Source organism: Perissodus microlepis, chromosome 5 (genome assembly GCF_051167445.1).
Source record: "Perissodus microlepis isolate ML-2025 ecotype Zambia chromosome 5, ASM5116744v1, whole genome shotgun sequence".
NCBI classification, from domain to species: Eukaryota; Metazoa; Chordata; class Actinopteri; order Cichliformes; family Cichlidae; genus Perissodus; species Perissodus microlepis.
The window spans coordinates 32,989,520-33,133,582 of NC_140465.1; the positions used below are offsets into that span (position 1 = coordinate 32,989,520).

The 144,063-nt window shown below is 40.3% G+C and overlaps 2 protein-coding genes across 4 annotated transcripts; both read left to right on the forward strand.

The window, feature by feature from the left end:
- Positions 1-8,877: 8,877 nt before the first annotated feature.
- Positions 8,878-103,906, forward strand: ppp1r16b (protein phosphatase 1, regulatory subunit 16B). 2 transcript variants are annotated; one of them, XM_084929469.1, is made up of 11 exons: positions 8,878-9,024; positions 41,830-42,244; positions 69,019-69,089; positions 82,056-82,201; positions 84,281-84,384; positions 91,217-91,341; positions 98,737-98,862; positions 98,969-99,044; positions 99,201-99,330; positions 99,627-99,774; positions 100,370-103,906. In XM_084929469.1, exons 2-11 carry the CDS (start codon positions 41,977-41,979, stop codon positions 100,841-100,843), a joined length of 1,668 nt encoding a protein of 555 aa, XP_084785595.1. In that variant the 5' UTR covers positions 8,878-9,024; positions 41,830-41,976; the 3' UTR covers positions 100,844-103,906. The 2 variants fall into 2 exon arrangements, with proteins under 2 accessions (XP_084785595.1, XP_084785596.1); XM_084929470.1 differs by lacking the exon at positions 8,878-9,024 and adding an exon at positions 38,422-40,707.
- A 7,093-nt stretch (positions 103,907-110,999) lies between these two features.
- Positions 111,000-122,640, forward strand: mims2 (mitochondrial inner membrane scaffold 2). Of its 2 annotated transcripts, none has more exons than XM_084929471.1 (3): positions 111,000-111,763; positions 119,038-119,231; positions 121,805-122,640. In XM_084929471.1, exons 1-3 carry the CDS (start codon positions 111,215-111,217, stop codon positions 122,019-122,021), a joined length of 960 nt encoding a protein of 319 aa, XP_084785597.1. In that variant the 5' UTR covers positions 111,000-111,214; the 3' UTR covers positions 122,022-122,640. The 2 variants fall into 2 exon arrangements, with proteins under 2 accessions (XP_084785597.1, XP_084785599.1); XM_084929473.1 differs by having other exon boundaries at positions 111,001-111,715.
- Positions 122,641-144,063: the final 21,423 nt, after the last annotated feature.

Sequence of the window (144,063 nt, forward strand, 5' to 3'; positions counted from 1 at the left end):
TGAGGAGTTTGCCCCCTCACATATACTAATGTGCCACAAACAGGACTTTAATATCACCAACCATTCCCATGTTATTACGGTATATCCATATAAATGGCCCACCCTGTAGAACAAAATGTGTGTGGTGAAATGTCTGTCCAAAAAGTAAAAGTCTGGATAAAGTGGTCATTTGTTTTCACACAGAGGTAATTTTTATATTTTTTTAAGTCATTCTAACCAGATGAGTCTGTTCTTGAGAGGTAATAAAAAGGTTGTGAAAGTAACCATAAATATAAGGTCAATTGTGTGCAGTCATTTCTCTGTTCATTAATCTCCACCCATAGCTTAATTTGGTGCATTCACAGTTCATTTCACCTTTAAAAGTCTCTGCCTGCAGGAGATGTTCCCCTCCTTTGGCGCTAAGGGACAACATGTGTCATTTGCAGCTGTCACTCACACGCTCTTGCTTTTGCTTTGAGACTCTATGCAGGCTGTAGAAGTCCCCTCTTAGATTTTTTTAAGTGCTTTGCACACTGTTACTTCATCTCGATGTTTTAGCTTCAATGTGCAGAATGATGCATGTGCAGAATTTGACACCAGACGCTGAATCTGAATTTCAAAATTTGTATATGAGCATAATTTTGTGTATAATGACTAGTTTGGAAATCTAACTTGTCAGTGAAGAAGAAGATGTCTTGCATAAAGTATTATTGCATATTTAAACTGTAAAAAACTATAGTATGATTTTAAAGCCTGTGACTAATAGCGTTAACAAAACACTTTGTATGCTGAAGTTATTGATCTGGTAGCAGACAGAGATTAGATGACATTCTTCAGCACACTTATCATGACAGAGATGAGGGGTGGTTTGGGGTGATTCAATCATACTCACACAGCTCAGACACACACTACATTAAAGCTGGCAGCACTCAGACACCGATTCTGGATTTGTAATTTTACTCAAGACAATACAGAAAGAAGAGAACGACAACAAGTACTTTTTGCACGCCACCTCTGCAGTCATGCTTAATGATGGTATATTTAAACCTCAGCATGGGATAATTTTTACTGTCTGAAATGTTGTTTAAAAATTGTTTTAAAAACCACCTTGGCTTTACATGTCTTTCTTAATGTGTTTCCCCTCATTATTTATCAGTTTAAGATCACAAAATAAGCAAGAATCGAATGTTGATAAAAACTCTCTTTCAGCTACAAATATATTTACAAAGAGATTACATTAGTTTAAGTTGCAAAAATAATTAGCATGGTTGATACTTGGATATGGATCAAGCAATGTAGCTGGGTCAAAAAAAGAAGTCTTTATTGACCTTGCTAGGTTATGTTCTTCCAAAGGTTCTTTCAAAAGTTATCTTATTTTATAAAGGATAACCAGGTCAGTTATGACAATTATAGCCAAAATTTACCTTCTTCCAAAGATGCAAGAAGCATAGAGATGTTCATGCCATGATATGTGCAATCAAAATCTTACTTAAACAGAAGAACACGAGCATAGGGTACCAGGGTGGGGCAGTGGTGCACACTGTTACCTCACAACAAGAAGGTCCTGGGTTCAAATCCAAACTGAGGCTTTTCTGTGTGGAGTCAGTGTGCGTTCTCTCTGAGTACTTCAGCTTCCTCTCGCAGACCAAGAGACGTACATTGGGGTAGGTTAATTGGAGATTCTGAGTTGGCTGTAGGAGTAAATGTGAGCTTGAAAGGTTGCCTGTCTTTGTGTGTTCTCCCAGAGACAGACTGACAACCTGTCCAGGGTGTAGCCTGCCTCTCACCAGCTGTGACAGCTGTGATAGGTTCCAGCACACTCTCCAACTCTGAATTGGACAAGTGGAAGAAAATGGATGGATGTACATACAAATACAAAGTAAGAATTTGATATGTTGTGCCACTATGTGTAATAATATTTTGGGTGGCACAGTGGTTAGCACCTTCGCCAGACAGCAGAAAGGTCCTGGGTTCCTGGTCTAAGAACTTGTATGTTCTCTCCACTACTCCAGCTGCCTCCCACAGTCCAGACACATGCATGTCGTTAGGTTTAGTCATTCTAAATTGGCTGTAGGTGTGAGTGTAAATGGTTGGCCATCAGCCTGTCCATGGTTTGCCCTGCCTCTCAGCCTATGATAGCTGGGACAGGCTCCGGTGGAGAAAAGCAGTACCTTGAGAACACTTTCAGAAATATTACATTCACTTCAATACTTAGTGTAAAGCCCATTATGACACTGACAGTCCTGTTTGTTCACTCTGTTGTAAACCGCACGAAGCAGCTCGATAATATATGCTGCAGCGCTCCGCAAGAAAGTATGTGACTGTATACATTACATTATGATTAATAACAGTCTGATTCATATACAATTGATTGAAAAAAATTAAGTGGTTGATAATAAGAGCACACTCCATCCTCACTGATGTATTAATATCTTAATGGGGGAGTTAACAACATGGACTCATTGCTCGTGGCAACTTCTTGGCGCCAATCCAGTCTTCACAACAGAGCGAGAAGACAAAGATATGGAGATGCATAAAAGAGAGGGTGGATCACTGCGGGGCAGAAAGACGTGCTGTGTGCTGATTTATAATACATTTTTAATAGCATCACACAAAGAAAAATGATCTTCCCTGAGTTGCTCTTCCAAGAAGAGTTCAGCCATAGCATTGGGTATTATCTGTCTGTCTTCTGGTTTCATCAGTCAAGCAGTTTGTCTTTTTTGTCCTCTGCCTGCTTTTTTAAACTATGAAACCAATGATGATGGAGAGCTTCTGAGTGCAAACTTACTTTCAGTTCCATTGCTTAATGATCAGATTAATCATTTTTAAACACGTCACCATAAGCAGCTCCATGCTCTCCTCAACAAGGTTAAAGAAATCAGCTCCACATGACTTTCATGTCTGTCCACTGAACTTAAAGCTGGAGCCAGAAGATGGTGAGCCTAGCTTAGCATGGACGCTTAAAACAGGGGGGAACAAAACCTCTTTCTCTGCTGATACTTGTGGGCTTTGTTTTTTGAGTTATCAACAAAACAAGTACCCCTTTCTGTTCCTTGGGAGAAGTGGGCCAAGTGCAAATCCATTAAATATGTAGAGTAAAGTCTTAAGCTTGCACACCATTTACAGCCACCATGGGACCTGGAAGATTGGGGTTAAGAGGCAAAAGGGGGGCACATAGGTATGAGCAAATACTTAACTCCATCAGCCGTTGCTGACCCAGATTCTCAGCTAGGGTGTGTGGTGTTAACACTTTTACAGTTTACATCTTTAGGCATTATATATGTAACTGCTTGTTAGCTGTTCTTACCGTAATACTGAGATCATTTCATTTTTCATCAGGTGAAACATCTCGCTGAAATAATACAACCTGTTTGACAGTACTGTCCATAGAAGCCAGTTGGGTAGCAATAGTAAAAGAATAGTAAAATTATCACCATTTTTTGAATTTTCCCTTTCAGGTTGCACAGAGATGCATGGGTGAAGAATGGCTTCACATATTTGTGGAAGGCCTCATTTTGTGCAATGACACTCATAAAAAAATAAACCATTTAGACTTTGCCTGGAAAAGAGTGATCGCTGCAGTTGCCCCCCTGCCACTGAGAATGAAAAAGGAGCCTCAGCGAAGCACAGGCCACGTTTCTCAGTAAATTTTAAGTACAGCTTATCCTAGCGATGCAGTTCGATGAAGCTGCAATCAATTTAATGTGGCTGCATAATGATAAAAAAATGGTTTGCCATGAATTTAGTGATGGATGCTGAGCATTTCAAATGTGACATTTAAGTGTTTTCTAATTACAAGTGTGCTGGTAAGTAAATCATACAGTGTAGCGTCCTGTTTGGTTATATTGTTGCTTTTATATACACATATTTCCATGAAAGACGTTAAAAGTTTGAAAACACACTTCAGTCTGCGAGAGATTGTTTGAGGTGTACAACCAGAGATAGATATGAGACAGAGGAGAGAGAAAAGATATGTGCAAGAATCGAAGATACAGAAATAAAAAGAGTGATACAGGAATCACAGTGGCTCGTTTCCTTTTTCATATGCATCACATCTGATCCAAGGTCGACTTTTTGAGTAGAGAAACGAGGTGGCGAAGACAAAGTCAATTTCCTATTCAGCTTCCGACTGTTACTGACAACTCCTGAGCCTTAAGATGAGTAAGAATACTGGCAATTAATAAATGTAATGTAAAGCTTACAATAAATATTCTCTCATTGGGATAAAAGGTTTAAATTTAAATTAAACATAGCTGGAAAACAAACATTAGTGTTATTAGAGCAACAAGGCTGATGTGTAGGGGGGAAAAAAGCTAGAATTAGAAACAGCTTTATTGGTCAAATTTCTGGACTGCAATAAAGATAAAGACCAGTAGTGGTTTACACATTCACCTAATAAATGAAACATCCTCAGTTTAATCCCAGGAAGAAATACAAATCTCTCTGGGGTTACATGAGGAAGGGTAGGAAGGGTAATGCAGCGCTGAAAAGGCTTACCTCTCTGCTGCGTTACCCCTACACTCTTATTGGATAAAGCTGCTTCAGGCGACTGTTGTTGTGATTCGGTTTTATATAAATAGAATTGCATTCAACTGAATTGAACTGTCTGAGCTCTCAGGACGTCTGACCAGTTGCTCCTACATATACAAAAACCACAGAAAATTCTCCATGGTTGTCCCTAAGTTGTGGATTAATTTCGTTTAAATGTTAGACATCGGTCTACAATGTCCATTTTTAAAACTCATCTTAAAATGCATTTATACTCTTAGGCTTTTGATCCAGAATCAGGCACTGATCTTACTTGTTATTTTTATATTGTAGTTCTTTCTATCAGTGTTGTTTTTATTAATTTTTGTCATTTTTTAATGTATTTATTCCCTTTCTTTGTACAGAAAAAAAGGGTATTCCTGTGGCTGTTTTAAAGTGCTTTATAATTAAAGTTGTATGGTATGATACTCGCTGTGGTGACTCCTGTGAATAAGGGAGCAAAGCCACCAAAAGTAGCTTTCATGTAGTTATTTCAGGTTTACAGGCTGCAAAAGTAGTGCAAATGAGTGAACCCAAGAATATAGATAACATAATTTTATGCGTACTTCTAAATGTAGTGATTTAATGTCATGGAAAAGTAAATAGCCTATAACATAATCTGCACCCAAGACCATTCTGAAATCTTTGAGGTTTTCCTCTAATCATATCTGAAAAAGCAGATGTGCAGACACACAGAGAAGAAATTGCAGCCATAGTGCTAAAAGATGGTGCACAGTTCTTAATGTGGGAAAGCTCAGGCTGAAATCGGGGACACTCATTAGAAGCCTTTTCTAAAGGCCTAAATCAACGCATGAAATCGTGTGGTAAAAAACGTCTCTGGTCTCATTAAAAAAATTAAAACAAAAAACAAAAACCTGTTAGGCATATGTGTGAGATGTTTGAATCAACAGGCAACCAGAGGGCTGTGTCAGACTGCAGAGTGTTACATTGTTTTACGTCACATCGAATCATGAGATAATTTAAGCTACTAGCACTTTAAATGTGTCCAATTTTGAGCTCTGCGGGGACCATCGTGCCACCTGCTATTGTGAACAGGAAGCAATATAGTTCAATTCAGTTCAGTTGGTCTGTCTGTCTGTCAGCCACCCACCAAATAAATATTCAGTTTATGAAGATGAATACTACTGATTATCTGTATGTAGATATATGTTTTGTGTCCATTTATGTGATTAAACACATCTCCAATCTAAGAATGGCCCTTAAAGAAAGAAGTAAAAAAAATAAATAAAAGCATATTTTACATGAATTATCACAGCAGCTTGGCTTGTGAAAGGTTTAGTTGCTCGGAATCCACCTTTGAACACACTTGTGTTGTGATTAAATTGTTGCCTGTCAGCATTTACATAAACGGAACTCACAACAGTCTACAGTTTCCAGCTGTTACTAACACATCCATGACGTCACGCTTGCAACTTCCTGTATGAAGACTGTCCCATTTTTATAGAACCACATGTGTAAAGTCAAATAGTTTCATGACTAATCTTGACACCCAACAACACAGACTGTTAAAAGACTCTAATTCAGTGATCTCACTTGAAAACTGTAGTCAACTGTCTTAGTGTGCAGTGGGTTTATTGAGTATAATAATAATAATAATAATAATAATAATAATAATGATGATGTTTCACAGGACAAGATCAGAAACAAACAATAAATGAAACATTTAAGAGATCAAAGTGAAACAATAAATAAGGTATAGAAATTCTGGCGTAACAAAAAGACAAAAAGGAGAAATGAAGATAATTAAAAATGAAAAACAGGTAATTAAAGAAAATATAAATCATCACTAGGAGAGGGCGATCAAACAAATCTAAAACATGACATAATTCAACATGGTGTCAGGACCTGGGCTACCCAGTGGATTCTCTGATTCTGTGTGTGTGTGTGTGTGTGTGTCTCTCTCTCTCTCTCTGTGCTTTGTGTTCAAGATCGTCCATAGGCAGGGCTCCTCTTGAGTCTCCACCCAACTCACCTGTGGCTGGTTCCCCACATGTGGAAGATGAGCAATTAGGGGCTCCTACTTAAGGCGTGGGTAGACGGCCAGTCATCACTGGAACATTGATCTGGATTGTGTGGAATGGCTGCTGGCTTGGTTTGCAAGTTGGACTCCCTCCTGTGTGAACACCCCTGAGTCCCCTTGGAGCCTTCCCCTTCCTGGATGTCCCCCACGCCACTCTGTGTATTTTCACTATACTGATCTACCTGTAAATAAAAACGTCAGTCTGCCTTTGTGAGCTCTGCCTTTGAGTCCATTCACCTAGTGCCTGACATGACACGTGGAGCTTTTTCAGTCGAGGCTGAAAAAGGCTGTCCATAAAACACATTTCTTTAAGAAATCCCAGTAGATGAGCAGTTTCTGAAATACTAACCTATTTGCCATCAATAATCATGCCAAGCTCAAAGTCATTTAAATCACCTTCCCCATTCTGATGCTAAGTTTGAATTTCAGCAGGTCAACTTGACCATGTCTACATGCCTAGATGCACTGGGTTCCTGAAATTTGATTGGCTGGTTAGATATTTGCATTAACGTGCTATACACGTACTGTGCACTCTACAGTTGCCTGGAAAAGAGTGATATATCTATATATATCTATATCTATCTATCTATCTATCTATCTATCTATCTATCTATCTATCTATCTATCTATCTATCTATATATATCTATATCTATCTATCTATCTATCTATCTATCTATCTATCTATATATATATATATATATATATATATATATATATATATAGTCTCTTTTTTGATTAATATAGTTTAACAATGATCATTCTGCTTTTCTCACTTTCAGCAGTTTTAAAAAAAAAAATCCTTCACATTTCATTTTTGCATCTGAACAGTTTTAATTCCACATTAGTCCCACATTTTTTGCAGTACTCTTTCCAAAGCCAGTAATGTTTTTCATAAAACTATAAAACCATTTGGTGTCTTGAAATAATGGTCTTAGTTTTTATTTACTGATCACAGATTTGGATTGATTAACTGCAGGGGTGTGTCTAGGAAGGGACAAGGGGTGGTATCACTTCCCCTTAGAAATATGATTGGTCCCCTCCTCGTGCCTCCCCACCAAAACCGTTGCACTAGAGTACCGTTAATCTTACAATGCCCAACACCATTGGATGAAAGCACTGATTGGATGAGTAGGAATGTAGCTGAGTACATTCAATCAAGTACTTGAAGTAGTACTACACTGCTATCTGATTTTTCTCCACTGTATTCTGAATACAATTACTTCACTTTGTACTCTATACTATTTATTTTAAAGCTTTAGTTACTTATTATTTCTGGATTGCATTATTATGGATCAAGTTACTTAGAAACTTGATCCAAATATTTAAGGTCTACAAATACCGCAAATATTTAAGGTCATGAACATTACAAACATATATATATTACAGCAATTCAATAATTATAACTTACTAATATCGTGTATGGCAGCGGTCCCCAACCCCCGAGTCGTTTGGTACCGGGCTGTGAGAGTTGAGGCTTGGGTGTGAAATTTGTGGTTTTCAGGGTTTTTATCTGTTTTTAGCGTTATTTTTTTAAATCGTTTTTATCGTTAACTCGGTTTCCCTGGGTCTTTTCCCGTGTCTTATGAATAAATCTTCTTTTTTTGGTACGGGTACTGGTCTTATTTTGTTATATTTATCTGCGACACCTTAAAGGCCAGTCCGTGAAAATATTGTCAGACCGACAAAGGTGCAAAAAAGGTTGGTGACTGCTGATGTATAGGATCCTAAAGTTGACTTTCACATGTATACATTTACTTTATGTACTTTAAATATATTTGAATATACAATCTGTGAACTATTAAGCTATTTAAATAGGATTATAACCTTTAAAGAAGTAAACAATCCTATTATTTATAAAACTGTTCATCACAAGGTTATGTTTAAATTCTTTTACAGCTCCACTTTTCACATAATAAATCTGCTATAGGATGCTGGGCTGTGGAATATCTTGAGAATTTGTGGTTTTAACAGCAGTTATCTACACTTATCAAATTTTGGTTTCATGCGCCCTTCCCCCCCTTTCCGCTGTCTTCATGGTCCCCTCCTGTGCCACCCCATTTAGAAAATCCTGAAAACGCCCCTGATTGACTGCCCTTGCATAGTTGCACACATGTGAAAAACCCTTTAACTGTTCCTGCATTGACATTTGCACCAAAGCGATGGAGAAAACCCTTAATGTATGTGAAAGGGTGCCTCCGCGGGCCACCACTCCGTGCACCACTGCCATCCACCGTGGCTCCATCCGTGCTTCAGTCTCCGCCTCCTTCTTAGCGCCGCCCTCAAGGAGTGACTTGGTGTTGAAGCACAGAGAGAGAGCGAGAGAGAGAGGGACTCTGCAGACTCACACACACACAAACAGAGACACACACACTCTGAGCTCCTCACACCAGCTGCTGTGTCTTTACTAACGGGACAACTTTAAACCTCCTGGATACCACAGTGGACCCTCTGCTCAGTGTGAACACCCCGGACTGAGGTGAGTGCAAACATCCACACATGTTGCCAGCTCTCTTTCTAATTTCGGGTGTGTTTGCCGTGGACCGCTTGAAACTAAACCAGAAGATGGAAGAAGGGAATTTTTTTCCCCCGTGGAGGAAAAGGGGGCAGTAGACAGGCAGGAGGAGAGGCATGTCCGGCTACTGTTGGAGCACTCCGAGCTAGCGCACTTTACCGCCTTTAGCGGGTCACCGGACGCTTTACTGAGCTGTAATTAAACCGGTGAAAAGCGTCGTTTCCGCTGCTGGCGCCAGTAAACACAACAACACGGGTTGAGCGGCTTTAACATCTCCTCATGGATGTTGGTATAACAGCGCTGCGGTGACACACATGGGTCTTCCCCCTCCTTTAGTCCGGGAGTGCTGGCTGGCTGCTGCTGGGACACCGGGACTGTTTGCAGCGGGCGAAGCTGCAGATGTTTATTTTGCATTCACTTTGTGAGTTTGAGACTCCAATCCAGGCTGAACGGACTGATGTTCAGGCTTTACGTGCCGACGAGCAGAGTCTTCGTCTTAACTTTTATATAGGACATTTTCGTGTGTGCACTCATACAGTTTCCGCTTTATTGTGACTGTAGCATGCTCACTTATTCCTCCCCTTTATGTGATTTGAAATGATTAGTCTTAAATGTAACCCATATATGTATGAGTATAATAAAGATGTACTTAAAAAATGACCCTAAATGTTATATTAAATGTGCAAACTGCCCCTTTTTGTCCATCAGCAGTGCAAAATCCTGCAGAATAACCAGCAAATGCCAAAATCAGCCAACATTCCTGGCTCAAAGTCTCAAAATATGGTGACTTAAAATCACTAACAGTTCTTTTCATTGCTGATTTGTTTGATAATCACTTTATCCATTAAAGGATTTGGTCAAATATATTCAACCAGGGTATGAACATTAGCTTATACTCCCCTAAATACTGCCTTTATCATGTCATAATACACCCGCCCACACCCCCAAATCCCTAAATTCATCCAACAGTCTAAAGAGATTCACTTCACAATGACCTCAAACAGAAAAGAGCTTGAAATTCTCATGTAAGCAGCTTTAACTGGCAAATATGTTGGCTTTTTTTTTCTAACATAAGTGACTAAAACGTTTCAAAATGGCTGCTATTTTTATTTCATGACTACAACCCGTTCTGTGCTGGCTACAATGCACATCAGGCCACATTAAACATCTGTTTGACCCTCCCAGTGCTGTGATGACATCAGTAGTGTCCTAATGTCCTAATGTGCTGCTTCCAGAGATGTGCACCAAACATCATCAGCAGCGTTCATCTCGTTTTGTGCCAGGTGTACCCGTTGCTAAGACAGGTGGGCTTCTTGCCTGGCTGTGTTACCTTTAAATCTTTGATGTGTGGAGACATCCTGAATGCTTTCCGCCTGCTGTTCCTCTCAGCATCTGCACTGGCTGTTGGCTCATGTTGGGGAGTGACGGTTCACTCTGCTGTACTGCGTGCATGTCTGCTGTACATGCATACGACAACACAAGAGTGACGAAGCGTGTCTGTACACGCGAAACATCAACACCCAAATCTTGGACTCCTGCAGGTGTTCATCACAAACAGGAGTCCGGATTGTGCTGCTGCTAAATATACTGTGCAAGTTGGTGCTTAACTAGATAACCACCGACTACCAGAGGTCAACTGTACCAGCTGAGCTCACTCTGCGATGCAGATAGAAATATAATAAACTTGAGGGTGCAACCCTTGTGTGACAGGTAGCAGGGAGGCCCCAGGAGGGATCAGAAATAAAGAGCAGTTAGACGGCATTCCTCTGCAAAGTTTTGTTGCTGGATTCGAAAGGATATCTGGATCCAGATTAGTTTGCAATATTTTCATGAAGAAAAAAGTTTGTATTTGTGAATATATGAGGCGACTCCAAAAGTTTATCACTTCTAAATTGGGGGCAAGCTGTGCCTTTAATGCAAATTTGGCCATACTGTTTTGAGTAATAATGACGATAATCAATCGAACAGATAAACTCAACCCCCAGCTGTTGTTATTTCAGGTAACAGCGACTGTCATCCCATCAGCTGCTGATTAATAGGTCACACATTAACAAGGTCAAAGGTTAAACTGGTTGAACTTTAAGCGAAGCGCTAAGATGTAAAGTCTATATCTTTGAAACATGTAAGATGTGGCTGTGAACTGATTTAGTGTAAAAGTTAAACTTTAGCTGTGAAAAACAAGCAACTGACAACTATTAGGGATACAATAAACTGAAAAATACAGTGAAATCCCCAGAAAATGTTGAAGCCTTGTAAATGTACTGTAACTGCAAAGTGCCTTTATGTTTGATTAGATCGAAATTGAAACTGTGCTGATAATGAATTTCTCTCTCTGAAGTTATGCGCGGTAACTGATGCCACATTCAAGCGTAATATTGCGACGTCTGCCTGCCGTTATTGTTTAGCTCACACACAAACCCACACAGGCACATTAACATGGCACTCGTCCACATTACCAACAGCCGTAATACAGAGTAATGGCAAAATTATATTCCTGTGAGTGTCTGAGTGAGTCGTCTCTGATCTCTAAGGAGCCCCATTGCTATGCTTCACTACTCCCTCCTCACTGAAGAGCTGCCTCCATATATTCTCTGCAGCTTTGTGCCCTAACTGATGTTTAATTATTCCAACACGGTGATTTGACTGTTGCTCATAAAATATTGAAACAGAATCAGCCCTGGAGGGACGCTGAAACACTGGCCTCGCTTGATACTTAAATAGGGCCTGCAGTGAAACGGGGCATCAAAGCGGGTCAGCAGAAGCGTGAAATAAAACTTGTTTCTTTGTATAAATTGGAAATCTGTTTCTCAGCCGCTCGCTGCTAAACAGGTCTTATCTGAGCTGCACCCCAAACCAGTGTGCTTTCTTACTATGGATAAGTGATTATAGTAGATCAGCGCTCTGATTACAGCTAGGAGCAGGCACTGACTGCTAATCTGTGGTCTTAATACTAAGACAGGCAAATCGCAGGGCAGCTATCAAGCCTGCTTAGAGGCCCTCAAAGTCCACAGCCGTCTCCTAAGGTGTAGATTTGTTGATTTTTGTTGCTGTCTTCAGGTTGACTTGAAAGTGGGCTTGAGTGTGAATGCTTTTATTTTGCGGTTGGGTATAAATCACCAGGGAAGGAATGCTGGTCAGGTAAATTTGCTTTAAGTGCACTTTCAGACCTCTAATTTGTTTGCTCTGCTCTAAATCTGTAGGTGATTTTGTAAACTTGGAACTTTTCACTTTGCTATGGTTTCTTGTAAGGCAGGGAAAATCCAACAAGCCAAAATATACCAATGCAAACACTATGCTCACTGGTCAGAAGAGCAGAGTAAGATGTGAAGCAGAAGGTCCTGCGTTCATAGTGAGACCTTGGTTTATTATCTGCTTTGAGCTTACACATGACCTATTTTGATTGATCATGCAAGAATAAAAAATGCCCGTCACAATTTTCCAAATTCTGACATAATGTAGTAAAATGTTTGGTTTCGTCCAACCAACAGGCCAGAATTCAGATTCTTATTTTCCAATCTAAGAAAACAGGCAATCATTCAAACAGGTTGGCTTTAAAAAAAACTGCATGATTGCTAATTGGGTTCAGTATCATTTAATAATCCTTCATCTGTCTTTCATCATCGCACATTTTCACTTGTGTGGCGTTTCTGCATGCATTCATCTAATTTATACTCTCCTCTGGACCGTCTGTGAAGTGGCGGGCTTCAGCTGAGTAAATACTTAAGTGATCAGTGGGAGTAATGGCGGATCCCCTGCTGACTGATGCTAGGATATCTTAACCCCCCCCAGCCCCCCATGCGACCGCTCACTGAGAGGATAAAACCACAAACATCAGTGCTTTGCAGAGATGCGCGTTAGCTTCTTTAGCACCACGCAGCCCTAATCAGTCTGCTCGGTGGGTGGAGGTTTAGCTGCAGAGCATTTAATCTGCAAATGGTCACTGTCCACTTAAAAACCAGCAACTCCAATGTGATTGTTTTTTTTTTTAAGATGCCACCTGAATTGAACCTGCTTTTTCATTCCATTTTGGAAACGGTAAAGTCGACAGTTCAGGTGCAGAGAGCTGCGATGTGCCTCTAAGCTGCTGATCAATAAGACAGTTGCACACCGCTTAATGTCCCAGCATGGGGACAGCGGTGTAAATGGATCACTTTTCCATCCTTACTGAGAACTCAAATGGCAGTTGTACCGCCACCTTCTCGCTGCATTTAGCAACTGTTTTTTCTTCTTCTCTCGCTCTCTCTCTCAGAAAAAGCTTCAGAGAAACATGTACTCCTTTGTACTGACATTACCTTTTTCATTTCTCAACGAGGTCTTGCTCTCCCGGCGCAGGTACAGCTCTCCCTCTGACTCTGCTCTTTCCAGCAAGTGAGCGAACAGCGAGCTTTTACCTCTGACAGAGTGCACAACTGAATGGAAGAGAAAGTATGACACATTCTTTGGTGTCTAAGTTTCTCTCTCAGTTAACATTGTACGTCTGCAGCCACGGTCGTTAACGTGTTTTGTTGTGTAAGGTGATTTTGAGTCCCCGGCACTCGCACAAAGCTTCAAATATCCACTACTGAAAGTCCAAAGGCCGGCAAAATGGCTTTCGGGACAGTGCTGCTCCTGCATAGTGAGCTTTTGAAAGGGCCATAATTGTGTTTCTAGTCACTGTCAAAGCTCAACCAGAGTCCCCTCACAGCGAGTCTGACAGCTTCTCATGACTGGTTAGCTCTGACTAGCAGCTCTACATCTCTGCCCAGGCTACATTGTATCCCCTGACCCCCCCTCTGTCACACACTCACCACAGGGCCTCATCTCCTACACTTGTTGGTCTCGCTCCTCTGCTGTATTTTCTGAATATCATGGAGGGGGACCTGCATGACTTTGAAGAGGTAGATGCCCTTAACACTCGTCATTGATGTTCTTATAGCAGAGCTAAAGGTTCTATTTTGACTTTTCTCATGTTGCCGTTAAAGCAAAAACAACACATCTTTATAGGTTTTTTATGCTTATAGAGTGTCTGTAAGGATTTAGGGTTTTGGCTTTTTTTTTTATAACCCCCTGCTATGAATATACATCTTTCAGCCTATTTCTCTATGCACTTTTTTTCTGCAGAGACAGACCCGCCAGAGTAGTCAGTCAAGCAAGCTAGTGAACAGGAAGTGAGCTCATAGAGTTTGAGGCTTGCACTGTGCTCAGGAAGGCATTTGACTGAGGGGGGATTGCAAAGGTTTTTTCCTCACATTGTTGTGTGAAGCACACTGAGCCTCTCTGGTTTTCTTTGAGTTCAACATATGCCTCTTTGTATACACATGAAATTCTTGGATTGTTTTGTACTCTATTGACGGTATTGTATCTATAACCTACAGATACCAGGCAGTAGTAAAAAGACTCTCAGGTGAAGGCTGTAAGATAGTCGCTGTTCACAGAGTGTCGTGCTTTTATTCTCCTGATGAGCAAAATGGCTCTTAGATTAGACGACCACAGCTGTTGCACTTCAAAGGGAAAATTCAGCCAACATTGAAAGTGTTGTTGAAACCATCCTTGGGTCTGTCTGTGTGTGTGTGTGTGTGTGTGTGCATCCCTGCTTTTTGATGGCTTGTTTTTATGAATTCTCCCTGCACTGTTGGAGATGGCCCCTTTAATGTCTGCTTTGCTCTGTCTTGCTTCTCTGTCTGTGCCCTGCACCCATTGGTCTAAAATTGACCGCATGCTCTGGTGCTTGGTCGTGCCTGGTCGTGCCAAGGCTGCAGTTGCACAGTAATTGTGTGTGTGTGTTGTGGTTTGAACTCTTGCGTGGTTTCTTCTGCATTGAGCTTGCATGACTGTAGATGCATCTCCAAGTTTGTCCCCTTTTTCTTTTTCCTTTATTTTTATGAGCAACTGTGCTCAAATCACACATATATATATTTTGCCTGTTGGTGTTCTGTGAGCTTAAAAATAGTGCTAACTGATTCTCTGTAGCTTTGATTCCTTAACTGTAGGATCTCTTCAAAATGTTTGCATCTGTATCTCTTTAAAAATTGATGAGTGAGCACAAGTTTATCTGAAAGCTTCCTTTTAGTAAACCTCACAAGAGACCAAATGTTTTAAAAGTGCATCAGTGTCTAGACATGATGATGATCTACATGTCCTTGCTGATACACAACACTTGCAGCATTAATCTACAGAAAGGAGTAAAGCGGTACCACAGTTACAGGGATGTGGTCATTTCTCTTCTGCTGTGGTTCAGTCGCTGCAGGGCTGTAGTCCTCCAGCTATCTAATTACCTCTTCTAAGGATGTTTTTATGTTTTCCTGCCTTATCTCGAAGTTGTCTCAAAGTGTCTTTGATTTGTGTTTCTTTTAAAATGATTTTTTTGATGTTGCAAGCGTTGATTTTATTACCATTCTTCGTTCATTCTCATCTACTTTAATGTAAAGAGTGGCATGCTTATTCCATAATTATGTGGGGCAAGTTTCATTGAGATTAAAACAAATACAACACAAGTAAAAAACAATTGCAATAATTCCATACAGACAAGTGAGCGTGATTAAGAAAACACAACATTTTCTAACATTAACGTGACAAATTTAGACTGCTAGTGTTATAATTGTTTTTTCTAAAAAAAACCCCCAAAAACTCAGGGTCTGGTTGTTCAGCTGAATTGCTTCTGATGATCTGCCTTCCTACTTATTTGCTTTTGTTCCAGTCTGTGGTATCATTTACTCTTTCATAAAGGTTTTTACCTTTCTTATTTATCATAATGTAATAACAATTTCTATCTTTCCTTTTGTCTTGTGCTATGAATATAAGCAACTGAAGTATATACCAACCCTCAGTATTGGTTGGTTGGTTGGTATTTGGGGCAGTGATCTAAGCAGAGATGCCCAGGCCTTCCTCTCCTCCAGCCACATCCTCTGGGTCTTTTGGGAAATACCAAGGTGTTTCCAAGCCAGCCGACAGAGAGATTTAATCTCTCTAGCGTGTCCTGGCTCTACCTTGGGGTCTCCTCTTGGTAGTAATTGTGGGAAACACTTCACCTAGGAGGCATCCAGGGGACATGTTCTTGAAATGCCTGAACCCACTCAGTGGCTCCTTTCAGCATTTAGGACTAGCTCTGCTCTCCTGAATGACCAAACTCCTCATCCTGTCTCTAAGGGTGAGCCCAGACACCGGTCGAGGGAAGCGTACTTCTTCCGCTTGTATTTGCGTATTCATCTGGCCATGATTAACAGCTCATCGAGATGATCACTGTGGGAGTGAACTGCCCAGTACATTAGAAGCCTCCCTTGTGTGCTCAAGTTTCTCTTTACCACGATTACTACAGAGCAGACAATGCAGAGGTTCTGCTTCTGAAATATTCCTTATATAAGAGTCTTTTTTACTTTAAGGACCATTTTCATTTGTTCCTGTGAGATATTTTCTGTTTTTGACTCAGCTGCTGTGATTTCCTGTTGCTGCTCTAGCAACTAAATTTAATTTTACTTTACTTGACTTTAACTTCACTTTATAGTCTTTTTCCATTATTATTTTTCTTTTTTTAAAGTAATCAAAGTATCAGAGTGTACCTGTAACACAAAGAGTGGCCATAACAGGTCAGAAGCAAGAACCCCTTCCACTATATCTCTATTCTCTCACCAAATCCAACCTTAGCCCCTATCTCTAAGAAACACATTTAATATTCATATGTTGGTATTTTTCTATTTATCAAAAGCCATATTGTTATTGCCATAAAGAATAATATTGTTATCAATGTTACATTTTGTTGGTCAGATGTGCTATTTGCCTTCACATTTCTGCAAATCTCCAGAGTAGGGGGGCAAAGTTGGCGTGAACCATTAGGCTGAAACATCCACATGAACAGGAAGTACACCGGGTGGAAATAAAGTGGAATTATCCTTTAAGAAACCCCCAAATGACGCATATGCTCATTCACCTTTCACTCACGGAGGAGCATCAAATTGCCCAGCAGGAAGAACAGATTGTGGTGCTCTTCTCTTTTTCTGCTTTTCTGAATCTAACAAATACAGACGAATATTTGCTTTGTAGAAAAGTAAAATGAGAAATCAGCATGTAATCTCTGACTCTCGCTCTGCCCGCGGTTACTGGGACGGTGCAGGCTCACTGCGTACCCATCTTGGTTTAGTAGTGGATTAGACGTGACACTTACTGCAGGCTGGCTGACTCTAACCCTTGTTTACTCTGGCTGGGTTTTAGCCGGGGACTCAAACCGTTATAAAGCAGTGAAATGACTCGAATGTAAGGCAGAGAGGAAAGAAAGAATAGGAGGGAAAATCTAGCAGGGACAAAAACCTAAAGAGCAGAAGATATTTCCTGAATCTGCCTGGAGATAGAGCACACTGACTGCAGCAGGGTGGGTTATAGACCCTCGAGGCCAGGGCGTGTCGTGGTCAAACCCTTATATAAATAAACAAAAAGATGCTTCTAAAATAAACACAAATTGCTCGTGTTAGTGTGCAGCGGATTGACGAGTAACTCCACCCAGGATCCGGAGCGGACAGCGGGCGCTAAACATGAGCTGCTGTCGTGTGGAGACGCTGCAGGTCAAGCTTTCCTTTGCTTTGGCGTGAGGCCTTTTGTGAGACGCCCCCACACTAGAAAAATGTGGTCCTACAGAACGCACCCGTTTCAGATACACGCCCAACTCAGAACTTGAGGGAAAGAGGAGCAGTGTGATGTTTTCTAAAGGAAAGTTAAAAACCCCAGGTGTATGCTGTGGGTCTCTCTCTCTCTTTTTTTAAAGCTCTAAACCTGCATGCTTTTATACTGATGTAACAGAAAGCAATGGGCTCGTGTGGGCAGGTGAAATAAAAGCTGTACATTTGTACTAAAGGAGCGTCTCAAAGAATGAAAAGGGCCGTCATGCATTAACGAAGATGACAAGCAAATGCAGCCTACAGATGCACATAACAACAAAGCAGAGTAAGGAGAATAATTAAAGTGTTTTTTTGGACGTGGCAGGGACATGAATCTTTACTGCGAAGTGCCCGCTGGTGAGAGGAGGTGAATTATACTCCTTCAAAGTTTGCTTAATGGACTATAAGACAGGAATACAGATGACTCACACTAGATCAGAGGACTTAAGCCTCTTATACGCAGGGAACTTGCAAAAAATCTGTTAAATTACCTGCGAAAACCAGTAGTTCACACCTGCTGTAGGTCCCCCAGTGTATATAGAAATGACAGCTGTGTTAAATATATTAAGATATTTTTGTAGGACATGCCATATGTCTCGTCTGACAATAATGACAAAGTGAAATCGCATCTTGTGAAGTTTTTGACCACTCGTAGCCCTCCTGACATTTACGTTCACTGTTTGTCTCTTGTGAATGAGGCAATGGAAATTCATGCTATTACGCTAATTGACTGCTGATGCAAATGGTCCTTCAATGGCCGACCCAGTAAAAGACCCCAAGCTTGTGCACTTTGGATGTAATGAGTACAGGACAATTTTCAAAACTGGCTTTACAAATATTTTATTAGGAAGGAAATGCATTTAGACATGAAAGGCTCGCTCCATTTATTGATTAGTGCCTTCAATTTGTGTTGATTAGCAGAAGACTCAGGATGATTTTTGATAATTGATTAATGGTATTTTTCAAGCCAAAAATATATCAAACTGTCTTTGTATGCAGCCTCTTGAATGTGGAGTTTTTTCCCCCTGTGTTTTAAATAGTTCTGTGCTTTATGGTAAGTCAAACAAATTAGCTTTTTTTAGTACTAATTTCATAGACCAAAGGCTTCAAAATGATATCAGTCCAAGGTGAACAGACGTTTGTGTCTGTGTACATAAAATCTGCCCTTCTCTATCCTATGACTGGAACCGTCACTGCTTTTGTCCTCATTAAAGCCATGGAGGAAGATTGCTGCTAATCTTAATACACCCCCAACCTTCAACCTTGTGTTCTAACGAACCCCTGCCTCTAAGTAAAGCAGATAACAAACCAAAGCACATACTACCAGATTAAAGTGGGCCAAGATGGCTTCTGGAAATGAGGGATTTCTCCTGCATGGAGGAATTTTGTGGCGTCCCTCCTTCAAAAAGTTTTAAAAATGGTCTTCTTGCTAAATATGTGCTATGCTGACACACTGGACACCTAGAATAGTCAGATCCACTTTAGTCAGATTGTATATGTTTCCCAGTGAAGTGATCAGAAGTCAGGAAGACGGACAGATCCTGGAAGCATGTCTCTGAGTGGCAGTCCAACCTCAAATGTAAACCAGTATAGCTGCTGTGCACGGCAGAAGATTGTGCATAAACTAAACTCATTTTTTTTGTATGTATAACTACTTGAAATGAACAAAAGGTTTGACTCCATCTTTCCCCAACATGTATCAAGCTTGCTTTATATTGTGAAGTAAACAAGAAGGGCTGGATTCATGACTAAAAAACAAACAAACAACACATCGCACATTGTGCAATTTGGCTCATTGGTTAAACACGTCAGCATTTTTGCACAACTCTTATACTTCAACATAACTTTGCGTTGGTTATTCTTTCCATGTGTTCGTAGTACACCTGCTTTTAGTTTACCTGTTTATTTACATCATTGCCCATCTTCTATTTTGGGTAAATACACAATTTAGAGAGGAAGACAAATGAGTTAGAAGTGAGAAAACTCATTCTCGATACCAACCACAAGAAACCCGTGAAGAGCAAACAAAGTGTTTTTCTAGCTCTTCTTTCCTTCCACTTTTTATTCACATCACAAAAAGGAAAGAAAATGAATGGTACAACTCAGCCTGGCTGAAGTTTTGAGAGACTTCATGCCCATGCAGATTTTGTTGTACATTTAAGTTGTTGCTTTTTGAAGTTTAGGTGCACTATTTGGATGCCTGTCTGAAAAATGACTGGTGACATCTGCGTGCTTCCTTAGAGAAGGCTGTCAAACCTTCACAGGCAGTATGGAGTGTAACATGTCTTGTCCTTTTTAAACTTCTTTAAATGTTGGGATGAAGTAAAGAGCGTCTTCTCCCTTCACTCAAACCAAGAAAAAAACAGGAAGAAAAAAACCCATTAGACTACAAAGACTTGTGGAAGCAACCAATGTAAAAGAAGTTTAAGGAAACAATTATTTAGTTTTTAAATATGTATAATGTTCTAAAAATATATAAAATCTACATGCTACAAGGGGTTGGAACTCCTTTTTCCTTCAGAACTGTTGCACTGAGACTGTACACTGTCCGTGCATTACATTTTAAAATGCAAAAGCAAAATTATTTATTGTTCTCCTTGAAAATGATGCGAAGTGATGTGAGGCACGTCCCAGCTGCCGAAATGCAGAATTGAAGATGCTATAACCATTTTCAGGCAGGACCATGAATTAAATTAACAGGACTTATACCCTGCACGACTGTAGGGCCAGCAGTGTTTTGATGCAGCCATAAATATGTTGGTCAGTAGGTCCCTGCAGGATCAGCTCTGCCAGAGAAACACAGATTTACTGCAAGATTGCTGGCTCGGTACTTACAAACATAAAGTAAACAGCTTATGTTGACGTAAGCTAATGTAACTGGTGTGCTTATGAGTTGACTTGAGCTTATTGCGTCACATTTTTTTTTTTTGAAGTGGGAAATCGAATTGCTTTTGAGTATTAAAACCACAGGCACTAGAGAGGTTTTAATCTACTTCTGGGTGCAGACGGTCAGTTGAGGCATCCTGTGGCACATCAACTCCTTGCTTTTGTCGATATGCAGTGGGCTTTCTACCTCTGCCCTGGTTCATTACGGCAAGGGAGACAACGACCCAGAATCAAGTTGACCTGAGTGCTTTAAATCAAGGCTTCACCAGAGGAAATAAATTCTCTCCCCAGCAGCACGCCCAGTGCCAACTAGGACAAGTAATCCAGACAGAATAAAATCGTCCTTTTAGAGGGCGCTGAGGGAGAGAGGGATGAAGGAAGACACAATTGGCAAGAAAGGAAGAGAAAAAGAAAAAGGATGGAGAGGTATCACATGGGAAACCAGTCAGAGCAGTCCCACAGCAACTAAAATAAATAAAACAACCATTTGAGCTTTGTCTTCTTCACCTCTCTACAATTTGTTTTCCATATTTAGATTTTGTATTGAATGTTAGTTTTTAAGCTGGTCACGGCAGATGGCCGTCTCTCCCAGAGCCTGGTTTTGTCAGATGTTTCTTCCTGTTAAAAGGGAGTTTTTTCTTCCCACTCTCGTCAAATGCTTGCTCATAGGGGTTCGTCTGATTGTAATATTACTGTAGGGTTGAAGCGATGGCTGTTGTGATTTGTCACTACATGAATATTGATTTTAGTTAAATTATCTAAAAGACCGACCATTAGAATGTTTGCAAGCATGTCTGATGGGATTAGCAGACTTGTTTGCTTACTTTGATAGTTCGTAGTTTACATCACCAGTTTTAGATGATATGTAAATAAAGAAATGTTCTTGTAGCCAAGCATGGCGTGTGAATTAATGGGCTTTAGAGGTGCTTGTAAGAGCGATGGAGTGAAAAATACCCTCAAAATTCTATGATGGGATATTTCAAGGAAATTTACTGTAATGATTTTTAGGATGAATTGTGTGATGAATGTGAAGGGCGTTTTCTATCTGTCTTTCCCAATGAGCTACTGTCACTGATGACAGAATGCTTAATTCAAGGTGTTAATCTATTGCCACGAGGCGCCACCAGCAGCAGCATTAAAGTGCAATAGTAGTTACACAGTATAGGTCATATGTAAGCGCAAAAATAGCCTTGGAAGTTTTAAGTAAAAGTATAATAGAACTGCTTAACATTTCAGTTTAATAGTCACTAAAATAACTTGTAACTTGTCAGGAGGATGCACAATATTGTCACATAAATGAAAATATATCTGGCAGGTCTCTAAAGTCGGCACTAGGATCCAGTCACCTAGTGGTGCGGATCTGAAACTACACAGGCATTTAGGTGGTAAGGCATGTGGTTGATTTGCTGTCTATTGCTTTTGATGTCAAATCCTCTCCAGCCTTAGGTTTTTTTTTTTTGTTTTTTTTTTAAAAAAAGCTAAAAAATAGTATTATTCGCTACTTCTTTTGACACAATCAGGTAGTCGTACCATTTAACCACATCGGCACCGTTTGCTCTTTCTATCATATGGAGTGCAGGACGTGAGAGCTCCAGCGATGCTCCGTTGACTCATTTGTTTACTGTTGGGCCCCTCATCACCGGCTGCTGGTTATCTCCTCCTCGCGTGCCATCATATCCTGGTTGTTGATTGTGTGTTTGTGCCACATCCATTGAAACAAGTTTCTACTTTCCACCTTCAACAGGAATGTTTTTTCTTGAATATTTTGAAGAGTACTCTGTTGAAGTTGTTCCCTTTTTTGTTACCAAATTGTCATTGCTGTTTTGTTGTTGTTGTTGTGTGTGCTAGGAAAGATATGGCACATTCTAGCTTGTGGGCAGATTTTGTTCCTTTTAGACCAGGGGTGGGGAACTCCAGGCCTCGATGGCCGGTGTCCTGCAGGTTTTAGATCTCACCCTGTGTCAACACACCTGAATCAAAAGATGAATTCATTATCAGGCCTCTGGAGAACTTTGAGACATGTTGAGGATGTAATTTAGCCTTATAAATCAGCTGTGTTGGATCAAGGACACATCTAAAACCTGCAGGACGCTGGCCCTTGAGGTCTGGAGTTCCCCCACCCCTGTTTTAGACAAACCTAGATTACCTGTTTTGGAGTCTGTGATAGGCTAAGCAACCAGCTGCTAGTTTAATGTAATATAAATGGCATCTCATCAAACTGCTGACGGCAGTTTTTAAAAAAGTAAACAGCACTATTAAAATTAAGGGTTTTTGATGTTTTGTACTGAAAGACTTTAATATTCATCCAATTAGGGCATCAAACAAGAGACATTTTAGTAAATTATTCACATTTATGTTGAAAAAATATGAAATTACCCAGGTCTACTTATACAAAATGTCTTTTTTGTGTGTTTTTGTATTCATGCATTTCTCAGATAAAACTTCATCAAAGCTGTCTCAGCTTTTAGTTGTCTCTTTGTGGTGTTTCAGCTCACCACTATAACCGAGAGAGACTACCTGTTTTCAGTATTTGACTCCAAACATCCATTAACATCAGCGTCTTCAACCACACGTGTGCGTGCGTGTGTTTGAGCGCGTGTGTGCATCTCACCAGTGCCTGTTCGGTTTTCTGTTTATCTGTTTACGCACAGCAGCAGCTGCTACTCCTCTGCTCTCTCCTCTGCTGCTGAGTAACAAGGTTTCCTCTTTACTCTGTTTTCAGCGAAAAAAGGAAACTGCTGCTGTTGCTACTGAGCGAGTGAAGACTGGCGCCCAGAACAGAACACAACATAAAACACAGACATCGGTTCGTTGCATCAGAGCCCATAAAAACAAAATTTCCAAAAAGCCTTGGTCTTTAGGCTGTGTTTATTTCGTTATTTCTGGAACGACAGCACGTTATAGACATATCATATTCGTACTTGCACGGTTAATTGAAAACTGCAGTACGATACAGTGCCTGCCACTGCACTGAAGGTGTGATTGTGTGCGTGTGTTCCTGGCTCTGTTGAAAAGCAGACCTGCCTTTTGTCAGTTTGACCACATAGACTTTAGTTTGACACATCCAGGGGTCGTGTTTCGGTTAATGAATGTGTTTTGTCAGAAAGGTCAGGTGTCGAATCTTGGTGTTACAGTCAAAACTAACGGCTTCCTGTTTTAATTGCCGTGTGCTGTGTCATTAGACGTTTGCGCCGTGTTTCTTCAACACTAGGTAAGGGCTCAGAATAATTGGTAGTGTGTGATAATGAGGCCTCTGGGGTAAAGCTCAAGTCTCTTTAAAATGCTGTCAGATGAGTTAAAAAGCTGGTGTCACTGTCTTATAATTATCAGATGATGCCACCTTTTTCATTTAATAGTTTTTGGCTATCCCTTTCCATCATTAATGATAACACTGCAGTATTTAACTTGCAGAGAACAATCAAAGAAACAACACTGCTGAAGAGGTCGGAAACACGAGGTATCGTGCACCTCTATAAACCTCCCTGGCTGCACGCAGGTGTCTCAGCTGCACAGCGCTAACAAACCAGCGCTGTCCAAATCAGCAATTAATGGCTGCAAGACATCACAGCTCGACTTTCTCCAGACTTTATCAGACATGGAAGGACCCAGTCAGCTATGAATTACTTATTGAAGTATTGCTGTTCAGGGCTCGCAAAATTTCAAAATCCCTGGTAGCCCTTCGGGCAGGGACTCTTCAGTTTTTGGTAGCCCAAAATAAATTTAAGTAGCCCGAATAAAAAAGAGAGCAATTTTTTGATTGATGTTTTGTTTCCGTTACAATATTATACATTAAAGTATAATATTGTAATGGAAACAAAACATTAATCAAAAAATTGTTTAAACACAAATTACAACATTGTATAAAAATTACAATCATCAACTCAAATACTTGGTTCTAATTGAACAGAAATTTCTATGAACTTGTAAGAACTGTGTAGGACATGAATCAGTCTGTGTCAGATCCTGAATTTGAAATTTCCACTGAAGTCACGGGAAAGAGGCAAGTGGAACCAAGATCGAGGCCATTTGCTTTTTGAAGTTTGCAAAGACTGCTAAATTGTGCCAGTGGTAGTTCACTCTTTGCGACATAGTACGCTGTTCTAAACTGATTTTCAGGTTTATTTTTAGTATGTTATTTGCAATTGGTGTTTGTTCTGGGAAAGATATTGCAGACTGAGCAATAATGCATTTCTTGCATTTCTCATGGGTTCTAATGGGGGCCTTTCTTAAAATGACTGGTCCCAGTAACAAAGGCGCTTGTCGACTCAGAAATCGAGGGAAAAGCAACAACACACCCGGCAGAACATTATGTTATTTACACGGGTGCACATAAGTGGTCCGCATGTGCGCATTCGCTGTCAAAATAAAAGACGCGCACCAGATAAGAAGTTGCAACGCGCGTTTGCGTCCATATAAAAGGCACTGTTTTTGTCCGCTAGAGTGGGATTTTCACGGCACATTCTGCACCACATCTCTGTGCGTTCATCATTTGTTTGAAGCCAGCTCACCTCCTGCAAACACTTTTCCGAGAATACGTGCTTCTTTTGTGGTTCGGACTCCTTCTGACATTTCTTTGGAGGTGGAGGAAAACCAAAGTAATTGCTTAAAGGAGCTTCTTCGACATCTTTAAGAGTTCTAAACAAATGTCTGTCCTCCTCCAGAAAATCTTATGTACGCAAACACGCGGTGCAACTTCTTGTCTTGTGCGCGTTTTTTATTTTGACAGCGAATGCGCACCTGCGGACCACTTATGTGCACCCCTGGTTATATAGCTCATCATATCGCAGCCACAGAAATTCTTTTGTCCCTGAAACAATAAAGCTGCACTTTCTTTTTGCCTTATAGTCTGATTTGTCATAACTTTTCCGTTTTGTGGTAAGCTTTTCTTTGGCTGTCACTTCTTCACGCTGACCTGTCTTATTTGGCTCAGCAGAACTAAAATATATATCCTGCTGCTTTTACACACGCACTCACATAACGCTCAGTGATTCTCTGATCAACCTCTCACATGTTTAAGCTGCGGGAGATTTCACTTGTCATGTTTGCATAGTAAGCTAACGATTGATAAGACGATGTCAGAGGAATTGGTGCGCAAATTATCATCACTCACCAATCAGTGCTGTCGCTCTCTATAAAACAGTTCGCGCGATTGCAAAGTGAAAGCAAAAAACAAGCGCAAATTCAAACACGATTTCAATATGTCACATATTGACAGTGGCTCACCGATGCCAATGACATAATTACCCAGCTACATTTCCGAAAGAATGCAAAAGCATTGAAATATATTTTCCTATGATAGCCCGACGGGCAGGGCAGAGACAGATTTTGGTAGCCCGACTGGAAAAATCGCTAGCCCCGGGACGTCGGGCTAGCGATTTTGCGAGCCCTGCTGTTACAGGCTAGCAGTTTTACCTGCTTAGGAAAAAGTGACAGTTTCTGTTAGAAATAGAAAGTAATTATATTAAAAAGAGACTGTACAGTCCAGGGACTGCTCTGTGACAGGCTTATGGAATTTTCTAGCCTCCCAGCCTTTCAAACACAACATAATGATGGAGAGCAAAGTCTGCAGGACCAACTTCCTGATTTAAGTTTAACTGAGTGTACTTGCTGTAATTGTGTGGCCTCACAATTTAAATAAAAGATGTTAGTTGTGTTTATTTTTGGATTTATCTAAAACTGATGATGTACCAGCCAGTATAATCTTCTGTTTTCTGCCTATATACACTAAGCTCCCAGTCTCAGAAATTACTTTGTATGATTTTTAAAATATGGTTCTTCAGACCAAGAAGTTAATAGGCCAGCAGTTTGAAATTCATCACACAACAAGTCAGCTAATGCAGTTTTAGAGTGGGCCTGCACTTCTGTTGGGATCTAGGTCTGTTTATACCGCCTTTCTGTCATTTCCCCATACCGTAGATACCTCTGACATGACCTCATAGTGTCACAAATTTCCCTCTCCATGATAGGGCTGACATGCTTCATCTTGTCATGGAGAGCAGATTGATAGCCCTTGTTCTGCTGTGTACCCTTAGTAGACTCCATGTTGTTTTCTTTATAACTTTATCAGCCTCTCACATCACTGTGGAGGAATTTTGCCCTAGTTTTTGTTAGCGTTGCTTCAGTTCATCGAGATCTGGGGGCATTTGTTTGTGCACAGCTTTCTCAAGGTCCCGCCACAGCATTACAGTCAGATTGAGGTGTGTTGTTGTTTTTTTTTTTTGTTTGTTTTTTTTTTTTACTGGGCCATTGCAAAGCTTTGATTCTTTTTCTTGTTGTTACAGATTTGCTGCTGTGTGTTGGATCATTGTCTTGTTGCATGACATAATTTGGGGGCAAGTTTTAGCTGTCGGAGACGCAGCGGCACATTTGAGTCTAGAATACTTTGGTATACAGAGGCTTACATGGTCAGCTCAATTTCTGCAGAGTTCCCAGGTCCAAATCATCACTGTGATTGACGGTTGGTACAAGGGCTGCACAGTAAATCGACTTTTAATCTCAATAACAAAAATGAGTGAGCGAACATTCCAAAACCAAAAGCCAATCAAGTGCTGTCTAAATCATTCAGCTTTTTTTTTTTTTGTATTATTATTATTACAGCTTTTTAAAAAAAAAAAAAAAAAAAAAAAATCTCATAGGTTTTAGTTTATGCGAGGCACGTTCTGGTTTTGTACAGGTGACCACATGCCTGCATAGGCCAATCCCTGCTGTTCCTGCAGTGTGCAGCTTGAAGTGTCCTAGACTAGTGTGGATGAGTAACACTAGGCTGAAACACAGAACAACAAAATTCAAATGTCGGGCACATCTGAGGGTGAAGAGCATGGCCTTCGAAGTTGATCATCCATCCACTTTTTGGTAATATTTCCCCTGGCAATCATTCCCAACAGGCCAAATTTGTTCAGTCTTTTTCTAATTGTACTCTTATGAATTTTAATATCTAATGTGCTAACTGAGTAGTGTAGAGTTTTTTTGAGCAGTGCGTGGTCTGACCTTGGGAGGAATTTGCTGGGATTTCCACTCCTGGGAAAATTAGCGACTGCTTTTGAATGTTTTCCATTTGTGAATAATCGGCCTCACTGAAGAATGCCGGATTTCTAATTGTTATAAGCCTTACCGGACTGATGGACAGTAACAATAAGATCATTGCTCAACACTTGTTCATGATCAGGAAATCAAATGCATGTGATTAGCAGCACTCTGCTTTAACTTACCCTCTAAGCAGTAATGGTGTTTTTGGTTTTTCACTCGCTGATTCTAAATTTTGGGTTAATGATTGTTAAATAAATAAATAGTTGGTGTATGTCATGTTTGTGCGTAACTGATTTTAAGGCCCACTAGGGACCAGGCTACTTTCATTCTGATATGTAAAGCCTTATAACTGAAGGAGAGCTTTCTCCTTACCAGGACTATATATATCCTTATCAGTCCTCATTAGCACTTCTTTCCAGATTAATCCATTAATATATACCGCATACTTAATACCAAGTGTTCTGTTATGCAAAATGTCCGCTTTGCTCTCCTTGAGTGCAATATGTTATTTGAGGCCGTCACCTTCAGCAGTGCCAGTGAAAGGCACAGTATGCTGACAATTACTGTACAGTCCTAATGGTATGGATTTATTTTTTCTCTCTATGATGCCATCAACACTTTTGTAGGGCTCAGTAATGAACCCAGAGCTGGCATTCGTCTTTGTAAAAGTCTTTGCCGTTCAGCTAAACTATGAAATAAGCAGGGAGTCATTTCATTTCTTTTCTTTTTTTTTTTTTTAACCAAGAAGCTATATTTCTCATTGTGGACATGAAATTGGATTGAGCTCTTACTGCACAAAATAATCCCATTGTACTTTTCCAGAAGTGGCATAAAAAGTTGACATAGACTGAAAGAGGCGCTGTGCAGTGCTCAATCCTCCATTTCACACCAGAACCTCCGAGAAATACTGTAATAAATTTCCCATTTTTACTGTAATTAATAGTGAAATTGTCTCCTCTGCCTCTCAGTCCTGACAGGCTTTCTGCGGGGAGTTAAATCTTCGTATCTCTGCAGTGAATGATGGTGTGTGTCACTTGTGCGACAGCTGTAACTCCCTCTGCCGTCTTGCTGAACGGTTTCGGTGGTCTTTTTAATCTGCTTGGCCTGTCGATGGCATTAGCAGGTGATTAAATGAATTAGCCTGACCCGGAGACATTAGCACTGGGCTGGAACTCGGGGTGTGAGAGATTGAGGGAGCTGTGGTGGTGCTCGGGGAGGGCGCAGGCTCTTTCTGCACACACAGTTTATCATGACATAGAGGGGTTTGTACAACTTGCATGAATGCGTGCACACGTATAGAAAACGCAGACACGCGCTCTGTCAAACACAATGGGGTATTGTATGTGTGACACTACCACTACTGTGTCTCCGCGCAGTATGTCCCGACACAGCACACGCCCCCTCGCTGCTAAATGTCATGTGAAGTTACTGACATGATTAGTGTATCAAAGTGTGCCAAGTGTGTATTCTCACGGTGACAGTTACGTGTTGTGAATGCTCCAGGGTTGGACAAATAAACAAGATAACGTGTTTGATAATCATTTGAGTCACTTTTTGATAACCCAAGTTACAAAGTTATCTTTTATCTTCGGCCTGCCCTCATTTTGAATCATTGCAAACGGAGCACCTTTGCGGTTCGTTGTGCTTTATTTTTGGAAACAGTCCAAAATTCTGATGGAAACTGCTGTGCGTTAATGTTCCCGTCCTTTGATGAAAGGCTTTGTTGTTGATGTTTTGCCGTCTGGTTGCACGATTTGTGTCTTTTGACCTTTCTGGCTTTACTTCTGCTCGTGACAGACAGACAGATCACAGCATTGCAGCACATCATGTACAGAAGCATCCACATTGAGAGAAAGCGGACACATGCATCGAGTAAGTTGCTGATTGACAGGGTCACGGCCGTTGTGGGCGGAGCCTTCTTATTTTGGCAACGGTGCTTTCAGGCTGAGAGGGCAGCTGTGAAACTTTATACCGTTTAATTGCCATCTGTTGAAGTAAGTGCTTGTTAAGGTGATCTATTCACTACTTGAAGAAAACTCATTGGAGTTACAAGAAGTGTATTTGTAATGCATTATGAGGGCATTTTATGATGATATTAGGCATTTACGATGGAATAAGTGACTGAATGTGAAGTCATTAAAAAGATAGTGGCTTCATTTGAGATATTATTAAAGTCTTTTATAAGCTGTTAAATAGAGAGGTGTGCATACTTGGCATATTAAAAAAACTTGTGTTTTCAGTGGGAAAAAAATGACCTCTATGCTGTTTTTAGTCAGCACTGATTCTACTCGAATACTGACACTGCTTTTGTAGTCAGCCAGCATCCATTTAAGCTGAACACTTATCTCTATTCATTGTGTTAAAAACGTTCTTCGTCAAAAACATTTTAATGAGCTGCTGAGTGTGACAAAAGGGTGATATGAGGGGGAAACGGCCTTTAGGTGTGGGCCAACTGGGCTTCGTTTTCAACTTCAGACCTGTTAATTTATTCTATTTTTTTTTTTTTTTTTTTTTTGTGAGCAAATGTGCATAAGGACACTGACGATGGTGCTCAGAGAAATTCTAATAGATGAAATGCCATTTTGAAGCAATGAATAGAAAATCGTGCCTACCTTGCATTGCCTCAGTGCATGGGGGATTAACTTTGTGTTCATTTGTGCTGCTCCTCATAAACCCTTTCTTACAGACTACACTGGGTGTATCTACGTGGGTGGAAGAGAAGGTCTTGCATTTTCTTACAATTAGAGGAAATCTTCTAATTACTGATAAAATGCTCAGTCGGTTCCAGCTGGGCTCTGTGTTCAGTGCAAGTTTGTATTATCGTAAAAATGTCTGTCCTGGTCGATCATGGTGTCCAGTGAAAACAGCGAGTAGAGTTCAAGTCTACAGTAACTGATTCCTGCGCAGATACCTCAGCAGCTGATGCATCAGTTCACAGCAGCCCAACAAAGCTGCCAGTTTGTTTTATTATAAACATCTAAAAGCAGGGGTGGGTTACTTTGTGGAGAAAGTAGAGGCGTGTGCAGCATAAAAAGTCTTTAATCTTTCATAAAAGGTGTTTAACCCGTCGAACACTTTTTAATACGAAGCATTTAGCGTGCATTAGCAGTAGCATAATCCAGGCTGTGTTGCAGACAAATGCTAGTCATTAGTAGGGATGGGTATCGTTTAGGTTTTATCCGATACCAGTACCAAACCGGTACTTTTGAAACGGTGCCGGTGCTTAAACGGTGCTCGAACCGGTGCTTAAAGAATAAAGAACACAAAATTGGTCCAAAAACCTCTCACGTTTAGCTGTTTTTTTGTAAAAAGATAACAATGTTAGCCTTTTCTGCAGCTATAGAGGATTTATGGTATCACTCTTGGCTGGAAGCAGTGCTTAAACAATGGAAAAAACACAAACTTTGTCCAAAAATCTCTCATGTTTAACTGTTTTCCACTTTTTCTTTGGGCATTTTAGCCTTTTTGGCCAGGGTGAAGTTAGTATCTGCCATGAAACAAGAAGACAGCCGCATGTAACTACGACGGTGTTTGCTAGTTCACCTTACATGCATTAATGTAATAACGTGGTTAGCCTACTCAACGTAAATTACACACGAACAACATTAAGCTACTCGCCCAGAGAAGAACGGCTGCTGCTGCCATCATCATCCGTCATCATTTCTGCTACACTGGCAGGGCTAGGGGCCAGGACTCTCCTCTTCGGGTTCTTGGGGGATGTTGCTAACTCCGGGTCTGATAACAGGCACCACACCCGCAGTAGATGTGCCCGGTGTGAGGTCTTGCAGCAAGCTATCAAATACGGCGCATTCCTCGGCTTTTAACAAAATGCTATACGTCGCCAGGTGTTTCATCAGATTCGAGGTGTTACCTCCTTTGCACAGTATCACCTTAAAGCACTTGTTGCAGGCTGCTGAGTTGCATCTTTTGCTGTGAAGTACAGCCAGACTTTTGACCACTTCGCCTTGGGCATTTTTAATCTGTAGCTCTGCTCTAAAAGAACGTACGTACCCGGGCCCGCCTACTACACTTGCAAAGGTAAAATGATTGGCTAGAATTCAAAGTGTATGACATCTCAGGAAATAAAGCACCGGAATGTGCGCTGCTTTTCGGTCTGGTTACTACCGTTTATGTCAGAACCGGTGCCATAATGACACCGGATACCGGTACCCATCCCTAGTCATTAGCTGTATCAAACTGACACGATTGATTTAAAGAGCCTTTCTATCATTACCACCGAGGAAGTTCTGTGAGTCTGTCTGTCTCTTGGGATGCCTGAAAGAGATGCACACAGATATTCATCAGAGTTATATCAAAGACTTTGGAGTAGATGATAAGGATCTAGTTTTGGGAATTTTTTTGAATTGAATTGTTTTTTTATCTTTGCACTGACATTTCATGCCATGTCTTCTCAAAAACAGCTTGATGTTCTCAAGGAAAAACAACACATCACAAACCAATCTGGATATGTTGGATATAAGAGGTTTTTGCACAGTGTGGGCTTAGCAGAGTTATGCACTCATACTCGCCTCTTGTTATAAAATGAGAAATACACTGCATGTATTTGAACTACATCTTACTACCCCCCACGGTGCCCTGTCCTTTTCTTTTGTTGGTTGAACTCACAGTTGTCAAACTTTAGATTTTACTTCTGTGTTTTTTCCATATTCCTGCTTCCATAGAAGCTGGGTTTGAACTAACCCAGCAGCACCTGCCGGTGTAGCAAACGTGAAGACAGACATGGATAAATGCACACAACTACTTTCCATCGCTGCCTCAGTGACCTGCACCCACAGATGGTGGCTGAATGTGTTTCCACCACATTGACAGTTTGGGTTTATGGCATACTTTCCTTTCCAGACCAGTTAAATGGTAATCTTAATTTCACAGATTTGATCTCAACGCACACAAATTCTCATTCTTGTGTGACAAAAGTATAATTTTGTTAGTTTAAGATTTAAATAACTTTCAGTCTCGATCTTGGATTGAATCATTTTTAGTCTATTTTGTTGCAGTCTTTATCACCAGATGGAAGAGTGTGAAGTGTGAGTTTGCTGTCGACCTTGAAATCAGTCGACCTTAAGTAGGATTCTCTTGCGAAATAAAGTATATTCCTCTCTGCTGCTGACGAACACGATTCAAACATTATCCGGCATTATTATCTGGCATTATATGGAGACAAAAATCCTGCCAGGCATTTAAGAGGTTTAGATGAAATCCTGCCAATGGAGTATTATGTCCTGTACTGTGGTGTGACACACTCACGCTGCCATTATCTATATGTCTATAACCCTTAGTGCCCATTCACCTTCATAATGATGATGGAAAGTCCTAAATGACCTCAGTTCAGCTGGTTTCTGGAGATGCTGGTGGCTTAAAGCTGATGTCAGTCCTGCTGCATACACACACACACCAATGGATGAGGCCTTCGTTGGAAGCATTTATTCCTCGCTTAAGCATTTTAACAGAATCCCAATAAATGAGCAAACTTACGAACACCCACTTTACCTGACCTGGATCATAGAGATGCGAGTGATCAGTGAAAGAAAGTACGTCTCCGTTTCTTTTTGAAGCTCGTCCTGCGCGAGCAGTAGTAAACAGCTTAAAGCTAGAAAAAAACCCAAACTTCATTTGTTAGGACATATTGCTTTTTGAGGCCCTGCCTTTGCTTTTCATATTATACCTTTTCTTCTTAGACTTGAAACAGGAAAGTCAATTATGGGTTGAGACTAAAAGGTTAAATGGAAAGTCTACTTCAGAAGGATTTTCTGTCTATTACTTTATGAGGAAATAGTGTGTTCCTAAAATCCAGGCTGCTTATGTTTTTTAGTGGCCTCGCCTGCAGTTGTGTGACATTGCAATCACAGCAAAACAGGGCTTTTGTTGTAGCAGCTGCCAATTTATGAAGACAACAACCTAGCCTGAATAAATTCAGACTGTTTATTGCAAAACTGTTTGAAAAACTGTGTATAATTGCTCTGTTTTGGGAATTTGAAAAAGCAGGTCAGACACCGAACGTGAAGCAGCTGCTGCTGCTAGTAAAGTGTTTGTGCTTCACGTTCAGTGTCTGTCCTGCTTTTTGCCTTAATTGTTATCAAATGTATGCTGTGTCTTTTTCACAGAATGCGTGAGCGTAGTGTAATGTTCGTATCTGCAGCCAGGGAGCCGATTGAGGTCAATCTGTGATTTGCAGCCTTGCCCCGGGCGCCAGCTGTGATATCACCAGAGGCTTTGCAGTCACCAGAACACCCTGTGTTTTACATATCTTCACATGGTTTGTCTTTGCCTCCTGTGAGGCCATCGTATCAGGTACAACTGTTTGCCTTGTCTGATATTTAGGTCCTGATGAAGCACCTTGTGGGCCAGACGGTCTCCCCTTGAGGCTGCGAATGATTTATTCTCTGCTATCAGAAACTGTTTAATAAACACCAATGACTGTGCTGATGTCAATTTTACTCTTCAGCTGGTTTCATCTTACAAAAACAAGTCGGCGTATCAGCGTGTGGGCATCTTTAAGTTTTAGAGACTGAGTGAAATCATCCAGAGGAAATGCCTTTATATGATCTGTGTCACTGCTCTCAGAATATAGCATGATAAACAGCATGCTGTCAGCAGTTTTTCAGAAGCTGTCGACTTCAGAGATAAACTTTGCTTTTTATGGATTTTGATGTGCAAATTTCAAATGTAAAACAAGCTGAATGGCTACCATTTTTATTTCATGTCTTTTTACATGTTACACCATTTTCATCTGGTTATGGCCACTTTATATAATAATATTTCACCTTTATTCATTATGGAACAATTTAAAAATCAGAAAAAGGTCTAGAGAAGACTTTATTTGAAAGATTATATTAGAATACACGCCGGGGTTTTTCCACAGTTCACAGAAAAACTTAATAGTGTTAGCATGCTAGGATGTTGTGACACGGAGGAACGTTGGGTTCGTCAGTTACCCAGAATATTATGACATCCACAAATGTTCATTTCACCACTTGCATATCAGCCTTTGTATGTTTCCTAACCAAACTAATTTAGTTATTTAATAATGTATGGTGCCAATAGAGGAAATGCAAAGGTTATAGATGTGTCACTGGTGCAACTTTGATGAGTCGCAGTACTATCAAACGCATATTGTGAAAGAAAAGTAAAAAGTTGAAGTGATTTACTACTACAAGGAATTACAGAGCAGAAATCAAAAGTTTAAATCTGACAATTAGGATTTACACGTCATATAGAGCCCGATCTGAAAATTACCACCCACTTATACTACTGCCATTCGTTTTTTCAAGGGTCAAAATGTATTTTAGTCATTTCTGGTTCCTGCCAAGAACTTTTTTAATTTACTAACATATCATGAAAACCAGAGCCAAATGACAGTTTTAAGCATCATTTTCATTTTCAGGGACCCAAAATGAGCAAAATCCAATGACATTTATTTTGGCCGTAGACCAGTGCAACACCTTCATGAACAATGAGAGTGCTGCATGGTTTAAGCACTGACTTTTACCATCTAACGAGGGAAAAATTCACTCCTTCACTCCTCACATCTCCTGCTCGTGCATGTTATTAAATAGCATAGTGTGTGTTTTGTGCTGTATCCCTATATTCACCTTCTTTTTCCTCTTACCTCCAAACTGGTTGCAGTAGACGGCTATCCCTCTCAGTCATCCTCTTAGGGAGTTCTTCAATCCCTCTGTTGTCAAGTGCTGCTCATTGGTTCTTTACATTATAGTATAAAGTGTCTCGCATTGACTTTATACTGTACATGACAGCAGGGTCACAAACACAAACAAGCGAAGCTTCTGTTGCAAGTTGTTCCACTTTGACATCAAAATAGCAGCAAGTCTGTACATTCTGTAGCCCAGAAACCAGTGCACAACCAGCACACTGCCATACTGGAGCCATAACTTGAGAAACATACAGAGGAGCTGGCAGACATTTTTCCCCCAAAAGCTGCACCATATGGCTGCCTGAGAGGCAAATGAAAAAGTTCACATTTTGCTGCTTGTAAAGTTAATCACTGCTGATGCACAGTAACGTAAAAGGACAGCCTGGTTAAGATTGTGAACATTTTGATCAACTCAAAACTTCTGTCAGGGATTTTCCCTGGGATTGTGACAGCTGCACAGTTGGATTTTAGTCAGAAACTTTGATTGTGAGCCATATACGTGTTTATTCTGTGGCACAATCTGGACAACTGATTTAATTCAAATCGGTTCTGTTAAACAAGAGGAAGAACTAAAACTTTACAACAGATATATATACATATGTGTTAAACTACATGTGAAGTAACACAAAGTTTAACATATCTCTCATCAACAGTTGGGTAGGTTTCTATCTTCCTGTCTTTTCTGTCACTTGGTGTGTGTGTCTGTGTGTGCGTGTGTGTGTGTGCGTGTGTGTGTGTGTGTGTGTGTGTAACATCATTACCTCTGCTCTGATTCCTCTAACTTGATCAACAGTAGCTCCTGGGTTTCATATTTCCTGCACTAATGCCATTGAGCATCAAAGACAGCTAAGGAAAACAGTGGACGCTCTGTGTTTGTCACACATCCCTTCTGAAGTTAATTCACTTTGCCTGCTGCCCTGACAAATCGCAGCGAAAGAGGGAGAGAGCATGGGGTCAGTTGGACCTGAGACTAAATATCCACTCCCACAGAAACACTGCTGTCTGAACACCAATCAAAGAAAGTCAATTATTAGACACTGGAAACCTGTTTGGAACTGTTGAAAGAAGAAATTAAAAGTTAAAGTAGATTAGATTTTTGCCCCCACGTCCTAAAAAGAAAATAAATTGTCTACTGTAGAACATAAAAAGCAGAGACAGCTCTTAGCCAAGGACTTGCTCAGTGACCACAAACTGAAAAAGGAAGACTGTTGCCAAAAGTTGTGGAGAAGACAGACTATATGGCCAGTGATGAGGATGAGACACAGAATCACTTGCCCTCATTGATGACCTTCTTCCGCCTGTCGTGGGCTACGTGTTGAACTAGGCCTTAGTCATGTCTCTCAGCCTTGCCATTGGTGTTCGCTGCCATGTTGTTTTGGGGTGGTTTTGTTAGCATTTTTCCAGGTGGTGTCCATCTTAGAGCAGTTTACCTTTTACTGGGTGTCGGTATTCTGAGCCATAAAGGATAACCGGTTTGACAAAGCTGTTATAAAGTCTGACCTGTGTTCAGCAGCTGTGTGGGCTGGAGTGTTGCAAATGCTCTGCATGCCTTGCCAGGGCTTGCACTGCTGTCATTTTGTGCTGAATTGTTCTCGCTGACAAGGCTGTGAAGGTAAGCAGGGCCTTGACATAGCACAGAGGACCACTTTTAACTGATGGGTGCACAACATCTTGGTTTTGGAGGTGTTGATGTTTAGAGCTGTTTGCCTGTTTCCTGGAAAAGGTTTCATTTTCCTCCTGCAGACTGCAGACAAACTGTTCTCTTTAACAGAAAAGTGTATTTCAAATTCATATTTCAAATTTAATGAATTCTTAAAGTTAAATTTACGCCTTTGAGAAGCTGACAAGATGATGCTGCTTAGCATGCACAAATATGCATTAACCTGAGTGACACATGCATTTATCTACGCTAACAGATCCTGTTCCGATCCGATACAGATACCTTAGCTCTAAATATTTGCAGATACGGAGCACTGATCCATTACCAGTTTTAAACAAGCAGTACTCTGAGAGCACAAGTCTCCATCAAAAGAAATATATACTTATTCAGGAACACTGAACATGTATTCAAATTGCTGAATGAAATGCAAACAGGCAAATGCTACCAAAAACCCAACTTCGGTGGTGGAGGTGTGTAAGATGCTGTATTCCTCACTCTGAAGACAGGGTTGAGCTGTTCCTTCGTGTATAAGGAACTCAGGCTCGATTTAAATATTATTTACTTTCTAGATACAAAATGCGATATAGCAAATAAATGCATCCAGGTAGTGCTGGGCGATATGACGATATATATCGTGTGGACGATAAAAAAGTGTCTATCGTGCCATTTGTCTTCTATCGTTTCTATTGTTTCTAACCCAAATTTTATAAATTATTACATAAAATATATAATTAACCCTTTACAACCGGTCAGAGCAGGCACACTCCGTTTTACCTAACTATTTTTAAATCCTTGTAGAACTGGAACCACGTAAGGTAGCGCAACCATTTTTTTTTTGCATGTGAAACCGGAGGAGTTGTACTTACATGTAATGCCATTAGCCCTGAATGCCCTAGGTCACGGTTTCCTTCCACATATAGCTTTGCAAAAATTGCTTAAGAAGCACTTGCAGCAACAAAAAGATAATATTCCAGAAACACGCTTTGCCTATGTTCAATAACACTTCCTACGTTGGCATATACATCAGCGCAAACTATCGCATGTCCGCCGTTACCCGCCCAAAACCGGAAGTGACATCATTTTCGCGAAAGGACCTTATAAGCCTATGTTGGTGTTTTTAAAAGTCATGTTTGACTTTATGCTTTTCTGTATCGTTTCTGGGATGCTTAGAACTCAAATTACACTGTTGGAAATAGTTTATTTTGATGCATTATAATATTTATTTTCATTTTTCTTTTATTATATAAAAATTAGTGTATCTCAAAAATAAAACTATGAAGACACTCAAAATAAATTTCTCGTGGTTGGAAATTATTTTGTGCAACCTTTTTGTATTTATAGTTTTGAGGGATACACCTCTTAAATTTTTCTAACTAGAAATATATATGTTAAAAAAAAAAAAAAAAAACGATTTTCAATTTTTTTTGTAGTTTATTGCACTACAATTTTTTGCAATTTATGTAGTTACCATGGACTTAATGCATACATATTATTAAAATTTGGGCTATAACGGTTGTATTGATATATGGAAACTTGAAATGCTCCCACAAATGGCACTACAGCATGTAAAAGCATAAAGATAAGCTCTGGCGGACTCGGTTCTATGGTAGGTCTTAAAGGGTTAAATAGCCTGTGGCAAATATATTAGTGTTGTCTTCAAACTATACATGCTGTTAACTTTATGCAAGAGAAAATAAAGTAAAACAAAATGATATTTTTCACAAAGAAACTCCGTCTCGTGGTTTGCGAGCTGGTGCTGCTGTACGTGCACCCGGATTTGCGACATACTTTACGGTAACTCAAAACAAAGACTGCACCCTCGGCACTTGCTGTTTACAGACTGCATACTTTCTAGATGACCACAGGTCAGGTGGTATATCGTGATATCATTATCATGATATAAAATAATTCTTATCGTGATAAATTTTTTTTCCATATCGCCCAGCACTACATCCAGGAATATGTATGATACTGCAATACTGTACTCTCAGACTAATAAAGCCCATTTTGATCTGGACGGGCTCATTCACAGTACCTCAGAGGAAACTTTAACATTGTAAAATCCAATATGCTGTAAAATAAAACGGCTTCATACATTTTTTTTAAAGAGGTTTTAGACCCAGTTTATTAATCGACATTTCCCTCATCTGCTTCATTTGAAAACTCGTGATGTTAGAGTTAAATCCCGATCTCACACTCATTTCCCATGATTTGTGCATTAACTGGCCACTTTATTAGGTACATCTGTTCAAGTGCTTTCTAATGCAGATATCGAATCACGGTCCAGCACAGGCCAACAGCTCAGTACGTTTAGAAACAGTAGAGACGAGCTGTTGAAGTTCAAGCCGAGCATCGGAACGGGGAAGAGAGGCGATTTAAGTGACTTTGGACGTGGCACGATTGCAGGTGCGATATCCACTTTCGCGGATGATCAGAAATCTTTTTTCCCCCTTTTGTAACCGAGCAGCAGTGTTGCGAGGGCGTGTGCATGTGTGAGTTTATTATCTCATCAGTTCGTTCGCTAAAATCAGCCCCTATAAACCAGAAACGGGCGGCTGTCTCTCTGGCTGCAGTTCAGCTGTGCAAACTTTCATTTCGCCGATAAAATAGGACAGTAAAAACTTTAATGCTCTTTGCTAAATATATAAAGTATAATATGAGCAAAACAGTCAAGTCTGCAGGTCGTTTACACTTTCTACATATAAAAATAAAACTCATCGCAGATGAAGTTGTGCAGGCGCGCTGCTGTGTGTGACATTGTTTATAACCCTTGTCTGTAACCTTCCACATCATCCAAGCGGTGTCCTTATTACCCAGCATGGTGCATTTCCTGTGTTAGCAGTGATAGGCCTCGGGATGAGCTTCACGGTGTGTTTCATGTCCTTACTTGAATGCATGGGCCTCCTTGAGGAGGAGCAGGAACAGATGCTTCTGACAGAACAAACAATATCACACAGTATTTATGCACCGAGTTGATACTATCACAGTACGGTGGGAGTAAGTAGTAGTCTGTCAGAGTATGCTCACAGGCAAAACATTAATAATTCTTCTAATGAAGTGTGTAGTTTTTTCATGTATTTGTGCATTGCATATCTGTGTAGCACTAATATATACTTAACAGTATACAGACCATCTTAAAAACCAACAAGTGAAACTGAGACAGGAATTCTGCGTTCACTGTCAGTTTCCTAAACGACCTCCGGTGCAAGAACTGCCGACAGCTTCGATTTTAAATTCCTGCAGAATAATCTGAGACCCTGCAGCTAATCCTCCTGCATCGACCTTTGAGTGACGACACATTCTTTACTAAGTATTTACTATCACGGCCCGTTGTCTCCATCTCGTCGGTTTTGAGAGAGAAGCTGTGAGAACCCGCTCACATGTTTGTGCTGGAAACTCTTATGCATCTAAGAGTCAACGGTGTGTCAAGGTTTAGTTTCATTTGTGTGCTGTGATGACATTTTTGCACCGCTCACTTGGCTGCCACTTGAGAATGTTAACGGAAAACTTCTGTTGAGCCAAGCGGAGACAGACGCGCTGTGCTGGTAAGCTGGCGACTGAAAGTGATGCTGTAGGAAGTGATTGTGCTCCTTGCTTCCTGTCCGTGTTTTTAGCACTTTGGTGCTGCAGAGGAAATGTAGAACGAGGTTGGTGGAGGCTGAATACATAAAGCAGCGATTTGCATTGTGGAGCCTTTCATCAGGGGATGCAGCCAGACTGCACAGGTTTCACTGGTGAACAGCTGCGGGCACAGGGAAATGCTTATCAGTGGTTACGTGATGGTAAGTAACAGAAAAGAAGCCAGCATGTGTCATGCATGCAGCATGCAGATGTTGACGTTTCAAGCTATTTACTTAGTGTTGTTTGTTTTTGGTGTACGTGTGTTTGTGTGATAAATGATCAACGATCGCGTGATAATCCTGCCGGACTTGATGAGAAGTTTTTCTGGCCGTGGCGTTAAAACGTCCGTACATTGTTGTGAGTGCTGTTCAAAGGAAGTAGCCTGACAAAACTCAATCACTGCACTTTCCACTTACTGTTCCTGCATGTTTATTCTTTATTTACTCAGCTTAACATTTTGCAGCTGCTGATCTTTATACAATGACAAAAGTAAATTGTCTCCTTTTTAGCTTTCACCACACAGTTAGCTGTTTTTTTTCTGCATGTCCACAAAAATTACGAGAAACTGTAAAATGGGCTTTTGCTGGTTCACTCACGGTGCTGCTGTCAATTGTCAGAGAGAAAAGGAGAGATGCATTTTATTCATGTTTACATGAATGCAGCGCTGACATGAAAAGTCCCCGCGTCAACTCGCTGCTCCGGTGCTTTTTTTTCTCTCTCATTGTGCTGGCGCTTGCTTGTAGTGTTCAGGAAGCGGTTTGCCTTGATGGAGGATGGTAGAAAAACCCGTTAACAGCTCACAAAGCAAGTGGATCACCAAGACTATGACCCATGCAGTTCAGTTAAACATTGAAACCGTGACCTCTCATTCTTGCTCTTGATTCTCTCTTAAGCGAAAATATGCAAGTTGGTGAAAGAAGTGAAGCGGTCATGAAAAAAATATTGATTTCATATTTGTTCATTTGTTCACAACAGACAAAAGAAAGTAGACTCAAACGGTGGTTCGGTGCCTTGTTAACTGGGGTCTGTTTAACTAGGACACCAGAATGCAGCTCTGTGCACTTTGCTGTGGTGTGTCAGACCAGCACTTCTTTTAAATGTCAGTGTGTCCCAATAGACTTTGCAATGTAGAGATTTTACAACTTTAAAGTCCAGAGTCGGCTTGAATAACAAGCATCAAACAACTTTCACGTTTTATTTACTGGTGTATTAAAGTTCCAGATGATAAAAAGTTTATAGCTGGCATTTTGTGGCTCAGCTTTTCCCTCCGTCTCTTCTTCCAGGTTGTTCACTGCCGCTGAAAGGATGATAATGATCGTGGGAGGAGGCCACGGCCGGAGGTGCAGCCCTCGCTAGAATCCTACTTCTCTTCCCGTTCACCCCTTTACCATCGCCCAGTGTTGCTGTCCACCCCACCCCAACCCGGCACCATGGCCAACCACCTGGAGCTGATCCAAGAGCTGCAGCAGCTGGACAAGGTGCCCAGTCTGGAGAGACTGCGGACGGCCCAGAAGCGGCGCACCCAGCAGCTGAAGAGATGGGCTGTGTATGAGAAGGAGATGCAAAACAAGAAGCGAAAGGCCGACAAGAAGGGACGCATTGCCAACAGCCTCCAGCAATCAGAGCCCAAGAAACATGTGTCGTTTGCCGCCAGCGTGGCGCTCCTGGAGGCTTCGGCCAGGAATGATCCAGATGAAGGTAAGACCAGTACAGAATATTAATGATACGTGCAGATCAGAAAATAAAAGGGTGGCTTATTTATTTCTGCTTGCCTAATTACAACTAGTTTGGATTCATTACATCAAGTATACTAAATATTTTGATTTAGCGATGAAATAAAGGTATTATTTATGGATGTGGGGCAGGGTGAGTAGAGCTGGGGCTAATTCTTTGTTGCTTGTGAGACGACAGGAGGATGAACAGGCTGCACCGAGGCCGGTGTTGCCCTTTTAATTTAATTGTTGAACTTTATTTTTGAAACAAGGAATACTAAATAGTTTAAAGTTTTGCTCAACTGAGCTCAGACTTACCCTCGACACCACGTTTGAATAATGACACTAATTTCGGCCTCACCACACTACTTCCCCTGGATATCAAAATGCCAAGGTCAGGAAAACGATTAGCTTGGCCTGCCCACTTAAACCGCCAGTGGAAGTCACTCCATTCCAATTGAATTTGTTCTGCTAGGAGACTGTTTTATCATTGAGAAATAATGGAGTTGTCACACTGAGATGAAACTCTGCCAGTCTTTTAATTAAAATTTCTACGGATGGGGCCCCCCTATTTGGAGATAATAATTGTTTTCCTCCAGTACCGGCAGCCCCGTGTTGCTGTGGCTGTGCTAACAGTGTGTCGGCGATGCGGGGATGATAACAGGCTGCTATCGCTTAGATTTTGCGTCTAATTTAACGTCACTGTAACTTGAAATTGGATTGAAGTCTGTTTTATTTATTTATTCTTTTAATCGTCACAAATGCAGCCCACAGCAGTGCTACTGTATATTCTTTGCTCATGCAAGCTGTCTTCACAGATAGGACATCCCTCTCAAGGCTGATGTATTTTCACAATAATTTTTACAAGGCTGAAGCTACTCTGCTGTGCCTGTACACACACATGGACTGTTCACTGGCACGTATAAGCTCCAGCTGGAGTGTGAGACACTAGAAGTCTTGTGATGTCTACAGGGGTCTGCTGGATTTTATCACGGCGTGTAGCCGAAATTAAGCTTTGGTGTAAGCAAAAGGAAGTTACTTAATTGGGTAAAACTGAAAAAGAAAATCTTTGATGGTGTTGTTGCTGGTTTCATTGTTGTGTGTGATGTGAGAAATGGTTTGAGCGTCACTTCGGGGCTTTTATTGCAAACTGCTGCGCTGTGTGTATTTCCCAGAAGGTCTGCTGAGGCACTTAGGCTGCACCAGGATGTTGGGGCTGATCGTGTGAGTCTTTAGATTGGTTTTGAGAAACCACACGAGGAAGCAAGGAACACACAATGTCTACTCATCAATATTGAAGGTTCCCTTTCAGGGATGGTTTAACAGCAACAAACATTTGTCTGCTGTCACACACTTACTCGTGTCAGATCGAATGAGTATTTATACACCACTGATAGATTTCTTTGTTTTGAACTCTTCAGCTGTGTCCTCCATGTTAAGGATGCACACATACAAAATCCTTTATGATTGATTCCTGATCAATTTGTAGAAAAAGGAGGTTTTTAATTTCAATACAGCTAGACGGGGGATACATTATTGCTTTGACTGTACACTGTGTCCCTTCTCCTTCTGATGCAGTTATCGATAAACTGGCTAATTAATTGAGCGTTAATGCTTTGACTTGCCGGAGCTGCTATAATGTGACTCCTTGTGGTTGCAAATGGATTAGGATGAAGTTAGCAAAAGTGAAAAGACTTCATGTTCTTCTGTGACACAGTTGTGTCGTGACAGTGCTATACAACGAGCTACGATTACCACCTCTAAGCACAAATTTATTATCTGAGTCTGAAGACTGTTTAGAAATAATAAAAGAGGGCTTGCATGTGGTTCAGGTGTACAAAAGCTCCACCATCATGACTATCAGAAGAACATGCCAGCAGAGAGAAAAGGAATTTTCCAAATTTAGTGTGCTTAATTTTTGATGGTTCTCTGCTTTTGATTCCCTTTCCTTCTCCTTATGTCCTGCAGTACTTCCGTATAGAGATGTCTGCTATCACTACTGTCTAATGAGAGTGACCATGAAAGAGGCAGGGAGGGAAAAAAAAAAAGGGAGACAGGATGTAGTGTTGCCCACACAGCTCCAGTGGCAGCTGGCTAGGTTAGGAGCTTGATAATCTCCTCTCTCATTCCCTCTGGTCCCCAAATCCTCGATCAGGCGTCATGAGTCCACACACTGTGCTGCTCCAGCACACAGCACCCTTTTTAAAGAAATGTTACATGACAGTGTCATTTCAAAAAGGCTTATTTATATATATATATATATATATATATATATATATATATATATATATAAAAAGGAAATCGAAAGTAGATGAAATGATGGGAAAAGGTTGAGGCATTTTTAGAAATCAGGACTGTTTATTGGACAGAAGTTAAACCCCTGGTCGGCCTAAACAATGACTACAAAGGCGGCGCTAGCAGCAGCGAGTTGACGATCAGGCTGGGAACAAAAGTAGCCATCATCACCTCTTTTTCATGAAGAGGACGGAAGGGAGAGAAGTAAATACAGAGGGACTAACTTTGACCCAGGAGTCGCTCTAACAGCCTCAAGGCCACAATAAGATGAGAGGCTGGGCTGACTCATGTTTAATCCCTGATTGGTTGGAGTAGGCGAGCTGCTTCCTGTGATTCTTTGCCTGCTCTTTTTTCTCTCTCTGTGGTTTGGGTCAGAGCTTCAGAGCGCGTTGGCTGGAGGCGGCCTGTGATTGTGTGAGGACATGATAACCAATATTATGTGTGATAACTCGTATGCATGCTTTATAAATGATGTTTTTTGTGTATTTTCAAGCTTTATTATATTGACTGTTATTAAAATCTATGTAGGTGCAGGTGTGCAGGTGTTATGCTTGCATTTAAGTGTGTGTGTGTGTGTTTGTGTGTGCATCCGTGCGTATTCTTGTCATTATAACTTCCTGTCTGCTGAGAGAGGAAGCAGACTCACCAGACTGTGAGAGACACGGGACGGGTATGGTGAAACTGCAGAGGGTATATTGTACATTTATGTTTAAGAATGTTTGTGTGTGTGTGCGCGTGTGTGTATGCAAAAAGTTTTTGTGTGGTTGTGACAGAGAGAGAAGGGAGAATATTTGAGCTTACGTGAATGCAAATTTTGAGTGTCTGTCTCAAGATGTGTGAAAGCAGCAGTGAGTAGGAAAGTGCTGGATCCCGAGTGTGAGTCCATTTCTTCGCCCCGTGGTTCGCACCATCCTGAACCCACTGCCCTCTCATAGTGATGAAGGCTGATGGCTGTGAAATTACTGTGAAGCACTTTGGTGTCTTTTATGCGCGCCTCTTCGGCAATTGAGATGGATGGGATTTCTCTTCTCCAGAGAACTGCCGTCCTGCAGAGGAGCAGCCAGTGGGGTCAGAAGGAACTGTCAACCAAACTCAAAGACAGTCAGCGTGGTCTGACCTGACGTTTACAGTCGTTCCCAGAAGCAACAGCTGAAGGCGGGTTGAAAAGCAGCCTGTCAAACACAGGGACAGAATTGTTGCCACCGATAGTTGTAAATCAAATTCGACAAAGAAAGCTTAGAGCTTCAAATCCCTCCTTATCTTTTATCTGTGCTGCTGCTCAATTGCAGTACAAACTTTTAGATATTTTGGTGCAACATCTCCCTCACCAAGCTATCATACATGCCAAGAAGGAAGCTGTAAAACGGATCTAAAAAGGGGAGGAAAGTCTTGTGAATGTGTAAAATGCACAAAGATGTGTGGGGAGAAATAATCAACTTGTTCTACTTCTAAATTTGTGCCTCTTCTTCGCTCTATGAGAGGGCTTCGGCTTTTCTGATCATGTGAACGGCAGCAGTGACAGAAGCAGTGGTGTTCTCTTGAACCCAGGTTGTGTTTTGCAGCTTCTTTGCCTTTCCCACCCCTGAGCTCTATTTATTTATACACCCACTCACGTGGCAACACCCAGCACGCTAATTACCACTTATTCCCTACTGAAAATCATAACTTGTAACTCAGCGTTTGAAAAGCCACACTTAAAATCCACATTCCATTTTTAGCGATGCGGCTTTTGCTCTTGGTTCACAACCTTTTTTTCTTCTTCTGCCATATCACCATAAAAACAAAGAGGAGGAATAAATGTGGATTTTGGGATAGAAAAATACTCCTGCAGCGAGTAAGCTGCAGTGAAGGAGAAGTCACATGTGGCTTTTCCCTCGTCTCTTTTCTCTTCGTATTTATTTGTTTGCAAATTAGGTCTCAGAGGAGCTTTTGTCTTCTTCTGCTGTCTTATTAGACTCACAAGGCCTTCCCCTCAGAGGCCTCGGCCAGGCTTAGCTGCTCCCAGGCATATGGCAGCAATAGAGTGCCATTAAAAAAAAGAAGGCAGCACACACATAAATACTTCACATCAGATGTCACTGCTTGTCAAGAGAAGAGTGACCTTTAACAGTAATATCTGTTCAGTCTCTTTCGTTCACACTCCTCAGTTCACTGTTTCCAGCTTTCTCTCATTCTTTATTTTTTATCTATAGGAGGAACAAACTACATACTGGTTCATCTCTACATCTGGTTTCACACACCAACCAACTCTTTCTATTGAAGCACATAAGAAATTGAAGAGCCCAGATGGTTAAAAGAAGCCTTGTGTTGGATTTTCACATCCAGTGACCTTCTGCTTTTAGAAAATAAATCTGTTCTAAATGATTTAAGGTGGTTGAATGACTTTTGGCAGCACAGTGCTTGGATTCAAAATATTAGATGAACACATCGCAATGTAAAGGCATTTCAGACAGGAGCAAATGGCCAGCATGGCTCTTTAGTTTTTATTATAGGCTTTGATTTTATTTGCATTTTTCCTCTTCTAATCACTGCATTGTCTTGGAGTGAACCGTGGCTAAACAGATTTTATGTAGTGGGATTTACCGCTGCAGAAGCCTCGAGTGTTTCTGCACAACTTATATGATACAGTTTGGGTTTTTGTAAACTCTTTTGCCATGAAAATGATTGAAAACCATAATTAGTCACATTTAATTAAGAATATCTGCCATATGACTCAGTGACACTAGAGTAGAAATAGATCTAAAAATATCTAATGTTAATAGGAAAAATGGCTTGGTGCCTAGTGATTGCTTAGAGGTTAAGAGTGTAAGATCCTCAACCACTGGTTGACCACTTTAGCAACCTGTCTCCAAACAGTTGCAGTCCAACTTCAACCGAATGCGGTCAGACAGCTGGACGAAGGTTCGTAAATGATTGTCATATATTTTTATAAACACACACAGATTCCTAAGACGGACTAATACAGATTTATTGCAATATGCTGTGAAATTATTCAATAGACTTGACTGGTTGCCAGTCAATACTGGTTGTATTCTGGTTATATTCCTATATAATCACACACAGGTTACCAAGCAGCTAGACTGGACCACACATAGAAGACTGATAACAGACTGACTCGTCTTATTGCATTTCTTTCACCATCTTGATGCGACAAAGTTGCTTGAAGATGGTAATGGACTGCAAATGGTCACAAACCTGGTCCCTGTCTATGACGCAACTGTTTTAAAGAAAACCTGATTGCACGTGGTCGCATTAATTTCAGTCTCCTGCCACTATTTACCATAAATAACTCTACTCTTGAAAGCAGCTCGGTGTCTTGTGGGTTAAATGGACTGACTGTTTTGTTTTTTGTTGTCTCACTGCATGGATGCTCATGATCACACACAGTGGATGAATCTACTTCGTGTGACTTTCTTTAGAAAGGAAAAAAAAAAAAAACAATAAAAAAAGTTATTATAGTGCGAGGGAAGAAAAATAACCTCCAAACTAGCCAGACTAACTCTGATCTCACTCTGTTCATCAGATGGTGTCATTAACGTGTATTTTCGTCAAGATGAAAGAGTAATGAGCTGAGCAGATGAAGGGGAAACTGCTCACAGGTCGTGCCATGAAAAAATAAATGTGCAGTGATGATGTAGGTCACTCTGTGAGATTAATGTCACTGTTCTGTGTTAGATTGCCGTGATAATGTCGGGCCAAGACGAAAGAGAATTGGTAAACGTCTGATGATTTGCTCTCACAGACATAAAAGGATGAACTTTTTTACCAGCCACTAAAAGCTGCCCGAGGCTTATTACCTATCCCTCCTTTCAAATGCTTTAAAAAACCACTAGGTGTGATATAAGACCAGTGATATGACAAGCGATTTAGCCGTCCATTAGAGCAGCGGTCCCCAACCTTTTTTGCGCCACGGACCGGTTTATGCCCGACAATATTTTCACGGACCGGCCTTTAAGGTGTCGCGGATAAATACAACAAAATAAAACTAGTACCGGTACCGAAAAAAAGAAAACCAAGTAAACGATAAAAACGATAACAAAATAACGCTGAAAACTGATAAAAACCCTGAAAACTATACATTTCACACCTGAGCCTCAACTCTCGCGGCCCGGTACCAAACGACTCACGGACCGGTACCGGTCCGAGGCCCGGGGGTTGGGGACCGCTGCATTAGAGGCATGTAGACTTTAATGTGTCCTGGATTTGCCTGTTCTTTTTTCCCCCTGGATTTCTTTTTATTTAATAGTAAGGCTCTGTGATATTTGATGTTAAACACAAACTCTACTTAAAAAAGAAAAAGAAAAATTTTGGCTCTTTTGTTTTTCTACTCAGGACTAACTACTAACCCAGAACATGAGGTTGTTTACTCACATGTTCAGTTAAGCCGGGGATGACCTGTGACATCTGTGGAGTAAGCCGGTCAGCCGGTGTCGTGCATCATGTGCTGAAACACAGGTCACTAAAAGGGTGAGCGGTCTGTTAGGACATGAGCGTTGCATGTATCCCTCAACAGTTGCTGCTCTGTCCTGACGTCTGTTTGATATGCTTGAGTTGCTTCATTGTAACCAATAATTTGAAAATCTGTGAATAAGTGTCTCTGTTGTGCAATATTTGTGTCTAATATTTGCTTATTTAGTGGACAGAAAAATAATTACTGCTAACTTCTTCTGTTTATTTCCTGTTTTATGATATATTGGGTGGACTCTTTGATCAATTTGGTAGATTGGAAGCCTTATTATGAAACAGTCACTTTGTGTTTGCTTTAAAGTTACAGTCCTAAAGGATAATAATTCATCTTGATGCAATAGAACGGTGTTTGCTGCACTGTGAGACTTTTAATTAGTCATCACACGGTTAAATCTGTCAAGCAAAACTTCTGCATTCACTTCATCTAATCTGCATCATAAAGGTCCATATGGCACTTTTATGCTTTGTTCATTTATTCATTGACTGAGACGAGTTTTTTTTTTTTGTTTTTTTTTTTTTAAACTATCCCTGCATCTTTGAAAATATGCTACTTTACTCGAGGCTAAATCAAGGCTCTTTCACCATTGGCTCTTTGCACCCCCCCCCTTCCTTTTTGCCTCTTCATCCTCATAATCGTTGATTTTATGTGACATTGGAGTGGTTGATTACTCAAGTGGGATCTGGCATTTCATTGCTACGAGCAGAGCTGCGACAATGAGGCGTAGCCTTGCGAGGGTGGCATCTATCAAATGCTCCTGTGATTAGGAGGACTAGTTTCATTTGCCTGACTTCAGTGGATTCTAAAAAGCTGAATTTATTTTTTCTTTTTTTAACATCTGAACTGCAGGACTGTTGAAATTTTGGATGTATTTTCCTCCTCCTTTTCTTTCCTGGTTGGCCTTTTGTGGTTAGGGTGGTTTCTCAGGCTACCTGCAGGTTAACAAAACTCTGATCTTTCTCTTATCGTTGTCATTATCTTTTGCTGCCCTTGTCTTTCTCTTTCCCTTGGATTTGTCTTCTTCGACTCGTCAGACAGAGCTCCTCGGGCATTGTGTGCCAGAGAGAGCAGCAACAGTGGCACTGCTGTCTCCTCTCTGTTCATGTGCCTCAGCCTGGCCGAAGCTTTCGGGCAGGGGGGGCTGAATCATCTTGGTCATGTGACATAATTTGGAATTCACAATGCTTGATGCAAAAGTAGGAGCAACATTATGGTGCTGGACACATCAATGAGGCTGTGCTGAGGATGTGGTGTCAGGAATTGGTCCAGTCAGAAGGGAAGGATGCACTGGAGCGAGGAATTATCTGAATTTTGGCTTGTTTGGTCTCGTGTTCGGACACTGTGTAACTGCTGCACAACAACAAAGGGTTATTGATGGGAACTGACCACTGAGTACCTCTGCTACATTGTGCCTGTTACTTTCACTACAGCACGCTTCTCTTCTGTTCACTTGGATTTCTTTCTCATGTGTGCACCTTTTTGCAAACTTGCATGCAAAATTAAATTATTATACGTGGTATTACATATTACATCATTGTTCTTTCCTATTTTAGGCACATCTTAACTGAACCGTGGTTATTAAGCGGTAGGCTGCCAGTGGGCTCGCTAAGATCTCCCTCCTCTTCCCTCTTTCACATCAGTCAATTCTCTCGGGAGATCCCCAACTCTCAAGTTAACTCTTATTTCCATGGTAACTGAGGCAGGCAGAGAGGGCCACGCAGCCTTGGCCCCAAGCTACTCAGCTGCAAAGGCACAAATTTTGCATCATCACTGCTGCAGCTCCGTGGCATAGCATGCAAGAGGCCGTCGGATGTGGTTGTGGCAACTAGGTTAACTTGACCTCAAGTACATCTGGCGTGGGTGGACTAAACCGTAGACAACACACGTTTGAGATTTATTGAAAGGAAAAGCTCACAGGCCACTTTTTTAGGTACACCTTGCTAATAACTAGTTTTGGCTTCAGAACTGCTGTAATTCTTTGCGGCATAGATCCATCAATGTGCTGGAAAACATTCCTCAGAGATTTTGGTTCACATTGACATGATGGCATCACACAGTTGCTGTAGATTTGTCAGCTGTACATCAATCTCCTGTGCCACTTTGGCCATTTGAGTGTAGTACTTGTCATGTTCAAGAAATTACTTTGATGTGATGAGAGGTTTTTTGACATAGTATGTTATGCTGCCGGATGCAGCCATCAAAAGATGTGCACACTGTGTTCATAGAGCGATGGACATGGTCAGCAACAATACTCAGCTCGGCTGTGGCATTTAAACGATGCTAAGGGGCACAATGTGTGCCAAGAAAATATCCCCCACCCCATCACACCACCAGCACCAGGCTGAATTGCTGATAGAAGACGGGCTGGATGGTTTCATGTTGTTTACACAAAATTCTGACGGTACCATCTGAATGTCGCAGCAGAAATTGAGACTCATCACACCAGGAGATGTTTTCTATTCTTCTGTTGTCCAATTGTTGTGAGCCTGTGCAAATTGTGCCCCCAGTTTCCTGTTGTTATGCTGGTGTGGTCTTTTGCTGCTGTCGCCCACCTGCTTCAAGTTTTTGCTCTTCTGCCTTGGTTGTAACAACCGGTGATTAGAACTACTGTTGCTTTCCTCTTAGCTCAAAGCGCTCTCCTCTGAACAATTCTCCTCTCATCTGACATCAACAAAGCATTTCCACGACTGCCACTCACTGGATATTTTCTTTTTTTCAGACCTTTTCTCTGTAAACACACAGATGGGTGTGTGCAAAATCCCAGTAGATCAGCAGTTTTGGAAATTCTCAGACCAGCCTGTTTGGCATCAGCAATCACGCCACGTTCATAGTCACTTAAATTACCTTTGTTTTACATTCGGATGCTCCGTTTGGTCTTCAGCAGGTCGTCTTGACCACGTCTGCAAGCCTGCAGGCATTGACTTGGCTGATTAGATATTTGTGTTAATGATCAGATGAACTGCTGTTTCATCATAGCCACGGTGTTACAGGTTTGGAAAGTGCACATGTGCTGTTGAGTGATAGTGTTATCAGATCAGAATATGTAGTCTGATATTAAAGAGTTGGAATAGCACTGCTGGTATTGTAATTGCTGAAGCCATCTTAATGGAAATATACCAGGAGATAACAGGAAGCACAGCTGGAAGAAAAATAGGGAAAATAAACATTTTAGGATCCTAAATGGTGAAATTGGAACCGAGCTCCAAATAAATCCAGCAGCAGGATTGTATCTTATCAGTGGCTGTGATTGAAGCCCACCTGCCTGCACGGTGGCTCGCTGAAGGCGTTTAAGCATCAATGTGGATCGAGGTTGATCCACCGTTACCAATCCCCCGAGTGCTTGTTCAGCATCCCGCTGCTCCCTCGCTTCTTCTGAGCCACCTCGTAATATCTTAGGTTGTCTCTCCACATGCCCACCTTCACAGTGAGTGAACAGCCCCCCACCATAAATCCTTCAATAGGATTCTGGATTATCCAACAAGGATTAGACCGCAACAAACCAAAAAGGGGGCAGCCACATTAACAGCACTTAGACCGATAATGTTAAATCCCAGAAACATTTTGAATAGCTTCTTAATTGCACGTGCTGAAAGTGGGAGGATGTTATCCATGCAGAAGGTAAAGCCTGATGTGTTTTTGAATCTAGACAGTATTTCATGTTTTTAAAAATTAAGCTAAATACATTTTGAAAGGTTTCAAGGAACACAGCCCACCGTCATGCCGTCTATATGAGGTATTACCGAAGCCATAAATCCAAACAGGAGAAATGGAGCGGAGCTGCGATGAGTAAATGGCAACCGCTGCAGCTGTTTACAGCCTGAGGATGTGCCAATCAATACAGAGAAGAAGCCTCAGATATCCTCAGTGGAACAATAATCGTCAAGTGCCAAGTGTAACATTGGAAGTAAAATCAACTCTTGAGAATTGACTAATTCTTTTCTTGTAGTAAAAAGTTGGCATTTGAACCACTCAGTTAATTTCCAGGCTAGTTAGATGTTTGTGGGCGCCACCCTTATGAAAAGAGGTGGAGGAATGAGAAATTAAAAGGCTGATGATGCAAACCGATAATTAAGTCTCATCATCCATAAGGCTGGGAAGCCGTTAAGTTATTGATAAATCATCTGCATGACTGAAGTCTGTGTTAAAATGAAACCAGTAATGAGACGTATCTCATTTTGGACCAGGGGTGGGCAATCTCAGTCCACGAGGGCCGGTGTCCCTGCAGGTTTTAGATGTGTCCTCGAACCAACACAGCTGATTTAAATGGCTAAATTAGCTCCTCAACATGTCCTGAAGTTCTCCAGAGGCCTGGTAACAAACTAATCATGTGATTCAGGTGTGTTGACCCAAGGTGAGATCTAAAACCTGCAGGGACACCGGCCCTCGTGGACTGAGATTGCCCACCCCTGTTTTGGACAATCTTGTGTAGGCTAAGAAAATGTTTAGACGAGTGCACGAGGGAGTGAACGTCTTTGTAGGTCATCCATCCTCTCCTGCTCGAGAGAAAGTGGAGCTGGTAAGTGTCAGTTTAAGCAATGGTACATGTGAAGTGTTATGAATAAACTTTAAACAATGTCTAGGTAAAGCACAGCAGCTATGGATAAAAAACAGAGCGCGTGACAATTACAATTAGTGTGTGTAGATTTTTTTTTTTCTTGTGTGTGTCATAAAGTCATCAGACCGTGGCATGTTTATCATATGAATTTGTGACCTCCACGTGTAGAATTTTTCTCAATTATGTCAGTGTGTTTGCAGGAATGGTTGAGTAGAACTGAGTAGCAGTTGCTACTAATGTGGTGGTTTAGGGCAGCTTGGCTTGAGGTTGGGGATCTATCTGGAGAGGGGAAGAGGATCAGTTGAAATGTTTTGGAAGCTTTTTAAATGATTGTGCCTCTCTCCCACCTGTCTCTGCACTGGGTGTGATGTGACTCACGATGAAGCCTCGTTTGGTTGGTTTTCTCGGTACATCATATGAGCTCTCACGGAGAAAGCGATTATTATGATTATCGTAGTTTAATCCGTTCTACCTCTACTTTGGCCCACATACCTGTAGATCTGTTATAGAATAACACAGCTTCCCCTCCTCCAGCTTTTTAAAAAAATTTTAAGGACTTTATTTCTGACAAGGATGGTGGAGAAAAAGACAGGAAGTGTGTGATAGAGAGCAGCAATACTTGACGTATACATTGACGTATACCACTGGTTTTGGCGAAACCATTAACTTGTCATTTAGTGCTTTCATTTCCAAAATGTAACTTAAAGAGCATGCTAATTCTTCAAAATAAGAAGGTGAAGATTGCAACTGTTTAAACATCAGTGCTGTGATTGTCTGCTAATGTTAGCAGTTTGCTAAAGTACAGCGTTAAAGGGCAACAGTGATGCCTGTAAACCTTCATTTATGTGGACAAACACACGAATGGGGCAAAAGCTTATTGGGTTGTGTGTAATAAAAGCATCTCTTTCCCTTTTATCTTTGACTGTCTTCAGACTTAAAAGGCAGCCAGACTCTTGGCATTATCATATTAAAATGAGCTGAAAAGCCTCAGCTATTTGAAACAGTGCTTATGGACTTGGAGTTAATCTGATCACCTGTTTGCCTAGATGTGGACTTGATTTCATTATGTTTTTAGATATTTTTATAGCTCCAGCTAACATTTGCTAACCACAGGATGGGAGTGGGATTAAATTCTGGGTTCATCATGTTAGTGGACCACCTGAAGGATTTGTCTGTTAATCACATTATCGCATGCCTGTATTTGTTCAGCTTTTGAGTGCATTCAGTGCAGTGTTTCCAAAACCAAAACTTTGAGGTCAGTGGAGAATGATCTGTTTATTCTGCTCCAGCTTTAGTTTGCTCACCGAGACCCTGCGAGCACCTTCTGCATCCCAATCCACAGTTTGTTTGGTCTTTCTGTTGCTTTCCCCGCGGTGCTATCTAACTACATCTGTTAAGGCAGCGTAACATACAATTAAAGTCGCTTTATAGCTCATCATGTGGAGGATAATTATAACACACAGCGGAATGCTAATTATATTAATGATCTTCTTTCCTAACGTCCTAGTAAAACCAATGTCATTTAGCTGCTACTTATGGACGTGCAGAGTGGCCTACTTTTCTGCACAGCTGACAGGAAGACAGAAACGGCTACCTGGCTGCCTGAATGCCTGTGTTTGGAAAGTAACTGTTCATTTGCTGCACTGACATCGTTTGGGGCTATTTGGTTGCATTAAGATAAAAATATCTAATTTGTAAGAAATGATTCACTCTGGTGAGCATGTGCAATGCATCAGCCCCTTTTTCCATTCTCATTTTTAATGCAGCAAAGAAATGATTGAAATGGGGTGGTTGCAAAAGCCTAACATAGCTTATCAGCCGATCTCTATAATGCTCCAAAAGACACCGCGTAATTGCAGCTTTTTAGCAGTTAGCTAATGTTTATCATGACTTGAAATGTTTTCATGTTTTCTGTTAATTCAACTGAAAATGTATCATCAAGATGCACGTTAGCTGAGAAGCCGTCGTCACATTAGCTGATGAATGCTCCACTACGTTCATCTGATATGTCCTGACTTTTTGTATCCATAATTTGCAGCTCGGCTTATAAATGGGTTCTTTGAGCCTTTTTCACTGAAATGCAGCAGCGCAGCTGAGGTGAGGGAATCAAAACAGTAAACTGAAGATCTGAAAGAAACTACACAACTTACTAAGTAAAGCCCCTTTCAGGCGTGATGCATGATACATACTATAACTAACTTTATTGATCTTTTTAAATAACGCCATTCAGACCCGGGCCACAGTGACATGCACAGCCATGATATTGGTGTTTGTCTCATAATGTACTATTCAATCTCAGTTGTCTTAAAACATAGTGAAACGTTTTCCAATGTTTTAAAATAATCACTTAATGTTGTCAGATGAATGGAATGTAAAGCACGCCTGAATGTTTATTTATATTTCACCTTTTACATTTAAGTTAAAACACATTTGCAAACGAGCAAAGGGCCGAAATGCAAAAGTATAGAAAACATTGTATCAAACAAAATCCAGTGTAATCATGCGGCTGCTTTTTAAGGCGCCCACATATCTTAGTCCAAGGAGAGAAAGTTCCAAAGTTTAGAAGCTACATCCTTCAAAAGATAATCTCCTTTTGACTTGAGCCTGGAGTGAAGAACAAAAAAACAGACCCGACATCAGATTTTGGCCCGTGATGAAGGGCTGCAGTATTTTTTTTCTTCTTCTGATTCTTTTTTTTGTCATGGCTGCTGCCTAAAAAATGAAAAGCTCTCAATGTGATGATGAATTTTGAACTGCATCCTGAAACTGGCGGCAGGGCCACGTAAAGAAATGTACGTTTGTGTTACATATGAAAGTTTGGTGATTTCAACAACGACGGGATGAAATAAACCGCTGAGATGAAAACTTAAAGCCTAGCTTGAAGATGTTTACAGAGAGTAGAGTGAAACTCAAGGCAGCTGTGACATTTCACAATTCTCTGGGTTCATCACTAGAAGCGATGTTTCACATACAAGTAGTGAAATCATAAATTGTTTATAGTGAGTGTATCGATTCTAAGTTGTTTGTATACATATGTTAAGATAACTGAAGATGGTTGTTTTGGTGGTTGGTTATTCAGATGGATGGTTGTAATTTATTTATTTCATTTGATTTATTTTATTTTTTTTATTTAAAAGAAAATCAAGCTGGGCATAAGTGCTTACATATTTGGTTTGGCTATGTGTTTGATTAGGATTACTCGTCTAAATCAGTGCAGGAAGAGGCAAAAAAAGTTAAGCTCTTTTGGGAGGGGGCAGGGGACATGCTTATTTTGCACGGGAAATGTGAAGTGGAAATGGGGAAGTGGCTCACATTACTGGATGCTATTTCCTTAAAAAAATCTGAGAAGTTTCCCATCCATTATTTTAAGTTTTAGCAAAAAAACTTAAATACATTTTGTTCATTTTAAATTTTATTGGAAAAATGTCCTTTTTTGTTAATGGAGCCTCAAGAACCCCCCTCATGGTATTTAATCTGAATCTTTTTATAATGTTTTAAAGAAATACCAGCCTAGCATTTTTTTATTTATATATATATATATATATATATATATATATATATATATATATATATATATATATATATATATATATATATATAAAAATAAAAATAAAAGAAAGAAAGAACTGGCTTCCCCTCATATCACAGTTTTAGAGGGTGTATAAAGGGCTGTGAGATGGTGGGTATATTGGATAAAGCACTCTAATAGGTATCAGTGTGGTTTAAGAGATACTGTGGCAGCTATTATTGCAGCACAACAAATATTTGTCTCTTTAATATAAAAAGGGACACACTGGAAAGAAAATCAATTGTCCATGAGGAATAATCTCAGACCTGAACCTCAAGCAAGCTCTCTCATACCACAGTCTTTACTCGATCCTCACTTTACTGGTGATTCCCTCTTATCAGTGATCAATGGGTGTGAGATATGACCAGATTGACTGGATTGGTGGCAGTCAGGATCATCAGATAAACCCTTAAAGTAAGAATATCTATTCTAATAACTGTTCTTCTTTGGTTCTTTGAAAGACATTAAAATAAAAGATAAGAGCATCTGTGCATCCGTTAACTTAGCAGTGATCTACAGAGTTTTGTGAACTGAAACAAGTAGGGTCTTAAAATGAACCCAGAATGATCTACATCTGTATAGCTGCATAAAGGGAAGGCTGTTCAGTAGATTCAGCATGCAATGAAATGATCAATGAGAACTCTGTATATTCAGATGAAAGTGCACAAACCTGGTGTGTAGAGACATGTATTTAAAATTGAATCTCAAAACTCCACACAGTGTTTAGAAATGACTGCTTGTTTTTGCATGAATGTTTAAAGGTAGCCATTTATTGCTTTAACAAACACAAAAAATTTCAATACAGCTGCAAATGTAAAACTGAAATATGCTGCTGTATTGGAAAACTGTATAGTTGGTGCTGTAAACTGTGCAGTTTTAAATAGGTCTGTGTTGAAAAAGAGGTTTTCTACAGAATAATTGACGAAGAAGAAGAATGAACTGGACATTTTTTCCAAGTATTTTATGAATTACTGGTCTATCGGTTGTGAAACACGACTTAAAAGTGTCAAACAAAGTTTCAGAGCTCAAGTTGTCATCGAAAATCTCTTCTTTTATCTGATCAACTGTTCAAAATGTTTCAGTTTTCAAATTATATATGACTAAGGGAAACCCGAGCACCAGTTTTTTTCTGATATTTGTTAAATGTTAACAGTTGTTTTTCTGTCAGTCGACTTTCTGCATTACTTTGACTATTATTCAAACAGCACCAACTGTCCGCTGTGTTGGCAGCTCTGTGAAAGCACCCCGTGGTAGACCTGTTGCTAAATGCTTTTATCACCTTAGTGAAATGTTCACAATAACAGTGCAAACACATTTTAGCACGTTGATTCGCTAACCAGCCATAAATAAAAATTGCACACTCAGTAGTTTTGCTTTATTTGTTCATAACGTCTTGCACCAAATTTACCATACAGTCCATCCTGTGGCACACCTGCCAGGTCTGAACGTCATGGAAATCCACCTAAGACTTCTTAAGAAAACCACAAATGTGGATCTTATGATGATGTTAAAGTGAAAGGTCCTTGAGACGTATTCTTTAGTGATAACCCCAATTTCACAGATATCTGCCCAAGACTCTGATCTGTGAAATATGTTCTTTGTTTGAAAAGAATAATTGAAGAAACGCCTCAAAAAGTAAATGGTAAATGGCCTGCATTTGTATAGCGCTTTTCTAGTCCATAGGACCCCAAAGCGCTTTACACTACATTCAGTCATTCACCCATTCACACACACATTCACACACTGGCAATAGCAAGCTACATTGTAGCCACAGCCACCCTGGGGCGCACTGACAGAGGCGAGGCTGCCGGACACAGGCGCCACCGGGCCCTCTGACCACCACCAGTAGGCAAACATGGGGTTAGTATCTTGCCCAAGGATATTTGGCATGCAGCCAGGAGGCAGCCTGGGATCGAACCACCGACCTTCTGATTAGTGGCTGACCTGCTCTGCCACCTGAGCTACAGCCACCCCAAGTAACTGTTTATTGATAATAACTTTGATTTTAAACAATTAAATATCAGTATCATGTAATGTCACATACAGTATAACGTATTGCACACTATACTCTACACCTACAGGAACTGCTCAGACATTGAAACCCATGCTACAAAGCTCCTGGTGCACAGATTTTGTGCTGATGTTAATTCCAGATGAGGTTTTGGAGTGCTGCTGTCATTGAGTCCAGCAGAGTGTTGCCACTTATATGCACTGTGCACCCACTCTGTGAGACCCCTCTCTGTTGCCATGGTTCTTAATTGTTTCCACATGTACAGCTTATCCAAGCTGACTTGTTGCAATGGTGACGTCCTTTTACAGTATCACACTTGAAGTCAGTGAGCTCAGTGAAAAACAAGCTTTAGCTTTCACAAATGTTTGTAAAGCCAAAGTGCATAGCCAGGTGCTTGGCTTTATACACCTGTGACGATGGGAATGAAAAAAACACTTGAAGAGGTGTGGCCCAATAGTTTTGTCTATAAAGTTGATTTTTAACTATAAACTAAGGGTGACTACCATTTATTTATAATAACTATGATACATAAAAAATAAATATAAAGATGTTATGTTGTTAATTCACATATCATTGCAGATAGTAGCAGTGGTAAGTGAACTGGTTACTTATCACTCCAGTGCTACACTACTGGAGCACTTTATACTGTAGTAATAGTTTGGTAATAGTTTAGTACAACAGTTTGTTTACACCACTGTGCTATTTTCATATCATGAAAGCCCTGCTCTAAAGGAAGGAGTCTGGTTTTATGTGTGTGGCCACATTACACTTAGTGGGTGTATTGCTGTGGAAGGAATTCGAGCATTGAGTGAGAATTTGTTTGCATGAGCAGTCCTCATATGATGGTTTGCGCTCACCCTGGTGTGCTCTTAATGTTGAAGTCCTGCGTGAGCCTTTATCTTCAGAAGGTGTTGGCCGGCGTTTTTGAACAGGCACGGCAGTAATATGTGTATTATGCACAGTGGAGTACTTAGGGCTTTAGTTCAGGCGTAGCCGGCTCATTTATTCCATCTCCTGTAGACCAGCGAGCCTTGTGATCTTTGCTGACTTGCTGTGTATTATTATCAGTGCATTATTATCATCTCGAAATCACCTACTGGAACTACTCCTTCAAAATGTTATTTTGCTAGCTTTAGGCAGTAAAGAGGAGTTATAGCTCTAATAAGAGAAGACTTGGAAAACTATAGAGTCCTTTTGGTCCTGTAGATATCTCATAGTTTACTTCAGAGCACACGTCTTTGTGTGGAAATATCTTCTTATCAATAATCTGTGTACAGGAAAGTTAGGACCCAAATAACTGGTGTAGGATTTTCTTCCATCTCCACACACACACACACACACACACACACACACACACACACACACACACACACACACACACACTGTACTTGATGATAACAGGAAGGAAGGGTGGGTTTCTGTTCCTGCACCGTTATTTGTTGATGTATCTTTTATCTTTGGGGAAGCATCTCGTCCAACTCCGTCTACTCCCTCAGTGGGAATTTATGGGACCCACCCAGGAAGACGTGCATGGGATTTGTGTTAGTGGATTGTGCGGTATGCAGATAATTGCCATGGTGATTCCTGCATGTAATGGATTGCTTTTTAAAGATTTTTCTGTTTGTGTGTTTGCTCCGTCCCACAGGGTACTGGTACAGACTGATAGGAATCACATTCATGGGTTGTCGCCAACTCAATTTTACTTTCTGCGATTTTCTTTCCCTCCTGTGAATCTTTTGGTACTCCAGAATCTGTCTGTATAACTTATGACTGCATTTTACTCCTTATGCCCTCACTCTACGGTTTATATGTCATATATCCTCTGAAATTCCCCTTTCCCTTTGTCATAAAACGGCTGTGCCATCAGTGAGATAAGTCCATGTGCTGCTGATCAAAAGTAGAGCAGCCTTCTCAGTGTTCCAGTGTGATAATATGGTATATTCTTACATTTTTATCACTCGTGCTCTTGTATGTTCAACATTTTAAGGCCAGCTGATTGGTATATGGATATGATGATGTGGTTCTTTCTAGAAATAAGAGAAAGATCTGCCTGTATAGTTAGATTATTGCAACTTCTTTCAGACAGAAAACGTCGATCCGAGTGTGAGATTTTTGAATAAAAGCCAGCTTTCCTTCATTTATCCAGGTAAAAGTCTTATTGTGATTGAGATCTTTTTTTCAGGAGAGATGTGAACAAACTGCTGAACTTTCTTTTTTCAAGCACAGTCGACTCACGTGTTTGAGTATTTGCACGAGGGTTAATCTGTCTCTGAGTTAAACCTGTGATCGACTGGTGATTTGTTCAGGGGTCACGACACTGGCTGGATAAGTGGTTAAGAAAATAGATACATTCAGTAACATTCAGGTCCTTTAAACTGCTACAATGTTTTCTGACAATTAGACACAGGAGACACAAGTTAACTAAAAAGTGAACTTGGAAAGTAAGTCAAGCAGTTCAGTTAAAAATAGATCAGTTGGTTATTGCCTGTTGGTTTTTGTTTTTGTTTTGTTTTTTGTTGAAGCTTACTAAAGCTGCTAATTGACTTTTTAACAGAGCTTATAATTTTAATTATAGAGATAAAGTTATGAGGTTTTGGTGTTATTCGCTTTTAGTCCCCTGTGAAAGCTAAAATGCTCACAAAGTTATCTGTTAATTACAGTATGGTAATTAGTTTATGCTCCTAAAAGGGTGTTATTTGTTGTGGGTTTTTTGATGATAATGTTTGCTTTCTGTGGTTTTTTTATTTTAAAAGTGTTTCAGCAATCGATCTTTCAGCGGCGAGGGGGTTTATTTTGAACTCTCTCGTTATTGCAAATCACGTCACGGAGATTTGACCTCAGTGGAATTTTATTTGAAATGAGACGAGTCAGTCACCACAGCATCTAAGTCATGTACTAAGTCACATATACACAAAACAATATTGATGCAAATAAAATGTAGAAAATTTGATTCATTTCTTTTAAACAACAGCTGCATGTCTGTGCTACCTAAAGTGTGGAGACGCTTAACGAGAAAATAAAATATGCTCCTGTTTGTTGAGACATTTCTGTTTGTTGTTGTGTCTGTCTCTGATTTTTAGAAGGTCTATGGTCCTATACTTTATACACTCTCTGCCCTTTATATGCTTTATTGAAACTACAGTTTGCATAAATTGTAAAGAATCTGAATTTCATGAGCAATTTAATGAATTCTACCACAAATCGAGTCAGACAGGCCAGACACAACAACATAAAATACACATTAAATGATAGCTGAAATAAAATACCAATAGCATGGTTCATAAATATTAAGTGACAACACTCCTCTAGTGGATTACATCCATTGTTGTCTGACGTTTTATTTTTCACACCTCTCTTATCGTCGCACATCATAACTCCAAAGCATATTCACCCCGTTACAGACAGAGCAATTTTGCATCGATGCAGTTCAGCCTAAAAACCAATGGCACATTACGCTGTCTGATGTGTCTGAGTGTGTCTGCGCTGTCTGCATGCGCATTTGTGCATTTTCACGTATTTATAAAATGTATAATTTCCACAGCTATCAGACTTCTGCTGCAGACAAACACTATTAGAAAACTGGCACCTTCTGATTGCTTTTCCAGACTTAGACAATGAGAAAGACAATGTGTGTGTCGACAGTATGTTAATGCAGAGGATAACCTGCAAATAAAAAAGTGAAGGAGAAATTACATGCTCACAATCATTTCTCATAGGCATCGGTAAGGTGTAATTGTTTTTACACACCTATAGATGCAGGTATAGGTGGACAAATGTTTAATTAACTTATTAAAGAAATTAAAGATTAAAAAGATGTGGGGCTGCCAGGACAACTTCAGCACGCCACGGCATGAATTCAACAAGTATCTGGTGAAGTAGCAGAATGAGATCAAGGGAGATTAATAGCGGGGTCGGTGAAGAGTGATAGTTATTCTACCGATATGTTGAGCAACAACATATTTGAGACTTGCCTGAGGAGGTAAATGTATTCTGGTTTCCATTAATAGGAAATGAACGGCCAGTTAATATCGTTTGTAAAGACGGGGCTGATTTATTGGCTTACACACATGCCATTAATGTGTGTGCAAACAGTGGTACCGTGGGACCTTAAGCCTGTGATCTGGTTTGTGTGTTCGTCTGTGATGCAAAGCTGCATGAGAGGCACGTGGCTCAAACAAATATTCTGTGGAATGAAACCTTTTTACCTTATGAATATGAAATGTACTATATGAACAAAAGTACTGGGGCACACCTCTTGCCTAATCATGTAATGGCCATATTCAACCAGAAGGCTGGTTATACCAAATCTGTGAGTATTTCCTTGTAGAAAATGCTGAGCACCTCCCAGCTGTAGTTTGGGACTAGATTGCAGCTGAACTCTAGCATCCCTGCATGTAAGAGAAGGGGAATAGCTACTTTGAAGAAAAAAAAAATTAATATTCTTTCATGACCTCCTGAAGTCCTCTCATTACAGCTTTGCACTCATCACACTCAGTCGGTAACTCGTGGGTGTAGTGAAAAAGGGAAATGGACTTGTATTGTGCCTTTTTTCCCCTTTTAGTCGTTCACAAAGTGCTTTACACATTTTGCCTCACACATACTCTCACACAGCACTGGCAACTGAGCTTTCATGCAAGGTACTCGTCTACCATCCCGAACAACTTTGGGTTCACTTTCTTGCTCAAGGGCACTTTGGCATGCAGACAGGAGGAGGTGGGTGTTGTGTAGGCAGCCCTCTCTTCCCCATACAGACAATTTAATTTGTAAAATAAGAATCAGGAAAGTGTAAATAAAGTGGATGAGGGTTCTATCCTGAATGCGTTTATATCTTCATCTGTCTTTATATTTTGCTTTCTTTCAGACGTCCTATGACCAAAATAGAGATATTAAAGTGAGTTTGCCGTAAGATTCTCAAATAATCGAATTATTTTAATAGATCGTTTTTGTCTTTGATTGCCTTAGTGGCAATTTAAACTCAGTCTGAAAATGAGAAGAGACAGTGGCATGTGTCGGCATTCAGTCGGTGCTTGATTTGTTACTTAGCAGAAATATTTAGCTATGAGGCTGCTGTTATTCTGTGCTGTGGTCAATCACACTGAATCCTCAGGGACTCTAATATGACTAGACACATATTGAGGTACTCCATTTGACATCAGACATTTCATCTCCTTAATATAAAGAAATTGCCTGGAACGGGGCCACTTTTTAACTTTGTGTGCTTGATGGATGCAATTTATATTCAGCTATAGTCTGCACACCTAGCCAAATGAAGGACCTTTATATTTTGAAATCCAGGAAAACAAAATCCCTCTCTCATTATAAGAAGATAACAGAGGATGCAGCTGCAAAGTGATGTTAGTCCCATAGTTCCTCTGAGGCTTCGTGTTTACAATCCGGTTGTACACTGTAACAACACAGGGCTGCAAATTACAGAGCCCCCATGGCAACATAGGTGGGAAAAGATCAATAACTCACGGCCACAAGCTGGTAAGGTGTGGGCACATGATAACTCAGTTGTGGCTACATGACACTGAATCTGTTGTTTACTGCACACTGGACGAGCTCCATGCATGAAGCATAGATACATTTGATTTGGATTTATCTTATTTTTGGGACGCATCATAATATCCCGCAATGTTTGTCATGCTTGTTGCCAGACGATTGCACCATTCACCTTATCGCTAATGTGCTAATCTCCATAAAGCTTTAGTCTGACATATACATTAGCCTTCAGTCCCTAGGCACAGACTTTCAGAGTAAACAAAACTGTATTTATGAACAAAGCTGTCGATTCCACCTCACAACATTTTTCAAATTTATTGCTGCCCGATGTGTAAAAAAATAGGCTTGAAATGTTTAGCGCAGTCAGTAAATAACATTCTACATCTTGTGGTCACCATTTACTTTTGAGTTTCCTGAGCCTTATTAAAAGGCAATAAGCAGGTTTTTGCTTTAACTCATTGTGAAGTAAATGTTATGCGTATATAATAACACATGTTGTTAGACTATATAGAACCTCCTAAAAAGCCTGGATTGGAGAACCAAAACGGGGAAACTAGATGATGATTTCATTTCCCTGTGAGCTGTTGTTAGCATGGATTCGTAGATCTGCCAAGTTTTTCTAAGCACTCATGGTCACCCCCAGAAATTTCCGATATATGCAAATTATTATTGTTATTTAGTTATTTAAGTGCTAAATTAAGGACGTGGAGATAAAAGCAGAAGTACTTCACTCAGCATCAACCACACAGTCTTAGCTGTATTATATTTGATAGTCATACATGTGCATCTCTTTGTCAGTTGCTACTGTAATGTCTAGTCACAACTAGGGCTGCCACGATTGGTCGACTAGTCACGATAGTCGACGACTAATTTAATAGTCGACGCGTCGTTTGAAGCTTTGTAAGATCCCAAAAGACGCAGGGATACGTAGTAGGATTTAAGAGTGTAATAACGGACTGAAACAGAAGATGGCAGCACTGCATGTACAAGGATGCCAGCTGCCGTTAAACCCCGAAGAAGAAGAAACTGTGTCCCAGAATTCATAGCGCAGCCCTGCTCAGTTTCCAACAATGACGGCAGCTAGTTAGTTTTAATGTTACTCTTATTATTCTTTCTGGGTCACAAAATAAACGTTTAACATATTTTCAGGCGAGAATGTAGCTGTGTAAACTTCAAACATCTGCTCAGTTTATCAAGACACCACATATTTTCAAAAGCGCTCCGACGTTTTCGGAGACGTCTGTTACCCACTAGCTCGTTAGCTAGCCGGGGTTACAGGCTCACTAGAGCCGGTGAGAACACCAGACTCCCAGCAAATCGTTTTCAAACCCACCGCCATCTTTCACTAACTCAGGTTAAATATATATAAGTCACTTAGAGAACTTAAAAATGTTATTGTTTGGCTTTTTTCAGTATTTTATTTGTTCCTGAGTAATTCGGTTTGGCTGAGATTAAAGTTATAGTTTTTACACAGCTGAATAAATGTCAAGCAGACAACTAATTATCAGAAGTGTGAGATGCTCGAGAATATACTGCGGTGTCCTGTTATATTTTAGATAGCAAGGAGCAGACGTCCCAGTTTACTAAACTCCACCGAAACAATCTGCAAACTTCATTAAAATTTAATAAACTATCATCTTGTCTTTATTTTTAGTTAGCGCATACCTTAAACACTTAAAGCTGTAAGCTAATGATAGTTATATAAGAGCAGATGCATGCTGGTGCAATAAGCTGTACGTTTTACGTTCAATGGATGCACGATCCGATTAGTCGACTAATCGCAAAAATAATCGGTGACTAGTCGACTATCAAAATAATCGTTTGTGGCAGCCCTAGTCACAACTCACTTATCTTCTCCTAATGGATTGCTAACTTGTGGCCACCCAATAAAATATTAATGCAGAGCAATTATATTTTCCCACCCATGTCACTGGGGAGGAAAATGGAAGGAAACAAGGAAAGTGTTTATGACGTTTATGGGATGCAGTCAGACTGAGCTTGCACTGTATAACCTTGGTTCAGTTCTCTGAGCACTCATCATTATTTCCTCGTGCGTGATGCTGCAGCAGCTCATTTTCTCTGGTTTGGTTCAGTGTCTTTGGGTTTTAAGAGCAACTCAAGTTGTAGACGTACTGTGACGATGCCAAAAGTGTTCAAAGTAACATGTAACAGTTATACTGCTGTGGTGTGGGTGAATATCAAAAGCTTAATTGAGGTCTAATCAATGCAGGTTTTAGGAAGCTGTATGATAGAAATAGGTTGATAATGGCTGCACTTTAATCATTCTATTTTATTATGGAAAAAGGACTCCCTGAGCCACATTGTACTCAGAGCACAGTGTTCTTCCATTATGACAATCTGCCATTATTTTTAAGCAGTGCTTCAATTAAACCCCCACATAGAGGAAACAACTCAGCCAGTGTGCTTAAATACTAAACCTTCCACTTCCATTTGTATTCAGCTTCTTATCGTGACCTCCCTCTGTAGCGCACTCTGCCTCCCTGCTCTTTATTAGCTGTCACAAAAAAATGCAGGTCATATCATGGGCGTTCGCCTGGGAGCTCGAGCTGTTCTTAACTTTCAGAAGATTTCTGCCAAAAGATGCCAGGCGCAGCTCCTCCCGAAGACCCTGCTTTTCATCTGCTGCTCGTTTTTCTCATGTAAAAGGTTCTTGAAAGGAGCTGAAATATACTCGTGCTCAAAATAAAGAAAAGATGGCGCAATCTAAACTGTATATTGATGTTATAATGAGCAGAGAAGTGAAAGATTGACAAAATGTCGATACATTCATCTAGGCAGATTTCAATTAGTACTCTGTACCCCCAACAGTACACTTTACAGTTTGAGATGACGAGTTTATTGATTGGTTGGTTGGTTGATTAAGTTTTTTCTTCTCCTCTCACAGAACACACAGACTGTTCTTTACTAATTACTTTACTAGAGTTGAACCTAAATCAGAGGTTATATAGTAAAGGACAATGGACCTGCTCAGTATTGATTGACATTTTCTGTGGTAAGATACTGGGTATCTCTCCCCATTAGATGACCAGACGTGGAGCAAACAATGTTACAGTTGTCAGCATGGCAGATAAATGTTACCGTGTGAGACGGATAATTCTGCCAATCGGTGTAATTACTTTAATGTTTAAAATGATAATTGCATTCCTGAATATGAGTGATTGGCATCTTGTTGTGTAAAGTGCTTGAATTCATGACACATTATTTAACACTGTTGTTTAAGAGACCAGTGTTTTCCCTTTTTCATATATATATATATATATATATATATATATATATATATACACATTTTTTTTTTTTTTTTTTTTTAAAAACATCTGTGGAAATTGTTGTTACATTTTTAGTGGCCAAGATCAGTTGTTACAGAACAAAAATGCACATCTGAGCATTCACATCAAAATTTGTCAAATGAGAAAAAGGAAAATGTTATTTTAAAATAGTCTTTATAGAGAAAGTGAAGCCTGATTTAGGTAGACAGCTGTACAAAGATTATTATGAAACGTGCACATGCTGTGTGATGTCAGTGTGTACAGAGCCATGATGTGATAATTACCATCTCATGTCTCTCATTTCTCTCTCTCAGCGTTCAGCATCATAATCTGATTCAACCACTCACGAGGTGTCTTTTGTCTGGGAAGATGGCAGCCATAAACTCCCCCTCAAAAAAAAAAAAAAAAAACAGGAGTAATTATGACACTCAGAGGAGCCCTACGTACCACTTCCTGTTCAGGCCGGCAGGTTTAGCAATCAGACAGCTGGCACTTGATATGTTGTGAATTGTGGCAGTTTTATCTGTCTGGGAAGACTAACTGTGTAATCCCAGGCATTGTTACATCGTCATCATCTTCCGTCACAGCAATCCCCACCTCACCCTTCGCCCATTCCTCTGTATTTCCAAGGTCAGTTGAGTAACATCCTGGCTGGGCTGATAATTTGAGAGATTGTCCCTGCAGAGATGATCACGATTATACTGCAGGATTAATGGATTGTAGATTGATTGGTGATGTCCCCTTAACTAAAAGGTTAAGTTGAAGTGCACCTGCAGCCTCTTCAGCAATTAAGAGGAATTAAGGTATATGGGGTGTTGTCGTGCTTTTAACCTGGATCTGTTAATTTGTTTATTCTCCGAACAGCTGAATAACCACGCAACACACGTGCCTCACAAGCGGCGAAAGAAACGAAAAGATCTTTCAATTCTCAGCCACAAAATGGATTTTAATTATGCGAAAGCAAGGGGATAAATTTATAAAAGGAAGTGCAGTTTTTCAAAGCACTCGAAGACATCCTGGAAGTGTATGTGCAACGTTCAGCTTTATTGATATTCCTTTTCTTCACTTTGCCAACAGTTCGTTACCTGCTGAGGAACAATGTGAGTCCAGACCTCTGCAATGAAGACGGCCTTACAGCTCTGCATCAGGTAAGATTATCTGTCTCCACCTGTCCTTCTTTATGTCCATCTTTGACTTTTCTGATGTGTTTTAACTCTGCCTGTTTTTTTTTTTAAAGAAGATTAAGAACTTGATGTATAATTTGAGTCTCATTTTTTTTGATCCAGTTTTTTATAGTGATTGTTGAATTTCCTGATTAAGACATGCAGAATATGTCAGTATTTTATGAGCATTATTTAGTCATATACACCCCCAGCTCTAAAAAAGTTGGGATGCTGTGAAAAATAAAGCTATATTTTATTCACGATTGAACATAATAAAATATATCAAACATTTAACCTGAGAAAATTGTCCATTTTAAGACAAATATTACCTCATATTGAATTTGATGGTGGCAATAAATAAATAAAAAAAAGCTGTAAGGGTGCAACAAAAGGCTGGAAAAGTTAAAAGAAACAGCTGGACAAACATTTTTCAACTGATAAGGTTATTTGGTAACAGATCCAACAGATTCTATTGTGAATACAATATGGATTTATGAGATTTGCAAGTCATTAAAGTCTGGTTATATTTATATTTTATGTGAAATCCAAACATGTTTGGAATTCGGTTTATATGCAGCACTTTTAAAATATGCACCTCAGTAGAGTATTCCTGTATTTTGTGACAGTCTCTTACCTCTACCACTGAGCTTCAAGAAGCAAAAAAAGGCACCAACTGGGGAGGTGAAAATAATAATTAGGTAGAGGAAATGTTCAGAAAAATGCACCGTTAATCATTTTAATTGGGGCAGCGCTGACATTTACTATTGTTAGACACATAATATGTGTAAAACGTTTTTTAATTTCTTTGTTTTGATCATGTGTTTTTCATTGAACGCTGTAACATCAAGGCTTTTTCTACCTCCACCATCACCATCTCTTTGTTGAAATGTAATGAAATAATTTCCAGAGAAGTTTGCCTGGGTGGGAATTAATGTTTGAGGTTTTCTGACATTGAAAAAATGATTTTTAATAGTCCGGAAATGAGTTCAGTTTTGGGGAAATGAATAATTTTTTGCCGTCGGATATTCATAGAGGATGTGAGGCCTGTTTTCACTTGCTAATGAAAGCTATTACTGACATGATAATCAAAGCTTCCTCCTCAACCAAATCAATGCTGCGTGTCACTTTTCATTTTAAACTTCTCAGTAAACAAAGGATCCATGTCTCATTCGATCACAAGTCAGCCTTTGAATTTAAAAAATAAACTTTTTTTGTACCCCAGTTGTAGGTTTTCTGACATTGCCATTATTCAGTCCCAGTGTCCATCACTGAGCTGAAAGATTCCTGGAAACATGGGAGCAGCAGAGAACATTTTATTTTGCAGAAAGCTGGATTATTGAAGGAGCAGGATGGCCATAAACTTGCTGGTATAGCTCACTGCATCAGTTTGTTTGTCCCTCCTGAGCTGAAATGTCAATTGCTGGAGCAGCTCGTAGAGTAAACTCTAGATTTTATTTAGGTCTGGATGGCAACTTTATGGGTGAAAAAGCAGTTGTTTACAATGTGGAAGTCATCAAACTTTCTCAACCTTCTCCAAGTGGGGTCACATTTTAATGTAAAATAAAAACAAATCTGACTTCCTGAGTGATGACATTTAAACATTTCAGAAGGCCCGATGCTTATTTATGACTTTGGCTTCCCCTCTGCTCTTTAGCTCCTCGTCCCCCGCTCTTCTCGTTTGTCTCCTTGTGCAATTTCAGTGTACCCCTGACAGTTTATGTCCTCTCTCCTTCTTTAGCTTCTCAGTCTGCTTCAGCTCGAACAGCCGTCCTTTTCTCTCTCTCCTGGTTGTTCACAGCCTAATATCCAGGCTCCTGCTGAGAGGCGGTGAAATGAACAGGGGAAGAGAAAATTGAAGTCCATCAGTCACCAACAGTGTGACTGCTGTTTTTAAAAGTGGTGGGCTGCCAAGAGATCAGATTGACCTTTCAGCGTTGAATGTGTGTGTACCTGGTAATCTGCTATTTGGATGGGTCAGCCAGTGTCTTCAAGATGAGACCTTTTCGTGACTATGAATAGCAACACACATACAGACACACACACGCACACGCATGCGCTCACACTGTAAAAAATTACAGTCACACAAAGGAAATTCACACAAATGCTCTTTTGTGTTCATTTTGTCATCTTGTTTTTCAGAAGCTAGATTAAGCAGAGACAGAAAACTAGATACTGAAATGGATGTTGGGGAAAGAAATGAGTGTGAGAACACACACATACACACACATACAGACACACACGGACACCCGACAGAAGGTGAGATAAATGAAGGAAGGTAGCAGTGATGTTTCTCTAAATGAAGTGTCATACCTGTCCTGGACTGATCTCGCTTCACTGACTCGAGACATTAATCAGGAGGCGTCATGCAGGGGGTCACTGTATGTACAATAACACAACTACACACACTGCAGTATCTACTACAGTTTTTTTGATGAATGCATCCAGATTCCTTTAGCTGGGATGTCTAAAATCAGCGTATATGCATTTGTCTGCTTGCATAAATGTGAGTGGAGCGTGGACACGAAACACAGCCTCAGTCCTTCATTTTAAGGAAAACTGCTGTATTGGAAGTAGTCGGCTGCCAGTTCAGAGGGCTCACCCTGAAAATATCTGAGGGGGAAAAACTTGCTTTCACTGTTTCTGTCTGTGCCAAAATAATCATGTAGTAAAACACAGCGGTGAGAGCCTCTAATGTGTTCTGGTGTCATTTTCAAGCACCCTGCTATAGGGGGTCAAGTGTGACAAGTTTGATGAGGAAACTTGTCGAGTACAATAGTAAAGCATACACTGGGGGAAAATCATTATTTGATCCCCTGCTGAATTTGTATGTTTGCTCACTTACAAAGAAATGAAAGGTCTCTGTTTTATGGTGGTTTCATTTTAAGGGACAGAGATAGAATATCAACCAAAACTCCAGAGAAAACACAATTTCAGGGTTTTTTTGTCTTTTTAAAGTTAAAATTTAATCCCAACCAAAACATGGCCTAGTAGTTGGAGAAAGCCTTGTTGGCAAGTGGTAAGACATTTCTTGTCTCATCTCTTCTCTAAATTCTCTAAATCTTTTAGGACAGCAGTCCCCGACCCCCGGGCCACGAGTCGTTTGGTACCGGGCCGCGAGAGTTGAGGCTCTGGTTAAAATCTATGGCTTTCAGGGTTTTAATCAGTTTTTAGCGTTATTGTTTTTTTAATGGTTTTTATTATTAACCCTGTTTCCCTGGGTCTTTTCCTGTGTGTTATGAATAAATCTTCCTTTTTTTGGTACCGCTACTGGTTTTATTTTGTTGTATTTATCTGCGACATCTTAAAGGCCTATAATTCAGTTCAATTTAGCTGCCTCTAAAGGAAAATATTGTCAGACATAAACCGGTCTGTGGTGCAAAAAAGGTTGGGGACTGCTGTTTTAGGAAGCTTCAGGTCTGAAGACTGGCTAAGCCACTGCTTCAGCCACTCCTTTGTTGCCTCTGTGATATGTTTTAGGTCATTGTCATGCTGGAAGACCTTGTCCCATTCACACTGGTCCCTCCATGTGGAAAAGTTGCCCTGTACCCCTAGCAGAAAAATAGTCCAAAGCATAATGTTTCCGCCTCCATGCTCGACTGTGGGGATGATGTTCTTTGGGTCATACTCAGAGTTTCTCTTTCTCCAAACACATTCGAGTTTGATTGATTGATTGTATCTGTGGGCCACAAAAGCATAGAGCTCGTCTGTGGGAGCCAGAATTCTTGCTGAGTTGTTTGGGATCAAAAAGTCATTTCACTCAATGTTTTTTTTTTTTCTATTTTAGATAGTTTTGAGTATATTTTGTGTTGTGTGTTTGTAGTAAAGTATCACCTACTTATCGATATGGTATTGAGCTTCATTCCTGTTTGCGATGACCACTTGCTTGGTTTCTAAAGTTTAACACTCACTAAGCAACCTGACATTCAGGGTTTTAAACATTTCCATGGTGACGTTGAAATTCACTAATCAAAGACATCACTGTTTCAATTTAGGATTGTGGCTTTATTTCTTTTCGTGAATAAAACACGTTTATGTTGAAACGAGGGGAAGCTCATGCCATTGTTTCACAGAGCTGTAGCTCATAGTAAGTCTGCGTTTAATGGTTACGTAATCGCTCATAGTTATTGGGAATTTTGCATCAAAATCTCCCTGCTGAGCTCCGTACTCTATGTAAAGGGTTAGAGTGAGTCAAAACATTAATATCAGACACCTAGCACACTGTTGTAGGCCCTTGTTAGCTTCAAGCATAAATCCTTAGTTATTTACCGTTTCACATTTTGTTTTCTTGCTGAGAGTTAGATAAAAGATAAAACTTTCATGCCTCTGTGGTAAATATGAGCAGCGGTTTAGTTTAGCATAAAGACTGAAATCGGGGGAAACCACATTCATGGCTCTGTGTAAAATGAACACTTTGTTTTTCTGTATGATGCAACAAATGAATCACCTCATCCAACCCTTCTGAATTTGTCTTAGCTTTTTTCAGAAACAGACACTGTTTGAGTGAACGCTGCTGCCCTATAGGAATATTATCTACATATATGTGTTATGTACCATAAATCGTATCTGTTTCTTTTGTTAAGGTGATGTTAGAACCTTTGGAGTGCTTTACAGTATCTGAAATCTGCAGTTAATGGAGGTAAACGAGGATATTTTTGATTTGAAGCTATTCTGAGGTAGAGGAAGGCAGCGTTTTTTCTATTTTTCTTTTTTTTCCTAAACACACCTGCCTTGTGTTGTCCCATATTTGGGCGAGCCACAGCTGTTTTCTGGCTCTGAGTGTTTTGCTCGGTGGGAGCCTCCATGTTGTCGAGTGGGCACGATGACCCCGAACAGCAACAGACTGCTGGAGTTGCATTAAAAAAACATTAGCTGTGTTCAGGCAGATATTTATGCAGGGAGACAGATTGGTAGCGAGATGACTGATGCTCGTGCCGTATAATCATTTGCAGGGTTTGATCAGGCTGAGCTGTAAAATTGTGAGTCGGCATTCCTGTGTGGTTTCACACTTTTCATTAGTCATTCAGCTCTTCATTACTTCAGCCTGGAGGACTCAGACATGCCAGCCATTCGACATCATCTTCTTATACTCTGCTTCCAAAATTCAGTAATAACCTGCTTTCTTTCTTATTAATATACTTTATTTGATATACTATACTTTTATATGCATTTTTTTCTTTGGAGATGCAGTATGATGCCTGTGAGATGGAGGCGGGGGGAAAAAACCCAGAGGAAATGAGACACGGGAGGGGTTTAAATTGTGTTGCACTCCTGAAATCTGCTTTTCAGGCTGTATATGGTGATCCATTGATGCCCCACTTCTTAATCCATTTCATTTAATTCTCTGCAGTTCATCAACAAGGCATCTCTATTTTTTATTCATTCATATTAATGTACTCTTTATTATTTGGATTAGTTCCTCTAGCTATAGTAAAATTTAAACCCCCTTCAGCCTCTAGTTTCCTGCTATATCAGCTGTAGTCTCAGCGGGCTGGCCCTGCTCTTGCTCACTTAACCCCTCAGTATTTTGATTTAAGTACGAGGCCCGTCACCGCCCGCCCTCTCTGCCCCTATTCAAATTCTTGGTCTTATTTCCTCATCGTTTCGCTCCTCGACCTGAGCTGTGGTCCTCTCAGCCCACGGTAAGAGTGTTGCTGTTGTTTTCCAGGCACACAGAAATAATCTGGGCCTTTGAGCCATGCTCCCATTCTCAATGATTTGCATGAATGGCACATTATTTTCCTGTTTGCTTCATTGTCTTTAGTTTAGTACTTTCCTAGCTCGTGGGTGAAAGTGTGTGTGTTTTTTGTTTGTCACAGGAAATGAGATTAGCCAAGCAGTTAGCTAGCAGGTGGGCTTAAGCATGTGGGTGTATTCAGAAGGCTGGAGAGATTAGCCTAGATGTTAGCTGCTGTGTGTAGGTTGCAGCCTGTTCTTCTGATTCTGATGACATCTGTCAGGACGTTGCCGCCGGCTGGAATAAGCCAACACATCAGTGTACTGAATGTCTTTGACAAGCTTGTGTTCACTTTTTTTGAATTATCTCTTGCAGCTTGCCAATTACCAGACTCGGATGGAAAATGAAACCCATAAGTTGTTCATTGAATTACCAGTTTATCAATTTATCACCCTCATATATGCTCACACATGCATCAACCAATACACGCACGTTTAAAAAAAGGAGATGTGTGACTCATGCACTTCATCTTTTCCTTTGAATTTGGTTTCTTTTCTAACATTAACACTGGAAGTCATTGACATACATAGAGCAGCCTTCACAGAATACCACTTCTGCTTTTGGCAGCATCAGAAGGAGGTCATAAAGATACTTTGTTCCTTCCTGCTAATTTTGTCTGACGCCTCGCTATTTGCATCATCGATAGTAAAGGAAAAATTGCATCATGAGAAAAAGAGAAACGTCTGAGCGCACCTCCTCCGGCGCTCTGTGAGTGGGTCCTGGATCTCCAGGCTATAGCCATTTTTTTTATTTATATATATATATATATATATTAGTCCAAGGCCAATAATAAGTTTGGATTGTTTCACTTCATATTTAGTCCAACATTGACTTACCAGACTTGTTGTTTCACTTCCTGGTTAAAACCACTGATATTTTTATTTTGGAGTAGCAGCACAAGAATCATACATTTACTAAGTTTGCTAACTTTACCATCAGAAGAAACCCTGTTGCTTTAAACTTGTATTTGGTTCTTTCAAACCATATCTCTGTCTTAATTGTTGATTATGTTTTTATGTTGATGATGATCAATCCATCCAAAATGATCATTAACTAAACAGACAGCCTGTAAGGTTTTCTGCAGATCAGGTGCAAAACTCCATTTCGTAACTTCTCATCGAATAATCTTCAGAATGAAAATCTTTCCCTGCACTAAAACGTTTCTGAAAGGATGTGTTTGTCAGTTCGACATGTTTCCAGTCAGCATTCTTTTTTTTCTTCTTTGCATCCATTTTACCTCTTATCTGTCTTCCTGCTGTCTGTCCTCGGCATCTGTGCTGTAATTTCATTTCCTCTCTTGTGCTGTATATTAATTTACGTACTCCCCCACCATCACACGCTCGTGTCAGATGTGCCTTATCTGAGCAGCCTTGTAAGTCAACACTACAAAACTCCAAAGAATGTACACGAATCAGTTTCTCTTACGTCAGTGTGGTTTAAGAGTCTTTTTTTTTTATTGTTGTTCAAGCATTAAGATTAAAGTTTTATCAGAGAGCTGGAGGGCAGCGTCAGAGAAGGAGTGCAAGTAATGGAAAGAATGGAGATTGAGGGTTTGTTTTAGAGCCAGAGGGGATGTACTGTATGGGGTACAGAAGGTAACAGTCTGAGCTGTCACATCATCTCACAGACACAGCTGAGCTGTAGTTGGTTTCATGACATAGATAAATGATCCTAAAGGGATTTTCTTTATCGTCAAATGTAACACAAGTTTCTGGTCTCTGAGTTTGAGTAGAGTAGGCTGCTAATTCTTCTAAAATTACTTGAAAGCAGGGACTCCTTGTAAATGATGCTGAAGAATGGAGTCTGCAGTTGTTGTTTACATATCCCAAAGTGACTTTCTTCTGTCTTCTAATCTGCCCCGCCTGCTTCTTCTTCTTGGCATTTCTATCCAGTTGGCTTATAGTTATGTTTTTGCCTCGCTCTGTATTATTGCCTTCCCTTCTTTCACTCCTACTCTGAGATACTAGAAATCTCTAGAGATTGAACTTTAGCTCATCTTTTATGCAAATCCACAAAGAGAAAAAATCTCTCTGCACCTCGACCTCCCAACGTTTATATGATGATTATGTATAGTGTGGTGGAAATTCAAAGACGAGGGGGAAATTTGAGAAGTCCTGACGTTCATTCAAACCGCTGCTAAAAGACGATGCAGAGTGTAAAAAGGGAGCCACTGGCATTACTGGGTATAGTTATTAAGTGGAAAAAGTGAAAACTGATTCGCGGGTGTAACAGAGACATTAGAGAGAGATGGTTAACGGTTGTCAATAGGAGAAAAACATTTTACTAACTACTTTACACCACTGACATTAAAACTTTTTTATACTTAATTTGACATTTTAGCTTAATTACTTAAGACCTTAGAAAGGATCTCTGTCACCACTGTTGCACGGGTGCTTTTAGCTGCTTTCAGCTGCTCCCTTATTTCCCAAGGGACCACCACAGCTGGGTTTAGGTCTCCTCCTGGCCTCCAGCTGGGGATCTTTCATGCATTAAAACAACTGTGTTAACCACTACACCACAGAGCCACTGTCAACTAGGGGGCCAAGTCCTGTTGATTCTCTCTCGCTCCTTTTATAACTGACATTATTTACTTTTCCCAAATCTTGTCCTTTCCCCCCCTACCTCTTAAAACAGCTTTGATAAGTTCAACTCTTAAGAAGACCCTTTCAACCAAAATAATTACCATACATTACTCTTCTTTCAAAAACAAACAAACAAAAAAGAATGTTGCTTTGCAGAGTTATTCATACCCTACTAACAATCATCTCAACAATTTCAGTCTGGTTTTCGGCCAGTTCACAGTACAGAGGCACCCCTGGTCAAGATCACAAATGATCTTCTGATGGCAGCCGACTCTGGGTTGCTTCTTGATCTGAGTTCTGCCTTTTGATACAATCTCTCATGATATTCTTTTAAAGAGATTAAAGTCTGGTCAAGTCTGTAAGTCTGTAAAGCATGTACAGTGAAAACATTTCAATTCACAACCTTGCCCAGTTGTTAGTGGTCTTCCCCAGGGTTCTGCCTCAGGCATCTTTCTATTTATTATTTATCTTTTACTTTTAGTTACATTATTAGGAAATCTGGTATTCATTTTCATTCTTATGCTGATGACACCCACCTCTACCTGTCCACGCAGCCTAGTTCCACTCTTCCACCTGATTGTGATTGTCTGCTAATTTTCTTAAGTTAAAGAGTGACAAACTGAGGTCCTTCTGGTAGAACTAAAACTTTTTTGAACAAATGTGCTAAGCTCGCTCTGTGCGTTGACACTTCTCAAATTGTTCCTCCTTCCCAGATCAAGAGCTTAGCTGCTGTTTTCCATAATGCCTTAAATTTTGAAACGCACATCAATAATATCACTCAGCCTGCATATTTCTACCAATGTGATATTGGTCGGCTTCATACATCCTGTACATCAGTACTGGTTTTCTTGGACGTGCTCTGGTTATATATCATATTTATTAAAGTAATGCCTTCAAAAATCTTAAACTTCTCTATAGGGTTCAGCTGGTCATAGCCAGAACTCCTTCCATAGAACGTATTACTCATTTCCTTCAGCAGCTGCATTAATTTTAAGATTTTGCTTCTTACTTTCAACTCTCTCCACAATCTCGCACCTCCATTTTTCTCTCACCTTCTGCACATCACCATTCCTTCCTGTACTCTCCTCTGTTACTCTTATTATACCAGCTGCATGGCTGTCCACCTTGGGCTTTTGAGCTTTCTACCAAAAAGCTTTCCGCCTTCTTTGAAGCTCTCTCCTGCACCACATTTGCAACATTGATCCTGTCCCTGTCTTTAAAGCCAGCCTGAAAACATCTCTGAAAACATGTCTATGCTGTTTGATTTTGGTATGTAGTGAATTTTAATTCTATGCTGTCTTGCAGCTGTTATTTTATCCATACTGTGGTTTTGTTAATTGCTCGTAAGTTGTCCTTGACCATTGTGAAAGGTACCAAATGTAATATTAGAGGTGAAAATTTAACAGAATATTTCAATAAAATTTGCAATATTTCTGACAGTTCAGGAAAAAAAAAATACTGAACATCAGTGACTGCAGCTTGCAGACAGCAGCATTTATTAGTGCAAACAAAATGAACGCATTTTCCATCCTTCTGTTCTCCAGTGAGCTCATGGATCATAGACGCCCTGATTCAAAATTGGAATCTGTTGCCACAAGGTGCCAGCAGCAGTAATATAGTGCAATATTAGAGATACAGGTATACATACAAAGCATAAGCACAAAAGTATCCCAGGTAGTCTTTTCCACTGAAATGCTCAACATTTCAACAGTAACAATAACTCAAGTAATTTAACCTTGTAACTCTTCAGGACCCTGCACTATGCTTGCACATAATAAAATTGAAATGGAAAATCCCTAACCTTTAACCTCTAACCCTAACCCATCAAACATTTGCTCTTTTGTTGGAGCTTGTTAAAGTTCACTATTTACTAAATCATCATTGGAGGCTGACACGCTGCTCTCGTTGTTGGGCATGCCTGGGCTTTAAACACTGTTCTGCACTGTGCCATTGATATTATGATATGACAATTGTATGTCACAGAAAAATTTACTCTGGTATTATTCCTACCATCACTGTTGTTATACTACGCCATTATGCTTGTGATTAAACCATAAACGGCAGATTTAAGTTGTTAGTTAATGAGTGAGTGGTTTCATAGTGACATTTGACCCTCGTAGTCACATCTAGTTCTTTAAAACCAAGATGGCGAAAGTGTAATTGCTTCAAAACGAGCCTCCAGAAACCCATGGATGATGTTACAGTACAGGGTGGGCTATTTATATGGATACACCGTAATAACATGGGAATGGTTGGTGATATTAAAGTCCTGTTTAAACATTGTGAGTTGTAAACCCATCTTGAGGAGTTTGTCCCCTCACATATACTAATGTGCCACAAACAGGACTTTAATATCACCAACCATTCCCATGTTATTACGGTATATCCATATAAATGGCCCACCCTGTACTTAGCTTCTATATTGTCTGCGGATTAAACACCAAATCCACCTTAAATGCCATATTAAGCAGGTAATGACAACAGCCCATTCTCTTATTCCAGATTGAATAATTACCTGTACAGACAGATGCCAGAAACTATAATTTCTTATTAAGAATCAGAAATTATGTTGTCTTTTTTTTTGTTTTCGTTTTTTTGTTTGTTTCAGAACCTTCACAGTGGCATGTGGAGTGGATGGTGTTCAAAAGTCATGGGTTCTGTTTAGAAGCCAGGGGACTGGAAGCCAATATGAAGAAAAATGGCTTAAAGGGATGTTGGCCTTTAAGGAAAGGGAGCTTTATATAAGAGAGTGAAGCTGACGGGCTGTACTAAGGAAAAGTAATATGGAGCACAGCAGGTTCACTCTAATTAAACTGCTTATATACAAGTGAAACGACCTATAGCCGCTTAAAAACAAGCATACGGTTGGTTTAACAGAAAATGTCTATTTTTTTCTGCTCAGAAGTGATTAGCATCGTATAACTTGCGCATAGGTTTAACCTGTGCATGCAACAAAATGTTTCCTTGTAGATTATATTCTCAAGTAAACAATTCGCAATCAGATGAAATAAAGAAGAGCCGAAAACCCTCACATTTGAGAAGACGGTGCAAAAAAATGTCACTTTAGAAAGTGTTAAACTGCAGAAAAGTAGAGTCTATCAATAATCTGAAGACATGGGATGGTGAGCTAACAGAAAATTGTAGTTCACAAACTTTGACTAATTTTTACCCAAATTGCAGAATTGAAGTCAGAATTTAATCACATAGGAGTTGAACAGAGGAGCTTGTGATCTGATGGATTGCAATCAGGGATTTAGAAAGTGGAAACAATTTGAGACTTGTGTGTTAACATCGTGGTTTCCAATACATGCTGAGATGGCTGCTGCTCGCCAAAGCCTCACAGTATAAGCGGATTACTGAGTGGATGTATTTTTTTTCTTTTGTTGCTTGTTATCTTTATTTTTTTCTGTTTGCTGCCAGTCCTCTTTCTTTTATTTTCTTTCCCCCCCTTTTTTTCTTCATTGAAGCACTTTTGGCTTTTTTAGCAGGATTGTCAGCAATCAATTTGCCAAAGGTGATTTTGCATTTGTTTGTTTTTTTGTGTGACGGATGTCTCATTTCCTTTGATATAAAGGTGTCCAAGGGTTCTTTGGTATAAAATGAACAAACAAAACAAAGCAGAAAAATAAAAATTGGTTTGGAAGGTTTGATTAAAAATGTCATGGACCAGATTCACCAGCGCAAACAATAACAGAGGCATTAGCTGACGTGCCCTTTTCAGACTTTAGAAACAAACTGTTCGCCCTGAACGTCTTGATTTTCTGATAATATCTGACCCTCCCACTGTGACAAAGTAATTCCATCCTTCTCTTCAGCACTTTCCTGCCTCTTTCTCTCTTGTTTTTTGTTATCTGTGGCAGTAACTTGTTGTTACTGCCACACTCACTAATTAGCTCTGATGGAGCAAACTGCAGCTGCTGACAGCCGTCTGATTGGAGAATGGTTTTCATGGAAATTCTCCTTCCTCTCCACCCTGTAATCAAACCCAGTTTTACAAGCAAAATACTCTGTGACCCTCTGCCTTTGTCCAGGAAACAAACCCACACAATGGCTGAGAAGTCAGGATGAATGTGTATAAAGTTGCTTAGATCTGTACTCTAGGATAGCTTAACAAAAATACTATATAGATTTCACAAATGAGTACTTACTTATTTATGGTTTTGTTGTCATTCTTGAATGATTAAGATGCTGAAATGTACACTGCACCACAGCTTTTTTCCTCCACTTTTGTATTTTACAAACCATCATGTTTTTTTGTATTTTCCTTACTACTTTTTTCCCCAAGGTTTTAGATCAGGCCTTTAAAGTCATATTTCAAAATTGGGGGTTAACTGTTTTCCACAAGGGTGACCACTTGTTTGGGTAAGGAGGGGATAGTGGTGAGCTGCACATATTTTATTGTTCTGTTGTTGTGTCTTCCATCAGTCCATCCATTCATTCTCTTCCTCTATGTGCAGTACCCACAATCCCACACTGAAATTCAAATCCTGAAAATACTGGGCTATTAAATATTTCGTATAAAACCTGAACCAAATCTAATCTTGTCCTCCTCCTGCTTTCCTTCCCTCCCTTTTCCTCTCTCTCTCTCTCTCTCTCTCTCTCTCTCTCTCTCTCTCTCTCTCTCCCTCCATACAGTGTTGCATAGACAACTATGAGGAGATGGTGAAGCTCTTGTTGGACCGAGGAGCCAGTGTTAACGCTCAGGACAACGAACTGTGGACACCGCTGCATGCTGCCGCTACCTGTGGCCACGCAGGACTTGTTAAGATACTCATCGCACAGTAAGTCATAAAGATATGATACATCATGATTTCCTGCAGCACAGCCCTTATCTTGTCTGAGATAAAGACCAGCACCACGAAAGTCTAAATATGTTCTTATGAAATCTAATATTTAACTCATTATGCTTCAGGAAAATTGAGTAATGGCACTGCCTTCGGCTGTAAAAGGTCATGTATGCAGTGAGGAATAGTAGCTCTGTAACAATATGACACCAGATTTTTGCTGGATTCAGCTCAACATGTCAGTTCTGGGTAAATATTGAGATCAGCACGTCACAGCATTAAAACAACAAAAATAAACAAACCGAACAGTTGCAGTTCGAGACTGAATGCACCAAAATGTAGTTAATTTGTTAACTATTAGTCATAAAGTTTAAAAGACGTGCTTCATTTCTACTAAACTTCACTTGCATTATTGCAGTTCGTGAGAAGAAGCTTACAGTTATGATATAGTGACAAGATATAAAGATTTCTGTCAACATCAGATGTATGAATAGCTCTACAGGCCACAGAATAAACAATACAATTTGATTTTGGGGTGGGTCTGTTATGGTTTCCCATATTATTGTTCATTTTGTTGTGATAGTGGGGACAGATTTTCCCGAGGAGGCTTGAAACGCTGTTTCTAACTTTTTTTTGGTGCTCCTGGATCTGTATGATGTTATAAAGAGAGGATTTTAATATGAAAGCCCCTCCCACCTGCTTTTCAGCTCTTCTGTTTGTAAAGGACAGCCAATCAGAAGACCTGGCTTAAAGACACAGGAGCTAAAAGGTTTTCTAAGGGGCCAGTATAAGATAAATCATGGTTATTTTAAACCGTGAGAATAATGAATCCACTTTAGGTTGAAAGTTTAAATTGACCAGCAGTATAATGAATGGCTGTGATGGTTTTCCAGGCAAAAACATGTGCTTACACGATAGTCTAAACTTAATAGCATGGCATATTGTTGCCATGCTGTCAAATATATAGTTATAGCTGCAGTTACTGTCCCCAATGAGCCACAGAGGCAGTTTGGAGGAACCTGAATTTTCTTGTCCAGACAGATTAGGTTTTTCTGTTCCAAAATCAACAGAAGCAACAATTAATGCTAATGCACCTAACAGCTGTGACAAATTATACAAAAAAAGAGTGAAAAACATCGTGGAAATGACACTATCCTCTACTAAAAATCAGTGTTATGATATTTGAAGATAAACCAAACCCACTGAAGGTCAGTAAAGGATAATACTGAATTATTTCCAGCCGCAGGATGTGTAGTGGTTTAATAATGACAGAGATTGAATTATTATCCAACTTTGATATGCAGATGTTGTTAATAATTCAGTGACACTGACCCAAATTCCCATAGGCAAAAATGTCCTTGTTACTGTCTTTGACTGGATGCAAATACGTGTAAGAAGTATAGATGACTCATGAGTTCGCACATTGTGGACATGTTTAATTAGGATTTAATTAGACTGAGTTTATTAGGCTTTAATTGCATCCTAATGAAGCAATAACAGCGAAACACGTGTACACACAAAGAGACAAAACAGGCAAATTAACATACTGCACGTGTACACATTGGTATTGTTTCTTCTTGTTAATATGACGGGTTGAACTGCAGCCTGTATGCAGAGACTTAAACACACACACAAACACACTGCTGCCATCTGTTGACGTGCAGGACTCGTCAAAGCGACCGTGCTGTGACATGGATGAAGTTAAAAACTGCTGAATGAGGCAGTGTCATTTGTTCTGGGCTGAAAGACGTTAATTAGCTTCTTCAGTTAGTGCTGTGTAATGCACATTTGTTTTGTCATCCCCGTCCAAGACTTTGAGTTATAGATTGTTAGTTTTCAGCATCTTTGTGTGTTACAGTAGGTCGGGACAAACAGGGCGGTGTTACCCTGATGACTAAAGTTGTTTTGGTTATTTTTAAACTTTTGAGGACTTTTGAGGATCACAGATGGCGCCATGAAATGTAATATATTGAACACTTTTTCTCATTGAGTCGTTAGCCCTGCATATTGTACATTCAGAGCATTTATTAACTCTGATTGGATTTGTTGAAATATTCATCCACTCATTTCCCACAGTGGCGCAGATCTGCTGGCAGTCAACTCCGATGGGAACATGCCCTACGACCTGTGTGAAGATGATCCCACGCTGGACATCATTGAGACGGCCATGGCCAACAGAGGTAGAGAATAAATGCTTAAAGGGGAAGTTACTGACAGGAAGGTTTGACAGATGATAAAATCTTTTAGTAAGTTTGGAATCAGATTCAGTCTGTCTGCAGACTGTCAGACTGATAATTGACAGAAGATTACATAATTTTGTGCAGGAGTAATGATGTTACACAAAGTACGTTTATGTTGGGATTATTCCAATTAAATGTAACTTTAACTTTACCAGCACAGGTGAGCTTTTTTAACCATCATTGTTTTTGTAAAACATTTCCTTTTTCTTTTTAGGAAAAAGGAAATATTCACATTGCATAATGTGAATATAAACAATAGCTTTTTTTTTTTTTTTTACAGTAATTACATAAACAACATTCACTTAGTTCAACCCGTTCATTTCCTTCCCTGATTACATCTGTTCATTCCTAGTCGACAACTGTGTATTTTGCCAAAACACCAGGAGACTTACCAGAAGAGGCTAGCTGGCTAACTCAGCCTCAGCTTCTTAGACTTATTGAAAACACAGCCTACCGCTACCTTACTTTAAAGCTTATGTTAGAAAAGTTAAAGTTAAAAGTTGTATCCAGTCTAAAAGTCATTGTCTGGACAGCAAAGTTCATGTATTGCTGTATAGATCTGCTGTTTTAGTCTGAATAAAACTGTGATAGGTGATGTGTGGACTTTAAAGCAGGCAGACACAGTTTAATCAGCTTCCTTGTACTTTAACACTTGGACTGTGTTGTTACTTTTTGTTACTTTTTTAAGTGTGACTGCTATAAAAAGCAGTCGTTTAAGAGCCCAGGTCTAGCAAAAATTAGAGATGAGAAGGAAGGAAGATGCAAATCTTATTTTAACCTTTGCGGCTTGCAGCTTTTGGCAGTCTTAACGCTCTACTTGTCATAAGAACAGATTGCTGAAGAAGATGGCATCGGAGTTGTGACCTGATATCACACGTAGTGTCAGGCACAGTTTTATGATTGACACTGTGAGGAGCTGAAAGTATTCACAGTTCTCTCTCTCTGTGCCAGCGGGGTGCAGATTAGGATACTGTATATTCATGCTGTGTCACTGTAAACAGCTGCAGACGCCACAGTTTGTCTCTGCGACATGAGTGAAAGAGAGTTCAAGGAGATCAGCGCTGACATAACTGCACATCAGTGATGAAGGAGGGGGAAACTTGTGCTGTTTGCATTTTTGGCTGTTTGTGCGGTGTGAAGAAAAACGCGTACAAAAGCTGTCGAAGCAACAGACAAATTTATTTACACCGGAGTAAAATCAAGCCTCTTAACAGTGTTTTGTTGTTGTTTTCTGGTAAATGGTTACATCCTCAAGCTGGCATGTGTTCTCACGGCTGGGAACAAAACAACAAAAACGAGCAGCAGGGGGTTTTCACTGTACTATTGTAGAACTGGCTGCTAAACTGTGGCTCATTTCAAATATCATTTTGCAAAATGCAATTAAAAAGATTGCAAAAAAAAAAATTAATTGCTTTCTGATTACAACATAGTTTAATGGTGTTGCCTTTGGGCCATAGACTAAAACAAAGACGTCACACAGACCTCCAGTTGTATTAGTAGTTATTAACCAGGAAACGGGGTACAGTTGGGTTTTTGGCTAACCCTTGTTATGGCTTTCTAGCTTGGTTAGTGTTACTAAGTCCTAACCACTTATGTCTGGTTAGCAAAGCTGGTATGCCAGTATTATACACTTTCAAGGCCAGTCAGCATCCCCTGGCCAACGCCTGGTTTCCTGGGAAAAATGTGGCAAGTGGTTGTGGCAGGTTGGTGGATACATGTTGTCATACCAAAAAGCTCCTGTTGCTTATTACAAGGTTTGCATAGAAGAGTTTCACTTATCTGCAAACGCAAAAGTGTGATGCAAACCAAAACAGAGACTTTTTGCCTTCAAAGTAAAACTGGTGCTTTACCTTTGCATCCAAAACATATTTCAAAAAGTCCTACTTTTACTTTGAAGGTGAACAGTCCCCAGTTAGATTGCGTTGCGCTTTTCACAGTTTCACTGTCACTTGTCTTCCATGCAAACTACAGGCCACCATGGCAATATCTTAGTGACCAGAGCAATTAGTGCAGCCTGCCTATTTGCAAGCAATTTCACGTAGCAACTGCTTGTCATGGGCAGTCACTGACTTAGTCAGACCCTAGGTATGTGTGGCTAGTCCTAACTAACTATGGTTAGTAAAAAATGTGTTAAAACCAAACTCAGCCAATGAAAAGACTGAACTGTGATTTTTGGGGCCAGCATGACACGACTGTTGACTGAACTGCAGTTTTTTTTTTCTGCATTGATTTTGTTTTTATGGAAGATGCTGTTTGCTTTGGACAGAACAAGCTTTCTGTTTTTCCTGTACAGAAGCAGTCTAACAGGCTGTAGCTTCATACTTACTGTATTAAAATGAGTGAGTGTGCAGCACAGTTTCCTTCTAAGTTTTAAAGTGTATTCTTTGCCTCCCGGATCGTACACACATATTAATCTTTCTAACATCTTGTTAACACTGTTAACTTCACCTCCACTTTAGAGATTCAACAAACATCTTTAAAAAAGACAAAAAACTCAGTAGTACATGAATCATATCTAATCCTTCTCTTCGAGTCTCATACAGAATAACATAGAAATTATTTCCACATTCGACGTGTTTCAGGACGGCGGAGGCGGGGGCTCTCAGAGGGAAAACAGACACTTTAAAATGAGGTTCTCAGCTTACAATAGGATCTCTCAAGCTGCAGAAAGCAGATAGCGGTACAGTAGGTGAGAAGAATGATTATTAAGCTGATTAAAAGGAGCGTGGTGCTGCTAATTGCTCCCGTAATGTTCTCAGCACTGTACTGCTGGATAAGACTTCTCTCCCCTGAGACACTGCAGGGATGGGCACACACAGTCAGCCTCTCTCCACACACACACACACACACACGCACAGCACTTGATATGCAGCATCGATGGATTCAGTGCTTCCTTGATCCTTCCCCGGAGAGCCCAGTTCATCTGTGATGAGCTGCAGAGATAAGGAGGGGATCTGTGTATCTGGGTAAAATAGAGTGGGGCATGACACCTTTAATGCATTTTTTTAATGCCCAGTCAAATCCACACATGCAATAACGAAGGGAAGATGGTAACACTTTGTGCATATTTTGAATATCGTTGGCCTGTTCTGCATCGCTATTTGAAAGGAAAAAGTCTCACGATTCCAGTGCAGCAGCAGTCATAGTTCCTCAGGTTGTACTGTGTAGACTGCAAAATTATAGCTTCTTACCTTTTCTCTCTTCTACGGTGGCACATGATGAAATCACTCTGCTGCATAGTAGTTTCACTCTAAGAGCCAAAAATGAACATGCTTCCAGTAAAACAATACAATAAATCTTAATGGCTTAAGGTTGTGGAATATTGATGAACATGGATGTTGTGTTTTGATGCTGAAATCAGTTCACTTCCCCTGTAACAAACACAAAAATACCACATAATAGTAGAGCTAAACTATCGTTGGACAAGCCCCTGCTCTCTGTTTCTTCTGTTCAGGTGTTAAATTCAAATGATCCGGAAAAGTGTTCCAACACCTTCAGTTATTGAGTAATGAAATCTGATTGGCAGGTTAATGCATACTACTATTCAATGTGCTGAAGCCTGGCACTGCTTCCGGTGAGGGCCTGGAGGTACCTGCTCAGTAATAAGAAAATAATGACATCCCATAGCCTGCTTACACCTTCCAGACATCCCTTTTCCCTTGTCATCCCTGTGATGCGTTCATGGTGCATACGTAAAGGTGCAGTCGCATTACTTAAGAGAGAAAAGTTCCAGACCACTTCAAATACAACTTTTCAAACCGCTCAAAACGTAACACCAAACATACAGACTGTTCACAAAATATATCTGAGCTAAATGTAAAGTTGCTCCTTCCCAAGGAGAGAAAAAAAAACACTTTAATTGCAGCACTAAAAGAGAGAAAGGAGAGGAAGACGGTTATGTTTAAAAGAAGCATTGCTGAATAAGTGAATACATCCTCATTCTTTTTAGTTTTTAAATCAGATATAGTCTAAGTATACTTAGACTATATCTGATTATACCTAGTATACTAATTATACTAAGTATTAGTGTAATACTGTAAATATACTAATTTTGTGATATTAAAAGGTGTGTGGAAATACCAAGCAGTTAGTGCAGGTCAGCTGGTTAGTTTGCATGTCTTTTATCCCATCTTCCTTCTCTCACCCCAACCAGTCACAGCAGATGGCCCCGCCCCTCCCTGAGCCTGGTTTTGCCGGAGGTTTCTTCCTGTTAAAAGGGAGTTTTTCCTTCCCACTGTCGCCAAAGTGCTTGCTCATAGGGGGTCATATGATTGTTGGGTTTTTCTCTGTATGTATTATTGTAGGGTCTATTGAGGCGACTGATGTTGTGATTTGGCACTGTATAAATAAAACTGAATTGAATTGAATTATGCATTATTGGGATAAAAATTTATAGTGATGGACTATGTTGGAGTGGGTACTAGGGTACTGTTACTGGGTGACGTCAAACCTAGCAGGAATTTATATTTATGATAATGATGCTGATTAGACTTACTCACTGAATTTTACATTTTATACTAGTTTTATAGTTTCTAGGGGTTGGAAATCAGCCATGTAGCATGCATAACATCTGCTTATATCATGTGGAATTCATTTGGCCAAATCCACAAAGAGCAGTGAATAAGGAAAAAGACTGGAGCTCAAAAAATTCGTTATTATGTGACTTATTTGTAAAACCTATTTCCAAGTAATTAATTCTTCACAAGATTAAGAATAAGTACATTTTAATAATGTAAGTAAAAACAGATACAAGTGGCCTTAAGTGCAGTGTAGACAGCCTTAGCCAGCTGTGCAGCCATCACAGCTGTCACTGTCTTTATTACTGTACTATTGCAGGAAACTGCTATAGGATTGCCATACCAGATATCTGTCATGGTAGCATGGTTACCCTTTACTAGGAATTGCAGACATTTCAGTTTAAGAAAGGCTCCTTTCTGCTTAACACTGCAGTTAGGAGCTGTTTAAACAAGTAGCCCCTAAGACAGAAAGGACACTCTGTTGCCTTATGTGCAAAAATATAACTGCTTGTGTATACTTGAATGACATCATGTCCTCATGTACTGCATGTTTATACAAGCCTGCTGCATCCACACACACGCACAAACATTGAACAACTGGTCAATGGTTCTGGGTGAATATTTGACCAGATCTTTTGTCCAACCTCTATGAACTGTTTGGTTAGGTTTTTCACTGCGCCCGATGTTCTTGTCTGTTCTCATTTATATTGTTTACTTAGTTAAATACAACTTTATAACTCAACAGGGTATTTGAAGCACCTGAAACTAATGTAGTCACATTTACTGCCAGTTATGTACGTTTCCTGAAAAGGCTAAAAACAGGGGGAACTATCCTTTGTTTGATGATGAGGAATATTTTTCTAGATTTGACATCCTCTAATCCTTCTGGGAGTTTTTTTCAGGCTGTGGCGCATCACTGCAGCAAAATCAAAATATGAAAGAGGTAGAATTTGTGACACGAGTATCTGAGAGACTGTTTTCTGACAGAAACAACAGAAACCACAGAAGAAAACATTTGCTGGAGGCATGGATTAAATCGACTAAAGGGGCTGTCATTTCCTTGATCCGCGAGCCTTTAAAACCCCTCCAGGTGACTCTGATTGCAAATTCAATTCACCCTTTTAACTCCCTTCATCACGACTGTTAACCTTCACATGCGTGGACACCTGCTAAAACAAAAGAGCGACATTGCAGTAGGAGTTGTGGATGACTGACTGCCATTGCCTTCAGCTTTATGTGACAAATTTATTACTGAGAAAGGTCACAGGGCTGAAATCCTAACAAAGGAAAATGCACAGTCAAATGTGACCTGACTGCTTCTACAATTTATTTCAAGTTAGAAGGATCAGATCCAGGGGAGTGTCCTCCGTAAACAGCATTTTAAGGATGAATGAGAATTCAATTACCCATTTTTTATTTATTTTTTGTTAAATTAGGGCAGGGTGTTTACTTTGGTTGTGTAGATATTTTGACCCTGTGCTCCAGATCTCTTCTGAGGTTAATTCACATATTTTGATAGTTACACTGCAAGAATACAAGAGACAGTCTTGACTGACACCTCTTTCAATTAACGCTGAATGTTACTGAGCCGAAGGAGGATAACTTCTTTGCTGAAGTGTGGCAGTCTCAGTATTTAGCCCTGCCTGGCAGCAGGAAGATGGATTAAACGAGGAATTTAGAGGGGAAGTGACATCCAGAAACACCTGGGCCAAACGGTCTTTGCAAACAAACCTCTTTGCCAGGACATGGAAGGACAGCCAGCATGAGAATAAACTACTCTGCTACCTGCAGAAAATGGTCACTTTATACTTTCAGATGCTCAAGTCCAAATGTTTGCAGCTCTGCACTGATTTTCAGTAAATAAATGCATTTTAAAAACTTTTATGTGAAGATTAAATTCACCTTCAACACTAGCATTATTTTTTTTTATTACAAATACCATTTATTTAAAATATTATCAAACTAAGATAACAAAAAGCAGTTATTTCTGCTTTGCTTCCAACCTACTGTGGAAACTGTTGCTGGCAGAAAACATCCTCCTCAGATAAAAAGAAGACGTTACAGTTGCAGTTTAAAGAAGGCTTTACTAACTTTTTACATTTATTTTTAGGTACGTATCATACCCAAGTGGGTTTCGCCTCACATCAAAAACTGTCCGTTTCAGCAGCCCAGGCTGCAGTTATATATTAAAAGTGTCAGGACCAAACTCCCCTGCGATTAACTCTGGCTGCTCTGCCTGCATGTTTGACTGACAGGCATCACCCAGGAGATGATCAACGAGACGCGAGCGTCGACGGAGAGGAAGATGATAGGAGACATTCAGGAACTGCTGAGTCAAGGAGAAAAGGTCAACCAGCAGGACTCTCAGGGAGCTACTCTGGTAAGTTTATCTGCTTTGATTTTCTTCTAAAAATCTCAACTAAACTCAGTTTAAAACGGCATCACTGAAGTTCTTGCTGCTTTAATATTGTAAACATTTAATTCTGTTTCTGTGGAACAGAATGCGCTCGCTTAAAATGATAAAATTGGATGCATATACTGCATAAATACACTTAGATTAATGTAAAATGTGACGTAAAGTGGCAGATTTATGTGCTCAGGTTACTCCGTGATGGTGCACTAATTTGGCAAAGCTAAGCTCTGTGTGTGGTGTTAATAGGCAGCTAATGCAGCTGCCTTTCTGTAGCTGCTCCACAATACATTGTCTGAGATATAATTGACTGTGGCTTTAAATTAGCTACAAGTGTTTTGTTTGAGTAGTCTGCCACAGATGAGGGTAGAAATTGTCTTGAGAGGTTAAAATCTTCACTGCGATATCATCTGGACCACAGCTGCTGCATTTGCTCTTCAGACATAATGTTTTTGTATTATTAAAAAAGGGAAAGCAGATATTAAGATTGCTATATTCAAAGATTAGGAAAGATTAGCAGGGTGGACACATGCATGCATTGCAGCCATGCAGTTAGTTTGTTGCCATATCACTGCTTTAATTGTCTGTACGCTCTGGAGGCTTCTTCCATTGGTGAATCACCCGGAGGTTTCTAATATTGGGGCATTAGCCTTTTCTTGCTATTTTTGTTGGGTTATCTAAGCAAACAAATCTTGGTGCAATACAGAGGAAATGATTTTAATATTATTTTCTGGGCTGAAGCCATTTTTTTCATGTAAGCTTGTTAAAGTGGTCCTATGGTGCTCATTTCTGGCTCCATATTTCTACCCTTGGATTCTGCAAGAGTAGTTTTGGATGATACACATTTATAAAATTCATCTGATTCATCTTACACTGGGACTTGGTGCAGCGCCTCAGTTTATCCACTGTCTGAGGAAAGAAAAACGATGTTGTAGCACACTTTAAAGCAACTTTCTTCTGTTCAGATGTTTGCTTCCCTCTCATCTTCCCCTCCTTTCTTCTGTTTCTCATATAAACAGAAGATCTGCATAGCAGATGAATAGACTGCAAAGCAAGTTCAACATGCCAAGCTGGCTTGACAAAACCCAAACCCTCAGTCGGGATCAACTTTCTCTGTTAACCCAAGCTGCCTCCTCCTTCAGAATCAGTGCAGGCTCACGGAAAAGTTGGTGTTTACACATCATTTCACTCTTCAGAGCTAAATGGCTCAAGTGAGCATCATCTACTCTAATCAGAAATATTATCAGATGAACAGAAGATGGAGAGCTATAAAGATCATAAAAAATATATCAGTAAAATGCAACCGTGTTGCTGCAAAGAAGACGAGAGAAAATTATATACATAATGTATTTTAATGCTCGGCCCGGTGTTGATACTGCTGTTTGTTTCTAAAATGAACTGTACATTAGAGCTGGGAAACCTTTTACACGTTTAAATACTGAAAATTATTCATTGTGTTCAGGTCTGAGATTCTCCCTTAGCATAATAAAGGAGACATGGAAATCATTTTAGTTTAGTCATCAATGAAATTATTTTTATTGACTGAATGAGTATTCAGTATGTAATTAATGGATTTTTTTTTTTTTTTTCATTTTTCTTGTAGCTGTAATTCCAGCAGCTATAAAAGAGGCTCAGCAGCAGATTAGCACCAAGAACATAAACACATTTTCTGCATCACAAACTGAAAGTAGCCAAATTTCAGCAGTGCTTCTTTCATGCTTTAGTAAGTGTGGCTCAACAGTTTGTATGTATAAAATATTAGCAGAGACAGAGAGAGCAGAGCCACCATCATGACACTGGAAAACTCTTGACTTTAAGCTCAACACAGCTTGCTGTCCCCCCATAGTACACCCCTTAGGGCTTCTTGGCTCACACATAGACCTGTGTGGCGGAGATGACCATGTTGGGGATATGCGTTTTTATTAACATCACAGCCAGTAGAAAAAAGCTGTCTGAATTGGCTCATTTAAAGCAGTCTGCCTGAAGCCTGAGCTGCTGGCTCATAGGGATTATTTGGATATATACTGACCTCATTACTGGAAACTTTGATCTTCTTTAATATTAAGTATGATAGGAAATGAAGAAAAAGCATTTGAAAAGGAAGCAGTTAGAAATAAAATACGATAGAGAGCTAAACATGAAATGAACCCTCCTACCCACCGGGTTCCAGATGTGCTGCAGAGATTCAAACCTCTCGCGTTAATATCAGGCGTCACAGGTCTGAACAAAGAGGGGAAAAAAGCAAATGGTGTGTAAATATTCAGTGGACCGTCTTTATTACAGATTCACCTTTTAAAGATCATGTGCTCTGCAACACTGTCTCGCGAGGCCGTAAAACCTCCAAAGCTAATCAGGCATTTAGAGCCTCATTATAATTTTTTAAAGGCAAATCAGCTGTATGATTTTAAATGGTCTGAGTGCTCCAGTTATGAATGCTCAGGATACCTGCAGTCATTATTTAAACAAATGTTAGATTACAGTAAACCTGTAGTGATGATAAAATTGCATTTAAGAGGAGCGGGAATAGATGACAAGAAACATAAAGCAGCATTTCATCAAAGAAAACATGGTCAGATTGGATATTTGGTTTTCAGTAGCATGTGTGCTCCTGTTGGCCTTTTGTGTGCGTTTTATGCCAACCCCTAAAGTTTATAAGTTTGATGCATAAGTGTGATTAGAGCGATTAAGTAGACAAGAGAATGAAAACTAATAAAGGCCCTCATGTCTTTATGCTTTGCTGCATAGTGCAAAGGTACGCGAGGATTGCGTGTACCTAATAAGTCCCTAAATTTGTTTTGTTTAGCACTTTAGTACAGTGATGCAATAAAAGTCAAGCAAGGTACAAAAAAAAAATCATTAGCACATAATTTACTGAGTAGAGCATATAATGTTAGATGCCTTAATGAAGTCTTTATTATGTATTAGGGATTTAGCTACACAGGGGAAACACAGTGACGGATCACTGGATGGAAGTAGCTAGGGGATAGTAGTATCCCAAAATAACCCCGTTAAGCTTTAAAGTCTTACTACAGATTGTGTGATTGAGCTGCTTGTCCCTTTGCTTTCTACATCCTGTTAATCTTCATTCGAGCACGATGAAGCAAACTAGAGCATGGCTTATTAAAATCCCTGGCACAGATGAGAGGAAGAGACCCTGAACTGACAGGAAGTTATGTAAGGTTAATCTTTTGTTTTCCAGTGAAATGCATTTTTATGATCCTGTTTTGATGTGCAGGCACAATGATTTGTATGCTTTGTGACTTCAGACAGATTGAGAAGAGAAATATTTTTCATTTTTGTTGGAAGTTTATGCAAAAAAAAGTGTAAACAAAGTAAGGAAAAGTAACAAGTGTCACATGTTGTTCTCTGTGCCATAAACCTGACGAAGGACACATAAACACAAAGTTTATATATAAAAATACACTCACTGGACACACCTCCTTATATCTTTAGAAGTGCCTTAATTCTTCCTTGTGTAGATTTAGTTGGAAATGTTTCTCTGTGGTTTGGTTGTGGATGGATTGATGTCTGGTGACTTTGCAGGCCTTTTGAAGACAGTGAGCTCATTGTTATGCTTAAGAAACCAGTTTGAGATGGTTTGAGCTTTGTATCCTGCTGGAGGAAGCCATCAGAAGATGGGTATGCTGTGGTCATAAAGAGATGGATATGGTCAGCAGCAATACTTGGGCAGGCTGCTGCATATAAATGATGCTTAATTGGTAGTAATGGGTGGCCTAGAGTGTTCCAAAAAACATATCCCCCATATCATTACATCACCACCACCAGCCTGAACTGTATACTATAATACTGTACTACTGTATAATAGAAGCCAGGATGGATCCGAGCTTTCATGTTGCTTAAATTCTGGCCCTAACATCGCAATGTTGCAGCAGAAATCGAGACTCATCAGACCAGTGGATGTTTTTCCCAATTTGCTTTTGTCCAGTTTTGGTGTGCAAACTGGACCAGAGTGTTCAGAGGTGATCTTCTGCATACCTTGGTTGTAATGAGGGCTTAATTGAGTTATTCTGGCCTTCATCACCTCGAAGGAGTCTAGCCATTCTCCTCTGACCTCTCACATCGATGAGTCCTTTTCACTCAGAGAACTCACTTTTCACTTTTACAGATCATTCTCTGTAAACCCCAGTGACAGTTGTGAGGGAAAATCCCAGTAGATGAGCAGTTTCTTAAGTAAGTGCACCACGTTGGCGCCTGCTTCCTAACTTATGGGTCTATTATTGCAGTCCTCTCTTTTCAATTACTGTCATCTCAGGTTTTGTTTATTTTTAAGAAAACTATAGTTTTAGCCTTGTGAAGGAGAATGAGTGAGGCGAGTGAAGTTTCATATGTACACAAAGCATTTCAGACTGGAAATAACAAGTGAAACGCATTGTTAAGTTAAGATACAGCGATGGAGGTTATTTCAGTCCTTTAATCGCACATTTAGCTGCATGTCGTTAGATTGTGGGTGAAAACGGAAGACAAGAGAGTACTTGTCCCGGCATGCGTTTGACCAGTGGAAGGGTAAATCAGGACATGTTGCTGGTGGCACTGTGGGAGGAACTGGAGTGCTCACGGTATGCTGACATTATGAAACTTTTGGCACGGTGACACAGGCAGTGTTGCCCAGTGTCGGTCCACCAAATCTCAGCAAAGACTCTGATGGTCCCCCGGCTTAACCTGTACTGTCAGCATGAGGTTGACATTTCTGGTTTTGAGTGAAGCGTCTCAGTAAGCGGGACAGACTGTTATTAGATCGGGTTTAGACGTTTTCAGCGGCTTTTTGTCCAGTCCCACCAAAAGGTCAGATTTGTCATGTGGCTAATGCTAATGATCTTTTCATTTGCCTCAGGTTTGTCCTATTATTACTTGTCGTCCTCAGCCTCATCTGACACTGACTTAAATGAGGAAGTTTGTCCTTAATGAGGAGGCTGTCTTTTAGTTTTGATCAATGTAACCACTCTTTGATGGGATGCACCGGTACATTGGTTTACAATTACAGTGATGTTTTCTGTTAAACTCATGTGTTCCTTAGTTGTATTTTTATGGCATGTTAGACAACTTTAGCTTGTTTCCTTTAGCTAATTCTGTGTGTCTCACAGCCTTTAGATGCCTATAAAGGAACGCTGGGATATTCGGTCTTCTGGAATGCTGATGGCATTTTCCAAAAGATAGACTGGTGAATAGATGGTGCTTTTTTAAAAGCTTTGTTCTGTTATCCCAAACATAACCTACTTCTGCGGTCTCCCCAAAAGAGGCAAACAACATTAAGTACAGTTCCTGTAAGTGACACGTGAAGCTGCGAACCAAACTTTCATGAATGTCACACCACTTGCCAACTTCCCTGTTGCAATAAACATATTTTATACCAGTTAGTTATTGTTCAACCTCACAGCCACAGTTTGTGTGGGGCCTTAGAAATTGGCGGAATGAAAGGGCAAGTGCTGCCATCATATTATATTTTTGTTTTTCAGGCATTCAGTAATTTGAAGGCCAGGAAAGGAAACTATTCAAAGGAGGTTCCAATAAAAACTGAAAATAACAATTTTCAGTTTGGTGATTTAAAAAAGCAAAATGAAAAAATGAAAAAAGATTTTTGCTTTTGTTTCCTCCTAAAACACATTTTGAGGTTGTTGAAAGCATATTCTACTCTGAGACACTTTGAGACACTCAAATATTCTGCTGCTTCTCTTTTAAATGTATAAAGTGGAGCTGAATTAGGTCATTAGTTAGTTGCTATTTCTTATAAGCAAAATGCTGAAAAAGACTTGGTGTAAAAACTTGATGATTCTGTCAGAATAATTATACTTTGCATTTTTTCATTATTTCTCTTTTCTCATCTGATCTCTGGCTCTTTGTTAGATTGGTTTTCTTCCTATGTATCTAATAGGACCGTCTCTGTTAGGACGAACAATTTCTACTCTAACATCGCTTCCTTAACCTGTGGAGTTCCACAAGGTTCAGTTCTGGGTCCCTTATTATTTTTCTATCTATGTTGTTTCTTCATCTGCCATCATTCATCCTTTTCTGACATTTCTATGCCATTGACATTAAGCTGCATATGTATTTTAAGCCTCACCAGCTGAATAGGCTGTCAACCCTGGACCACTGTTTAACCCAGATTAATGGCCGTCTAGCCATTACCTTCTTCTAAACGTCAACTGAGAACACAATTATAGCTCCTCCTGAACCTTTTGCTTCTTTAGGTTCAGAGTTCGGGGTGTCTGATTATAGTCTGGGCTTTGATTCACCTGTAAAATGTATTTCTTGTTCCTGTTACCTTTTATTTAAAGAAGATTTCTAAATTACGATATATGGTCTCCTTTGCTGAACTGGAGAAAATTGTTGATGCTTGTGTGTTATCGTGCTTAGGTTGCTGTAAAGCCCTTTTATAGATAGATCATCTGTTTTATGCCTCTAAGCAATAAAAAAGTTATTTTTAACAAAATGTTGCTATTAAAATATTCTAGTTAGCGAGCTCACATTAATTTTTACACGGGTCCCAGTAAATAGCCAGGCTTCAAATTATTTATCCCAGCTTCACACTAATCACACTGAGGCTCACAATCTTCGATGACAGGCTCTGAATTTGTTAGTTGTTCCTCGTAAGATGAAAAGACTTCTGGGACAGAGCCCTTCAGTCTGTTGAGACTTTTATTGATTAGAACTTTTGAAACTACCTGTTTACTTTATTATTAAACATTGTTTTTATTATTGGGGAGCACGGTGGTGCAGTGGTTAGCACTGTTGGCTCAGTGGAGTTTGACTCCACCAACTGGTTAGAGCCTTTCTGTGTGGCGTTTGCATGTTGTTCCCATGTTTGCGTGGGTTACTTTAATCATGTTTGTTTTCAGTTTAGTTTCAGGTTTAGGTTTCGTTGTCTGAAAATGGTAAATTAGTTTCAGTTCGTTTTTTTTTCTTTACAGTATGTTGGATAGGTCTCTCGGGCAAGATTACAAATTTCCTCTGAATAATGACATGTTCCAGGCTAGTTTTATGAGGCTAGGACAAGAATTAATATCTTAACATTAACAGATTAGGTTGTTTCATGAAGGCAGGCTCAGCCTAATTTGATCAGGACCTTGAGTTGACCACAATAATCTACATCTAATTTAACATAATATTAGAAGATGCACGGTAATAAACTGACATCTTTAAACTTAGAAGCAAAAAATACTTTATATTTGTAGATTTTTGCAGGTGTAATGTCTCACATAGTAAGCAATTGTAAGTTACCACTATATAACGTTCTTTGGCATGTTCATTGCCACTTTAGTATGAATTTCACATTATTTTTTTGCATGCAAACAGTAAATCCTGAGCACTGGGGGAAAACAATCTCTATTCCCTTCTCTGTTGTTGCAGCTACACATCGCAGCAGCAAATGGCTACGCGCAGGCTGCAGAGCTGCTGCTGGAGGGGGGGGCTCGTGTGGACCTCAGAGATTCAGATGGATGGCAGCCTCTTCATGCTGCAGCGTGCTGGGGTCAGGTAAGGAAAACACAACAGGAAAGAGATAAGAGCCTCAGGCGCACACAAAGGTTTCTGGAACCATTAATACAAATTGCTTCCACTGTTGTTGTTGTTGCTGCTTTAGATGCATGTGGCAGAGCTGCTGGTGTCTCACGGAGCCAGTCTCAATGCCAAGACCTTCCTGGAGGAGACTCCAATTGGTATGTTTACAGTATACTGTAGCACTCGCTTGTCCGGTGCACCTGGTAATGAGTTCAGGGGAAAAAAAGTATCTCCTCAGCAGGGTCTCATTTCCAAGTGTTCACTTTTATGTTAAGCATTACTAACAGTGTCCCTTTTACCCATGTTGCTTTAAGATCTGTGTGAGGACGAGGAGTTCAGAGCCATCCTGCTGGACCTGAAACACAAACACGACATTATCATGAAGTCACAGCTCAAGCACAAGACCTCGCTGTGCAGGCGAACGTCCAGTGCAGGCAGTCGTGGGTATGTGCTGACATCTGTTGGTGGTAGCATGGCTACTACAGGCTTTGTTATTTGGAGAAATTAGAAAACAGACAAAACATCTGTTCTGTATACTTACAGCTGTATTTACATTTAATAGGAGAATGGTTGATAGAAGTCTCCGCTGATATAATGACATAATGTCTGACATAATGAAGCTGTCAGTTTAGCGTGTGTATAAGTTCTTCTGCAACTTTCATGTGTAAAAGTACCATATATGGTAAGCTGTTATTTTTCTAGCTGCTTTTTCTTACTGGGAATTCCACTTGTGTTCACAGAAAAGTGGTGCGGCGAGCCAGTTTGTCGGACAGACACAATCTGTGTCGTAAAGAGTACGAGACCGAGGCCATCGTGTGGAGGAAAGAAAAGGAAGACGAGGACGAGAAAGAAAAGGAGTCTGATCAGGAGAATAGCCAAGTAGTTAATGTGAGACTATTTTTAAGGATTACATAAATAGCTCTATACAGTTCTAACTTTGGTTTTTTGGGTGGGTGGGAGGTGGCTTGGTGGAATTTACCACCCCCTCACACACACGCTGTCAGATGATAATGTGTGTGTGAGATATTTTAAGCACAGGTAGAAAGATGATTCTTCCCACTCAGAAGCCCAAATGTCACATTTGGATGAATCAGACAGAGGACTTCCTCCAGCACCCAGGAGCAATCACACAAAAGGAAACCCACAACAGAAAAAAACTGAAATACTGTCTTCCATTATCAGTAGACTCTGTTGCCGGTGCTGCTTATTGTAACCTCAACTTTTTACACACATTATCTGCAGATTATCAGATGACATTCAGAGAAATGTTGCTCTGGCACAAAATAACTCTGAACAGTTGGGAGATTTTATCTATAATGAAGCAAATAAATTGGCTTTACATCTTATTTCATTTGAACTTGGTAAGCCTCGGCAGCAGATCAAAGTTTGCTGATCTGCCCTGCACAGTCAGGCCTTTGTGTATTTAATGAGCTAAAAGAAAGTCTTACAGAGGATTAAAGTAATCCTTATTGATGTCTTGCAGGTCAAGCCTGTTGTCGCTGTGGAGCTGCCCGACAAGTCCAACCTACCCACCATCCTCAAAGAAGGCAACAGCAAGCAGAACGGCCTAATCTCCACGACAGCATCCATGCCACCTCAGCCTCCCTCCAATGGCAGCACACCGACGTCCAGTAAGGGTGGGGTTGTCACCACCCAGCCGTCCCAGGAGGAAGCCTGGCCAAAAGAGCGCCCTCAGACTCTGTCAGAGCTGAAAAAGCAGCGAGCTGCTGCCAAGCTCTTGAACCACCCCTTGTTCAACGGTCACCTTGGTAACGGCTCCACAGACTCCTTCACTGATGCCAAAACCTCCTCTGAGGATCCTCGCATGCCGCTGGTCTCCTCCAATGGCAACGCCGTATATTATACCCCAGCCAGCGGCGACCCACCCCTGCTCAAATTCAAGCAGCCTATGGAGGAGGAGCAGCCGAAGGTGCGGACCTGCTGCTGCGTGTCATAGTTGGTGCGCGGTCATGTGACTGTTACCAGAACAGGAAGTGTTTGCACTGAGAGGAGGGAAGCAAGGAAGGCTCTGTAGAAGGGAGGAGAAGAAAGAAGGAAAGTCTTTGAACATCCTTCACCACTCCCGGTTCAAAAATGTCTTCAAGACAGGCGGCCCGATTAAAGTATGAAAACATTTCCTTTCACCTCCCAGTCTCGTAACTCCTTTAAAGTGCAGCTGAGAAGTGGAGAAAATTCCTTTCATACATGGAGTGTCTACACAACAAATGTAAAGACACAAGAAGTGGTCCCGCTCTCCCTGTTAAAAATCAAAGGATGGGGAGTGTTTTTTGACAGAAATGTAGAATTAGGAGAGAAGATTGCAAGGTACTGAATCCTCTACTTTCACACATGGAAGAAACTTTGTCTGTTACCCCACAAACAGATTGGTATCATTTCATTAGAACAGCATTTCTTCCAGGATAAACTAATCTTGTTATCAAACCACATGTGGCGCATTCTTGTCATGTTCAAACAAGCAGGACAGTCATCTTGGAAGGGTGCTGATATATTGTAATACACCGTGTTGTTCTAGTACAACACATGAGAAAATGCAAAACATGGCAAAAGGAGATCTGTGACATCTCTTTCCGTGTTGACATGCTGCCTGAAAAAGTAAGGGAAAGGAATGCCATAAAACAGTGTTAAAATACTCATGAAGTGTACTTCTACAGTGAGAGATAACTGGAAGGAGTAAAAGTACTGCACTAGTGTTTGAAACGGTCACTATATTCCGTCAACTATGCGTCACCTCACCGTCCTCTCACGTGGAACCTAAACTGACAGGTCGTGCTTTGTTTTATGCATTATTCACTTTGTGCTCACTCGTATAGATAATTTAAGCAAACATGGTTGAAAATTACTGTACATGTTTTATTTATGAAATGTAAATTGTAAAAAAACAAAAAAACAAAGAAAAAACATGGTTTCTAAAGTCGAGTGTATTTATTATTTGGATGGCGTGTGGAGAGTGTGTGTGAGTTGGTGGGGGGGAGGCGAATCTCCCCAGCTGAGCACCTTCTGACATGGAAGAACGGTTCAAATGAAATGAGGGTTACTGTCTGCGTTATGTACGTGTAATTAAAAAAAACCCAAGCCATCATACTGGATGGATTCATGAATATGTCACTACAAATAACAGTGTTATTTGTTTATGTTTCGTTTTTGTTTTTTTTCCTGGTGGCCATTGTGTGGCTTTACTCCCCCCGAGTCACTGTATTTGTCTTCTAAACTGAAACTGTATGTTATGTAATGATTACTGTAAATGAAAAATGAGTTTTCAGAAGAATGCTTGAGGCCTCAGTATCTTTGGTATGTAGCGAGTCCAGGCTGTTATATCAGGTAATGTGTCATGCCCCCCACCCCCCCAAAAAAACAGTACTACATGTAATGGTTTGTCTGCTGAGTTAAATGAATATTTCATCATTTTAGAAACAGTTGATGAGAGGAGCTAGAGCCAGCAGTCAGCATATTAACCCAGACTCTGAAGACAGAGAGATTTTTGCTATCAGACGTTGTTGTAGTCTGAGAAATATTGAGCAGTTTGCACCTCAGCAAGCAAAGGGTCTGAGAGCAAAGGAGGAATGCACTGACGTGAATGCAGTGGCAAAACAATGAGCTATTGTTTGAAGACTTTTTTTAATCTCTCTGCAGGATTGTCAGATTGTAAATGACAGACTTGCGTAACAGGAAATCTCGACTCTGATATCAGTTGTCTGGATTTTTACTAGCTACACTGAAAGTCTTCAAAAACTGGTCATTGCCACATCATTAGATGATAGGTGGTGCGCTCACAGTGACACTTGTCTTAGTTTAAAACAAGCACATGCAGATCCGCTAACCACAGTGTGTTGTGAGCAGGCTTACCTAAATGCAATAAAGCCATTAACACTGCAGGCGTCCTTTTCCTGCCTTGACATGGCAGGAAAAAAGCGAAAAACATTAGTGAGACTTTGTTTTCTTCTCACAGCAAGATGTTTCTCTTTGTCTTCATGGTAAGTTAAGGCAAGTAGTTTCTATTTGTCGAGACTAAGAAGGAGTTTAGTATCAACCTTGTCATCAAACCTGCAGAAGCCAGTCAGGCTACACCCGGGAATGCGTAACTATTCCTTAAATTTAACAGCTCCTTTAAACGTGTTTGTGCCAAAGAGTCTTCCATGAGTTGAAAATAATTTAGTTTGGCGGGAAGCTTTCTGATGCCGGTGTTTGTTTCTGATGGCCAACTTCTTTGAAAATGTGATTACCTGTAATGCCACGCCATCACCCTTCTTCCTCACCACATCAACTGTACAGCGTTCGAGTATTTGTACAGACAGGTTTGTAAATATGTTTGTATCAGTACTCCCCCTGTTATGTTCCCATGTTTTTGCATTTACATGTCTGTGTTGTTACTGTTGATGAACATATAGGAAACTACAGTTAACCATATGGGTGAATAGTGTTAGCAGACTTTTGGTTGTACAAAGGGGGGGACTGTGCGATTAAGTAGACCCTCAAGTAGTCCCAGGAGTCCAAAATGTCTGCAGAGTCGAGCGCATACCCAGATATCGCTGAGTGTTAAGACACCAGTGTCTGTGGTGCATTTAAAACTGAATGATGGAACTTTTGTGCATGATTTTTCTGCAATGGTCAGTTTGTTTTTCACCTCAACTTGAGGAAGTAAAAATGAAGTCAAACAGTTTGCCATTTCCCTTATTTAGGTACAGCGACGTCATCTTGTTATGAGGCAGCTTACTTCGGGTAGCTGCAAACAAGTTGATAAAAAAAGTTCAACCCTGTTTCCTTATTAATTAAATTCAGTCAAACTGAACAGGAATTTGTTCAAGAAAAGTACCGACTGCTCAGTATGACGCAGAAAGGGACAGTAGCCTGTTTCAAAAGTTACTTGTGATCACATACACAGATCCAGGCTTGTGTTTAAGGCTCAAATTATGAAGACAAAACTACTGATTTTGTAATTACTGGAATATATTGATGGTTACATTAACATATTTTGAATAAAATGTATATTTTGAGAACTTTACATGGTGAATCTGAATCTGTTAAGCTCTTATACTGTTACAGTTTGAGTTCAGATTTCCTGCAGGCCGTGGACATGAGAAGAAACATTTTTCGTTTTCTGTTTTTAATCACTGTAATCACAATCATTGAAAATGGGTAAATAGGTTTTGGATAGATGTCAAAAAAGAGAGCTGTAATAAATAGTTCATATAGAGATGTATAATGTACAGTTGAACTGGTCACTAAACACCAAAAGCTCCATTATTTTCTTTAAAATCTGGTTCCTACAGTCGGCTCTGGATGTCTGCTGTATTTTGACATCTGCAGCGACTTTCTGTTCTGAGACCAGCAGAGACTGTGCCGTCCTTCATCTCACAGCTGTCAGGGTCTTGGCCTGAGTTCAGCTCCCTCCTTCAAGGATTTTCTTTCCTTTGTTTTTGCACTTCCTCTCATTCACTGGCTTTAGGTTCACCAGTTTATTTAGAACAGCAGTTGTTACCTAGCCTAGATGCTTCCTGTTATGAGTACTCCAACCGGCCACTTTATTATGTACACATTGCCATTATAGCACATATGTAATCAGCTACTCATACAGTAATAACTTTAGGCATGTAGACATGGTCAAGATGACCTTCTGAAGTTTAAACCAAGCATACGAATGGGGAAGTACACAAGTCACTATGAAAGTGACTTGGTTTTTGTTGCCAGACAGGCTGATCTGACTAATTTCAGAAACTGCTGATCTACTAGGATTTTCCCACGGAACCATCTCTAGGCTTTTCAGTGAAGGATATGAAAAAGAAAAAATATCCAGTGAGCAAGAGGTTTCTGGGTGAAAATGCTGTGTTGATGTCAAAGGTCAGAGGGGAATGCAACAGTGATTTAAATTCAGATGGATCCATCCTGCCTTGTAGCAGCAGTTCAGGCTGCTGATGGTGGTGTGATGCGTCTGGTCCCCCTAGTATTGAATGAGCATCTTTAAAATGCCACAGTCTGAATATTATTGTTGACCGTGTCCATCCCTTTATGACCATAGCACATCCATCATCTGCTGATGACTGCATCCAGCAAGATGGAACGGCATGTCACAAAGCTCTCATCATCTCAAACTAGCTTCTTGAACACGATGCTGTCACCGGCTCTCAATCCAGTAGAGCACTTTGAGATATGATGGAACATGAGTCGCGTCATTAATGTGCAGCCGACAAATCTGCAGCAACTGTGTGAAGAGGGCCCAAGCAGGTACTAGCACAGTGTAACTAATAAAGTGGCTGGTGAGTGTATAAACTATTACATTAACATATATACATGCTCTTAAACTAGGCAAATGATGTAGTGTTTGTACTAATAGTTTGTTTTTCACTCCATGAGCCGCTGAGAAGGCCAATCAGTGCAAACATTTAAGTCATCTTACAGTCCTTTAAGTGTGCTAAGCAAATGTTTGCAGAAATCATTCTTTGATTTGGGCACAGTCATTATGTCTAAGGCATATAGACAGAGGCGAGGACAATGGTGCTGGAAAACGCATGATTTGGACAACATTGGCCTCCTCTGTGTTGCCTGGCTTTGCTATTGTGCCCTGGCTGTACTAACTGGAGGCCAGCTGGCTGTGGTCCAGGTCCTTCAGTCCTCTTCACTGTGGAGGGCAAAGTGGATCGGTTCCAGAAAGAGCATACAGACACATACTGACCACTCGGCTGGCCACATAAATGGAGGATGCTGATAAAAAGCACTGGGAACCAAGCAGGAATGTGGTCCATAAAGCAAGAAAATGAACCAGTGGCAGGAGCTGAATAGTCCATGGGATCAATGAAGAGGTTTTTGCACTAAAAGGAGAAAAAGTATGCAAAGGAAGGGTGGATGACAGCTTTAAAATGGGCCTCCACTGTGAGGACGCCATAGCTACTGAGCGTCCAGCCAAGACTGATAGAAGAGCTGCACAAAAAGAATGGATGGACGGAGAGACGGCTTACTGGGTCAGAACCTCTTATTATTCCCAGGGTCCATTGGACCTAACAGTGTTTCAGTGGGTTATCTGACCTGAATTTAAAATGTTTAAGTGGATGCCATTCTGTCTCAGCAATGCTGATAGATAACAGGCCGAGATATTTACACACAGTCCAATCGAAGGCAGCAACTCATTTTCAAGCATGATGCAGCATTTCAGTACTGAAGTATCACTTTAATGATCATATAAAGCGGTTCTGAGTGATGAAACTGGGCTCTACATAAGACCTTATTGATTACTTAGATGCTTGACCACATGTGAAATGGACTGCCTTGAAATGATCAAGTGATATTCAAGGAATCCAGATGACTTTTCTTCTGGCACACCAAGGATGCTGGCATGTGCTGACATGCGAACCTTTGGATGAGCTGCCATGAAATCTTACACTTTCATTTTACTCTGAGGGCATCTGACTGTAATGAAATCTCCGTTTGTTTTTGACAGCAAATTCCTCCTCCGCGATCAGAGTTCACCAAACTAAACAAGCTTGGCACACAGTTACATCTTAGGCCCTGAAGTTATTAAATACCATCAGGTTGTCTTTATTCACTTAAAACATTATGAAAGCAACAAACCACAAATTATACTGTAGCTGTACTGCATTAGTTTTTATTATTTCTCTGGTGCTTTGGCTTATTAGAATAAAACTGAATGTGAAAGAATTTTAATGCCAATATTTAAGATAATTTACCTGAAATTTCAGAGTGGGATCCCTCCTCGATACATGCCCCTTCCAGTTCTTTCCTATATATAGCCCCCCACCCAACTACAAGCTGTTTGTCCTCGTTGTCATGCCCCACCTTCCCTCCCTTTTGCAATTCATTCACTTCTCATTAGTAGATGGGGATCTGCCCGGTCTGGGAGCTGCCATGTCTGAGGCCTTCCACAAACCGCAGCCTCAATTCATGCTCCAGCCGTCTGCCATTATCTACTAGAAACACTGTCAAACCTAAACGAGGACGCGGTCCCAGCTATTAAATTAGCATTTAGCTCAATCTTCATGTCAACACACACAAATTCACCAAGTCTGTGAATGAATAAATCCCTGAATATCACTTTGTGTCACTCAAAACTTTCATTTTCTTGCATAGGCAACAAAGTGAATAAACCGTGGGTTTGAGATTGACTTTTGGCTAATGCAACTGCTGTTTTGCTCTTTACACAGACTTTACATGCATGCTAATCTGACTACTTCGTAAAGCACACACTAGAAATGGAAACCAGAAAGTTTCAGGTACCAAATTTTTATCCCCTGCCTACAGATACTGCAGTTTCGCATGCAGATATCTATTTATGCTGATTATGCTGAAAACCTTTGAAGCCTCTTTATTTTGGCGTGAGGTGTCATTGATGGATTTAATAAAGAATCAAACAAGCAGAATGAATAATGGCATTTTACCAATAAAATCCTATCAATATTGATTCCATGTCACGAAACACACCAACAGCAGAGAAGGCATCATATAATTTAAACATTAACTTGAGGAAATGCTGCAGTGTCCAAAACCTCACGCTTTGTTTCAATAAACCTGACTTACTGGTTTCCAAAGTCTTTCAACGTGCAGCAACATTTCCTTCCTTTAACTGGAAGTGTCTGCCAACAGAGAGCCAATGACCCAGTGCTGGACAGGCGTTGGTGGATATGTCCAACCTTTGATGTTGGACTCAGCCTCAATCCTGTTGCCCAGAATTTAAAGAACATGCAACGCTTTCATCTGCAGTTAAATGAACGACTCAAAGTCAAAATAATTTGAAACAGTGGAAAGCAGTCTATGTAATGATGAGTAAAGGTACGTGTTTGCTACGGCTTCAGTTGGCTCGGTCATGAAAGCAGTCAGATCCATCTGCAGATAAGTGGTTATGAAATTGCAGAGAGTATTTGGTAACATACAGATAGTATAAAAGCAGAAGCCACACTAACCTAGAAGCTATGACTAAACCACAGCTCTTTTTTTTTTACTCATTGGAAAAGGGAACACTGGTCTACTAAAAAAGCAAAACAGTGAATATATGCAACACTCAAAGTAAATATACATCCTACAAATACTTCAGTGTTGTTTATCCCGTGCAAGTACAGCTCAAAGCGTGCTTTGTATCGGAATCGAGGTCACACTTGTAACATTGTGACCTTAAACAAGATGAATAACCTAGAAAGTTGAACAAACCACTGACTTTCAGAGTAGGAAAACCACCAAATTAAAAAGCAGCTAAATTTATTTAAAAGTGAAAGTCAGGTGCAACTTTCAATTTTCAGGTTACTCCAAATAGTAAACCTGTACACATACATACATATTATATATATGTATACATATATATATATGGATTACCCTTATGCTTTATATTCTGGATTAATCCACCATGAACAGTTTACCCCAAAACTAAGTTATCCTTAAGTTTTTTGAGATATTTAAGGCCATTTTATCCAAGATAATGTATTCAGCCAAATAAATCTTCCACTTCATTCTTCCAATTAGAATGAAGAATTTCAAATTTGCCACTTGTATCACAAACAGTAGATAGTAGGTAAATACCAGTGTTCACAAAGGTCCTGTTAAATTTAGGCTTAAACAACATTTATCAGGTTTCAGGTTGTGTACACCATGTTCTGTTTAATGTGTGATACACATCATTTAAAGCTAATGTTTTTAATTAGCTACACAGTTACACCTTGCACTTAATTAATATAAATATTTAGTTCCAACTAATCTGTATGTAAGGACCAGTTAGAGCTTAATGAACGACCATTTAAAATGTGCTCATGGATTAAACTTGAATGTCTTCTGACCTAAAACTACAAAGCAAAATTTTCACGTCAACTTGAGCTCCGTGGATGTAAAAATACATAAATTCATGTATTAATAGAAGTTCAGGGCAGTTTTTTTCCATTTAACTAGAGGAAACTTGAGTTAACGCTGTCTGTGGGAGGCAAATATTCAGCACTGTCTTATTTATTCTTAGGTGCTAAAACGATATAGGACCAAAAACACAACCGTGACTTTGATTTTAAACTTAATTGCCATTTTAAACTCAGCCCACGTGTCGAGTTTGTGGTTGTGCTCAGAAAAGGTCAGAGCCGTCACAGCTTCATTGTCATTTTTTTTCAGGATTTCCTGCCAGCATCCCACCCTCTTTATCTTTCCTCCCACACTCTCTCACGTGTCTATATCTGCCGTTCACTGTGTGAAGGTGTAACGACACAGTTTACTTCTTTTAGAAAATGGTGCAAGTCAGCAGAATACATTCCCCTCATTACCATAGAGTATTCAGCGCATGACTAAATATTGAGTGCATACATCAGCATTCTCTGATAACACTGGAATATTTAAGGAAGTATGATTTACATTTTAAAACTAAAGCGGCTTTAGTTTCTGATCTGGTCGTTTTCACCACTTCCTTCTTCAGGATATACTTATATTGACGTCTGTTTTTGCACTGTTGTTGAAATTTACGTGCAATTTTAAAGCAGAGAAGAAGAAAATTAAAAAAACAACATTTTTTTATAAGTGTGTTTTATAATGTAAGTATGTAATCCTTTCAGCATATTATAATTCAAGTGGTTTAAGAGGAAAGTAGACTAATACATGTGATTAGAACATTAGAACTGAGCAGTGACAGGAGATCTTGGTCTTTGCAGAGCAGATGAGGTGAGCAGTGTACAATGAAGACTGATACAAACAGGAAAGATGCGAAATGCTGCACTGCAATGGATTAAATACGACTTTGAACAAGGGGAGATGAACGTGACTCTCATGGGAAGAAAGAAGCCCGCTCACTGCTGGCAATTTTGGTCATGTCCACCTTGGGTTTTGGAGCAGACATAAGTGAGGGGTGGACCTGACTATTACCGAGTGTCCATTTGGTGGTGATACCAGTTAATGTTATTAATGTTCACAATCTTAATGTATCCATTCATTAAAAACTAAAAGAGGACTTTGAAGTAACTGTTGGGAGCCTAGACTCATCAGGAAAATGTTTACTGAGGTTGTAAATCAAGTGAGAAGTCAGGTAATTTTCTCAGTCGTCTGTAGAGTCTAACTTCTCTTTGCAACTAGAGGATTCACCCCCTGCTGGCATTCTTAAGAATGAAGGTCTAAGTAACTAAAGGACTATTTTATATACAGTATATGTGCAGAGGTGGAGAAGGACAGTCCATTTTCAAATTCAGGCTTTGTTTTCTAGATTTCTACCTGCTGTAGCTTTAACATTTACATTTCCTGTCATCTCTTCATGCTGCTGCCCTTTGGCTACAGCCTTATCTCTCTCTAACATGACACCACTGATCTCAGATAAGTTTAAACAATAATAACGAGTGCAGTTTGTGCTAGGTGGGTTATCTGACAGAGCACACTGAGAGGGTTACAGTTGAATTGTAATCCAACTGTTCTGCCACTATAGCTGCTGTTATTAGGACATAAAACATGATAGTTTTATGTTTTAGCACAGAGGTCTTTCTAGTACACAATTTAGTGAACACTTTTATAGTAAGGACTTCCAAGAAAAACTTGAGTGTCAAAGTGTGTAAGCTTATAAAGGAAGACTTTATGGTTTTAATATAAGATTACATTAGATTGTAATTTTTAAAAACAATATATTTCTTCCTGGTTATTTTATTTCTGAATGTTTCAAATATATTTTCAGAAATAATGTTGTCTCCATATGTACACACAATTGCATTCACATCACCTGGAGCTGATCATGTTTGGTTTAATGGATGGATTCCATTAAAATGTGGAACATTTTTTATTGATATCTTTCAATTTCCACTTGATTTTATATGAGAACAGTGGTTTTTTATGGGAGTATGTAAGTCCCATTCCTATTAACAATGTGTGTTCACGTTGTTCCAGAGAACGAAATAAATGTTTCGTTATAATGTATATATATATTTTTTTAATTTCACCCATGTATTTAAAACAGTTTCAGGCCTCGCAAAAAACTGAACTAAATTCTATAAATAATTAAAAGTTTCAGTTTCAGTAACCTGGATTTAAAACACACACGCACGTCAGCCTTTGAAGTCGTACGACTCAATTACATGAATCAGCACGGTTATACCTTTAAGTACCCCCTCCCTTCACTTCAGGCTTTACTATCTGCGGTTGCGCGTAAGCCCTCATTGGCTGTTGCTGATAATCGGTCAACAAGAGGACCGGAGGGATACAGGAGGGCACAGGGCAGCATGTTTACAGCTGCTTATGCCCGTAATTAGTTGCCCGGCACAACCGAGTCGCTTTATGAGGTTATTTAAAAAAAATAATTATTTAGTTTTTTTTGCTGCTTTGGTTTTTTGGAGACACTGAGCTCTTGTGAGTGCCGTCGATAATGCTTTTGTGTCGCACAGCAGCGGCTCTGGATCTGGCTTTCAAGTCACCGGGTTCGTCTCTGCTGCGAGCCAAAGCAAGCAGACTGAAGGATGTTACTTTGACGCTGCGCACGGACCACTCGTTTCAGCGACACCGGTTTTTCTGCGCATCCGTCAGGCGTGTCTATCTGCCCTCCGTGCACCTGGGTAAACAGCACCCGGAACTCATCCAGAACTGGGACACATCGTCTACGTTTGTAACCAGCACGGACTGGGCGCATTTGGACCGGGTGGCCGCTGTAGCTGTACGCTGTGAAGGCGCTGAATGTACAATCTTCAGGCAGCCGCTGGTTTTCACACACGGGCGCCCAAACAGCAGGGGGGACCCGGCGGGTAATGTTTTGTTTACGGGTAACTGGGACGTTTCCAGTCGCCGCTGCTCCACCAGGACCATGCAGACCAGATCTTCATCGACACAGGCTGCCACTAAGAAGAACGAGCAGACTGACGACGACAAAGGGGTAATTTCAACCTTCAACACGAGCACAGCACGTTATAGAGATCAACCGGTGAGCACACCGTCCGGGCCTTTATCACCCACAAGCAACAGATTCGAAACATGTTTATGAATTATGCAAAACAGCAGACGAGCTGCTTTTCTTTTTGCATAACAGCCCTCGTGTGAGCGAGCCTGCTTGTTATACAACACTACACGACGCGAACAGCTATGTGGGCCGCCTGCCTTTGCAGTGAATCCACGGTGGTGCATGTATAATTGACATGACTTCGACAAACCTGTACTCGAAGCAGCACGTGTCATTTTCAGAGCATGTTGGATCACACTTTGCAGTGTCAACAGCGAGCGTGCTCCCACGGTGTGTGAGTGGCGCTGAGTCACTCTCACCAAACATCTGAGCACTTTTAAACTTCGCCTTGCGCGTGCTCTCGGTGGGTGGTTGTGTGAGTCAGCATCTGTGATGCTAAAAGAGCTGAAGGTGTGTGGGCACAGGTCAGGTTATTACCGTGCGCTGTGTAACAGGTCACGCTGGATTACATTACCATCATTTTTAGGTGACTCAGTAGCACATGGACACACCTACAGTGAGCACGCCAAGATCTCAAGAACATGCTGCCTTGCTTTTTACCTTGTTCAACATCTCACTAGTTTGTTAGAAGAGCAGCAAACAAACGCATGCAAGGATCTGTCCTGATAAAGAATCATTTATCAGTTTAAGGTTCTCATATATGAGAATTTGTTTTTGGACAGATTTAAATGATTTTTCTTCTCTTTGACTTTTTAGTTTAAAAACTTAAACAGTTAGTTGAGGCTGACAAATGGATTAGATTTGATGCAGCGTTTAATACTGTTATTCCTTTAACTCAGAAATAGGCTCTCAGAGCCTGATGTTTTTCAAAATCTGATACCTATATTACCCACAATGCAACTCAACAGTAAACAGGCTTTCATAGGTGGAAAAATGATAGCAGACTAACAGGAATGGACTACAGGGCTTTGGGAACCCTGCATGGATGATAATTTTTCATGTAGCTCTCTGTGGAGTCAAGTCATTTCACATTTAAAGCAACGCTCCCTAAGACATGTAAACGGCTGTATAAACTGGAGTTCCCTAAATGAAACCATAAATTAAACAAGGATGGTTAAATGAAACACACACACCTACAGGAACCTGCTTGAGTGTAACTTTGTTTCAAGGACACCTAGAAGGCACTTTCTGGGTTCTACTTCAGTCTCTAATGAGAGAGAGTTCCTGTTTTACTGTTTCTCTCCTGCTGTATGGTGTGTATGGTTTTAGTGATGTTGTTTTAAAGTGTCACATCCAAAAGATGAAATAAGGTTATTATGTTGATAATGTCCACGTTAATATCATAATTGTTTTTTGTAGGCTTTTGCATGAGTAAGCGAGTCATTCTGTGACTCCCAATCCAATTTTGTCAGGGCTAATTAATTTAGTACTAAAGATAATTAGTACTAATAAGACTACTTCCAGTAGAAGATAGTATTGCAATACAGTGATTTTGCAATACAATACTTGATACATTGCACTGTTAAAATCTATCATATTGAACAATATCTGTGGAACAGAGAGGAAAAATAACCCTCAAAAGGCAGAAAGAATTCTTCCAGAAGTGCATTTGTGAGGCAACTTTTATTGTGATTTGGGGCTATACAAATAAAACTGAAGAAAATTGGAAAAAAGAATTGTGAATCAGCCAGACACCAATGCTGGTAGTCCTGGCTTGCAGTCTCTGCTCTAATTCACCCCAAAGGTGTTCTGTCGGGTTAAGGCCAGTCAAGTTCTTCTACAGCAAACCCATTCAGCCATGTCTTTAGGGACCTTGATTTATGCACTGGTGCGCAGTCATGTTGGAACATCGGCCGGGGGGGGGGGTCATCCCCAAACTGTTCACACAAAGTTGGGAGCATGAAATTGTCCAAAAAGTCTTGCTATTCTGAAGCATTAAGAGTTCCTTTCACTGGAGCTAAGGGGCCGAGCCCAACTCCTGAAAAACAAGCCCACTCCATAATCCCCCCTCCACCAAACTTTACACTTGGCACAATGCACTTAGACAAGTACTGGTTTCCTGGCAACCATCAAACCCAGACTCGTCCATTGGATTGCCAGACGGAGAGGTGTGTTTCGTCACCTCCAGAAAACATGGTGATGGTGTGTTTTACACTACTTTATCCAATGCTTTGCACCATGCTTGGTGATGTAAGGCTTGGATGCAGCTGGTCGACCATGAAGCTCTTTATACTCTGTTCTTGAGCTAATCTGAAGGCCAAATGAAGTCTGGAGCGATCGACTCTGAAGAAAGTTGGCGATCGCTGTGCACTGTGCACCTTAGCACCTGCTGACCCTGCTCTGTGATTTTTACCACGTTGCAGCCGAGTTGCTAATGTTCCCAACATTCCCCATCATTTCCACTCCGTTATAATACCACTAACAGTTGACTGTGGAATATTTAATAGTAAGGAACTCTCACAACTGGACTTGCACAGGTGGCATGCTATCACGGTACCATGGCACAACATCACCAGATCGTAAGATCCTTATACAAATGTTTGTAGAAGCAGTCTGCATGAGTAGGTGCTTCATGAGTCTTCTACACCTGGGGCTAAGGAATTGATTGGAACACCTGGATTCAATGATTTGGATGGTTGTGAATATTTTTGGCAATACAGTGTATAAAGCCAGCTCACGGATTTGAGTTTTCTCTCCTTGACTGCGATTTAGGTGGCTTCCTTTCTCTTTAACCCTCCTTCATTTACTTCGTAAGCACCAAAATGAGTCACAAAGCAGGGACTGAACCCCTTTAGAGTGTTGTAATAAAATAGCCTATCAATTACCTAAAGGAACCGATGTGACATATTGATTGACTGTTTTGACCCAGCCAAAGTTTTGCACAGTTATGGTCACAGACACACTTGCTAATGTGAGACGAGATGCATTAAAAGCTAAAGATGCATTTTCAGTATGTATTAAAACATTTCCATAGAAATTGTGGCAGTGTAGTATTCGTCAGTTTTTATGGCCACAATAATCGTGTTGTGAGAATCTGACAGCCCTGTGCATTGCATGTGAGTGTGTCTTTGTCCTTGCTTGCATGTCACATGTGTTTTCATGCCTCTGAAAAGCTGTTATCAGACACAGCAGTCCCACTGTTCCCCTCCTATACACCCTCCCTGGCACAACTCCCTTTAGCTGCTCGCTCACATGACCCTCCCACAGCGTTGCCTTCCTTTACTTTTAGCTTGGCCTTTCTCGCCTCTGAAAAGCAAAGGCCTGCTCCCTCACCCACCCCGGACTCTGCCATTGTCCATTGTTGGCAGCCCGGTGAATGTATTGCCAAGAGTGTGGCTTCATCCAGGAGCTTAGGCCAAAATTTAGCAAGACAAATTGTAGCCAAGAGAAAAGATAAGCCTGTTTTTCCCCTCATCTTCCCTTCTTCACCATTGTTACTGCCTTCTTGATTAAGTGGCTGACTAAAACCCACAAAGAGAGTCTGCAAGCGTAGTCTCAATGCAGCCTAAAAAGCAGAAAGGGACATGAATGGAAGTTACTGTATGTAAGGCTAAATGTCACACATAGCAATGAATGGCCTTCCGTTGCCTCTAACGGTCCTAATTTTTAAAAACAACCAAACATGTCACATTTGCAGATGTCTCAAAGACCGTTCTCACTTCATATAAAAGCACACACATCCACATCCCTGCAGGATTTACTTTAGATTGTTGCTTAGCTGCTAACTGGACAGCTAGCTACATAAACACGTCAAGCTTAGTGGCACAATAAGCAGTCTTTTTTGAACATGGTGAAAAAATAGCTGAATGCACCCGGGAGGTATTTCCTGTTGTGTGTGTGTGTTTCTCCAGAGGAAGATCAAGTTTCCTCTTCAGCAGAGAAGATATTTGAGTAACCACTGGTCACAATAGCCCCAAGTCATCTAATACTAAGCTGCTCCATTTAGTCTCCCATTTAGTCCAGTATAAATAGGGAGAAAATACTTTAAATTAGAAGAGATTTTTTTTTAATAATGTATGCATTATGATAACAGGGTGTGCAACAGTCATAATAGTTTCTTAGACAGCTTTTGGCTTCAGGGTGTGCCTTTTAAAAACGTTAAAGCTGTGAAAGTCAGCTGTTCTTTATTATTCCAACAAGGAGTCCCAGCCTTCATGCAACTCTTGTCTTTGTTTTGTGGAGCAGTGCTGTCACTCAGACAAATGCATTCAGATGATTGATAATTTTAGTATTCTACTTAAACTTACAGTATAGCATTCTGGGTAATGTACAGGGCTCATGGTAACGCAGTAAGTAGTTCTAAAGACCAAGATGCTTTTACATGGAATTATTTGTAACTGTTACAGCAAACAAGACACTTATTTTTCTTATTTTAGTTTTTTACTCAAATCCGTTCTATCAATGTGTTATTAAAGCCTCATGAGTTTTCTGTGTGGAGAGAAAAGTAGGTTGACACAGATTCTCTGTGTAAACACACCTGTATCATTACATGTCTGAACAAATAGTCGAAAGTGGAAAAAGCGTGCCATGCTCAGAGGATTATGTTTCTGATTAAATGGACAACTTGGTCGTTGATTTCTAATTTCATGCAGGTTTCAGTTTTGAGTCCTGATGTTTCGATATGACGACGGCTGTAAATGAAACAAACCAATACTGTAATATACGCATATATAAGATGTTTAATACAAGGTATGGCTTCCTCTAGAACAGTGTTTCCCAACCACTGTGCCGCGGCACATAGGTGGGCCGTGGAAGATTATCTGGTTCCACCCGATTAGTACTCTAAGCCAGCGGTCCCCAACCTTTTTTGCGCTATGTCAGTTTGCACGGACCAGCCTTTTGTCGCGGATAAATACAACAAAATAAAACCAGAAAAAAAAAAAAAGATTTATTGATTTATTCATCAAAGATCCAGGGAAACTGAGTTAACAATAAAAACTATAAGAAAATGACAATAAAAAAACGATTCAAAACCTTGAAAACCATAAATTTCACACCCGAGCCTCAACTCTTGTGGCCTGGTACCAAATGACTCATGGACCAGTACCGGTCCGTAGCCCGGTGGTTGGGGACCGCTGCTCTAAGCGATCAGCGTGAGTAACGGGAAAGATAATTACATTCTCTTCCACTAGAGAGCAGTACAACTACCTGCTATAATTAAATGGGTGAGTGAGAGAGACACTGCAGCAATAAATATTTGAAAAGGAAAAAGTAGTAAGTCTGACCTGGGTCCTGGAGAAAATTCCGACCCAGTTTAAGGACCTAGCATGAGTAGTAGTCAGAAGAAAGCAAACAAGGCATACTGGGGACAATCCGAACTAATTCCACTATGCTGTGTGGGGAAAAATTAACAATATGCTTTTTGTGACATTTTTGTTTGGTGGTGTGCCGTGTGATTTTTCTAATGTGAAATAAGTGCTGTGGCTCTAAAAGGTTGGGAAACACTGCTCTAGTAAACCATCTCCACATGGACTGCACCAGTGCCTGTATCTGTTGTGGAGGAGTTGCACTCCAATGCTGAAAGAGTGCAGTGGTCATGGTTTGTGGCTGCATCTGATGAACGTGTCATCGCAGCATGTCTGGGACTATATGCTGGTCAGCGAAGTGTCTGGATATACTCCTGATCCAGAAAGGCCCGGGCCACTCTTGCAGTGTGGGCTCGGGCATAGTCCTCAAACAACTGCAGGTTGGGGAGCTGCCACAAGAATGGCACAAATACAGTTTAAGGCATTCTCTGGATTTCTGTTCCATCAGATATCCACCAAGAACACTGTGATCTCATGGATATGCAAAGCTGCAGCAACAGCTCAGAGATGCTCGCAAACAGCCGGGCCTTGGTGGTAGCACTGGTGACAGTGTTGTGCATATTCTGGGCTTTTGTGCTTTGATTTCACTGGCTTAAGATTTCAGTAAACTGAACCATTTCTCAGGTGTGTAAGTGAGTTCATTTGTGTTCAGTAAACACATTCACACAATCCATTTACTAAAAGCTGAAAACTACTCGCAGATTTTATTTATTTTAATATATACTTTTTAAAAGAAAGCTTTTTTCTATAGATTCAAATTATGTATTAAAATTAATTCAAAATAAAGGTTGAAAACTTATTTCACAACACGAAACTTTTTGACCATCTGTTGAAGCTCTTACTGAGATAAAACCGTTACGGCCTTAGCCATAAGGCCAGATGGAGGGTTGTTTATTTACATACTGTTTCCAAATGCAGGCGTTCTCAAGTGTCCGCCGTCGCTGCTCTGCTGCAGTCTGCCGTCCGCTGTGGCCTGAATGTCGTTATTGTGTGTTGCAGTTTACTAATCTGCTTCACACACACTGAGTGACCTGCCTGCTCCCTGTTACGTGTCGGGCAGCTGGACTGTGTCTGGTGCTTGTTCATCTTGGAGTGGTGCGTGTCTGGGCTCACAAACGCAGCCCGACGTGTGTGAGAGGCTCTTTGTGTAGCACAAAGTGACTGACATTAAGTGTGTGAGAGGGAGAGTGATAATGTGATTCACTTAAACAACGCAGACGCAGCAGCCTGTGTTTAATCAGCTGACTCGGCTGCTCCTTGAATAGGAGGGTCATAAAAATCGTCTTTGTTTGACCAGCTTGCTCCACATTATAATAGTACTTTCGTTTCTATATCTGTCCTAACAAAACAAATATGGCATTTCAACATCATTTCCAAGATACGACTGTTTGTGCAGAGTTCAGGCTCACTAAGGAAAGTTATTTTGATGTATTTACAGTAACCTTTCACCTGGATGCTTTGAACGTTGCAATAAGACCAGCATGTTAAAACCAGGCACTACAACCACAGCTCCCGGTAGCTAACCAGCTAAGCAACATTACTCTGTAATTACATACACAAGTTAAACGTGCTGACAGCACAACAGCAATGGTGGAAAGATGGAGGTGATGTTGTGTAGTTGTATTGTGTTCTTTCTTCCTTTTATTTTTGTTTTTATGGATTTGGCTTCCAAACTTTTACACACCTGTTTAGTAAAGCAGTTCAGTTATCTGCAGATACTGTGTATAGATCCACAGCACTAGTCAATTCCACAGTTCCATGTGTTGCCAGTGATTGTGCTCTTTGGCTTTGTTGTGCTTGATGTCATAATACTCATGTCAAAGTGATCTGCAGTTGTATTTGAATGGAAAATGAAACTTCATTTTAATTCATGGCAAGCGTCTTCTCTTTTTTGCCTTGCAGTCACTCTTTGTTGTTGCTTCCTATAGCAACAGAGATGGTATCAGAGTCCATCCTCCTGTCTCATTTTATGCATCTCATGTTTTTGTACAGGATGTTCAGACTTTAAAGGAGGCTTCTACTATGTCATCGGAAAAGAGCCTGGAGGACAGAGAGCCAGAGGGAGGGAAACCCAGCAAAACCCAGCAGCTTAAGAAAGTCTTCAAGGAATATGGAGCAGTGGGAGTTTCCTTTCACATCGGGATCTCTCTTATGTCTCTGGGAATGTTCTACATGCTAGTATCCAGGTAACAAAATGTCCGGTCACTGCACGAGGCATTGGCGTTTACATTTAACATTTACAGAGATGAGGTCAAAGACTGATAAAATTGACTTACAAGTGGAAGTTTAAGTCACCTCATATACTTAAAACAGTTTTACACCTTTGAGAAAATCTACAAAGAATACCTCAACACTTTTAAAGTGATCTGTTTTTCCCTTCTTACTGATGCCTAAGCAAAGGGAGCTACTATGTTTCAATCTATGATGAAAGTATCCCATTACAGCCATATTTTAGAGTCTAAAAGACATTTACTATTCTAAAGAAAAGGCAGAGACAGTTTTGACATTTCTCCAAAAAACAATTCTCAACAATTAATCACAAAAATGTAACAATGTCATGTAGTAGCGACACTAAAATCTGATGTGGGGCAAAAAAAATGAACATCTTGTTTCATTGCTCGACAGTAATGGGTCCTCAAAGAATAGAGTCTTTGTAGATGCACCAAACACTAAACAGATTTATGGAGAAGTCTTTATACTAGAGGATTTTCTGCTTTCTATTGACTGTGAAACATCAGTCCTCATTGATCCACAGCTGAATACCACATTTTCTGAAATCCTCTCACAGCCATTTGGGACAATGTAGGAAATCATTAACTGAAGCGAAAACAGTTTTTTTTTTTTTATGTGCTTTTGCAATGAGGAACATAGATTGGCAGTAAACGGGACCTATTCATGAGAGAATAGCAAAGTATAGACAGTCAGCCTTATTACATTGGCCCTGCAGACAAATTCATGCTCAAGTTTAATTTACTCATCTTTGTTGTTGTGACACTTGCAAAATATAAAGTCCTTGCATTCTATCTGTTGATGGTCATAGACGGTTAAAAGTCAAACAGCACAACACACCCCTACTTTATCAGCTCAAACAATTTTCTGTCTGGCCAGATGCCAGAGGCACGAATATCAGAGAGGCCTGACAGATATAATCTGAGAGCTTGGAGATTTCCTTCTGTAGCTGATAATGACCCTTGAACTGAAAAATGACTCTGCAACTGTTGTGCATTATCACTGTGCAGCCACAGCGCTCAGGCATGTGGTGTGCTAATACAGGGCTGTGTGCTGAGCACACAGCAGCCAGAGTGCAGACAGATCACTATATATAGCTGACTCAAACTTTCAAAGTTTAATAGGGTGGTGACTGTGTGCTGTAATGACTGACTCACGTTGGCACATGCTTTGCACATTTGCTTCCCAAAGTAGGTCAGGTCAAAATTGCAAAACTATATCAAAACTTTTCTCATTAAGGCAGTGGTGCGTGTAGCCTTTTAAAGGCAGATCAGAAGTCATGTGCTAATAGCTTCAAGTTAAGAAAACGTGAAGTTAAAAAAACAAAAACAATAAATTCTCTATTGTAAACAGTCCCCCCCCTAGTGGAGATCAAGATGAATTACAACTTTATGCAACAGGCAATGAGGAAACCAGTTTTAAAAAGATGTTACATCATTATTTCTGGTCTATGCTAATTCACTACTAATGCTGCAGCAGAAAATCCTAATATAGTTTTTATTTATGTATTTAATTATATTTTAATTCATTTTTACATTGAAAAATCAATCACATAAATCACGTCATTCTTTCTTTATTTAAAGGATTATGACGATAATGCAAATGTATTTTTGGCTCTGTGCACAAATCAAACAATCAAGATGTGTGATTGAAGTACAAACCCTCAGCTTTAATTGTAGGGCTGCTTCTTACTTTGAAATGGTCAAAAGTAATCGGACAGTTTGCTGATGAGCAGTTTCATAGCCAGCTTTCATAGAGAGCTTGTTCCTCCATTGTTGGTGTACTATTTGATAGCTATCAACTAATATATAGGCTATTAATTTAAATACTGTTAAATTGCATTTGGTAGCTACTCACATAATCAAAATCTAAGTAAACCTCTCAGACAGAGCCAAAATATTAGATTGATCAAATCAGCAATCATGTGCATTCTTAAATAGAAACAATGCAACGGCCAGCAACACTGAAAGTCCTGCAACCATAAAAGACAACCAAAGTGGATGATTTTGGAATTAAAGGTTAGTCAAGGTTAAAGTAGTTTTTGAACCCCCAAAATGTGGGACTGTGTATAAAAAATGGCTTAAATACTTAAACAGTTAATGCAATATTTTGGTAAAAATCACAATATTAAAGCTTAAAGTCTAATTGGTTCAATCATTTTCAATTTTATTTATATAGCGCCAAATCACAGCACCTGTCGCATCAAGGCGCTTTATATTGTAAGGTAAAGACAGAAACAAAACAAAAACACAGAGAAAAAGCAAAAAACCCAACAACTACAAGCAAGCTCTTGGTGACAGTGGGAAGGGAAAACTCCCTTTTAACAAGAATAAACCTCTGGCAGAAGCAGACTCAGGGAGAGGCAGCCATCTGCTGCGACACGGTGGGAGGGAGACGGGACTGACTTAAAATCCATTTGTAGTGTTTTGCAGAGGCACACATACAAAGAGTACTGTGGACCTAACTGTATATATACACACAAACACCTTCTGGTCCCAACTTACAGATTTCCTGTTATTTGTGTTCCCAGTGGGATCGACATGACTGCCATATTGTGCAAACTGGGCTTCAGCGAGGCGTTCGTTCAGTCCAAGATGGCCGCTGGAACCAGCACATTCGTCCTGGCCTACGCCATTCACAAGCTCTTCGCTCCTGTTCGCATCAGCATCACTCTGGTGTCTGTGCCTCTAATTGTGCGCTACTTCAGAAAGACTGGACTCTTCAAACCTCCCACACCTGCACCCTGATGCCCCTCCTCTGCTGCCTCATTGAGTAACAAACATCTTTAATGGCCTAATGCCTGTAAATCTTTATTCATCTGGCTTCAAACTGAAACACCTTCACATTTGTGAATTCGGGTTCCCTCATCATTTATCGCTGTAACAGATCGAAGTGATCAAATGCTTTACTGTGGTTTGAAGTCTTTGGCTCATCAAACATAAGGACTTAAATGTATCAAATATTTATTTGAAATCAGAAGAGTGAACAGGGATTGTTATTTTTTTTAAAACTGTCAGATTAAGCTAATCTCTCCTGCACCGTTCTCCAGCAGCTGACTCGGCCATGTTCTGGTGTTCTGCTTGCAACCCTCTCTGCTCAGCTTTACCTTTCTTCTCACCTTACTTTTTAGTCCTCCTCTTACGTTTTGCCGTTTGCCTTCTATCTCTCTTGGCATCCATTTCTGATCCCTTCCGTCTTTCTGGAGGCTTTGTTCCTTTCTTACAGTTTCCCCCCAAATACAAGAACAGAAGCAGTAACTGCAACGTCACTAATACGAGTGAAGCTCATTGCAAACTTTGGATGAAGAATGTTGAATCATTTGTTTTTCCTGATTTGAGTATTTAATTAAAGAGAATTTCTTTTATATTTAGGTTGTTTTGTGTTGTTGTTGAACAATACCACATCACCTTCACACATATCATCTTACCATATCCTTTGGCAGCTCTGTTCATATTTAAACAGAACAATGAGCAGAGAGAACTGTAGTGCTGTAGTGCTACTGAGTGCAGTTGGATTATATAACCTCTAATTTACAGTTGCTTTCTTATTTAGAGCCCTAATGTGAAATTTCCAGCACTGAAAGCTGTTTTCTTCCCGTGCCATGGCATGGTTGGCTGTTCACAAGAATGCCATGAGGGATGCTGGACTGGATTGACCAACAGGAAGCAATGCAAAAACCAGAGTACCAATTGTAAAAAGTAATAACCATAATAACACAAAGTTTGAGCTCAATCTGCCAAATGAACAGAGACAGCTCCTTGTACACCACCTTTACCCTCGGATGAGTCTCGCATGTCTCACTGGCTTTGCTGATGTTCAAATCTAATCCCTTTGTAATTATGAACACTTTTGATTAATAACTAATTTTATTAGAGCTGTTTTGTAATTTGGAAATCAAGATCCCAGAATTCAAGGTGTTTTAAGTCGAGTGTCTCCAGTCTGTGATGATCTGGGCTTCCACGTCTTCTGATGGTGATGGTCTTCAAAATAGTTTGCTGATCATCTATTGTTGTGTCTGCCCACTCACCTGACCTGAACCCCACAGAGACTCTTGGGAGTATTGTTAAAAGGAAGATGAGAAACCCAAACAAAGGAAAACTCACTCTGAAGCTGAAGGGTCCTGTGAAGAAACTTGGGCTTCAAAAACCCCTCAGCACCGATCGCCTCCATGCCACACCACACTGACGCAGTAATTCATGGTTAGAGAGATGAGGTGCAGATCATCCATTACTCACCAACATTGAAGAGCACAAAAAAACCAAAACAATGATGTCCACAGGGGAGACATAGTTCCAGCTGCAGCTTTTCTACACTGCTACCAAGTGTCTCAAGAGTACTTAGGCAACACACCAAGGTCAGAATCTTCAAAATTCAGCGGTGCTCTATGGAAGGAGAAAAAGAGGCAGGCCAATGAATAGAGGGTGAAGAGACACCGAGATGTAAAAGTACAAACTGACCTCTTTGCCAGACCATTGTATGGTTAAATATTAAATACTAAACTAAACCAGTAAAGTTAGCACACAGCTTGCCTAATAATCTTTAACATTAAACAAATACTACAGAAAAAGCAAGGACTTTTAAATAAATATCTCCTCACATGGTCAACGATCTATAACATAAAACGATGTTCTTATTCCAAAACATCCTCATTTACACTTGGAACCTTTAAAAGATGGTGAGCATGCCCGGGGGCTCTGTTGGCCTAACAGCCTCAGGGAGACAACACACAGGTAAGAAACACAGTCTTGCACTTTTAATGTTTCTAAACATTTCCCCAGGTAAAAGCTAAAAGTATTGTATTCTGTTGGCCAAACCAAACTTTCCATACTAATCTATATTTGTGTTCCTAGAGCAGACCTCCTGCAGAACCAGCTACAAAGCTACTTACAGGGAAACGCCTACAGAAAACTTCAGTCATTTAAACATGACAAATCTCTTTGCATGAGTGTGCGAAGCCTGATCATCTAATGAATGAAGAGGAGCGTCATTACATATTTGTTGTATTGCTAATGATTGTTTTGAGACCACATTCTTGAATGTAATCCCTCTTTCGCTCTCCTGTTTATCTGCCATTCAGCACGAGCTTGCTCAAACATGACTGGACTACTGCAGGACTTCAAACAGAAACCAGAAAATTACCTGCACAAAAAGTCTGTTTATTTTTAAAGATTTAGAGACTTTATAGAGATTATTGAAGGTTCCAGTAGAAGCAAAGTATTTCATAATGATAAAGTTTCTAAAAGGAAACATTTAAAACAAATTATAAGGTATGCTGCAGAAAATAGATGAGTGCAGAAAATATAAAGTAGCATTTTCAGATTTACCTGTTAACTCTTATTTAACTGCATTTGTTTTTAAAGCTAAGAGAAAGAGAAAATATTGCAATTTTTGCACTTCTTGTTTCAGCCACACTGGGGAGCTCCTGAACTACAAATACAGTGCTACACCCAACTGTTCTCAGTTTGCACTCTTAAAGTCTTTAACATAGTTCCCAGCACTATATCACCATGAAGCAGCGTCGCTCTCATGCTGATCGCAGATAAGATGCCACAAAATGCCGCACATTGGTGTCTAAAGTCAGTGAGAAAAAGGTCAAAAATGGTTTCATAACTGCAACATCTTTGAATGCAGCAGTCTTTACGGTGTGCTACGTGTTTCTTAAGGGGTTAGGTCAATCACACACTGACCAATTTTTCTCCTGATAAGAACTCGTTATTCCCGGCTCTGTTTTATCACAGCGGGTCTGGACCCATCTCCCTCCACTCGCCTTCCTTGAAGGTTTGATGGGTCAGCCAGCACAGCAAGCAAGCCTCAGCTGGTGCGGTGTCCCTGAAGAGCAGCAATGTATTGAATGGTAGCTGCCTTGAACAAGACCTCATCTTTTCTGTGTGTGTGTGTGTGCGCGTGCGTGTGTGTTTCTTGGCCCGGTAAATAATTCAGCCAGGAGAGTTGTATAAGGAGAACTAAGAGTGCACAGTGGTCTGTGCCAGATATCAACCTCGGTTTTTCAGGAATAGGAGCTTTGGCAGCACTCTGACACAAACTTCTACAAACTGATCTCACACACACAGATACACACAGAGGAAGAAGGAGAAGTCGAGGCCTCATTAGCCATGATGAGGACAGGGAGCTGCCATCGCCTCTCCATCCCCTGCATGTCCCCCATGGCTAGGAACAAATTGGTGACAGCGCTTCCAGCCACTCTGTCTGGCTACCTGTGAGGCACTGAGCTCTGTCAGCTTCCTCTTCTTCCTCACTCATGTGCATTTGTATATATGTGTGTGTGTGTGTGGACACAAGACATGTATGAGAGAAAGAGGAGCTTGAAGATTAGGTCCTTGGTTACGCTCTGTGTCACCTTTTGCTCGGCCCAGAACTGAGTCGTGATACGAGCGAACACTTCATCTGTGCTTGGCCTCGGCTTTGATGAAGGGCCCCCCCTCCCTCTGCAGGGGAGGTTCAAGGGGGTTCGTATCCCTGCCTCGGCTCCCGACTTGTGCCCGCTGCACCTTTTATTAAAGTCAGATTCACCGTCAGTGCCACTGTCACAGCAGCACAAAGAGTGAATCCATTACGTTTGTGTACCCGAGCTGCTCTTCGACAACAGTTGGAAGGCGTGCCTGCATTTGTGTAGTAGCTGCAAAGTGCTGATGCATGCAGTTATATATAAACATATGGCAAAGTGCATATTCTGTCTCTCATGAATGCACACACACGCACACTCTTAAGCTCACTTCCTGACAAGCTGACTTTTCTTCCCTTTTGCATCTTTTATTTAATTCTTATTTTTATTTCACAGTTTCCTCTCCATCATTTTCTTCACTTGCTCATTATCTCTCCTTATTACCTTCCCTCCACTGTCTCCCCAACTCCTGACCTGTTCAGTGTACTCGTTACCCCTTCACAGTGTTGGCGTCTAGACGGAGAGGCACCTGCTCTGTCAGATTCACAGGTTCAAAGGCATCCTATGAATTTCTTTACAGAGAGGGCTGGCATGAGGTTTCAAGGAGCATGCAATCATACAAACACACACACTGCATACACAAACACACTTATTCTTTTCTCCTCGCCTACTCACTGCTCTTCTTCTCCCTCCTTTAACCTTTTTTTTTGGCCACTCCTCTCTTTCTTCCCCACTCCTCACGCTCCCCTTTTTCGTTTGCCCTCTTTTTTCCCCTCCCCTCTCTCCGTCTCTCCTCTCCTGTCTCGGAGTTAAGTTTAGCAGATGCACCTGATGGCAGCACCATCCTGGAGCACCTGTCAGCTGTCTGCCTTCATCACCGCTCCTCTGCTGCCACAGAGGCCACAGGGAAGTAAACCTGGAGACAGTTGCTACTATCAACAGCTGCATCTTATTATTTTAAACACCGGTGCCAGTCAGTTTCCACCAGAGATGTGCACATTTATTTGGTGTGTGCGCTCCGCCTCCCCCTCGTTCTTGTTGCTCCTCCGGATTCAGAAGCTCAGCTGCTAAATGCGAGCAATTATAATTGAACGCACAGAGAGGGGGGGGGATGGAGACTGAGAGGCAGTTTATCTAACCTGTGACAGAGAGGAGGAGGGAGAGGAGGCGGGCAGCAGGCATAAGTTGTTAAAGTATTTTTGGCAGGTGTGGATTATGCTTTTGACTGTCAGTAACTGTAACTTAGACAAGTGACAGGCAGTGTGCTAACAGGCAGCGGGGTCAGCCAGTCTGAGCTGTGTTAATGGCACACTTCAGAGTACTAGATGCCGTTTACAGAGACACGTAATGACACTGATTCTTCATCCTTTCTCGGGTCCAATTAACACCACAGCTCCCTTTTCCATAAAAACGTGGGCTGCAGTGAGTGTGTGGCGGATTCACAACAGACCGAATGAACAAAATGACAGAACAAGATGACTTTGGGTGCATCTGAGATTAGTGGGAGTGTACGATTGATGATCACCGTCCACCAAGAAAAAAAAAAATACTGCTGCGTTTATCTGAATAAAAGAGTCCTATTATCTCAATGCATGCAACTTCATGTGTGTCCCAGTCCATAGTGATACCAGAGGTATCCCTATGTAACATGTATTATCCACACTTTAAATACTTAATATACTTTAGATTTACCATGCATTCATTTTCTTCTGAAAAGATTTGTTGCCTCAGAAGCTTATGACTTAAAACCCATTTAATCCCATCGGCAACAATTGTTGCCATTTTAACCCCCTATTAAATAACATTAAACATATTGTGTGTAGGGGAAGTCTAAGGAGTAAAATGCATGCGCCTATTTTGCAGGGAAAAACTTCGATGGCAGATTAAACTTTTACATCTGCTAATGTCCTTTTCATCAAAAATCTTATGATAATCTAAGATAACAGAGAAGTGGACAATAATGTCTTTGTAGACTTTCACTAAAGACTTTCTCTTGATGAATTCAGGTCAGTGGGACATAAAGTAAGTACATTTCAGTAAATAACACACCACAAAAGCTCCAACTTGTGCTAATTGTTGGAAAATATAAAGTAATTATATCCAGTAGAGTAAGTCTTCTTTTCCTTTTAGGGGTAAATCCAGCAGATTTTCTTCCTCCATCTCACCCTATCCTTATACATCCTCTTCTGTCACACCAACCCTCTGCATGTCCTCCTTCACTCTGTGGTCTTCCTCTTTTCTTTTCTTGCCTCGCAGCATCCAGTGTATCCACCCTCCCTCCTCTGCACATGTCCAAACCGTCTCGGCCTCGCCTCTCTAACTTTGTCTCCAAACTGCTCAATCTGAGCTGCTCCTCTGATTATAATCCTGTCTATTCTGGAGACTCTTAATATTTTCCAGCTCAGCGTCCTGTGTTTTTGTTAGTGTCACCATCTCCAACCAACAAATCACAGCAGGTCTCAGTGCATATCATTTGGATGAATGCATGTGCTGTGTGTCTTTTTATTTCACTTCACGTCCCTTAGGTTGCTGTATGTGAACATAAAACAAGTAAGATATTTCCTCCTCATCTCCTTCTGCAATAAGTCTTTGCAGTGATCACATATTTTGTTTTCTTATAGATGACTTTTTGTGCTGACAGGCGTGGAGATCAGATGCGATACCTCTGGATTGGCAGACTGGGGTGGTGGGGACCGGAGGAGTGTGCTCCAACATCAGGGTGATCACACTCCTCAGCCTCCCTGGGAAAGTCCACGCCAGGGTGCTGGAAAAGAGAGTGTGTCCATTATTTGAATCTTGGATTCAGGAAGAAACAATGTGGTTTTTGTCCCCGTGACGGAACACTGGACCAGCTCTTTACCCTCGCTGAGATACTTGAGGGTGCATGGGAGTTTGCCCAACCAGTCTACAAGTGTTTTTTGGACTTTGAAAAATGGCACTCAACTGTGTCCCTCTGACTATTCTGTGGGAGGTGCTTTTGGGAGTACAGGGTGTCTGGCCCGTTGCTATAGACCAGTCGATCCTTATACAACCATTACAAGAACTTGATCCACATAGCCAGCAAAACACAGACTTATTCCTGGTGGGTGCTGGACTCTGCCAATGCTGCCCTTTGTCAATATTCTGTTCATATTTATGGACAGAATTTCTAGGCATAGCCAAGTTGCAGAAGCCTTCCACTTCGGTAGTCTCAGAGATGATGTGGTTCTGTTGGCCTCATCAGGTGGTGGCCTCTGGGTCAGGGACGAGTTCATGCCCCAAGTGGAGGAGTTCAAGTATCCTGAGGTGAGTGTAGAGGGGAGCAGAAGATCGTCAGATGGATTGGTGCTGCAGCTGCAGTGATGCGGATGCTGTAGTCGTCTGTCGTGGTGAAGAGAGAGCTGAGTGTAAAAGCAAAGCTCTCAATTTACCGGTCAATCTACGTCTTTACCCTCACCTATGGCCACAGCTTTCGGTAGTGACTGAAAGAACGAGACTGCGAATACAAGTCGCGGAAATAAGCTTCCTCTGAAGGTTGGCTGGCTTCTCCCTTAGAGATAGGATTAGGAGTTTGGGCATCCGGGAGGGGCTCAGAGCAGAGCCACTGGTCCTCCACATCGAAAGGAGCCAGTTAAGGTGGTTCAGGCTACTGACAAGGATGCCTCCCAGGTGCCTTATAGGTGATGTGTTCCAGGCGTGTCTCACCAGAAGGAGGCCCCAGGGCAGACCAGGACACACGAGAGATTATATCTCTTGGCTGGCCTGGGAACACCTTGATAAGCTGGAGGAGGTGGCTGGGGCCTGGGCTTCTCTGCTTAGGCTGCTGCCCCTGTGACCTGGTCCCAGGTAAGCGGAAGAAGATGGATGGACTTTTTGTTTTTTGCAAATTTGGGGTGAAATGAAAAAATATAAATTAAAAGTCTGCATAGTGCTTAATACTATACACAGTTCATTATATTCTGATTTAGCTACGGGATTGCAAAACTGCAGAAATTACTGCATTGATTAGTTTAATAAGATTATTTATTAGATTTAAAAACTCTCGCAAAAAACTGTGTTTATATTAGGTCCAGTTCTACTACAGCGCTTCAAAATGTGGTGAGTGTCGCTCTATTGGAATCAGCAGGAGAGATGGAGATTAAAATGTTAATCGTAATTCAGCAGAATAATCCCACAGTATAAAAATAAGATGAACGTTTTAGGATAAATTATAGACTGTAATGTCTATAAGAGGACACCAGGATGACAGATGGAAGACGGAGCGACAGTAAATGCCTTTATTAAAGAGATTAATTCAAATATTATTCAAACTAGCCGCATCATCAGACACGCTTATGTTTTGCTCAAAAACTCATTGACAAATGATAGAAACTAAACATGTGACCTTCAGATATCAAGAGAGAAAAATTGTGCATCACCAAAAATAATATTTCAGACTCATAGAGCAGAGATAATCAGTCATGATCACTTTTGTTTGCACTCTGGGAGAGGAGCGAAGCAAAACTTCAGCGAGTGCAGGCACAGTGTCGTATACCATTACTGAGCCGCCATTACGGATCGAAGTGTGTTTGCCTGTACACACTTCATAATGAATGCATCTCATAAATCCTCCCTAAATGATTCCCACAGCTCAGACTGTCTGCTCAGTGGAGGGCGCTCATGGATCAAACCATTAACAGGAAACCAGGCCGGGGTGACGAGCAGAGGGCAACAAGCTCAGGCCCCCAAATCATCACCCCGCCCCAACCCACCACAATCCTAATGGAAAGCAAGCAGACAGACAATTTCTTTCAATTAGCCCAAACTGGTCAGCCCAATAAATTTTAGTTTGTTCTTTAAGACGTAAGGGCCCTGTTGCATGTCCTGCTGAAAATGAAGACTAATGGGGTATTGTGGAGCTGCTGAGTGCTTGATTTCTTGCCACTACAGCACTACTGCTCACTGTTCTTCTTCCCTTCTTCCTTCAACTAACTGGAATCAGCGCTGACCAGGCAAAACACAAATGTTTAATTCATTTATTCATGACTTGGTTTCATTTTCTGTTTTAAGTATTATTCCTGAGTAGTAAGGCGGAGTCATTCATCTTAGCTTGACAACAGCTGTGAACGTGCCCATCGTTCACCCTTGGCGTTTGCTGAAGTGGTTGCACACACTCAGCAGCCCGCCGAGTTACCCTCAAGTCACTTAAAATCTAAAATCTTCTTGGGGCCGTGAGTAGTTAAATATATTTTTCTGTCAGATGAAAGGGACAGTTTATTTAAGAGATATATTCATATTCTGTATCATATACATAAGGAAATAATTATAAGTTATTAGGTCTGCTGATGTTAATAGTCATTTAGCTCTTTTAACACCTTTTAGCTCCATACCCTTCATTATGACTTGGTCTTAGTCTAATTTTTCCCTGATTAGCTCATAGCTAATTATTAGCTTTTGCGGGTTTTTTAGATTTTACCTTAGGTTTTTATTTTGTTGTACCAATGTAAGGTGACCTTGAGGGTCTTGGAAGGCACCTATAAATAAAATGTATAATTATTAGTAGTATTACTACTACTACAACTACAATAACATCCTGACAAGTTCCAGCCCATTCTTCTTTGGTGACTCTCTCAAGCGCTCAAGCATGGACCTTGGTTTTCAGTTAACCTCACAGACTTTCAAGGAGGTTGGAGTCAGGGCTTTGTGGAGACCAGTCAATAATGTTCACTTTGGTCTTGTGGATGTTGTTCTTCACCAGGAGCAAAGTATGTTTTGGGTCACTGTCATGTCGGAAGACAAAGACCAGACACAGTTTTGCTGCTGACTACTTGAGGAATTCTGCCAGAATATTTACATATCCTCCTTTTATCATGATTCCTTCCCCCTTGACGAGTGTCCCTGTTCCAGATGCACTGAAGCATCTCCCACCACCATGTTTCATTTTGGGGACACTGATTTTTTTGTGTTGTAGGCTTCTCCCTCCTCTCTCCCTTATAGGCTTCTCCCTCTTTGGCCACAGCATTTTTGTGGCCAAACAGCCCTAGTTTTGTCTCATATGATCAAAAAGGTTCCAGAATGCATAATGTTTTTCTAGGTTGTCCTTAGCATACTTCAGTCTGACCTGAAGGTGTCTCTTCTGCAGAAGTGGAGTTTTTCTTGGTCTGCAACCTCACAGTCCATTCCTGTGCTGCGTTGATTGCGTTCTTTAACAGTACCTATCTCTGCCAGGCTTGGTCTTTGTGGCTCTCTCTGAATTTCCTGATAATACATCTAAGTACAGTTCTTGACACTTGGAAATGCTGTGATAACTTTGGATATCCATCTCCTGATTTGTGAGCATCAAAAACTCTTTTTCTCACGTTTAATGTGGTTTCTTTAATTTTTTTTTATTTTTTTTTTGCATTATGGGTGCAAAAAAACTAGGTGCACAAGTTTGAATTTATTTTGGACCTTCCTTAATCCACACAGGCTCTAAAGTGTACATGAAGGCTGAATATACTCAAACTTTTAATAGGTGAATATTCTACACATTGTTTAAATTAATTTTAACTTCACAAGGTCATCTCAGAGATCCTGAGTGACTACAGCTGGTAGTTTCTCTTTACCGGCATAACATGGGTTTGTTTGATGACACTGGATTATCCAATACTCAGAACAAGTTGGGAAGGTCTTTTAGAGCCATTTCTAAACAGGATCTTTAGTGTAAGTAAGTTTAGTTTTAGTGTAAGTTTTTCAGATGTGTTACCTCTTTGCCAACATCTGGAAGAAGACTTTCACAAAGCCCAGCAAACCTCAACTCTATTTAAAATTTTTGAACAGTGGTTAAAGGCTGGGTGTCTGCCAGGAAACCAAGCAATTTAAATAACCTTTATCAACCTTTATCAGGAAGAGCGGTCAAATATCCACAACCTTGTGTGGCTTTAATATGTATGCTGTATAATAACAGTTCAAATATAAATCATTAAACGCAATGTAAACGATGCACACTAGGTCCGACCACATCTAAGCGCTTTTCAGGGCTCGTTAACACTTTTCTTTATCAAGGTTGCTGTTCACAACAATACTCACGGCTGCAGCTTTCCAGCTCACAGCCATCCATGCACCACCACCAAGACCCAGTTCATTGGTTTTAAGCTGGTGAGGCGTGATTGGGGATGCGACTCAGGTGCAGATGCTGCTTGGGTGCATCCGCCTACCCTGCAGCCGCGCCGCAGACCACACCCCGGCACAAGCACCAAATTACAATGACATCCATCAGTCATGACTGTTTACTTCGGAATATAACAGGACACACACACACACACACACAAAAACACCTGTAAACATTAAGTAAAAGTGCTGATTATGAATAAAATATTATATTTTTTAAATGTTGTCACTATGTTACTATACTTGACGCATGTTCAATATTCCAGGTAAGGAAATCCCAGAATGTCGATTCTGTTCATCTGGATGTGGGATTGGGAGAAATGTTTTGTCCCTCATCAGGTCAGGTCAGGTGACTTCTTCAGTCTTAGCTGACTGCACGTTTCCCCAACCTTATAAACAGGATACTTTTATAATGACTGAAAATGGCGCCACTGACTAACAATGAGCTGTGAGTTTTCTTTTAATGAACGTGAAACTAATGTCCAAGAAAGAAAACATGCAGTCAGAACAGAATCAGCCTTTTGAAATATGCTGTTACTACTTGTGGACCCATGGACAGTTGGCATTTCACTGTGGAATTTAAAGGCGTCAACAGGACAACTTCACCAATCAATAACATGCAAATCAATGTATAACTTTTATGTAATGTGTTTTTTTGTTTGATATTCTGTCTCTCTACATTAAAATGAAACTACCATAAAAATTAGACATTGCTCACTTACAAAGTAATGAACAAACTTACAAATTTGGCAGGGGGTCAATTATTTTCCCCCTTGTAGCAATGTTTTGTGTTGGGCCTGTAATCATTAAAAATGTTTAATGATTTATAATTACTATTTTTTATTTTTACATTCTAATTTTCCCCCAGAAGTTCCACATTAAAAGAAGAAAACTAATAACATAAGAAAGTGTCCATTCCATTTGGCTATTATATAAACTATTAGTTCATTTGATTTATCTATATTATAATACATATCGTTATTGGGATTTGAACCTTTGATTGCAAGCCATAGCTCTATACGCTTCTCTGCTTGGCAATCCCATGACTGACCTCTGGTGGCAGTGCTGTGCACGACAAATTCTGTTGGCTACTGTACTTTGATCTAACAGGCAAGGGTTGTATATTTTTAATGGTATTGAAAATAATTGTTTTTTCAATTAACCTTAACTATGCTTTTTGGGGTGGTTGTAACTCATGAGGTAGAGCAGGTCATCTGCTAATCAGAGGGTTGGTGTTTGATAAACGTGTGAGGTGCAAATATTAAGTGGCATGGACATTTCTCATACACTCAAGTACAAGTAACTCTAAATTGCACTTTAATTTATCCTGCATGCATCTATCCTAAGCAAAGATGAGATGATGAACCAATATAAAGAAAATACCGTGAGATGCCACTTTAGAAGAATGGACATAAAAGCAATGCTGATAACAACAACAAAGAAAAATAATCTGAGGTGTGCTTTTCATCAAACACTGATGTATGGCAGATCTCCAGGCGACCGCTTGTTGATGAGGAAAGAAACAAAGTTGCTTTGTCATACAAAGAAATATTAACTACAAGTAAACACGGGACAAGAAGACATTGATTTTACAATTCAAGCTTCAATCAAAGAGAATTATGGATGGCAATACTACTGTGATTTTCCTGTGCTGCTCATTAAACTTAACATCCATAGTGTACGTCTCCCTTCAGGGGATGTAGGAAAAGGATTTACTAGGTAGGTTAAATACAGTTCAATACTTCAGAAGTGAAGTCACATGACTGGGTAGACAGAGAGTGGGAGAAAGGAAGAGGAAGTAGGACAGTCAGAAAGGGAGAAGGAAAAGAGAGGAGGATTCACATAAATACAAGGACAGAGAGGAAGAGAGAGAAAGAAACTCCTTTATTATAGCCTCAACAGATAAACTATGCATCAAAGTGTAGCGTTTATTGAAAAACCATTTTTATGTGTGCTTTGAGGGCATGAAAATGAGAGCCCTATGGTTCAAACACATCAATACAACACTGCAGAAGCCGATGTATTTCCCCCCCCTTTTCCTTTTTTTCCCGCTTTTGCTTTTCCCCAAGATTCCCAATCAGATCTTGTGGCTCCCTGCAGGCTTTTATGCCAGCCACAAATGGTGTGACTGCCAGACTGACAAACATGCAATCAGTCAGAGTGGAGAAGGAAAAAAAAATCCAGCCTCTCTCTCACCCAGCCTCCCATCACAAAGGCACTTTTAATAAGCCCGTGAAAAAGAGCAAGTAATCCTTTGTAATGATTTCATTAAATGCCCTCATCACACCTGGAGATAATTCCATTATGATTGTGGCAATAAAATTAGGTTTTCATCAAGACCTGCAGACAGAAGGAGGGAAAGCTATTATTCCTCTCATATTCATATATGACGTTGCCTCTAATATTATGATATTAGGCTATTTGGCAGAATTTATGACGCTTCAGTCAATCCATAATGCTAGTGGAGAGTTTTCCCCTCTGACAAAAACTAGACACGCTAAAAGTGCTTTATGTTGAATCTGCAGTAGAGGAAAAAATAAAAAAAACTTTAGTCTTATCAATCACATGAAATAGAGAAACTGCTGCATTTGTTAGTACTGCATATTTTCAAGATTTTGAGAGTATTTGACAGTAAAGTCACATATTTCTTTTGCTTTTTCCTCCTTGTTCACCTCTGATTCAGGTGTTTTTGCCTTAACACCCTCAAAATAAGAGTTAAACACATGCTGTTGATGAAACTGCAAGCTAAAGAAAAATTTATCAAAATAAATGTTACAAACATCTTCTCTTTGGAAGTGTAAATGGAACAAGGGAAGTGAGGACACATCTGACACTTTTTCCTTCCTTTCATTCATCGCCACATTATTGTGGTGGAGGGGTTTGTACGCCTGAGTGATCCCAGCAGCTATGTTGTCCAGGGCATTAGCCCCGGTAGGGTCTCCCATTACAAAGTGTTTCCTGGTGAGGGGCCAGACAAAGTGGGATTCAGAAGACTCCAGTAAAGAAGAGACCAAAGAGCTGTGTTACCTGTCCGATTTCGGGGCTTTTGTTGGATCAATCCTGGCAGACGAAACTGGTTCTTTAGGCTTTGAATGTCACCTTTTTTTGTTGGGGAAGTACCTCATCTACCCGCGCTTGTTCTGCTGGCACCAATCTGCTTCCATAAGGTGCCTGTTGTGGTGGCAACCCAAGACCCAAATGATGGACACAAGATGTGAAGGAAGCCATTAGGCTAAGGAAGTAATCTTACCAGGTACTGGCAGTAATTGAAGCAAAGACTCAGGTAAAGGTGGAGTTCAGCTTTCAGTTAGCCTTGAAGTGATTTTGGCAAACTGTCAGGTGACTCGTAAGGGGCAGTCCTTCCTGCCCACACGCTATAAAGTGGGGAGTGAATGCTGCTGACCTCCACAGAAGACATGGTTAGGGGGGAAACCTTCTTCGGTGTTCTCCTGAACCCCAGTGACACTCTCTGACACCCTGCCTATCTGCCCTATCACTGTGGCAGAGTGATAAAGGTGGTTTTAAAAAAAAAGGTAAGACCCCTGGGGTGGATGCCCCACCTTTGCCAAAGCTCTGAAAGCTGTGTTGCTGTTTTGTTTGACATGCCTCAGTAGCATTGTGTGGAAGGGGCAGTGAACTCCCCCTTTTCTTTTAGAAGGTCCAGAAGGCTGTAGATTGTTCTTATTTTCCTCTGTGGAGGAACTTTTATTACACAAGCTATAAATGTTATTATGTCATCTAAATAGAAATAACACTCAACCCCCCCTATTAGAAATGTGTGATTTATTTGTTTGTTATGTTTTTAAATTCTTAAACACTTGATCTGTTTTTTGAGTGAGCAGAAAATCAGCATCACGAGGTGTGCACACACCAGAGCTTTTTTAATCTGAGATATGAGCCGACATTCAGAGGTCTGGAGCCAGGTCAGTCCTGTGCAGGTAGAATAATTAGTCTTTTTTATTTTTTAAAAAAAAAATTGCTTTAAGAGCAGGATTTGTAAGCTACATAAAGATAATTAATTCAGATATGCTTTATGCAGCAGTTTCGTCTCTTGATTAATTAACTGCAAATAATAAGTTAATGATCAATGCAATATTAAATAGATTCTACTGCTTAGAAGTATCAGACACAATGTTAATAAAATGAACAATATGCAGGTATTTCAAATGCATTTTTTGGATGGATTTGGATAAACATCTAAAACCAAGAGTAAGAAAGCAAAGAAAAAGGGGGGGGGGGGGGGGGGGGGGGTTATTCCGAAGTGTACCAAACAGGACTTCACCATTGCCAATATTCTGTCAGCTGGCTGTGGGGAGGTAGAGTATAGTACAGTATGGTGGTCTCTGCAGAACTATTATTATTACAAGGATTTTGGTACAGCAAAGAAAACGTGACAAAGGAGAAACAGTGAGGATACTGTGTGCTGTGTGGAGGAATGGGAAGCTATGTGTTCTTGGCATTCATGTCACAGCCCTTTTGAAAAATGCATCAAAGCAATTGCAGAACTCAAGGGACTCAGTTTGGGCACACAAAGTCGTGACCACCATCCAAACCTCAGTGGTAAGGATGGGGGGAGGAGGGGAGGGGTGCTGCTTATAGTTGAGGGTTTAAAATTCCTGCCGCTTAATATTAAAAACGAGCTCTCCACCATACCATGGCAACACAAATTCCCGTAATTTCTGTGGATGTGCCTCTTAAGTTGCAAGATGTGTGTACGCGTGTGCATGCACATGCCTGCTGTGCTATACAGTGTACTGAAACAATTTGTCAGTGGCAGTGGCTTGTATATTTTATGCCTCCTGAAAAACTTGGAAACAGATTGTGTTGTTTTTCATGCTTACATTCACACATGGCTATTAGCCGAAATGCCTTCTGCTTTAAGAAGAACTCTCTCTTCCACCTTCTGCTCAGAGAAATCACAAATAACGATGGCCCCAGTCTAACTATGACTTTGTTACATGTGCACTGACTGTTAGAAATTGAAATGAGATCACTCGCAGATGGATAATTCCCTGCAGATGTCGTACTCCCCACTTATCTTCTGCTTTGTAATTCTTAGCCAAGACTTCACTAAAAAGAAAAATAAGTTCATCTCTCTGTATGGTTAAAAAGAAGCAAAGATCATGCTGTTATAGTTACAGCTTCCATAAAAGTCATAAGTTGGATTTCAGTCAACATGTGGAGATAGGTCACATGTTAAAGTGACTGGAACTGAAGCCTCACTGGTTTCTTATCAATGCTGGTGTTTACCCCAAAAGATTATGATTTTTTTTTTTAGATGCAAAAAAAAAAAAAAAAGGATTTTTTTTTTTTTTGCTTCTGGCTTTATTGGACAATAAGTGTGGATAGACAACAAAGCATTTCGAGAGAAAGTCGAAGGTCCCCTCTCTCTGGGTCGGTCCTCGAGCCTGGACCGGTGCATTCTCGCCATACAGCACACGCCCACCGTCTCACCCACTGCACTAAACCAGCACCCCAGAACAGACTGTCATTTGTCCAACAGTCAAAACTCTGAGCTGCTGATTAACTTCCCCTCAATTAATCCAAATTTTGCTCGTATTTCAGATGCAAAGTCAATTAACAGAATCCTGTTGTGTCCTGAATGTTTTGACATTCCTGTACTATAATCTTTTTATTAACTGCTGACCAGTAAGTCCATAACAAAATTTTAATTACTGATACATAATATCCCAAAAGTATAATATCCCAACCTGAGACAAACAGCAGTGATATGAACTGGGTTAAGCCTCAGTCACAAAGACCTATAGACTGGTCAACGATTGCCTGGCAACCAGAGGTCATTTGGGGAAACTGTGTTTTCTCTGACTGGTTGTAAAGAGGTTTTGATAATGGCAAGGTGAAAAAAAAAAAAGGTGTTGCACCAAACAGTTTGCATGGACGACATGCAAACTGTATGTAAAATAAAGGTGACTGTGGTAAACCAGTAACCTAGTTTTTTGGTGCAGCATTGTATGCCTCTTTGTGACCAGTGTCATGCTAGCAGCTGCCTGTAACCTCCCACAACCACTCTGAAACCAGTTGCAGAATGCACATTTTTCCCCCGGGCTGCCAAATGACTGCTGACCACCACCTGTTCAAACTATCATGGAGTTAGAAACACTGTAGTTTATTGCAGCACTAAAACAGAGAGACTAATTAACCCTCAAATTCACACTAAAATTTATACATATGATTAATTTTGAATTACTGAATAACTAACTTAACAACATAGCTAGGCTCCAGCCCCCAACCCCCGATCCCAAATTGGATAAGCAGAAGAGAAATGATGGATTTGGATATTGGAAAGAAACAGGAGTACCAGGCAATTACAGAGCAGCAGAATCCAAACACAGTCCTAAACACTGCACCAAGAGTAAGAAAAACTACAAAATGCAGACATGCGTCCAGGTTGAACTCAAGCCGCCATCACCACACCCTCCACCTCTGTTGGAAGTCTCAGCTGTTTGGCTCTGTTCTTTATGTTTACCTTTGTTTCCTTGGTAATCCCACTGCAGAAACTCACAGTACTCCAACATGTTAAACTGCCACAGGGAGCTTTACACATCCATTGGTGTGCAGTATGCAGAGATGCAGATGCACCCATCAGGATCTGAATGTCAGTGACTTCTTACTGAACCTGAATAAAACAGAAAAAGCAAACAAAAATAATGTTAATCAAAAACAGTTTTGTGTTTTTAGAAAATATGTTCAGTTGCCTGTGTTTGACATAACCAAGCTACTTTTTCAGCGTAGTAGATCCTCAAAGCCTGACAAAAAAACTGTAATCCTCAGCCCCCATAACAAGTAATATTTGATGTGCATATTATGTTTTATCTAAGCACACAGGATTAGGTGCATGATTCTGACAGCCAAACATTCTTGGTTGATATCCAATTTAATTTCCCCAGATATGACACCGGAACATAAAGCATCTTAAGGTGCACCATGTCTTTGTGTTGTTGTAGTGTGGAAAAGAATAGAAATTCTCTTTTGGGATTTACACAACTATGTGACAGTGCACTATGCTGAAAATCTAAAGTGTCAGGAATATTTACCCTTAGACATTACAGCAGGAAAAAGTCACTGTTAATTACAATTATTCATGAGAGAGCTTTAAGGGGAAAAGAACTGCAAAATGAAACTAGAAAGCTAACATTATTATCACAGAGTACATTCAATGTAAATTATATGCATTAGAGAAGAGCATCTGCCTCACTTTCCTATGTGTAAAATTCAATAGCGGCATCGCAGAACTGGAAATGGGTCAAATTTTTAAATAAACAGTGTCACAGTCAATCTCTGTTCAATAATGTGCTACAATCACAGGAGAGGAATCACTAACACAGCCATCTATTATTCGGACACTATCCTGCAGGGATCACATGTACGGGTCGCCACTTATTTGTACATGTTCAGGCTTATAGTTTGGAAAAGGCTCGCGCGTTCCCTGAATGTGTCACACTTGTGACTCATGACTGCCCTCTACACTCAGAGAAATGAAAGGAAAACATGTTGAAAATTTATAGGGGTTCTGAGTGTGTGCCAGGTCACGAGGTGGATTTCGAGCATGCGTCAAGTTACATGACCTTACTGCAGTATGGTGTGTATTTCTCCAAGTGTGTTTGTTTGTGAGAGGCAGCGGTGGAGAGAGCAAAGCACTGAGAAAAGCAGTGAGTTTCCAAATGTATTAAACCATGTGTAAAATGATGGGACAATTTATTAAATGACAAACTTTCTTTTTTATTTGTTTTTGACATTGTAGATGTTTCACTTCAAATTTGAACAGATGCATGGCTTCATTTTTGCTCAGGTTCATATCAAACCAGACTGATCGCACATATATACTTGTTTTAATATACATGATTCACATACTCGACAACAACATTATAACCATCTGGTTAATGTTGTGTAGGACCCCTTTACTCCAAAGAAGCTTAGCGTGGTGTTTTTGGTTAATCCTTTAGGCCATGGGAGTTTGTAGGCTGGGTCAGTGTCTTGGACTTTTTGCTCGGGTTCCTCCAACCATACCTAAGCTGATTGTGCGATACGGTGCAAAGCATTATCTCGCTGGGGGATTATCTGCAGTTACTGTCAGTGTGCAGCTATGTTGAAGTTTGGCGGTTTGTGTCAAAATGACATCCAGGTATATGAAATGATTCATGTTTTTCACTTAACCTGTCAGTGTTCTTAATGTCGTAGCCACGCAGACAGTGTATATCTATATCTACTGCACATACTGCACAAAAGACAGTCTAACATCTATCTCACCACACATGGAGGAGTGGCACCTTGTGATTTGAGTGTAGTGGGTGGGTAGCCTGTAGATTTGCATCTCGGGCCTCAGTCACATGAGCAAGAACAATCAGCACCCATCTGGCAACCGCCAATCATGAGGAAAAAAAAAAAAAAGCACATTCCCTGACTGATAGGGATGCGATTCTTGGAGATCACAGTCCATTGCCAGGTTGCAAAGAGCGTACTGTGTTCACCTTGCTATGGTCGCTTGGAGATTTCTCATTTAAAAAACAAACAAACAAACAAAAAAAAACAACGTTTGCTTTCAAAGAAAAAGTGCCAACTAACTCTTTGAAGGTAAAATTCTCCATTTCCAGTTTGTGTTGCACTTTTCACAGTTCCTACAGCTCAGTTGCTGCAGAAAAGTTGGACTCTTCCATGGAAAATACACAGGAGCTTCCATCGTCTTTCAGCAACCACTTGCCAACTGGTCAAGAAATACATATTTTTCCCTCATGATGATTGGTTGCCACATGATTACCAACACCTCTAGTCCTCTATGACTGGGACTTTAACCTTTTATTTTTGCAACAAATAGACAGAAGATGTTATGAAGAACTTTATGGATATGTACCAGTATTTTTCTCTACAAAAATAAATTTTTCTTTTTGCCATTTTTCTAGAAATACATACACAAGATTCACATCCAGCATTGTGCAGGGTCAAAACTGGAGACAGACCCATCCCACTGTATCCATTCTTACAAAGAAAATCTCATTAAAAGCCAGCCTTTCTCTTAGCTACATATCACCAGTGAGAAACATTTGGATATTGCAGTCTGCCTCTTATTATAAACACTCGGCTTGCAATCTGTTAGGGGGAACAATGGAAGAGACTGATAAGGGAGGGGGAGTATGTATTGACTTTTTCTCTCACCTCTTTCGTCTTAATGCATCTCATTTCCCCCCCACCCCCCCACCTCTTTTTGTTCAACACCTTTCCTTCCCCATCAACCTTCATCAATCTCTCTATCCTTGCTGGGTGAAAAATTGCACCCATTACCTTTGTCATGTGGTATACAGAAATAGCATTCTTTTCCACTGACAAGCATCAGGTAAAACAACTTAGGGTGACTCACAAGACTCCAGGACGAAAGCACAAGAGCATAAATCAATCCCAGATATTTCACAACTTTGATGCAGTAAATACGTTAAAAGTTCAGGAAATGGGGGCAAATTATGCAGCGTCCAAGCCGAGCCGTGACACGTGGATGTTTCTTTTAGATGCACTGATACAGAATTTCAGGACGAATTAAAACTAGAATAACATCTGTATGCTTCCTCCAACCAGGTTCCAACTCTCATTCTGTTCTTGAGTTATTGCATTGAATAACGAACAGAAAAATGTTTTTGAATAGTGTGTCACAGTGTTCTTGACCTTTAACCACCAAATTATCATCAGGCCAGTCTTGAGTCCAAGTGGATGTTTGTCTCAGACATAATATAAATAAGAAAGAAAATCAGGATGGCTTTGAGGTCTCAGTTACCCTGACCCATGTCCACCACAAATCTACATTTGAAGAAATTCCCCTAAAGATAAATCACATTCACATAGATGAATGGGTGAAAAGACAGGTGAACAACCCTGTGGCTGGTGAAGTACGGCAGCTATAATATTTATACTATAGGTTAATTAAAAGAGTTTTCCAATGCTCAGAAAACCTTCAATGCTGCAAGCATTCAGCTAATTCTGAGACAAAGGGCCCATCGAGCTCAATTTGAGTACTTGGACTTGAGTAAGAAAAATAAATAAATAATGGGGTGGTTTCCCAGACTGGTGTTAAATCAGAAGCCACTTAAACCAGCTTTCTTAGTCGTGGCTTGAAGTAGTATCATAAGAGGGCTGGACCAGTAAAGCTGCCCTTTCTGTCAGTATAAAGACATTTAACTAAACATTTAATTCCTGAGATATTTTAATATCAGAAAAAGAAGAAAAAAAGAATTTAAACAGAAAGTCTCAGTTTCTCTACAATGCAGGCCGATTCTGGCCCCCAGGCCTTATGTTTGACATCCGTTACCTAGACTTAACCTAGTCCTGGATTATTTAAACAGATTTCCTGAAGAAAAATTGGAGCTACTCCAGGACTAAATTAAACCTCCAGGAGTTAAGTTTAATTTTAGATTAACGTCATTTGTCAAAGAAGATCAATGAGTTACTTGAACTATATTAATGACGATCAGTGAGCATCACCAGCCAGACAAATTCTTCCTGACATTTTTATTCAATTTGATTAAATGAGTTCTTATTCGTTAAAGATGCTGCATTGTCATTATCACAACAGCTGTTTTACCTTCAGCAGTGTGGATGCCAAGCTCCCGTGGCAGCAGTCTGATAATCCAGATGTATTAATGAGTTGCATACAGAGATCATTTTGTAGAATTAGTTAAAAGTAGAACATATTTCATATCAGATGACACAGAAGCAACTGAAAGTTTGCATTTTCTTTTTCTATTTTCAAAGTTGAAAGTTTTCATATACTTAGGGTAAATGCGTATGATGCCTGATCTGATCATCATCGTCATCATCTGTTATGTTCTTCAAGGCTGCTGATTCTCTGTCTTTATTTGTAGGTCCTTCATCAGTTTTAGACTCTTCATAAATCAGCAGCAGTTTTTTTTAATTCATTGTTATATTCTTCTTCAACATATGTGCAGAACCTCTACAATCATGTCATCTCAGTGATTTTACAAAAAAGTAACAAGAGGAAGCCAACAAATGTTACCTGAAATCAATGAATTCCTCCCATAGATTCTATAGATTTCTACAGTTTTTTCAGAGCAGAGCTTATCCGCTGCCATCGTTTTCATTGCCTTTTCTGTTCCAAACTGTTTTAAGCTTTTAGAGTGTAACGCTGTCCAACCTCAGTCCAGCTCATTCAGATTAGCACAGGTGGTTTTAAGTCCAAGACTCCGTAGTCCAGGTTTTAGTAATCAGCAATTAACCTGTGTTTTGGAAAGCTACCTTTTAGGCCTGAATGAACTAAT

Bases quoted from the DNA above. Each gene is read 5' to 3' on its own strand.
- mims2 (XM_084929471.1), top strand. From the start codon at position 111,215: ATGCTTTTGTGTCGCACAGCAGCGGCTCTGGATCTGGCTTTCAAGTCA. The intron at 111,764-119,037 runs GTGAGCACACCG...GTTTTTGTACAG, and splicing joins CACGTTATAGAGATCAACCG to GATGTTCAGACTTTAAAGGA. The intron at 119,232-121,804 runs GTAACAAAATGT...TTGTGTTCCCAG, and splicing joins TTCTACATGCTAGTATCCAG to TGGGATCGACATGACTGCCA.
- ppp1r16b (XM_084929469.1), top strand. From the start codon at position 41,977: ATGGCCAACCACCTGGAGCTGATCCAAGAGCTGCAGCAGCTGGACAAG. The intron at 84,385-91,216 runs GTAGAGAATAAA...TTTGACTGACAG, and splicing joins GACGGCCATGGCCAACAGAG to GCATCACCCAGGAGATGATC. The intron at 99,775-100,369 runs GTGAGACTATTT...GATGTCTTGCAG, and splicing joins AGAATAGCCAAGTAGTTAAT to GTCAAGCCTGTTGTCGCTGT.